At 43.4% G+C, this 115,252-nt stretch overlaps 2 protein-coding genes across 7 annotated transcripts; one reads left to right on the forward strand and one right to left on the reverse strand.

Annotated features, from left to right (window-relative positions):
• The first annotated feature begins 9,039 nt into the window (after positions 1-9,039).
• LOC139575837 (bromodomain-containing protein 7-like) lies at positions 9,040-18,999 on the forward strand. The gene is made up of 17 exons (XM_071401193.1): positions 9,040-9,405; positions 9,900-10,093; positions 12,001-12,109; positions 12,276-12,333; positions 12,911-13,055; positions 13,236-13,346; positions 13,693-13,865; positions 14,738-14,864; positions 15,020-15,095; positions 15,276-15,383; positions 15,744-15,879; positions 16,255-16,357; positions 16,441-16,500; positions 17,504-17,612; positions 17,901-18,044; positions 18,428-18,568; positions 18,816-18,999. The coding sequence occupies exons 1-17, from the start codon at positions 9,363-9,365 to the stop codon at positions 18,875-18,877; spliced, it is 1,899 nt and encodes a 632-aa protein (XP_071257294.1). The 5' UTR covers positions 9,040-9,362; the 3' UTR covers positions 18,878-18,999.
• Positions 19,000-20,370: 1,371 nt separating this feature from the next.
• On the reverse strand, positions 20,371-113,887 carry LOC139575836 (adenylate cyclase type 2-like). 6 transcript variants are annotated; one of them, XM_071401190.1, is made up of 27 exons: positions 113,519-113,884; positions 52,209-53,087; positions 46,053-46,250; positions 43,852-44,019; positions 43,393-43,542; positions 41,848-42,008; positions 38,964-39,075; positions 38,437-38,564; positions 37,393-37,551; positions 37,123-37,255; positions 36,832-37,020; positions 36,546-36,586; positions 35,595-35,654; positions 32,308-32,385; positions 31,922-31,991; positions 29,935-30,032; positions 29,679-29,763; positions 28,794-28,931; positions 28,449-28,553; positions 27,985-28,169; positions 27,602-27,716; positions 27,204-27,404; positions 24,155-24,301; positions 23,935-24,042; positions 22,067-22,181; positions 20,935-21,059; positions 20,371-20,819 (listed from the first exon to the last, which is right to left on the reverse strand). In XM_071401190.1, the coding sequence occupies exons 2-27, from the start codon at positions 52,434-52,436 to the stop codon at positions 20,673-20,675; spliced, it is 3,444 nt and encodes a 1,147-aa protein (XP_071257291.1). In that variant the 5' UTR covers positions 52,437-53,087; positions 113,519-113,884; the 3' UTR covers positions 20,371-20,672. The 6 variants fall into 6 exon arrangements, with proteins under 6 accessions (XP_071257291.1, XP_071257292.1, XP_071257287.1 ...); XM_071401191.1 differs by having other exon boundaries at positions 27,246-27,404; positions 113,519-113,818; XM_071401186.1 differs by having other exon boundaries at positions 20,371-21,059; positions 113,519-113,887.
• Between the last annotated feature and the right edge of the window lie 1,365 nt (positions 113,888-115,252).

A 115,252-nucleotide genomic window follows, 5' to 3' on the forward strand; every position in this document is an offset into this window, starting at 1 on the left:
CCTCTGCAGCGCCTTACGTTTGGATGCTGAGCGTTGCCATACCAGGTGGTAATGCAACCGGGCAGGATGCTCTCGATGGTGCAGCTGGATAACTTTTTGAGGATCTGGGGACCCATGCCAAATCTTTTCAGTCTCCTGAGGGGGAAAAGGTGTTGTCGTGCCCTCTTCACGACTGTCTTGGTGTGTTTGGACCATGATAGTTTGTTGGTGATGTCGACACCAAGGAACTTGAAACTCTCGAACCGCTCCACTACAGTCCCGTCGATGAATAATGGGGGCCTATTCGGCCCTCCTTTTCCTGTAGTCCACGATCAGCTCCTTTGCCTTGCTCACATTGAGGGAGAGGTTGCTGTCCTGGCACCACACTGCCAGATCTCTGACCTCCTCCCTAAAGGCTATCTCATCGTTGTCGGTGATCACTGTTGTGTCGTCAGCAAATTTAACTCTGTTGGAGTCGTGCTTGGCCATGCAGTCGTGGGTGAACAGGGAGTAAGCACACACCCCTGAGGGGCCCCAGTGTTGAGGATCAGTGTGGCAGGTGTGTAGTTGCCTACCCTTACCACCTGGAGGCGGCCCATCAGGATATCCAGAATCCAGTTGCAGAGGGAGGTGTTAAGTTCCAGGGTCTTTAGCTTAGTGATCAGCTTTGTGGGCACTATGGTGTTGAACGCTGACCTGTAGTCAATGAACAGCCTTCTCACATATACCACCATTCAAAAGTTTGGGGTCACTTTGAAATGTCCTTGTTTTTGAAAGAAAAGCACATTTTTTGTCCATTAAAATAACATCAAATTGATCAGAAATACAGTGTAGACATTGTTAATGTTGTAAATGTATATTGTAGCTGGAAAAACGGCAGACTTTTCATGGAATATCTACATAGTCGTACAGAGGCCCATTATCAGCAACCATCACTCCTGTGTTCCAATAGCTGGCCTTCTAGGCAGAGTTGCAAAGAAAAAGCCAAATTTCAGACTGGCCAGTAAAAAGAAAAGATTAAGATGGGCAAAATAACACAGACACTGGACAGAGGAACTCTGCCTAGAAGGCCAGCATCCCGGAGTTGCCTCTTCACTGTTGACGTTGAGACTGGTGTTTTGCGGGTACTATTTAATGAAGCTGCCAGTTGAGGACTTGTGATGCGTCTGTTTCTCAAACTAGACACTCTAATGTACTTGTCCTCTTGCTCAGTTGTGCACTGGGGCCTCCCACTCCTCTTTCTATTCTAATTAGAGACAGTTTGCGCTGTTCTGTGAAGGGAGTTGTACACAGCGTTGTACCAGATCTAAAGTTTCTTGGCAATTTCTCGCATAGAATAGGCTTCATTTCTCAGAACAAGAATAGACTGATGAGTTTCAGAAGAAAGTTCTTTGCTTCTGGCCATTTTGAGCCTGTAATCAAACCAACAAATGCTAATGCTCCAGATACTCAACTATTCTAAAGAAGGACAGTTTTATTGCTTCTTTAATTAGAACAACAGTTTTCAGCTGTGCTAACATAATTGCAAAAGGGTTTTCTAATGATCAATTAGCCTTTTAAAATTATAAACTTGAATTAGCTTACACAAAGTGCCATTGGAACACAGGAGTGATGGTTGTGAAATTGGGCCTCTGTTAACCTATGTAGATATTCCTTAACAAATCTGCCGTTTCCAGCTACAATAGTAATTTACAACATTAACAATATCTTCACTGTATGTCTGATCAATTTGATGTTATTTTAATGGACTACAAATTTTATTTTATTTCAAAAACAAGGACATTTCTAAGTGACCCCAAACTTTTGAACGGTATTGTATATATTCTTATTCCATTCCTTTACTTAGATTTGTATGTATTAGGTAGTTGTTGTGGAATTGTTAGATTACATGTTAGATATTGCTGCACTGTCGGAACTAGAAGCACAAGCATTTCGCCACACTGCTGACCATGTGTATGTGACCAATAACATTTGATTTGATTTGATGCTTTGCCTGTTTGATGGTTCGTCTGAGGGCATAGCGGGATTTCTTAATGCAAGAATGATGTACTGTATGTGACTGATGTTAAACTGAGAAAGTGAGAGGATGGATCCAGTGCTGCCAAGAGTAGTAATCTGCATCATGCAGGAAGTTGTACTGTATGAAGTACTGCTCGACTTTTGACACTCGCTAGGCCAAATAGCCCCCAAAATCCTTTAAATAAATTGGGCTACAAGGGTTTATGGTTTGGAACCAGCTCCATCTTCCATTATTCATCTTAAGGTGTACATTATACTGAAGCCTATCTGCACTACCGCCCTAAATAAGTGTGGTTCTTAACCCCTGGAAGGATGGGGAATGAACGGGCAACCTAAGAAACCTGAAAAATATATGTTTTGAAAGCTGGAACCATTAAGAGCTTTGACAGGCTGGCACAGTCCAGTTGCTTGTCAAGACGATAGGGAAATCTGCACTGTAGGCCTACCATAGGAGTGGAGAATAGCTGCCCGGACAAATGGTAGCTAAGCTAACAAGTCCCCAGGCTCTGGAGCAGAGTGGGAGGCTGCAGACTATGACGGCTCCATCCATGCGAATCTAGCCCCACTGAGCAGCTCCAGCTTCATACGCTAGCTGTTACCCCCAGTCTAGAGCTGGTCTCCTGGGACAGAGCTGTCTACTACATCCCCCATCACACCACGTCAAACATGTGGAACATTAGGGATCAAAAAGAGTTTCAGAGAGAGGTGGAGAGGATCCTTGTTCCTGTATAAATCAATGGGATATACAGTGTAGCTAGTCTCACACGAAGACTATTAGCACCTATGTGTATCTATAGCAATGCCTAAATGAATGCACCATCCATACAATTGCTATAATTATTAAATATTCTCCAAGAATTTCATCCCCTTCCAAATTAGGAGGAAGGTAGTCTTGCTTGTAAGACTCATGGCGCTCCACAGCGGCTGTGGGGAGAGACTATGGGAAGATAAAGTAGGTCTACATTTGACATTGTTCCCTTATCAATCATAAAACCATGGTACAACTGGGGAGAAGGAAACTAAATTATACCACGCTACGCCTTTGATATTGCTGGTATCATCAGGTGTAACAGTATAACTTTAGTACGTCCCCTCGCCCCGACACGGGCGCGAACCAGGGACCCTCTGCACACATCAACAACTGACACCCACGAAGCGTCGTTACCCATCGCTCCACAAAAGCCACGGCCCTTGCAGAGCAAGGGGCAACACTACATCTAGGTTTCAGAGCAAGTGACGTAACTGATTGAAACGCTACTAGCGCGTACCCGCTAACTAGCTAGCCATTTCACATCCGTTACACTCACCCCCCTTTCAACCTCCTCGCGAACCAGGGACCTTCTGCACACATCAACAACGGTCGCCCACGAAGCATCGTTACCCATCGCTCCACAAAGGCCACGGCCCTTGCAGAGCAAGGGGCAACACTACATCTAGGTTTCAGAGCAAGTGACGTAACTGATTGAAACGCTACTAGCGCGTACCCGCTAACTAGCTAGCCATTTCACATCCGTTACACAGGCACCAATGTGTCCTTGGAATAAGACATAAACATGCAGTGAACTGGGAAGTCACTTTAAAGTCAGATGTAATTAGTCCAAATGAAGTGAGGGATCCACACAGTAGTCAGCAGGTGGCATATGAATACAGCATGGAGGTGACAAAGACCTGAGTCCCTGTCTGATTAGTACTGTGGTTGACAGCAGGCATCAGGCCTGACTGGCACATCAAAAGAAACTGCAACACTTGTAAGTAACTTGTGGTATCATGCTTCCTTCCACCACTGAGTTTACCCCATACCCCTACCTTACCTATCACAGTGTGTCCATTTTCTCGACTGAATCAAGTAATTATTTGTCGTTCGCTGTGTTCATGTTTTTTGGGGGTGTAAAATATCTGACTTGATCATTTATCTGCAGATTCTTAAAAGAAAAGAATAGCGTGAAAGAATTAGAAAGACTATCTTACCTCTCTACCTGATGTTCTTTTTGTGTGTGAGGCTTAGTCGGCCCTGGCTGCCTGCGCCTAGTGATCCCAACAGTCCCTTTATCTGCCTTTCATTACGGTCTCACTCGCCCTCTTAGCAGAGCGGGTGTCTGGGAGAGACAGTCACTTTTTCCCAGCCTGTGATGTTCCTGCAGATTACAGAGGCGCTTTGAAGCCGCTGCACTCCTCGATGCCGGGGCCTCAGACAGACCCATGCCATCTGCCAGATTGACGCTGAAGCAGCAGAATGGGGCAGAGACGCCCTCTGTTGATCTAGGCCTCTTTTGTCTTTCATGTGTCACATTCGGATGTCGCACCAAAGCCACACCTATGCAATCTGAATCTGCAGCGGGGCCCGCCTGCCCGAGAGACAAGCACACAAACACATATAGACCAGATGTACGGACGGGATGGGGAGTAATGGGCCTCTGTAATTACTCTTACCTGTGGGCATCTGTCTAGAAATGAGACAATTACTGTGGTCTTCCCCACATGGTATTCTCTCTCCCTCTCTGCCAAGGCCTTGGAAATCACATTCATGTGGGCTATTTATTCCTTACCGGCAGATTGAATTTTATAACACCGTAAGAGCATTAGAGGACAGCATGGCTCATTTTCTAACAGTCCCGGTCAATGTTACAGAAAGGTATAGATGTTACGACCCTTAGGGCAGTTAGTATAGCAGATGGAAAGATACTGTTAAAGTTGCTGCCCTGGGGCAGTTAATGGTTCACTCTGATAAAATAGGCCTTACAGGTTTTTTTTAACAATTTGGGATGAGTCAATACCGCCTCTCATTATTGGGTGTCAAATTGGGAGTCACAACCTTTGGTTGGAATGTCAGGTTAACACCCAAAGTTGGAAGTTCTTTCCCCATAAAATGTGGAACATCAATGAGTGCACAGACAGTGTTACCTCCTCATACAGTACAAATTAGTGTGTCTGGATGGTAAACTCTCATTGTGTTTGCAGACTCAGAGACCATTTCCTAATGGCTGCTACACAGTTTCTATGAACTTTTCATACAGCTTAGAATCTGAAAGAGGACCATCACCAGGCTTTGAACACTGGTCCCCTGTGTATTCTCCCCACCCCAGGACCACTGTCTTCAGAGGCTTATAGAGAAAAAAGGCCAAGAGCGACATAAATCACTGGTTGCCCCCCCCCCTTCACACACACACACACACCTCCTCCCCCTCCTTCTCTTTGTCATACAACACACAGACACTGTCAACCCCCAACAAGACTCCCCCGCAGTCACACATCAGAGTACTCTCCACTCACACAAAAAATAACTTCCACATCCATTGAAATGGAGCTTTCAAAAACAGAATAATACATTAAAGCACAAGACGTTAAACTATAAAAACATGAAGTAAAGCCCAATAAAATATACATTACAGTAATTGGAACAGAGAAGACTAGGTCTGACGATGGGAAGCGGGAGATGCTAATGACAGCACTTCAAACGTGGCTCTGCATTGATTCTCCTCTATCTGTAGCAGCACATGGTACCCTGGTTGTTGAAACTAGTTTTGCAATAATTTGAGCGAATAATCACGAAATCAATACAGTACAGACTACAGTAGATGATGATTTCATCACAATAGTGATGTACAGTGCTTTGCTCCAAGTTGGAACTTCCAACACAGAGCCAGGTCATATCCAGTGACTCCAGTGGCTCATGACTGTATTAGAGATATTGGGACATCTGCCAAGGTGAACATTGGGAGTAATACAGTCTTATAACAGTCTAACAGAAAACCAAAGCTACACACAGACATCGTGAAGACCATAGATAGGAGAGTTAAACGTCATTCTGTGATTGAGTGAGTGATGGAGTCTCAAAGCAGCCATCACAGTGACAGATTGGCAGCAATCAGGAGAGACAGGCAGGAGAGAAAGAGTTATTGGCTTCGACTCTTTGATGTTTATATCTCTTTTATCTGATTGCTGGTTATACATCTTCAAACCCTGTTCGTTGTTGACAGGCATGGTGACCATAAACCATCATCTCTGTCACATCTGAATAGGATTCAGCTTGCTTCCCTTTGAGTTTAAAGAAGAAAACGTGAATCTGCTTCGCAGTGTTTATCTCTGTCAGGGAACAACTGATGTGCCATTCATTCTGTGTACACGACCAATAACATTTTCTTTGATTTGATTACATGGTTTCAGGTCATTTAGAAATAATTATTATGTGCTGGAGATGCTGGATGATAGTGCATTGCAAAAGCTTATAGAGAATAACATAGTATGACCATTTTTAATGGACTATAGCATAAAACTGGGTTGTCCAAGGTCATAAAAAATCACTACCAATGTCTGTACAAAATGTTACAACATGGTTCTCTGGTATTCTAAAACTGTAGAAACTGGATTGTTCCACTGGCTTAAATTTCAAATGATGATAGTATTTTGGCCCTACAGTGGCATATAAACACCGTGCATATCTCGAGTGCTGATTGGTTGGTCAAACCCAAACCATGTGCAAGACAGATAAACCATTTCAAACCCTCTTTTGTGTCCCCTTGTTTGTGTTTTTGTTGTGAATGTATGGAGACCAAATGTTTTTATTCCATACAGGCCACAGAGTGGGAAGCGGTTTCCCATGGTTCCGTTAGGATGCTGCATGCTTTCATGTGGAAAATTATCTCTGGGTCCCCTCAGCCCCTCTGTTGTGACAGGGGATAATGAATTTCACAACATCTGCCATTTGTTAGCCCTGTTCGGTGTAACAGATCTCCTTTTAATCCTGAGACGTCCATGGACTTCCAAAGCGTACGCAGAGCCACAGATGAAATGAAACAGATGGATCCCATGGCCTCTCTGGGCTGGGAGTAGGGGTACAGAGTATAGACAGGCAAGCAGGCAGAGGATGGGGCTGGGAATAAGGGCTGGGGCTGGGAGTAGGGGTACAGAGTACAGACAGGCAAACAGGCAGAGGAGGGGCCTGGGAATAAGGGCTGGGGCTGGGAGTAGGGCTACAGAGTACAGACAGGCAAACAGGCAGAGGAGGGGCCTGGGAATAAGGGCTGGGGCTGGGAGTAGGGGTACAGAGTACAGACAGGCAAACAGGCAGAGGAGGGGCCTGGGAATAAGGGCTGGGGCTGGGGAGTAGGGGTATAGCTTCAAATGCACTGAAAGTGTAGGACCTCTGTCATATGTTTATAGATTTTCAGCCATAATGTTAGCTTATTCAAGCTCTTGCCTCAAGAAAAGTGAAGATTTGACATGTCAGTGTTGAATGGTTTGAGCCTTATCTCAGTTTCAAGGGACACAGAGTACTGGACAGTGATTCTCTCTCCCCAAGGCTCGTGAGGGATAGAGAGTGACAACACAGGCAGATAATAGTCGAGACTATTGATAAAGAAGCTGGGACACTGCTCCTCCTTTAGGCTTCTGTATCAGAACTCACCAGACAGTGACAGTATTAAGCCTGAGCTGAACCAGAGTGATGGGTTTAAAATCAACTGACATGATTTACCTCACTGCTTAAAACGGTTATCCTTAAGGGCAAAAGAAAAATGGTATTTGCTTGCATGGGCCAGGCAGTGATAACGCTAAACTGTACTGTTTTGCTATAAATATAGAATACAACTAAAATCCTCAATGATCAACTTCGAAATATAAAAATATGATCACTTCACAAAAATGTAGAGGAGTTGATATCCAGATAAATTATAATTCGTTGAGGATTATTTTGCCTAGCCATTGATGAAAAATTATACATTCATCAGAGCCTCAGAATCTCCTTTCCATCTGAAAGGAAGGTATGGTCGGAATGGCCAATTCTGTTTCTTTTCGTTTCCACCAATTCTGAATATGAGCAACTGGATTCTCGGCCCCCATCCTCTGTCCCTTCATAAAACCTGGAATGTGCTTCAAAGAATGCACACTATCTTCCCTCCATGAATAAAACATCTGTCATTCATCGGCCTGTAAAATATGTGGCAATTTAACAGAGCATAACAGCTCTGAAGGGGATAGAGGAGGCAGAGCAGAAGCCTGTGCAGTGTCCTAATAATAAGCCATGTACAAGTGTTAGCTTAGGCTATCTCTCCCTTTGGACAGTTCACAGTTTACTGGTCTTGGGCCCAGGCCATGGCAAGTAAAACTCCTATTTGTGATCCATAATGACAATAGGAGTTATTACATGATAGAGAAACAATTCAGTGTTTCAAAGCAGGTTCATGTTAGAGTATTATTATCTATCTGTTGTAGAGTGTGGGCATCCACACTAAGACAGTCCGACAGTGGACTAAAGGCAGACTGGACTGGTGGAAATGTAAAGTAAACAATGTAGTGAATGGCCTGGGGGCCTGCCTCCGGGAAAGCTAAACGTACAGTAAAAATTCTGTCCTGGATCGGTTGGCCTTTCATGCTGGTCAAAGTGAAAAGTCACAGAGAAGGGGAATGGAAAGTGGGACAAGCAACCGCCATAAGGAAGTTAGTGGGTCAAAGTTACTGTCTCTAGACCTAATTTATTTCTATACATTTTCTCAGAGTAAATTCACTTATTCACTCCCTATCGGGTCTCCAAAGTGAGGCTCCAAAAACAAATAGGTGAGAAACAGTGGTCTAACTGTCTATCCTAGTTGGCTCCAGAGAGGGCACGGAGGGGAAGCCTGTTACTCACACATCAGAGGCTACATTCACCCTCCGTTACTCTCTGTTTGGGATGCCTCTCGGCTCTGTCTGTTTTAACCAGTCTGCCTGACTGTTCGGGCCAGGGGCATCTGATAACCTTGGGGTGCTTCACCTTTCTAAAGCAAGTGCCCATTTATTATTATACAAAATGACTCAGTCGGGGGATGTGATGACGTCAGAAGGAGATCAGTATGTACTATAGGCCTACATTGCTTCTGAATCTGCTGTCCAGTTTTAAAAATCTAGTAAAACCTTGAGACTAATACTGTGTCAAATCACGCCCCCTACAGGTGACTAAAGTTGATACATTCTTATGTCCTTTAAAAAATATATATTTAACCTTAATTTAACTAGGCAAGTCAGTTCACAACAAATTCTTATTCGGCCTACCGGCCGACCCCGGGCGACGCTGAGCCAATTGTGCACCGCCCTTTGGAACATCCAATCACGGCCAGATGTGATACAGCCTGGGACCATTTCTGACACAATAAAAAAAATGCATTTTTAATTAACTACAGTAAGAACATACAACATGGACATGTTATGTAGGTTTGGCTTATCTACAAATAAACATTGCACATGGTGATAAAATAATGTGATTTTACCTCCAGCCGACACGCGGCGCTGCACCCAACAAGCACTCTGCAATCGATTGCTATCCCTTCCAGGAGAGAAAACAAAGAACAACTTGGTTGTCAGCTAGCGTAAAGATTCAAACCATATAAATAATGGGCAAGAAGCATAAAAAGCACAAGTCTGAAAAATATGAAGGTAAGACACATTTAGATAGCCAATGCGCTGGTATTGGTTGAATTCCTCGGGCCATTAAAAGGTTAGCGCTTCATAGCTGTTTTCGCGCGAGCTTTGGTTAGCTAACGCATAATCACCCATTTGAATTCAGTGCAAGTTAGCTAGCTAATTTATCCAGCTAGCTTAGCCACATGTACCGAGCTCATTAACAGGTGTTAAAGTTAATAGAGCTCTAATTCGATTATTGCTGGTCGCCTTATCATGTATCCTATATGCATTGAACCAAAGATTGAACTTTGAAATGGCTAGCTAGTTACTATACTCATTTACATATTTTAGCCGATGGAGAGGTAACGTTAGCCAACTCGCCATGTTGGTGATCTGTTTGCAACATAGCTAGTTAAGCTAGCTAACTAGTTGGCTACCACAGTTGAGCTATCCGGCTAGCGAACTATTGGTTACAATCAAATATTTTGGAATATACTTCAAGCTAACCCAATGTGTCCCATCTACAGAGTACGGGGAGAGACCACTTAAATTGGTTCTGAAGGTTGCTGGAAATGAGGTGACGACTGGAAGCTCGAGCTTTGAAAACACATTTGACGAACATCCAGATTTAGAGAAACACAAGGACAAGAAAAAGAAGAAGAAAAAGGATAAGGAAAGGAACGATACCATGTCACCAGTTGATGACAAGAAAAAGAAAAAGGTGAGTTTGGGAATCCATGTTTTCATTACATGCCCCTGTTTACCTTTGTACTGTTTGAGGGAAATCTCCAGGGGAGACCATGGCTAAGCTCCACCTACAGTGCCTTGCAAAAGTATTCATCCGCCTTGGTGTTTTTCCTATTTTGTTGCAATACAACCTGTAATTTAAAATTGATTTATTTCGATTGAATGTAATAGACATACACAAAATAGTCCATATTGGTTAAGTGAAATGAAAAAAAATTACTTATTCAAAAAAAAAAAAAAAGTGGTGCGTGCATATGTATTAACACCCTTTGCTATGAAGCCCCTGAATAAGATCTGGTGCAACCAATTACCTTCAGAAGTCACATAATTAGTTAGATTGCACACAGGTGAACTTTAAGTGTCACATGATCTCAGGATATATATATATATATATCTCTATCTGTTCTGAAAGGCCCCAGAGTGTGCAACATCACTAAGCAAGGGGCACCATAAAGACCAAGGAGCTCTCCAAACAGGTCAGGGACAAAGTTGTGGAGAAGGACAGATCAGGGTTGGGTTATAAAAAAATATCCTAAATATTGAACATCCCACAGAGCACCATTAAATCCATTATTAAGAAATTGAAAGAATATGTCACCACAACAAACCTGCCAAGAGAGGGCCGCCCACCAAAACTCACGGACCAGGCAAGGAGGGCATTAATCAGGGAGGCAACAAAGAGACCAAAGATAACCCTGAAGGAGCTGCAAAGCTCCACAGTGGAGATTGTAGTATCTGTCCATAGGACCACTTTAAGCCATACTCTCCACAGAGCTGGGCTTTACAGAAGAGTTGCCAGAAAAAGAAGCCATTACTTAAAGAAAAAAAATAAGCAAACACATTGGTGTTCACCAAAGGGGATGTGGGAGACTCCCCAAACATATGGAAGCAGGTACTCTGGTCAGATGAGACTAAAATGTAGCTTTTTGGCCATCAAGGAAAACGCTATGTCTGGCGCAAACTCAACACCTCTCCTTACCCCGAGAACACAGTTTTCCCTCTCAGTGAAGCATGGTGGTGGCAGCATCATGCTGTGGGGATGTTTTTCATCGGCAGGATCTGGGAAACTGGTCAGAATTGGAGGAATGATGGATGGCGCTAAATACAGGGAAATTCGAGGGAAACCTGGTTTGTCTTCCAGAGATTTGAGACTGGGACAGAGGTTCACCTTCCAGCAGGACAATGACCCTAACATACTGCTAAAGTAACACTCGAGTGGTTTAAGGGGAAACCTTTAAATGTCTTGGAATGGCCTAGACAAAGCCCAGACCTCAATCCAATTGAGACTCTGTGGTATGACTTAAAGATTACTGTACACCAGCAGAACCCATCCAACTTGAAGGAGCTGGAGCAGTTTTGCCTTGAAGAATGGGCAAAAATCCCAGTGGCTAGATGTGCCAAGCTTATAGAGACATACCCCCAAAAGACTTGCAGCTGTAATTGCTGCGAAAGGTGGCTGTACGAAGTATTGACTTTGGGGGGGTGAATAGTTCTGTATTTTTGTCTTGTTTGTTTCACAATAAAATATTTTGGATCTTCGAAGTGGTAGGCATGTTGTGAAAATCAAATGATACAAACCCCTAAAAAATGTATTTTCATTCCAGGTTGTAAGGCAGCAAAATATTATTCACCCCCTTGGCATTTTTACTTTCGCAAGCCACTGTTTGATGAACTCCACCAACTGAGTGGCGCAGAGGCCATCTTTTAGGGGAATTCAGCTCTGACCACATGGATTTGCCCAAGAGCCCAATACTTAAACTTAAGTGGCTTTTGATTTTCGGAATTCAAATAGGGGTTTATTTGGCCCATTGACTGACGGACAGGTGATGTTTCAAAAATGTAAATGAAGTGTCAACAAACATGTTTATATGGTGCATTTAGATGACAAAGAAAAAGAAGGGACAGGACGCTGATACAGACTTGGATGATAGGGAGGCGAGCAGGACCCCTATCCGTTCAGATCTGGCGTCCTCTTTGAATAAAGTGGAAGGTAAGTTACTTGCCAGTTTCTACAATGACTGCAACTTTTCCATAATCCTTTCTTTGCCTTTCATTTCTATTGATATATGAAGTAATTTTAACCATTTATTTATCTTTCTTACTCTTCCTCTCGCTCCCTCACTCTCTCGTGTGCTTTTTCCCTCTCTCATTCTCAGAGAAAGAACTGACCCCACTGCAGGAAGCATTGAGCCAGCTCATCAGACAGCTCCAAAGGTGAAGCTTGTTAATAAGAAATTGACAATGAATTGATTATCAGTCTGTTTCCTCTGGTCTATAAAAAAATATCCCGGTGCCGTCTTTCGGATGCGATTTTAACCGGGTGTCCTGACTCTCTGTGGTCAAAGATCCCATGGCAGTTATCATAGACCGCTGCACCCCGATTCTTAAGGCACTGCATCTCAGTGCTAGAGGTGTCACTACAGACCCTGGTTTTATTCCAGGCTGTATCACAACCGGCTGTGATTAGGAGTCCCATAGGGCGGCTCACAATTGGCCCAGTGTCGTCCGAGTTTGGCCGTCGTTGTAAATAAGAACTTGTTCTTAACCGACTTGCCTAGTTAAATAAAACATTTCTAAAAAATCTGGTGTCCTAGCTAAATTCCCAATCTGGCCCTCATACGGCCACCTAATAAACCCTAGCTTCCAATTGGCTCATTCATCCCCCCTCCTCTCCCTTGTAACTATTCCCCAGGTTGTTGCTGTGAATGAGAATGTGTTCTCAGTCAACTTACCTGATAAAATAAATGTTGCATTGAGGCCTTTCAAAGCAACAACTGACTTTCTCTTGTAGGAAAGACCCAAGTGCGTTTTTCTCGTTCCCTGTGACTGACCTTATCGCTCCTGGATACTCCACGATCATCAAGCGGCCCATGGACTTCGGCGCAATGAAGGAGAAAGTCAAGAATGAGTATTACCAGTCACTAGAGGAGCTCAAGGTACACCTGTCAGCTGCACTACCTTCTTGACGAATAACTTTCAGAATAGCTTCATTATGTCTCATTCTAAAGCAGTGGATTGATTGACAATCAAGCCTGAGGTGTTGATTTAAATAGAAACCCAACGTTAAACATATGCAGAGTCCAGTGACTGACTGCAGTGTGTCTCCATTGATACAGGTGGACTTCAGGATCATGTGTGAGAATGCAATGATCTACAACAAGCCAGAGACCATTTACCACAAAGCTGCCAGGAAGCTGCTCCACTCTGGCATGAAGATCCTCCGCCCGGTAAGGAGAATGCGTCTACAGACGGAAATTTGACACATACATCTCACACATGCATATGGGATCTTCCCTTGAAAATGGGATTTAGTCCTGGATTAGGCTTAATCTGTGTCCAGGAAACTGGCCCTATATGTGTGCCTGAGTGAAATAATCACTAGTTGCCACATATGAACAGCAGAGGGCGCCATATTCATACCCCTGAATGTTTAGATATGAATCTTCACCACAGTTTTTATATATTTAAAAAAATAATTGGTGCCCTGTAATCACAAGACCCCTTGGTTGGAACAACAAGGGATTGTGGTGTACTTTGCGGTGAAACAAAGTCTACTCTCTCGCTGTCCCACAGGAGAGGCTTGAGAGCCTGAGGCAGAGTATTGAGTTCATGGCTGGCCTAGAGAACCCAGCCAACCGGTCAAGTAAGACTGGAGAGGTGGGAAACTCAAGCATGGGTCAGTGTAAAGATGGCCCCAGCCCCACAGATCCTAGCGAGACCGCCCAGTCTGCCCCACACACTCCCAGGTACCGTGATAACTTTACCCTGCACATGAACACTGACAATATGCTTTTAGGTATTAATTGCTTAGAGTCAACATATGGATTTCGATCTCGTACACAATTTACATAAACTAATATATAGACTACAGATAGGGGTTAAGGTGATTGTTCATAGCTTAGACTGTGAGAAGCTGTTCTTTACCAAACACAGATCCCAACCAGGAAGCAAGCAAGCAGTATTATACACTAATGTTAATAAGTCATGGATAGTGGGCTTGTTCTCCCAAGTGTTTGGTGGATCAGTTCTTTCCACAGACTCTGGCTGGAGGATGAGCGATAATGAAAGGAATGCCTCTGAGCGTGTCAGGTCTTGTGTTCAGTCAGCACTATGCAGCACGTTTCACACCAATCACTCTCTGAAACCTACGAGTTATTGTCCTTTTAAACCCCACTGAGGTGTAATGAGTAGAAAATGTCTTCTCTTACTTTTAGGTATTTTTTTTAACTGCATTGTTGGTTAAGGGCTTGTAAGTAAGCATTTCACTAAGGTCTACACCTGTTGTATTTGGCACATGCAACAAATACAATTTTATTTGAAATGCTTTCGCAAATAAGACTACAGCATGAGGACTTAAGATTTGATGTGAAGTTTGATTGAAAGTATACTGGCAGCATATTCATTGGGAACATGTACTGTAGCTATAGCATGAAATGTATTCTCTATTAGATTCAGATGTTATGACTGTTTCAAAATGTATTGTAATCACTAATGGCTGCCAGCAAAATAAATTCCTATTTTCAGCTGATCCTTTTTTGGTATTGAACAATGAAACCCTATGAATCAGTTAAGTTCAAAGTCTCCTACTCCTCTATATTCTGTTCTCCAATACTTCCAGGAAAGACAACGACTCCAAAGACGAAGTGTCCAAGGTCGTCAGTCAGGCAGAGAAGGAGCTTGAGGAGATCCGCAAGCTCATTGACGATTCAGGAGGCAAACTGTCCAACAGAGGGCTGGAGAGTGAGGTGAGAGCCATGGGCTATGGAAGTGGCTTAAACTGTTTAGGCCAACCAAGCTCTCTTACCCCATCTACTATGTAGGAAATGTATGGTCTAATTTAGTGAATGTATTCATTATGTTCACTAATGTAATAATACGACTGTTTTATTTGGTTATGTAGCTGGACTTTGAGAGGAGAAAGTCTGATGGTTCCACCACACTGGCAATCCTGAACCCAGTCGACCTTGTAGCTGGAGGTGGGTCCAGTCGTCACGGCCGCAATTAGCTAGTTGCGCTATATCCATTTCTATTTGTGCAACATGGGAAAACAGGAATCCATGATTGATTCCAACTGTTAACTCTATCAAGTGTGATAAAATCATCAGCTTTTAATTGTAAATTAGCCTCTATTTCTCAATCAACTCTTATCTCTACAGATGTGGGCTACTGCCCTGTGAAGCTGGGCATGATGTCCAACCGGCTGCAGAGTGGCATCAACACCCTGCAGGGCTTCAAGGAGGACAAGAGGAACATGGTCACACCAGGTAAGCTGAAGGGGCCTTAGTGGCGAGTTTTAATAATCAAAAGGCATTTCTTATATCGACTTCCATCGTCTCCCAAGAGTGGCTGAATAACCTCTTCATCTGAGTGTCTGAGACTACAGCGCTTGTATAGAAGCGCATGTATAAATCTAATGTTCAACCAACATGCCAGTATCCATTCATGGGCAACATTGTTTTTCCCTAAGGTCATGTAGCCATGTTAGATTGTGATTCTATAAAAATCTGTTTTTCATAGTCTTATAAATGTATCTCTCTCTGTGAGAGGCTGTGCTCTCAGCCTGTGGTCCTGTATCTCCATCAGTGTTTACGAGCTGTAATGTAATCCAATCTCTGATCTCACAGTATCGTACATGAACTATGGTCCGTACACCTCCTACGCACCCGCCTACGACTCGAGCTTCGCCAACATCGGGAAAGAGGACTCTGACCTGATCTACTCCTTCTATGGAGAGGAAGCCAGCCTCCAGGGATCTGAGAGGTATGCATGTTGCTCCTCATCCTCCCCCTACATTACGGTGTAATATTATGGTCCGGATCTGACATTTACAATAACAAGGGCCTACTTTACAGTAAATAATTCCAAACAAACAAAGCTTTGAGCATTCCAGCATGCTCATAACAGTCCAGATGCCCCTGTATTTCATTGGGTTTGTATATGAGAGTATGCATTTTATGGTTCTGTTGGTGTGGATGAGATTCATTGTGGTGGAGGCTAAAACCACATGGTAAACCTGATACGACCCTACTGCTGCTTCTGAGAGGAGACCAAATGTGACTACCATACACACACACACACACACACACACACACACACACACACACTGATGTAATGTGTTTGTTTTTGTGTCTGCAGCCTCTCGGAGTTCCTGTCCAAATCGGAGGAGCACATGTACAAACTGGCAGACAACCTCCTGGACGCGTTGACTAACGGGGAGCACTCCAAAACCCTGAGAGAGGTAGAACCATTAAGCATGGGAATTATACGGCTATTTTAACATTTCTTTGGACAATACTAACTTGATGCGTTCTTGTCCGTCAGACCCGTCCAGATGAGCAAGGGCCAACAGAAGCCTCTGAGACTGGAGACAAGGACATGGAGGTAAGTCTCAGCTACACTAGGACACTAAACCTGGACAACCTCAGCAGATAAAGGAGACACCACACCCTAGGTCTCAACTACACCCACCTGAAGTGAGCCCCAGCTATCCTGCTCCACCCCCACGAAACATGACCCAACTCCTTGACATAATGCCCGCTTAACCTGGAAGCCAGCCACACCAATGTGTCGGAGGAAACACTGTGCACCTGGTGACCGTGTCAGCGTGCATTGCGCCCAGCCGCCACAGGAGTTGCTAGAGCGTGATGGGACAAGGACATCCCTGCCGGCCTAACCCGGACGACGCTGGGCCAATTGTGCACCACCCCATGGGTCTCCCGGTCGCGGCCGGCTGCGACAGAGCCTGGATTCGAACCAGGATCTCTAGTGGCACGGTTAGCAACGGCGATGCAGTGCCTTGCGCCACTCGGGAGGCTCAGTGTTGGATAATATTAACAGCTTCTGCACATGCCATAACTGTTCTGTTCCAGCTGTGTCAACATGGCAAGCTCGTTCGCTAGCTGCCATGATCCAACACACGGAAAGAACATTTCCCCTTCAAAACACTGCCTCTCTCCACCAGCCCCTGAGAACAGGTCTGTTCACACACACTGTCAGGGATGTGGAAATGTCTGTTTTATTTCTGCGTCCCCTTCGTTGGGCGGCTGAATGGCTCCTCAGTCACAGCAGTGTAGAGGCTGGAGGAAAGAAAAGATCAGGTGTCTCAAGCACACAGCAGCTCTCTGTACCTGGCTGTTTGCTGTGCTTGGCCAGTGTCCAGTTTATCCTCATTCCCTGGTTGGGTGTTGCTGCTGCTCTTTATTTTATTGGAAAGGGCTTGGCAGAGGTATCGACTGTAGCTACCAGAAAAGAGCTGGCCTGGCTGATGCCTCTCCTTTTCAGGAATGCAATTTCAAAGATTCACTGACTGCAGCACTGGGTGACTTGGAATCCAAACAAAAATGCTTTTATTAACCTTTCTTTCATCCTTTTGTTTTTCCCTCAGGTGGTTGATCCGGAGGCCAGCAAGCAGACTGAAAGCAGACTAGCCTCCCTGGGCTCTGTGATCGGCCTGGGCTTGGACCTCCAGACTCCACCGGACCTCCTCTCTGAGGGTAAAGATCAGCTCTAACTGAGGAAACCGACAGCATGCCAGTTAATTCTCTAAAGCTACTGAGAGCCAAAGCGTTACATTTTAAATCCCCTAGGCTTACACCCTTCCTCAAGGTAATTTAGGCGTTTCTGACTCCTGCAGCCACCCTGGACTGTTGTAGGCCATATGCAGTCCCAGTTGAATGTAGTCTATGAAGATAATAGGGAGGATTCAAGAAATAGAACCCTGCACGTGTCAATGCAAGCTTCCTTAGGATATTTAAGAGTGTGTATATGTCTATGTGCATCAGAGGCCCAACACTTCCAGCAGAAGTTGGATGAGACTACAAAGCTCCTCCACGAGCTGCAGGAAGCGCAGAGGGAACGCTTGAGTGTCAAGCAGCCCCCCAACATCATCTGCCTGCTAGCCCCAACCACCAAGGAGCTGCAACTGGGTAACACGTCCTTTTTTCCTTTTAAAGGAGAATGGAATTCCACTCTGTAGTTTATTGGGGGGGGGGCTCTGATTCAAAGGGTTGAGTTAAATGCGGAAGACACATTTCGGTTGAAGTCATTGTTGTGCAGCTGACTAGATATCACCTTTCCCCCCCACAACAGTCTTTATTTTGGACCCTGTAAAAAAAAAATGCAACCAGAAACAGTTATGACTAAACATGGATTTCTGTCAAGCTATTTCCTTTTGACTATCTTAATTCCAGTGGAAGAAATTTCTGGGCCATCCATTTCTCAGCTACACCACTACCAGTGATCTTTATTTGGACTCCACCTTTGGCTTGAAGTTGGACTGTAATATAATTTCCCATTTGTCTCCCTGTAGCTGAGAAGGTGACCGGTAACCTGGCCCAACTGACCAGTCAGGTGGCTCCGGGAGATGTGAGCAGTGTGTATGGGATCAGGAGGGCCATGGGCATCGCTATACCCCTAGAGGCAGATGAACCACTCATAGACCTCACCACAGGTAGGCTTAAACCACCCGGCATCTGTTTCCCTAGTTATTTAGGTCATGGGTAGTAAACATTCTAACCATATACTGGTTGATTTTGTGAACGTGTTCAGTGAAGTAGTAGGCCTACTTGCAAAACTGACTTACCTTTTTAATTGCCCCTGAGGTGGTAAAGTTGTATTGAATGGTGTTACGGTATATAAAATGTTATGGCTACATATGAATTGAAATGTCAAAGCTATTCCCGTCATCTTGATTCCAGTTGATGCTGAGCCAATGGATACCTTGCCTGAAGTTCAGCAGATTCCAGTCATCGCAGTATAATGGAATTTCACAGCAACCATCCTCCTGATAACATCCAATCTCTGTTGTAGTGTACAAAAAGGTTCTTTGTTTGCATTTCTTTTAAACCTTTTTATATATAAAGCCATTTGTCATCTACCTTATCCAATCTGATATTCCGTGTCTTCGTAAATCAAGTTGGGATTCAGCCTTTAAAAAATCAACTTGCGAAACAATTTATCGCAACTGTACAAAATGCAAACTCACATTTAGTCCTCAGACAGCATAAGATGAAAGCAACACGACAGACGTTGACTAAGGCCACAGGACAAGTCAGTGTTGCGTATCTTAAACGTCTGCCGTGGACCTTTTTTTATCTATCAAATCATTTATGGGTAACAATTAAGTATGTTACTGTGATTGTTTTCAATTAAACAATGGTCAAACAGCTTCTTAGCTAAATTTGCTCTTTGCTAGGACTGTCAGTGGTGTGATTGGGGAGTGGAGAGCTGAAAACAAGCTGTTATTGGCCGAGAGGTTTGGAACTCTCTTATCGGTCTTAACTAATTTATTGCCTTGCCAAAACTCCATCCCACCAAACAGGCTGAGATTTCAGGTGGTCTTTTCAAAATGGCGCTTATACTAAGGGCATTGTCATAGTATTATTCTAACCTGTGTGTTTAGGTACACCAAATAGAATATTTGTTTGACCAGCGATTCCCATGCAACATATAAGACACTGCAGTTTGTTGGCTAGTCAATGCAATCTATACATTTACAACTAATATGGCTGAAGCATACTGCACAGCACTGAGTTAGGCTCAAGATCATTTTGTTTCAGTCAAATTAAGCTTTTCATTAGTCACCAGAATGTTGTTTTACTCTTCAAAATTGATTGTACTGTGCATATAGCACTTATTCGTCAGATTATTTTTGAAAGACATACCATATAAACTGTCCATTACACAGTAATTGAACAGACTGTCCATCGGTCTCAGCTGTTTCAGGAGGCAGGATGTTTGGCTTCAATATTTACATTTAGTCCCATGGTCGTACAAACCAAACAGAAAAATAAGAAATTATTAGAGGGTGACTGTTCACTAAACGCGAACTGTATTAAAGGTAGACTCACCGATATGACGTAGATGCCCAAAGTAAACAGCATAGTGGGTCAATTTCCACAACAGCGCAAGTTTAAACTTCTCCGCTGTAACAGCGTGAAGGGAACCCGTGCACAAACTGTTTGTGAGAGCGAAGTCTTGCCGCTCGTGACAACGTAATTTCGCTTAGTCTACCTTTTTTAAGGTCTAGAAAACCATGGCAGAGTGTGTACTGTCACTCCATTGTTTTGGTCACCATTTGCTTGATAAACAGCTCAGTTTTGAACAGACTGAAGATGTTTTTGGTACATCTCATGATTCCAGCAAGGTTCTAGGAATATCAGGTGATAGAATCCAGTATGACGACGACCAGTGCTTGACGTAACCTCCATGTCAGTCTAATTGAATGCACACATTAGAACTGGATCTAAAAAATAAATAAACAGCAGCACTAAGCATTTATTTCCAATGAAGAATCTCCCAAAGGGATTCCTGGAAACACGAATAATCCAAAATATAACCTCTAGGACCACAAGGTCAGGTCTTGATCTTGTCCGGTCAGGATCATCGCTGACTGAAGCACTGGGATGGATTATGTGTGCTCCGGTAGGTTTACTCTAAGAATGTTAACTTATGTGCGGTCATGTAATTAGTCTGTGCTGAATGCTAGACTGTGTCCTGTGACCGACCCAGCACACGTATGCGCTACCAGGCCCAGAGTCCACACACAGTAGACCTCAGCTCAGGCCCATTCCCTGCTGCTTGCTCATGTCTGTGCACACAAAGAAGGTTGTCAGCTCGCCTTTTCCCTTGACGCTGATGAGGCCTCGGCACTCGCAGGAGTAGCCCAGCTTCTGGAGCACGTCTGCCGTCTCCTCTGTGACCTGGAGCAGAAACAAGACAAACATTACTATGCTGAATGCATGCAGCCATGGTTTTTGTGTGGTTATAGTTACTCTCCAGCCAGACTAGCAAGGACAATACTAGGTTGTACTGAACCTGAATCTTGCCCAGCTCTCCAGTGCTCTCCATCCTACTGGCCACGTTGACGGTGTTGCCCCAGATGTCATACTGAGGTTTTCTGGCTCCAATCACCCCAGCAATAACAGGCCCATGGTTAATGCCTGTGAAAAGCAGGCAGACAGTGACACAGGGCACACATAACGAGATACCTGCTGGGAATAAACCAGTCACATACTGTAGAGTAGTCTACCAGAATGTGATGACCAAGACACTGACTGATTTTTATGCCTGAAAAGAGCATGACACAGAAAACTGGAAATAAAATACAAATGACATGCTCAATTCAGTGATATACACTAACAAACAAGTACCATCAGCTTGTCTGGCTGAGTCAACCACAGGGAGTCAAAGCCATTTTACATTTCCGTTTTAGTCATTTAGCAGATGCTTTTATCCAGAGTGACTTACATGAGCAATTGGGGTATCGCAAGGGCACATCGACAGATTTCTCACTTAGTCAGCTCGGTAAGTCGAACCAGCAACCTTTTCGTTACTGGCCCAACTCTTAACCGCTAGGCTACCTGCTACTACCACTGCCAGTTGTTCATGTTGGAATCTCTGCATTTTAATAAAAAATGTCTTCCAGGGAGAATTATGTGGACTTCATTTGTTATTTAGATTTTTCTAGGGACACGTGAATAAATCCTTTGATGCACCAGTCCTTTGAATTTTTTTTTCTTGTATTTCATGCCAGCTTTCTGTGATTATGTATTAAAACCCTAATGTGTGCTTTTATCCCTCAAGTATTATAAATATTTTCCTAAAGCCTGGGGGATCTGCTCAGAATAAGCTGTCTTAGAACTATGTCACAACAGTACACAGGGAGACCAGCGGAATCATGGAGAGTCAATGTTAGCTATTGTGGACAGAAAGAATGTCCTCCTACGTGGTTAGATAGGCAGGGCCAGGAGTGTTTTGTTCTATAACTAGAGCTCACAATTTATCCTGACCAGGTTAGGTGCAGGTGTTCAGGAAAAACTCTTAGCACTAGAATAACAACCAATGAAACCCTAATAAAGATGGATAGAACCAGACACATTGCAGACGTTACGGGTAGTTAATGAATATAGTTCATATATGCCCAGGCCAGTGCCCAAGCTTTACTCACCCACACGCAGCCTAAAACTGTTGAAGGAGTGTCTGTTGATGCCATCCAGCTTGCCAATGAGGGCAATGGCAAACTCTACCATGTTCCCTATCTGTGCCTGCTGCCTATCTCGATCCTGAAACAACACAGTTCATCATAAAGTCCACACACAGGACACTACTACTTACAGTTAAAGTCAGAAGTTTACATACACTTAGGTTGGAGTCATTAAACTCGTTTTTCAACCACTCCACAAATTTCTTGTTAACAAACTAGTTTTGGCAAGTTGGTTAGGACAACTACTTTGTGCATGACAAGTAATTTTCCTAACAATTGTTTACGGACAGATTATTTCACTGTATCACAATTCCAGTTAGTCAGAAGTTAACATACACTAAGTTGACTGTGCTTGGAAAATTCCAGAAAATGATGTCATGGCTTCTGATAGGCTAAGTGACATAATTTGAGTCAATTGGAGGTGTACCTGTGGATGTATTTCAAGGCCTACCTTCAAACTCTGTGCCTCTTTGCTTGACATCATGGGAAAATCAAAAGAAATCAGCCAAAACCTCCAGAAGTCTGGTTCATGCTTGGGAGCAATTTCCAAACGCCTGAAAGTACCACGTTCATCTGTACAAACAATAGTACGCAGGTATAAACACCATGGGACCACGCAGCCGTCGTACCGCTCGGGAAGGAGATGCGTTCTGTCTCCTAGAGACGAACGTACTTTGGTGCGAAAAGTGCAAATCAATCCCAGAACAGCAAAGGACCTAGTGAAGATGCTGGAGGAAACAGGTACAAAAGTATCTATATCCACATAACCTGAAAGGCCGCTCAGCAAGGAAGAAGCCACTGCTCCAAAACCGCCATAAAAAAGCCAGACTACGGTTTGCAACTGTACATGGAGACAAAGATCGTACTTTTTGGAAAAATGTCCTCTGGTCTGATGAAACAAAAATAGAACTGTTTGGCCATAATGACCCTCTTTATGATTGGAGGAAAAAAGGGGAGGCTTGCAAGCAGAAGAACACCATCCCAACCGTGAAGCACGGGGGTGGCAGCATCATGTTGTGGGGGTGCTTTGCTGCAGGAGGGACTGGTGCACTTCACAAAATAGATAACATCATGAGGGTGGAAAATTATGTGGATATATTGAAGCAACATCTCAAGACATCAGTCAGGAAGTTAAAGCTTGGTCACAAATGGGTCTTCCAAATGGACAATGACCCCAAGCATACTTCCAAAGTTGTGGCAAAATGGCTTAAGGACAACAAAGTCAAGGTATTGGAGTGGCCATCACAAAGCCCTGACCTCAATCCTATAGACATTTGTGGGCAGAACTGAAAAAGCGTGTGCGAGCAAAGAGGCCTACCAACCTGACTCAGTTACACCAGCTCTGTCTGGAGGAATAGGCCAAAATTCACCCAACTTATTGTGGGAAGCTTGTGGAAGGCTACCCACAACATTTGACCCAAGTTAAACAATTTAAAGGCAATGCTACCAAATACTAATTGAGTGTATGTAAACTTCTGATCCACTGGGAATGTGATGAAAGAAATAAAAGCTGAAATAAATCATTCTCTCTACTATTATTCTGACATTTCACATTCTTAAAATAAAGTAGTGATCTTAACTGACCTAAGACAGGGAATTTGTACTAAGATTAAATGTCAGGAATTGTGAAAAACTGAGTTTAAATGTATTTGGCTACGGTGTATGTAAACTTCCGACTTCAACTGTACATACACAACTTTATCTATACTGCGTCGTTAACCAGGTTTTATGGTAAAGTTCTATAGTATAGAAAATCAAAAGGTATGCACAGTTGCATGCTGTGTAACCCCCCTCCCATTCCACATGACCTGGGTCAAATAGTTAGTAGCTACCTGGTTATTCTCCTGTCCTGGTGTGCCACTCAGCCCTGCGGCTGCCATATAAGTGCTTCCGATGGTCTTGATCTTCTCAACTCCACTGAATTTGGGCTTGGACAGCAGCTGTGTGTGGGTAAACAAGTGGATGTGTGAGCCAGGGTTAGCTGTGTACTTATTTCTATTACTGGGACATGTGCAATTTTTGTTTGTTGATGGCTGCCAGCGGTTCTCTGACCTCATCAAAGTCTGCTATGATCTCGTTGAGGAGCCTCAGACACTCCAGACCTTCCTTGTTGATGTCACACTCCGTGTAGAACTCTTTGAAGTCCGGTACCGAGGCGAACATCACACACACACAGTCATATGACTTGTAGTACAGATCCTGAGGAGGAAGGAGGTGTACAACTTAAGAGGCAATGCCATGTAGTAACACTAAGCAGAAGAACATAGACATACACTTCACAACAGAGATATAGGGAAGTTTCAGGTTCACACAATAAATATTAGGAGACAGAGCACAGAGCCACATCTTTAAGAGAAAGACAATTCGGAATGATGAGAGGGACAGACTCACAACAGTTCCTCCAGTGCTAGACGTTCCAAACTGTTTTCACTGTGTTGACGTCTGGCAAGGAAATGGCCAGTGATTAGGCTGTACAAGAGGGGCCAATGTTAAACGGGGCCTCTAAAACCCATTCTCTGGGAGAGAGGGAGGCCATCGAAGTCCCATGCTTCTGCTCCTAGATGTCAAATCTCTGAGGAAAACTTCAAAGCATATTTATACTTGTTTTTTTTCTCATGCTTTTTGTTGTGTTGTTTGTTTGATTTGACAATGTGTCATCAATTGGGATTACTATTGTCAGGTATATGCAGTGTTCAAGCTAAGCTGATGAACACTCATCTTTAACTGAAGCAGCTTCAGTAGACTACTTCTCAGGCTGTAACCTACATGTCAAACACAAATAGCTGTTCTGTTGTGTATGTGCTTCCAGAAAACATGTCAAGAGTAAATAGTTCAACCAGATTTATACAAAGGCTGAATTATTTTCTCCGTCACTGACTTAAAGACCTTAGTCAAAGTGTGTCAGAGTGTCCATGGTGATTTAGAGGTAACACGCTGGTCATAACACTGTGACTGGGCTGTGGAGTGCCGGAGTGAGGGAGACATCATAGTGGAGGGGATGTCCATGGCCTTCAGCGGTTAAAGTAGGCCAAGCTCTGAATTTCTGAAAGTTTGTCATATCTTATGAAGTAAGACAAAAATATATTACAAAGTATTGTCAAACTTGTTCAGAATAAATATTGTTAATTTCTTTTAACTCTAGTTACACTGTTTTGATTAAGTGACTCTGCTTATCAGTGGTTTGTCTAATGTGTTTATGTCTGTATCATGTGAACTATTTGAGAGTGACTGTGTAGGGGCAGCAGGAGTTGAGGATGTTGAATGTGTACTATTTGAGAGTGACTGTGTAGGGGCAGCAGGAGTTGAGGATGTTGAATGTGGACTATTTGAGAGTGGCTGAGTAGGGGCAGCAGGAGTTGAGGATGTTGAATGTGGACTATTTGAGAGTGGCTGAGTAGGGGCAGCAGGAGTTGAGGATGTTGAATGTGGACTATTTGAGAGTGGCTGAGTAGGGGCAGCAGGAGTTGAGGATGTTGAATGTGGACTATTTGAGAGTGGCTGAGTAGGGGCAGCAGGAGTTGAGGATGTTGAATGTGGACTATTTGAGAGTGACTGTGTAGGGGCAGCAGGAGTTGAGGATGTTGAATGTGGACTATTTGAGAGTGACTGTGTAGGGGCAGCAGGAGTTGAGGATGTTGAATGTGGACTATTTGAGAGTGGCTGAGTAGGGGCAGCAGGAGTTGAGGATGTTGAATGTGGACTATTTGAGAGTGGCTGAGTAGGGGCAGCAGGAGTTGAGGATGTTGAATGTGGACTATTTGAGAGTGGCTGAGTAGGGGCAGCAGGAGTTGAGGATGTTGAATGTGGACTATTTGAGAGTGGCTGAGTAGGGGCAGCAGGAGTTGAGGATGTTGAATGTGGACTATTTGAGAGTGACTGTGTAGGGGCAGCAGGAGTTGAGGATGTTGAATGTGGACTATTTGAGAGTGGCTGAGTAGGGGCAGCAGGAGTTGAGGACGTTGAATGTGGACTATTTGAGAGTGGCTGAGTAGGGGCAGCAGGAGTTGAGGACGTTGATGTGGACTATTTGAGAGTGACTGTGAGTAGGGGTAGTAGGAGTTGAGGACGTTGATGTGGACTATTTGAGAGTGACTGTGAGTAGAGGCAGCAGGAGTTGAGGAAGTTGATGTGGACTATTTGAGAGTGACTGTGTAGGGGTAGTTGGAGTTGAGGACGTTGATTTGGACTATTTGAGAGTGACTGTGAGTAGGGGTAGTAGGAGTTGAGGACGTTGATGTGGACTATTTGAGAGTGACTGTGAGTAGGGGTAGTAGGAGTTGAGGACGTTGATGTGGACTATTTGAGAGTGACTGTGTAGGGGTAGTAGGAGTTGAGGACGTTGATGTGGACTATTTGAGAGTGACTGTGAGTAGGGGTAGTAGGAGTTGAGGATGTTGAATGTGGACTATTTGAGAGTGGCTGAGAGTAGGGGCAGCAGGAGTTGAGGACGTTGATGTGGACTATTTGAGAGTGACTGTGAGTAGGGGGAGCAGGAGTTGAGGACGTTGATGTGGACTATTTGAGAGTGACTGAGTAGTGGCAGCAGGAGTTGAGGACGTTGATGTGGACTATTTGAGAGTGACTGAGTAGGGGCAGCAGGAGTTGAGGACGTTGATGTGGACTATTTGAGAGTGACTGTGAGTAGGGGTAGTAGGAGTTGAGGACGTTGATGTGGACTATTTGAGAGTGACTGTGAGTAGGGGTAGTAGGAGTTGAGGATGTTGCTGTAAGAATGCAGTGGCTCTGTCTCTACCATGCTGACACAAAGATGACATCACAAATCACAATTCCGATGAAGGGGCTGATTCATGGAGCTGTGGGTTGGTAGGTGGGGTGAGACAGGCACTGATATACGGTACAATGATCCATAGAAGTGGGACCGTCCTTACCCTGGGGGTTCCATCCCTTAACCACTAACCACACTACTGGAAATCGTAATAAACCATTTACAAGTAAATCCAATCAATTCCACTACTAAGTGTTTCCCACTAAGCTTTAGTGAGTGCAGGCCAGTGGAGATGGGACCCCAGTGCAGATAGGAGGAGGAGGGGAGGATGAGTTGGACTCAGTCGACTACCAGTCATCCATCCTGGACTCCTACCTTGTACTTCTCAGTAAGTAAAGTGTTTGTGAGGAATCCCACCTCGTTCTTTTTATTCTCCCCAACAAACAGCGCAGCCACATGAGCCGGCAGCACGTTCTCCAGGAGCAGGCGGTTCAGGTTCTCCCTGGTCTCGATCTCATCCTGCTCCGTACGGTTCTTGTTCTTCAGAAGGAAGTCCTGGCGGAAGCATGACTCATTCTACGGGACAGAAGTGATGTGGTAATTTAGTAGTAAAAGGAAAGAGGTAGTGGAAGAGGGGGGTAGGAGAAGAGAGGGGTAGGAGAAGAGAGGGGTAGAGGAAGAGAGGGGTAGGGGAAGAGAGGGGTAGGGGAAGAGAGGGGACAAGACAATGAGAGGAGAACAGAGGCCAACAAAGTAGAAGAACATGTCCTGACCTGTTGTGAGATGATGAGCATGGTGACCAGGAACAAGGTGATGTATATGCAGCTCATCACCTCGGGGTGTTTGACCAGCCCCAACGCTCTCAGGATGGTCCCAGAGTCCTCAGTTCTGGAACACAGAGCTCAGGGGTTAGAGGTAATCTAAAGTAAAGCTCTGTATAAACCAGGTAGGATATAGTACCAGGTGTTTGATGCACAGTACAGAACAGTGTTGGGGTCAATTCAGTAAGTGGATTGAAATTCAATTAATGAATTGAAACAACCTTCATAGAAAACAAATCAGAAATGACTTAATAATATATAAATGTTCCTGAATCACTTCTTGAATTGAAAACTGAATCTACCCCAGGCCTGGTACACAACACATGCTATAGGACCTGTTTTTATTGAGTTGGTTGTAAAGCATTTGTCCATAGCAGCTGAAGAGACCAGCCTTGGCGCTGAGGATGATGATGTAGTAGGCTGTGGAGGCCAGGATGAGGAAGACCACTTTGAGCTCAAAGCTCACCCTCAGGAACACTCCACAAGCTATGAGAGCCAGGATACAGCTGAACACAGAGTACTGAGAGAGAGATGGAGAGAGAGAGACCGAGAGAGAGAGAGATAATGGAGTGAGGAGACCATGAAAACCATCAATGGAAAGTGCCAGTTCTTCATTTCAATGTTTATTATTTGTAATTTATTATATTTATTTGAAATGGCTGAGTATATATTTGCAAACAACAATAAAAACACTGAAATGGAAAGTATAATTTCATAACTGTGTGTTGCAAGCGTGCCGTGCTCTATCAGCTGAGCTACAGAAGACCTGTTAGTGAGGGATATTGTAGGCATCACTCACCGGCAGGTAGAACAGGCTGCCTGGATGCTGCTCACTGGAGTTGTCAGATCGAATCAGATCAGGGTTACCATTGATATCACACGGTGACTTCGTCTGGATGAAGCACTAGAGGGAACAAGAAGATTTGATTGACAGTCAACCGCTAAGTGGGTCTGACTGAAAACAAAAAGACTGTGAAGCATGTGTTATTGGCATGTCTGTTGATGACTTGATGTTCTTCTTACAATAAGAAGCTAATGCTCTTGTTGCTATGAAAAGTTTATGTAATTGCATGTACACGTGATGGCATTCTGTTCTATGTTTAATCAGTGAGATGTGAGATAGTGAGTTGTTGCGTTAACTTACCAGGTTGAAGACTGCTAGGATGATGATGACCGCAGTGGTGATAGTGACCAGAGGGAGGCGCACACACGGCCTCTTGACCACTGCCTCGGACACAGCAGGCAGCCACTGGCAGGACGACAACTTCTCCGGAAACAACCGCTGAGGTGTGGGAGGAGCGAGGCATCCAGCCATGGGAGAGGAGGAGTGGATAGGAGGGGAAGAGATGAGTGTGTATATGGGGGGTGAAATGCATGGAAGAGACAATGTGCGACTTACTAACACAGCAGCACTGAATGTTCAGTCTATTTTCAGAAAGACAGGATAATACACTGAGTGTACAAGACATTAGGAACAACTGCTCTTTCCATGAAATAGACTGACCAAGTGAAAGCTATGATCCCTTATTGATGTCTTCTGTTAAATCCACTTTAAATTAGTGTAGATGAAGGGGAGGAGACCAGTTAAAGAAGGATTTTTAAGCCTTGAGACAATTGAGACATGGATTGTGTATGTGTCATTCCGAGGGTGAATGGTCAAGACAAAATATTTAAGTGCCTTTGAATGGGGTATGATAGTAGGAAGGTGTTCCTAATGTTTTGTACACTCGGTGTATCTCTGACTAGTGAATGTAATAACTACACTGCCTGTCTGTCTGCACCATGGCATTGAGATGGTATGCACCAGCTGTCAATGGCCACATAACATCAACGTACAGCTTCACAGGAAAAGACCCAGGGATAGATGGAAGAGCTTATGCATCCTAGCCAGAAACCGTGTTTCCACTGTCACAGTAAGAAATACACACAGTACACACACACAGTACCCCACCCCCACACACAGTCAACTAAGCCTGGCCCTGTCCAGAAATAGGGCTTGTTGTGACCTAAGCCTAAAACTCCCACTGACCTGCAGGTGACCTGCGAAACAGATGCCCAGGGTCAACAGGAGGACACAGGCCAGCACTCCAAACGACATTCCCAACATTTTGGAACTGAGGGATGAAGAAGGGAAAAGATCCAACACTGAATCCCAAAAGTTCAAATACTGGTTGTCATGCCATTATTGTTTCCATGGTTTAAGAGGAACAACTATTATTACTACTGTACCAGTCAATATCGGTTGAGAAATATGTTTCTTATAGCCACAAGGGAAAATCACTCACTCTTTTGTCACAAACATCTGAACCACAAAGATGCAGAAGAAGATGAAGGTGGCACAGCCGATGTAGTGCTTGAACATGGGCAGATCAATGGCTCGGTACTGGGGAGGAAAGAAGAAGTCATGTTTGAACCTCTCACAAATACTAAGAACACAGTTTTTACAGTATGTATAGTGCATTCGGAAAGTATTCAGACCCCTTGACTTTTCCCACTTTTTGTTACGTTACAGCCTTATTCTAAAATTGATTTTTTTTATTTTTATATTTCCTTATCGATCGGCACACAATACCCCATAATGACAAAGCAAAAACAGTTTTTTAGAAATGTTTGCAAGTTTATTAAAAACAAAATAAAAATATGGCATTTACATCAGTATTCAGACCCTTTACTCAGTACTTTGTTAAAGCACCATTGGCAGCGATTACAGCCTTGTGTATTCTTGGGTATGACGCTAAAAGCTTGGCACACCTGTATTGTGGGAGTTTCTCCCATTCTTCTCTGCAGATCCTCTCAAGCACTGTCAGGTTGGATGGGGAGCGTCTCTGCACAGCTATTTTCAGGTCTCTCCAGAGATGTTTTATCGGGTTCAAGTCCATGCTCTGGCTGGGCCACTCAAGGACATTCAGAGACTTGTCCCGAAGCCACTCCTACATTGTTTTGGCTGTGTAATTAGGGTTGTTCAGTCTCACAGTCCCTGCAGCTGAAAAACATCCATACAACATGATGCTGCCACCACCATGCTTCACCGTAGGGATGGTGCCAGGTTTCCTCCAGGCGTGACGCTTGGCATTCAGGTCAAAGAGTTCAATCTTGGTTTCATCAGACCAGAGAATCTTGTTTCTCATGGTCTGTGAGTCCTTTAGGCAAACTCCAAGCGAGCTGTCATGTGCCTTTTATAGAGGAGTGGCTTCCGTCTAGCCACTCTACCATAAAGGCCTATTTGGTAGAGTGCTGCAGAGATGGTTGTCCTTCTGGAAGGTTCTCCCATCTCCACAGAGGAACTCTGGAGCTCTGTCAGAGGGACCAAGGCCCTTCTCCCCCGATTGCTCAGTTTGGCCGGGTGGCCAGCTCTAGGAAGAGTCTTGGTAGTTACGAACTTCTTCCATTTAAGAATGATAGAGGCCACTGTGTTCTTGGGGACACTCAATGCTGCAGAATTTTTTGATACCCTTCCCCAGATCTGTGCCTCTACACAATCCTGTCTCGGAGCTCCTAGGACAATTCCTTTAACCTCATGGCTTGGTTTTTGCTCTGACATGCACTGTCAACTGTGGGATCAATTAAATTTACCACAGGTGGATTCCAATCATTTGTAGAAACATCTCAAGGATGATCAAATGAAACAGAATGCACCTGAGCTCAATTTTAAGTCTCATAGAAAACGGTCTGAATACTTATGTAAAAAAGGTATCTGTTTTTATTTTTAATACATTTGCAGAAATTTCTAAAAACCTGTTTTTGCTTTGTCATTATGGAGTATTGTTTGTAGATTGATGAGGGGGAAAAAATTATGTAATCAATTTTAGAATAAGGCTGTAACGTAACAAAATGTGGAAACAAGGAAAGGGGTCTGAATACTTTTCGAAAGCACTAAGAACAGGTGTGGTCTGTGTATGCTAATCAGAGATATCAAGACATTGAGCCAAAGAAATAGATTCCGATATAACATTTAGCATGTTGTAAGGGTTAGGAACTAAAATGTCATGTATGAATGTTTTTCTTTATACTGTATCTTACATAAAGGTTCTTGACATTGCCATTGTACATGTTGTATATTAGGACAGTAAGGCTCCTTTCCAGTGTATGAAGACCATAGAGTCTGTCAATTGATAGTTACATGTAGTCATTCCAGAGACAACTGATATGTCTTTATATTGTATCTATAAGGTTCTAGAGATTTTCATTGTGGAGATGTACCTACTACAGTGTATACTAGGACAGCAATGCTCCTTTCAACGGTGTCTAGACAGCTCTGAGACAAACACTCACCTGTTTCTCCAGCTCTTTCTTAGGGAACCACACAGCCAGACTGCTAATCTCCTCAGACTTCACCCACTGCCTGGAGGTCACACGGGGAGAGAGTGTGAGGAAGAGTGTGTGAAAGAGTGAATGGGTGTGTTTGAGTGAGTGCAAGCTCTCTATTTTTACAACTCAATATGAGTTGAAAATGAAAATACATTTTCAGATAGCTTTGACTCATCTTTGTCAATATTATTCACAATTGGCTAAATAAGACTTTTCTCAAGGGATATGTTGGTGGCTAGGAAGATTAGATAACATTAGACCCTTAATTCTGAGTTTAGGCTTAAACTTGTGGTCCCACCTAGTGACTATTCTCTGAATGTCTTGACTATTTAGTGACTATAGAGACTCACTTGCTGCTGAGCTCATCGATGGTGGTGGTCATCTCATTGTGCAGCTCCTCATCAAACTTGCTCTTCTGGGACTTGTTCCTGTAAAACACTCAGACAATAAGGAAGAGGTAGACTAGCAGACACACAGAGGCCGACATTTTACGCAGACAGACCGACACACAGACCGACCGACACGCAGACCGACCGACAAACAGACCGACACGCAGACCGACCGACAGACCGACCGATACGCAGACCGACCGACACGCAGGCAGACCGACCGACACGCAGGCAGACCGACCGACACGCAGGCAGACCGACCGACACGCAGGCAGACCGACCGACACGCAGGCAGACCGACCGACCGACCGACACGCAGGCAGACAGACCGACACGCAGACCGACCGACCGACACGTAGACAGACCGACGGACGGACAAGCAGACAGACCGACTGACGGACACGCAGACAGACCGACACGCTGACAGACCGACATGCAGACCGCCCGACATGCAGACCGCCCGACATGCAGACCGCCCGACATGCAGACCGCCCGACACGCAGACAGACCGACCGGCCAACACGCAGACCGACCGGCCAACACGCAGACCGACCGACACTCAGACAGACCAACCGACCGACACTCAGACAGACCGACCGACCGACACTCAGACAGACAGACCGACCGACCGACACTCAGACAGACCGACCGACCGACCGACACTCAGACAGACCGACCGACCGACCGACACTCAGACAGACCGACCGACCGACCGACACTCAGACAGACCGACCGACACTCAGACAGACCGACCGACCGACACTCAGACCGACACTCAGACCGACACACAGACAGACAGACCGACCGACACGCAGACAGACCAACCGACACGCAGACCAACATACCGACACACAGACCGACACGCAGACAGACCGACCGACACGCAGACAGACCGACACGCAGACAGACCGACCGACACGCAGACCCACCGACAGACCAACAAGCAGACTGACCGACAAGCAGACCGGCCGACAAGCAGACCGAGCGACCGACCGACACGCAGACCGACCGACACGCAGACAGACATACCGACCGACAAGCAGACCGACCGACACACAGACCAACACGCAGACCGACCGACACACAGACCAACACGCAGACCGACCGACACTCAGACAGACCGACCGACCGGCACGCAGACAGACTAACCGACACGCAGGCAGACCGACAGACAAGCAGACCGACAGCCAGACACACAGACAGACCGACCGACACGTACGTAGACAGACCGACACGCAGACAGACCGACTGACCGACACGCAGACCGACCGACACGTAGACCGACCGACACGCAGACAGACAGACCGACAGACATGCAGACAGACAGATCGACAGACTGACACAGACAGACCGACCGACACATAGACAGACCGACAGACCGACATGCAGACAGACCGACCGGCCAACACGCAGACCGACCGACACTCAGACAGACCGACCGACCGACACTCAGACCGACACTCAGACCGACCGACACGCAGACAGACCAACCGACACGCAGACCAACATACCGACACACAGACCGACACGCAGACAGACGGACCGACACGCAGACAGACCGACCGACACGCAGACAGACTGACCGACACGCAGACAGAGCGACCGACACGCAGACAGACTGACCGACACGCAGACAGACCGACCGACACGCAGACAGACCGACCGACACGCAGACAGACCGAGCGACACGCAGACCGACCGACACGCAGACCGACCGACAGACCGACAAGCAGACTGACCGACACGCAGACCGACCGACAAGCAGACCGAGCGACCGACCGACACGCAGACCGACCGACCGACAAGCAGACCGACCGACACACAGACCAACACGCAGACCGACCGACACACAGACCAACACGCAGACCGACCGACACACAGACCAACACGCAGACCGACCGACCGACACTCAGACAGACCGACCGGCACTCAGACAGACCGACCGGCACTCAGACAGACCGACCGGCACTCAGACAGACCGACCGGCCGGCACTCAGACCGACCGACCGGCACTCAGACAGACCGACCGGCACTCAGACAGACCGACACGCAGACAGACCAACTGACCGACACGCAGACAGACCGACTGACCGACACGCAGACAGACCGACTAACCGACACGCAGGCAGACCGACAGACAAGCAGACCGACAGCCAGACACACAGACAGACCGACCGACACGTACGTAGACAGACCGACCGACACGCAGACAGACCGACTGACCGACACGCAGACAGACCGACTGACCGACACGCAGACCGACCGACACGTAGACAGACCGACCGACACGTAGACAGACCGACCGACACGCAGACAGCCAGACCGACCGACATGCAGACAGACAGATCGACAGACACATAGACAGACCGACTGACCGACAAGCAGACCGACCGACACGCAACCCGACCGACAGACACGCCGACCGACAGACACGCAGACTGACCGTCACGCAGACCGACCAACACGCAGACCGACCGACATGCAGACAGACCGACCCACAGACCGACCGACAGACTGACCGCCACGCAGACAGACAGACCGCCACGCAGACAGACCGACCGCCACGCAGACAGACAGACAGACCGCCACGCAAACAGACACCCATACAGACAGGCACGACAGACCGGCTGACACGCAGACAGACAGGTAGACAGACAGACACGCAGACAAACAGATGGATGGATGCTGGTAAACCAGCCAAGATCATGCAGGTTATTCAGTCCCAGTGTGCTGTGCAGGGAGGCAACTGGTTTAGGCCATTCTCAGCATTAGTGGAAACAGAGAGAAGGGGGGTGGGTGTGTGTCATTCATTCTATAATGTGTGTGTGTGCAGGATGTTGTGTGTTAGTTGAACTCTGGTGACTGAACAGGAGTCTCCCAGCAGTACCCCTGCTCTGTGCCCCCTGCCCCACCAGGAAGGAAACACACACACAGACACAGACACACAAAGACAGACACACACACACACACACGGTATTTATAACAGCACAGTAGGAAAACAAAAAGACACTTTAAACACTTAGTAGAGTGGTTACTATGCCCTGCTTGCTTTGTAAAGGCGTGGGAATCCCTGTGATGCCCTGTTATACAGAAGAGGGAGGCAGCTCTAGGCAGTATGGGGGGGGGTAGGGAGGAGTGTTAACCCAGAAAGAATGGTTGGAGGTTAATGGTGCTGGTGAAACATCAAGATTCTCCTCCTCCACTCAGAAGGGAGAACTTGCGTTGTGAGCCAGGCTGGCACCACTCACTTATAGGTGCTGAGCGGAGGGGCGGGCGAGGAGAAGGGCTCCTCTACAGACTCATCAAAGCTGTCAGGGACCAACAGTGAGAGATAGACACATTCAACATGGTGACATCGTTGTCGCTGTATGGGACTATTGTGTGTTGTATGTGAGGATTCATGTGTGCTAAAACAACAAATGTCTGTCTCCGTAGAATGGATCAAATATTAATAAAGCTTGTATTGTAACTGAATAAAGAAACTATTTTGTTTTTATTAAACATGACATGAAGCCGTTTTTTTCTTCTTTTTTTTTGCCTTGTCTCTGTTGTTGTATCTCTTTAATATGGGTGAAAATTGTGAAATTCCAATAAAAATACTGTAAAAAAAAAAAAACATGACATGAAGAGGGACTGTTCCTGACCAAATGAAAGAACATAGGAAGGGCCACCGACCACATCGGAAGCAACACAGCCGGTTCCTGTTAAGTGTCCATTCACAGTATCGGTGTCCACTAGAACCACAGCTGAGACAAAAGGTGTAACGGGGCAATTTTCTTTTTTCCCTGCCCTGTCTACTGCACTCACATGTGGTTCAGCTTTTGTCATGAATGGGGAAAAAGAGACAACTTCTAAGCCCTTTGCGACCAAACTTGATGACCTTATAAAAAGTAAATGTGTTTGTGTTTTTATATACAATACGTGTAACATTAAGTGGACTTACAAATCGATTAACATTTACTGTACAGTCACTGATCTGTTGTTTGCATTTGGTAATTCAAAAAAAGAACTGGCTTCCTAAATACACCTCAACAACCATAAACACCCACTGTATCAACAGACTGATGCATAGCAGGAGTACCACTCCAGTAAGGGGAGTCTGACGTCACCACTCTGACATGATGCCAGTTCAGAGCTCTTGTTAACATATAAACAAATGAACTCATCCTCTCTGTGTTCTCAGACTTGGCCTTCCTTACCTCTCAGTGATCTTCGAGTGAGCTGTGCGCAGAGGGATGTCCTAGAATTTTTTTTAAAACAACTTGTTATACACATCGTGCGTAAAACAGCAAGAAGTAAAGCAGCATGTAAATATGCCATCAACAGTCGCAACAGTCTTCCACAGGAAATACTGATGCTTGTGGCAATACATTTCAACCTGTTATGCTTGATTTGATGTGTAAAGTGGACTATTTCTGTTAGAGGAAGTATGTCTGGTAATCTTTTCATCAGTTATAATGCAGTGGCCCCCCAGCCGTCACTCACCTTGCAGCGTGATTTTCCATTGACCATGGTGTCTGTGGTGTACCCCTCTCTGCTCTGTAGGTGGGCGAAGGGTTTGACGGCGCCCCAGGACTCCAGGTAACGGGTCATTCTCACTGACGCCCGCATCTTCAGCCCATCATTCACACGCGGCTTGGGCATGCTGCGGCTGTTCAGAGCCTGGTCCTTAGACTGATGACACACACACATGTTAACGAGGAGTACAGTCTCACATATACACATAAGGCCCTTGTCAGGGATTCTGGAGGTAATACATTAAATGAGGTAGCTCACCCGAGGATCGATGACAAGGTATGTCTGTATGTTGAGCTCCTTCAGGTAGGCATCTCTTAGCCCACCGTTCCCCTCCTCCACCTCATAGGCCTTGTTCAGGTGCTTCAGGGTGGCCTCAGTGATGTGGACACGCCTGATCAAGACAAAGATGGGGGTTACTATTAGTAAAATGGACTTACTAGGACTAGGTTACCACTAGTAACTTAATAATGAATGACACCATTAGGATTAAAGATTTACCATACATGGTTAACTCAACTACTAACATACCCAGGTAAGCCTCCAGACTCCATATAATTGGCCAGGGTGACGTCATGTGACCAAACGTCAAACTGCCACTTGCGGAGGCCAATCACACCGCAGAGCACGTTGCCGGAGTGCACGCCCACTCTCATGTTGATGTCCACACCTGTGGCCTCGCGCACTCGTCTGAGGGGCGGGATCAGAATATGTCAGATGTGTGTGTGTGTTCATTTTGGTTTCCCTGGGATTCCTTCTTATTGCTTTGACATCAGAGCCAGCTGAACAAATCAACTATTTCCTTGTTGTCATAACATGCGCACACATGCATACTGACGCCACACATACTCACCACATACGCTGTTGCTACGGTCTATTATCTATACTGTTGCCTTGTCACTTTACCCCTCCCTATATGTACAGTGCATAACTACCTCGATTACATCGTACCCCTGCACATCACCTCAGTACGGGTACTTCCTGTATATAGCCATGTTATTACCTCGTACCCCTGCACATCGCCTCAGTACTGGTACTTCCTGTATATAGCCATGTTATTTTTATTCGTTATTGTTATGTGTATTTACTGTGTATTTATTCCTTGTGTCACTATTTCTATTTTGTATTTCATTTATCTTTAACTCTGCATTGTTGTAAAAGGACCCTTAAGTAAGCATTTCACTGTTAGTCTACACCTGTTGTTTACGAAGCGTGTAACAAATGAAATGTGATTTGATTGTCCAACAGGGCAGAGAGGGGCCATGATAAAGCCTTCCTTTGACAGACCCTCCAATCCTCCACAACACCTGATTATAGAACTAACTCACTCTCATAACCATCATTGACCCAGACAACTCATATCAACACCTACTACTTAGGCCAGAAAGTCCCCCTTGCGTTATACAATAACACTACCCTCCCTACCTGACTTTAACACATCTGATTTACTATACGCTATTTATCTCACAATCTAATGAGAATACATGTTGCTAAAGTCCTGGAACTAACCAGAAGGATCACATGTTTTAGTAATTGTTTTCCCCCCAGAAGGCCTTGGGGCTCCTCTGAACTCACTTGATGGCCTCACACATGTCCAGACCCATCTTCACACAGTTCTTGGCATGCATGGGCAGGGAGACAGGCAGGCCAGACACACAGTAGTAGCAGTCTCCCAAAATCTTGATTCTCATGCACTCGTTCTCCTGAAGAATAAAATAGAAAAATACCACAGACCATGAAGACCATCCAAGAAGCAGACATGTCAACTGGATTTAGCATTAACACAAACAAGGTATCAGAAGTTCTCCTGAAGAACCGAACACACAACACATCCATACGTGTCCAGCCCAAGAACTACATGTACTTGTTTTTAACTATCTGAGATTATTTGTATCATGAAATGCACTCTATAAAATAAATATATTATTAGAATTATTATGATGAAGCAAGCACTGATTAATGCCACATAACAAGTGGATTATGCATTACTACACTGTTGTGTTATCATAATAAACGTAAAAGTGTAGCTAAATATGAAATAAAAGGTGAAAAGTCAGTGTTAATTTAATTAAAGGTGCAAATCTTACAAATTGTTAACTCACCTTTGCAATCTGGTCAAACTTCCCAAACAGCTCGTTGAGCATGATGACCAGCTCCTTCGGAGAGCAGTCGCTGGCCAATCGGGTGAAGCCCACAATGTCAGCATACAGAATACTGCAAAAAGAGAAAAGCCAAGGGTGTGTTTATTAAGACACACGGTTTGCAAAGAAAACAAGAAGCATTCATTATTGGACAAGTTTAGATAGTCCCTCCCTGTTGCACATAGTTTCCAAGCATTTTCTTGCGTTTCATGCTTACTGATCACGACCGACTCAGGACATATGGGGTCAAGACATCAGTGTCATAATGAAATCTGTTGTCTGCATGGATACGGCCAGGCTGGCCGCTACACTGATTAATCCCTCTGATGTTGTTGTATCACTAAACAAGGGTGTCATTGTCAGATAACGGTTGACTCCTGGGGTGTTGAAATGGAGTGGGGCTAAATGATTACAGCTGGAGGTCCTATCTTGGGTGAGCAGTAATCCTAGGGGCTAGAGAGGAGGTGAAGACTGAGTAGAAAGGAGATCGTGCTAAGGGGTTTGGCTCTAAGACATAAACTACAGCAGTGTTTTCCCTATATTCATTCAGCAGCACCGTTGCCTCCACTCCAAAAGATATGATTACAAATAAATATATATATATATATATATATATATATATATATATATATATATATATATATACACACACAGTACCAGTCAAAAGTTTGTATACACCTGCTCAGTCCAGGGTTTCTTTATTTGTACTATTTAATAGAGAAGACATCAAAACTATGTAATAACACATATGGAATCATGTAGTAACCAAAAGTCTTAAATTGCAGGGAACTAGCTTTAAAACTGTAAAATGTTCTCTCCGTCCATAGCAAAATGTGTAGAATTGCATGAAATCAGCTTTAAAACATTAAATAAATGGTCTGTAGCCAACAGGACGGCCACTAAAATGTTTGCCATTGGCCACGTCCACTAACCCGCCCCCCCCCACCCCACCCCCACAATGCTAACTTTGCCACAGCTGCTGATAAAAAATAATAGGGGAAGCACTGCACTGTACACTGATTGGAAGTGCTATAAGCTTATTGTGAACCCTATCCTCCACACAGAGCACCTGACCCAGGCCACCACACATCCAGCCGCCACAGCCTAATCACTGGCTCATTACCAGGGCTCAGAGGGCTAACTGTTGCCAAGGTCAGTCCTCATTAAAGTAGCTAACATTAGCCTATTGCTCGCCAGGCAGACCAGAGAACCATGGCTGCCCAGTAACTCTGACTGACAACAACCAGGTGTTTCCTTGGAAAGAACATGTCTAATGACAAGCATGTCTTGTGTCATTACAAGGATCAAATGGGGAGGTGATTGGGCTATAATTCACAGTAGCACCAAAGGGCTTAAAGGAGGATTCACTCATTAGCCGAGCCACAGCAGCACATGATACAGTCTGATCTTCACAAGGCCTTCTCAGATCAGACAGTTTAAATGTCCCTCCTTTTCTATGAAATCATATTAATTATGGGTCTAAACTTATCAAATCAACCAGGTAGTTACAAATGTCAGTTTGTCAGGCTACTGAGAAGATTGAAGAGTGTTACTGTGTTGACCTTAATTTGGGCAACAAATGGGCTCCCTCTCTCTCCAGGAAGGTAGAAGGTACAGTACAGTCTGTAAGCAATTACAGAGTCTAAAACTTAGGGAATCTATTGAGCCATCTGCCAAGGTTCACTGGATAGGCTACAAAGCCAATGTCTGTCAGCACTTTCTAAATGAATGCCCATAAAACAAAAGGCCTCATTTGGGTCAATGCTCAGCTAACACTGTAATGCTAAATTCCATGAGAACTGACTAGGCATTGTGAGTGTAAATAGACCTCCCAGAGCAGTGATGGGCAACTCCAGTCCTCGGGGTCAGAGGATATCAGGGGAAATTAAATTAAAGAACACAAACTAACTATTCAAAGCACACATGCAACATATGATTTAACCCAGTGTTCAGACTATTGTTTCCATCTTTGCGGGCCGGCACCCGGGTCTCACTGGCCCATGGATCCGGCGGACCTGCTCTCACGTGGGGCCAAAGCCAGGCCACTGGTACTTTTCAGCTGCATTTACATAACAATGGCTAACTGTGAACTTTAACACCTTCTCACAAAGCAACTGATTCTGCTCTTCTAAAGTCCCTAGCTATGGAAACACAATTTCAAAACCAAATCAAATCGTATTTGTCACATGCGCCGAATAAACAGGTGTAGACCTTACTGTGAAATGCGTACTTACAAGCCCTTAACCAACAATGCAGATTTAAGATTTAAAAAATAAATAAAAGTAAAAGATAAGAAAAACAATGCAAAAAGTCTGGGTAGCCATTTGATTAGCTGTTCAGGAGTCTTATGGCTTGGGTGTAGAAGCTGTTTAGAAGCCTATTGGACCTAGACTTGGCGCTCCGGTACCACTTGCAGTGCGGTAGTAGAGAGAACAGTCTATGACTAGGGTGGCTGGAGTCTTTGACAATTTTTAGGGCCTTCCTCTAACACCACCTGGTATAGAGGTCTTGGATGGAAGAATGCTTGGCCCCGGTGATGTACTGGGCCGTTCCAGAAGTAGAAAAAGAGCCAAAATGTAAAGGCGGGGAATGAGAAAATCAAAGGCTAAAGCCAAAAGCAGAGTTTCGTTCAAGACAACATTTGGGTTGGGTAAATATTTTCCATGTGTATTATTTGGTAGACTGAAAACCGTGCTTAGTTTGACAGGCAATGAGTGACAGGCAAAGGATAGGATTCCACTGTATGTTTCTTAGTAATTTTCTTAGAACATAACAGGTTATTTGAACAGGCTGTATGTTTCTCAGTCATATTCTTAGTCCTTGACAGGCTATTCTTGTACTGTACCTGACGTTCTCATGTCTCTTGACGTAGAGACTGTGAAAGTTGTTGTCTTTGACGAGTCGTTGCTGCTCTTCTTTGTCCTTGCAGTCTTGCAGACGCTCCATGATGGCCAGCTTCATCTTCATGGAGATGTAGACCGGCAGCACAGACTGCAGCAGGTTCTCCTACGCAGGCACACACACGTTAGCATCAACACACCACACCACACACACTGTCCGATAGACAAAAGGTCATGAACCCAACCCAATCTGAGTATCAACCAGCTGTCAGAGTGTCTTGCTGATCTAGTAACTCCACTAACAAGGGCCCCATTCATTCAGATTACTGTTAAAAGCTTTATAATCATTGTGCTGCCAGTCTGGTTGTACAGCCAGTCAACAGAAAGATATAACATTGCATTGAGAGCCTCTGGATGGAATAGAGTCAGGTGAGATGGGAATCTAAGAAGTTAATAAGGAGATGTCTCAGGAAATAATTCTTCAATCCCATCATAATTCCTGTTCACCCTTATGATGCAATACTGAGGCACCGGACTACTCTCTTTCCTCTCTCCACTGGTTTGGCTGCATCCACAAGGGGGAAGTTGCCCCTAGGTACAGATCTAGGATCAAATCCTAACTTTAACTATTAGTGGAAGAAATGTAAAACTGACCCAAGACCAGTGTCAGGGGGCAACTGGTTAGGCCTACATACTCTCCCAGATAGATTACCACCTCCTGGTTCAAATGACTGGGGCAGGTTTTCCAGTAAACCGTAAAGCCATTCTGCACAAAGTGGCCATGATTTGGTTCATTCAGCTCAGCTCTGTGCTGTAATTGATCTGGCAGATTCTATCTGACTGGGTCTAGAGAACAATGGCATAGTGCTCTGTGGGAGGGAGGGAGGGAATACTGTTCACCTCAGCGTTGGGACCCATTTCAAACCCTCCCTTCCCTCTTCTCTTTATTTATGGTGCCTGTGCTCTTTGGCTAACCCCTGTGGCACTGCTCCTTTTTTCAGGCTCAATACCACAAAGTAGAACAGAGGCGGTTCAAATGTTAACAATTATATCATTCCATTCTGTCCTGCTAGGCAACAGAGCAGCCAGCAGCCTCCTCTCTCTCATGGTGTGTGGTGTCACTTCCTAAGCAACTATTATTCCAAATGAAAAAAAATTACGGTTAAAAAGCCATTTGAAACAGACATCCGTTTTTACTAACGGAGCACACACAGACATCTACTTAAAAAATCATGAATGAAATTCTATTTGAGGGGGATTTGATCATCGTAATGAAAAATACAAGCTAGAAAACAACAAGGCTACTGGTCTTAAATGAAGTAAAAAATGAACCAGTGCTATTATGACAAAAATATTTTAGCCTAACACTATTTATTAACTTTTATTAGTCTTTCATACTTCCTGTATTCAGTCGGGTCAGCCTCTGTTCAGAAAGAGACACCACTGGGAGATTGCCCTTGCCAAATAGTTTTCTAATCTCAATGGTCTTTCCTTAAAGATTAAATAACTAAATCAAGAAGATAGCAGAGTGTCTGATAAGATGTTCTCACCTGTTGTCTCTTTTCTATCTCCAGCTTCATGCGGATGCCCAGACATCTGAGTGTATCCTGGAAGGTCTGTCTTAGTGTTCTCTCCATCAGGACCTTATGGAAGGCCCCCACCACACTGCCACACAGAAACACCACCGCATTGGACAGCAGCTGGGGACAGAGGGACAGACATTACAACCTAGCTGCACAGCATAAGCATTTTATTGTCTGTTTTCAGAGAAATGTGCCTTACGACCTTAAAAACTCCTTACAGGACATCAAAAACAACACTATAGCACACAATCTCGTTGAAACAAACATGACACATGGGTTATTAAAACACACACACACGCAGTGATACTTCCTGTTTATAGAAAACTACTTAAAGCACAACATTGTGAACATACATAACGTTATGCATCACCAGGAGATCACGTAACACATGTATAATTGTTACTAACAGCATAACTAATAACACACCTGATTGGCCAGAAAGGGACTGGGATCTTGGGTGTTGAAGATAGTGAGGCGTAGAGTGAGGACCATGATGTGAGAGAGTGAGGAGATCACACTGAGCACCACAGCATAGCACATCTGGAAAGGCAGCATGGTGTACACTGTGAAGATGATGAACAGGAAGAAGGGAACCTACAGGAGAAAAGGAGAGAGAGAGATAGGTCAGACTGATATGACATGACACTGTGTGGGGAAAGCGTCTCGGATTGGCAGCACTATCCAAAGAACAAGTGGTTTTACTGGACAACTGTCACCTCAGTGTACTGGCAAGTACAAATATAACTTTTTGATGCTTCTGTTCATGTGTGTATATAATATATGTACACTCAGTGGCCAGTTTATTAGGTAGGCCACCCAGTTCACAAAAATGGTTCGCTCCTACAGACAGTGAGTCATGTAGCCGTGGAATGCTATATAAAGCAGGCAGACAGGCATCAAGGCATTCAGTTACTGTTCGATTGAACGTTAGAATGGGCTAAATAAGTGACCTAAGCAACAGAGCGTGGTATGATAGTCGTTGCCCCTTTGCCTCCAGAACAGCCTGAATTCATCAGGGCATGGATTCTAGAAGGTGTGGCGTTCAAAAGTTGCTCAATTGGTATCAAGGGATCTAACGTGTGCCAGAAAAACATTCCCTATACCATTACACCACTGCCAAATTTCAATTCACATCAGAATTCACATCAGTTGGCAGTGCTGTAATGGTGTATTTTGCCCATTCTAACGTTCAATCGAACAGTAACTGAATGCCTTGATGTCTGTCTGCCTTCTTTATATAGCAAGCCACAGCTACATGACTCACTATCTGTAGGAGCGAACCATTTTCATGAACGGGGTGGCCTACCTAATAAATTGGCCACTGAGTGTTTTGTATGTTATCACATGGAGAAGATTGCATGCTCTGTGGGGTAGATCTTAAATCAGATAACTTCTTCGGGGAAGGAAACAGAAACTGTGTGAAACGTAATTCTGCAATAATGACCAAAGTAAGGATTTGGCATAAGCAGCATGAGTCCATGGCTCCATCCTGCCTGGTGTCAACAGTACAGGCTGGTGGCGGTGGTGTAATGGTGTGGCTAATGTTTTCCTGGCACACGTTAGGTCCCTAGATACCAATTGCACAACGCTTGAACGCTACACCTTGTAGAATCCATGCCTGAAGAATTCAGGCTGTTCTGGAGGTAAAGGGGGGTCTGACCCGGTACTAGATGGGTGTACCTAATAACCTGGCTGGTGTGAAGATGGAGGAGAAGAGTAAGAGGACAAAGGAAGTGGGTGTCATAGAAATACAACATTATGTTAATCACATTACTTTTATATTAGAATGTATTCCTATATTAGTACATTCACACTGTTTTTCTTAGAGGCAACAGAATAGGGCTCTTTGAACTCTCATGTGTCTGTGTTAACGCTGAAAGTAGATTTCCCATGGCTTTGTGATAACCTAAAGACTGCATTCCATTCCAGAGAGAATGGGAAAGAGTTAGATGCCAAGGAGAGCGGGAATGACTGCTTAAAGGTCCCTGAGCAGAAGGCCATCTCGGCATTGTATATTGAGCATGCTGGTTTCCATGGTAGCAGAAGTGAAGGCTTTTACTAGCACATTTAACTACGGCCACACCCACTAAATCAACCTATAGGAGACTTGTTCATTTCCTTTTCTCATTTATTTTCAGATGGAGGGAAGTAGTGAAAGTGTCTGTGTGCCTGTCTGTCGGTGCCAGGGGGACCCAATCTCCAGTTTATTTATCCCATACGGCAGATGAATACTGGACTCCATCATTCTGAGGGAAGGGCTTAGAATCCTATGTTGCATTAGTATTTCTGTATAAACAAGCAGTAAATGAACTAGAGACAGATATCTGTTGAATGAGAGCACAATGTACCTTTGTATAATTTCACGTATCTGTTCTTCGTCACAAGGACTCAGGAAGACTATGAAAAGTTGTAAACGAATCCTGTTTATTTGGGCTTTAACTCCACACCATCGGGTGACTATTAACACTCTATTACTGCAGTAATTATTAATAAAGTTTGATGGTTTTGAAGAAATCTAAAAGTCTCTCCTTTGATTAGAATAATTACCACGACATGGGCTTCAAACATTTATTTTGAAAGCCAACAGGCTTTGTCGTGCAACCTTTATTTAGAGCGAGAGTGTATACCTGGTCCCAGGGCAGGATGAGGGGTCCGCTGAAGATGAAGGTGAATCCCATGGTGAGGTGAGTGGCCCAGACCACCAGACCCAGCAGTCTCCTCCAGCGCTGGGTCAGGGTCTCTGTACACACCAGCACAAACACAGCCAGGAACACACACAGGCTGCAGCTCACCACGCTGACAAATGCACAGTGCTCCTCCGCACTCTGAAACGGAGAGGTAGAACATAACGCACACTGAATCACAATCATGGAATTTACATTATACTCTACATTGAGATATACACACATTCATAGACACGGACGTCATATCCATCTACACACAGCCATACAGACACACAATGCTCTACTCCTCTAATGAAAAGACAAGGATTAAAAAACAGGCTATAGTATACATTCTGTCTGAGGACAGGTTTTGAAGTGTTATATAGGTCAGGTACAATGATATGTCTAAACAACATTCACTCAACTTCCCTTCAACATCATTCAAGTCCCTTTCTTATGCCTATGTACGGTCTAGTCATGAGAGCGGCCCATATCTAATTCAGCATCGTGGCTTATTCAAGCTTATTGCACATCTGTCTCTGCGTCATGTCCTGTTGCTAGAGGCCACAGCATCTTCCTGATTGAATTACACTGAGAGGGAAGAGGAAGGCTCAGATATAGATTTCTGGTGTGTGTGTGTGTATACACTTGCGTCAACTTGCGTGCATGCCAGTTAGCGAGAAAGCGAGCGAGAGAAAGAGAGAATGGGAAAGAGTTAGATGCCAAGGAGAGCGGGAATGACTGCTTAAAGGTCCCTGAGCAGAAGGCCATCTCGGCATTGTATATTGAGCATGCTGGTTTCCATGGTAGCAGAAGTGAAGGCTTTTACTAGCACATTTAACTACGGCCACACCCACTAAATCAACCTATAGGAGACTTGTTCATTTCCTTTTCTCATTTATTTTCAGATGGAGGGAAGTAGTGAAAGTCTATACAATTAGAGAACAGATTGCTTCTGATCCTCTCCTCTTGAAATCTCATCTGAAAAGCAATGACCCAGGTGGGATCTGTTCAGTCTCAGACTGCCATAAGTTAATGTTTTCGTCTGTTGGGCATTGAAATTCACACCAGGTTTTGTTTGTTATCACATGGTGAAGATTGCGTGCTCTGTGGTGTAGGTCATAAATTAGATCACTTCTTTAGGGAAGGAAACAAACCGTGCGAAACGTAATTCTGCAATAATGACCAAAGTAAACCCACAAGAACATACACTCTCTCTAGTGTCCATTGGTGGGTTAAGTTAACTTATGTAAAATGAGGACCATTCTAAAAGCATCCTCTCCGTGCTCTCTTTGACTCTCTTACACTCTCTGTACTCCGTTAGAATCTAGAGGACTTTATTCACCTAAAAACAACAGGGCTCTCAATAGGCCCTTTGTTCAATCTGAGCACAACTATCCTGTTGAAGTACCACTTAGAAATATATGTTGGAATGCCCTCCTCTCGCTCACTGGTGGGCTCATGGTCTCTAACAGGTAGTCTATCTATCCACAATGGAGAGGGAAGTTCTACAAGTTGAACACAGGGACTATATCACACTTGTACTCACAGGCCTGTGCACTTAATAATAGGCATTAGCCTACACATGCTAACAAACCTGCCACGAAAACCTTAGTGGTGGGTTTTACGCCATCAAAAGGAACATAACATTCGACATCCCAATTAGGATCTGGCAAAGAATACTTTAATCAGTTTTTGCCCTCTATGGTTGTGAGGTCTGGGGTCCACTCACAAACCAAGAATTAAGATTGCATGCATAATTTTGCAAAAACATCCTCTGTGCACAACATAAAAGACCAAATAATGCATGTAGAGCAGAATTCAGACAATATCTGATCATTATCAAAATCCAGAAAAGAGACATTAAATTCTACAACCACTTAAAAAAAAAGTGATTCCCAAACCTTCCATAAGAAAGCAATCACCTACAGAGAGATTAACCTAGAGAACAGTCTCCTCAGCAAGCTGGTCCTGGCGTTCTGTTCACAAACACAAACAGACCACACAGAGCCCCAGGACAGCAACACAATTAGACCCAACCAAATCATGAGAAAGCAAAAAGGACAATTACTTGACACATTGGAAAGAACTACCCAAAAAACTAAGCATACTGGACTGCTATTTGGCCCTAGACAGAGACTACAGTGGCAGAATACCTGAACACTGTGACTGACCCAAAAGTAAGGAAATCAGCATAGCCTTGCTATTGAGAGAGGCCGCCATAGGCATAGCCTGTCTTCTCGAGAGTCAGTTATGTGCCCACAAAATGTGGAAACTGAGCTGCACATCCTTACCTCCTGCAAATGTATGACCATATTAGAGACACATATTTCCCTCAGATTACACAGACCCACAAAGAATTTGAAAACAAATCCAATTTTGATAAACTCCCATATATATCACGTGAATACCACAGTGTGCCAACACAGCAGCAATATTTGTGACCTGTTTCCACAAGAAAAGGACAGTCAGTGAAACAAACACCATTGTCAATACAAACTACACTGAACAAAACTATGAACGCAACATGTAAAGATTTGGTCCCATGTTTCATGAGCTGAAATAAAAGATCCCAGAAATGTTCCAGATGCACACATCTACCATAAGCCGCCTCTGTCGTTTTAGAGAATTTGGCAGTACTTCCAACTGGCCTCACAACCGGAGACCACGTGTAACCACTCCAGCCCAGGACCTCCACATCCAGCTTCTTCACCTGCGGGATTGTCTGAGACCAGGCACCCGGACAGCTGATAAAACTGTGGGTTTGCACAACTGAAGAATTTCTGCACAATCAGGAACAGTCTCAGGGAAGCTCATCGGCGTGCTCGTCGTCCTCAACAGGGTCTTGACCTGACTGCAATTCTGCATCGCAACCAATTTCAGTGTGCAAATGCTCACCTTTGATGGCCGCTGACACGCTGGAGAAGTGTGCTCTTTATGGATGAATCTCAGTTTCAACTATACCGGGCAGATGGCAGACAGCGTTGTGTGGGGGAGCGGTTTGCTGATGTCAACATTGTGAACAGAGTACCCCATGGTGACGGTACGGTGGGGTTATGGTATAGGCAGGTATAAGCTACGGACAACAAACCCAATTGCATTTTATCGAGATACTGTGACGAGATCCTGAGGCCCATTATCGTGCCATTCATCTGCTGCCATCACCTCATGTTTCAGCATGATAATGCACAGCCCCATGTTGCAAGGATCTGTACACAAAGCTGAAAATGTCCCAGTTCTTCCATGGACTGCATACTCACCAGACATGTCATCCATTGAGCATGTTTTGGTTTCTCTGGATCGACATGTAAGACAGCATGTTCCTGTTCCCGCCAATATCCATCAACTTTGCACAGCCATTGAAGGAGTGGGAAAACATTCCACAGACCACAATCAACAGCCTGATCAACTCTCATGTAGCGCGAAATTTGTGACTGGTTTTCTGATCCACATCCCTACTTTTTTAAGGTATCAGTGACCATCTGCCCGGTATAGATCTGTATTCCCAGTCATGTAGATTAGGGCCTAATGAATTTATTTCAATTGACTGATTTCCTTATATGAACTGTAACTGTAACTTTCAACAAAAATGTAAAAAAACGCAACCTGCAACAATTTCAGTTTATATTGATCTGTCTATTTATTTTCCCTTTCGTACTTCAACTATTTGCATAGTTACAATACTGTACATAGTCAGCAAGAATATTTGAAATGTTAATTTCAGATTTTTTATTTCACTTTTGTTTAATATCTATTCCACTTACTTTTGCAAATGTAAACATGTTTCAAATGCCAATAAAGCCCCTTGTTTTCCTTTAGGAGGGAGCAGTAATGAGACCTGATGATGGACCTAGTTTGGCATCAACACCTGAATGAGAAAAGTGCTACAGTGCCTCAGGCCCTGCCAATGTCAACAGCATGAGTGTGTCCCAAATGGCACCCTTTCACTTATACAGTGCACTACTTTTGACCAGAGCCCTTGTCAAAAGAAATGCACAATATAGGGAATAGGGTGCCATTTTAAGAAGCAACCACATCTTTGTTCACTGGCCCTGACTGACTGAAGCCCTGTAAAACAACACATTTCACTGCACCTATCCCGTGTTTGTGACAATAAGGCACTCACCTGTCAGTTTATTAGGTACACCACCCTGTTCATAAAAATGGATTGCTCCTACAGACAGTGCCTTGCTTGGATCGCTCCTATGTGGCTGTGGCTTACTACTATATAAAGCAGAAATCGAGGCATTCAGTTGCTGTTTGATTGAACAAAACTAGTGACCTATGCGACTGAGCGTGGTATGATCGCTGCCAGGCGACCTCCTGGGCTTTTCACGCACGACAGTGTCTAGTGTTTACCGAGAATGGTGCGACAAACAAAAAACATCCAGCCAGTCAGCAGTCCTGTGGGCGAAAACAGCTCGTTGATGAGAGAGGTCGAAGGAGAATGGCAAGAATCATGCAAGCTAACAGGCGGGCCACAAACAGGCAAATAAAGGCATCCAACTGGCCTCACATCCACAGACCACGTGTATCCACGCTAACTCAGGACCACCACATCCGGCTTCTTCACCTGCGGGATCATCAGAGGGGATGCTGAGGAGTATTTCTGTCAGTAATAAAGCCCTTTTGTGGGAAAAAACTAATTCTGGTTGGCTGGCCCTGGTTCCCAAGTAGGTGGGCCTGGCTCCCAAGTGGGTGGGCCTATGCCCTCCGAGGCCCACCCATGGCTGCACCCCGGCCCAGTCATGTGAAATCCATAGATTAGTGTCTAATGAATATATTTCAATTGATTGATTTCCTTATATGAACTGCAACTCAGCAAAATCTTTGAAATTGTTGCATTTATATTTTTTTTATGTACTTCCCCCTCAGCTCAGACCTGCAATAACTCTCATAACACTCCTCTTTTATTACACTGAGGGAACCTACACTACAGTTCAAAAGTTTGGGGTCACTTAGAAATGTACTTGTTTTCCATGAAAACATACATGAAAAGAGTTTCAAAATGAATAGGAAATATAGTCAAGACGTTGACAAGATTATAATAATTATTTTTTATTGAAATAATTGTGTCCTTCAAACTTTGCTTTCGGCAAAGAATCCTCCATTTGCAGCAATTACAGTCTTGCAGACCTTTGGCTTTCTAGTTGTCAATTTGTTGAGGTAATCTGAAGAGATCTCACCCCATGCCTCCTGAAGCATCTCCCACAAATTGGATTGGTTGATGGTAAATTCTTACGTACCATACGGTCAAGCTGCTCCCACAACAGCTTAATAGGTTTGAGATCCGGTGACTGTGCTGGCCACTCCATTATAGACAGAATACCAGCTGACTGCTTCTTCCCTAAATAGTTATTGCATAGTTAGGAGCTGTGCTTTGGGTCATTGTCCTGTTGTAAGAGGCAATTGGCTCCAATTATGCAAATCTCCCACTTTACCACCACCAAAGCTTCTTAAACTCTGAAGTCTACACCAATAACATCATCTCTCATGTATTGCTACGCCTTGAATGTTGTTTTGAGGAGACATAAAACAAAGATCTCAATTATTCAATGTACTACAGAAGAATAACATACTTATTTACAATGACGGCCTACCAGGGTTAACTGCCTTGTTCAGGGGCAGAACGACAGATTTTTACCTTGTCAGCTCGGGGATTCGATCCAGCAACCTTTCGGTTACTGGCCCAACGCACTAACCACTAGGCTACCTGCCGCCACACAATGGTGTCTTTAATGTGCTAATTTACATATCTCCATCCATTATCGGTCAACTCATCCAGAGAGGACATCACATCCCCTGAGGGGATATTACTAAGTCATTCAAAAAAGCTGCAATTAGCTGGGCTCTGATGTGTAGCATACTGTCACTTCATACATGGGCAGGTGCACACACACTTCTAGGTCTTGGTAGATGACGTCACTTACACAATGGCCGCTAGCTAGCCATTCCACATCAGCTAAACACACACACACACACACACACACACACACACACACACACACACACACACACACACACACACACACACACACACACACACACACACACACACACACACACACACACACACACACACACACACACACACACACACACACACACACAGGGACTCACCAGGTGCAGGGCGAAGAAGAGGATGATGAGGACTCCACAGGACAGCATGGAGAGGCCCAGTAGCAGCACCAGAGGCTGGTACTGGCTGATACAGGAGAACTTCCTGTACAGGGCCTCATGTTTCAGCTCCTGGTCATTTAACAGGTACTTCCCTTTAGCCGGCATGGTGGTGGTGACCTGTTCACTACTAAAACCCTGATAAAAGGTTACGGGCCGCTGGTTTAACATAGAAGCATTTTTATCAGCTTCCACTGTTCTCTAAGAGTTGCTGAATTTCCTCTCCACTTTTGTCCACCACTCCTCACACAGGTAAGGTAGGCAGGGAATAACGCTGAAAACACCACCCCACAGTGTAGGGCAGGGTAGGAGCCGTCTTCTGCTGCGACTGAGACAGACGTGTGTGTGTGTGTGTGTGTGTGTCTACAGATCCACACATCCACGTGGGCAGGTTTGCTGAGGTCTTCTAGCTAATACTACTCAAGTGCAGTTGTCGATGTTATCCCTCATGGGCATTTTTAATATGTTCCTCTCTTCTTTCACTCACAGTTTTTGAACTTTCTCTCGCTCGCTTTTCTTTCACTCTCTCTTATCTCCCTTTCTACATTGGCAGGCAGACCCAGTTCATCCTTGCCAGCTACTGTGGTCCATTCTTCAGTGGGGTTGAGTAATGATCCCAGCGCTGAGAGAAGAGACCGGGGGAGGAGGAGAGTAAGGAAATAGGAGAGGAGGAGAAAGAGGGTGGAGCCTGGGAGAGCGGAGAAAGAAAGAGGGGTCGTCAAGGATTCCTCCAGGATTCAGGATTCTGTCCCATCAGTGCTGAGCGGGCAGAGAGAGGGGCCCAATGTAGCTCCACCCACTGGAGCTGGCACAGTCAGAGGCCTGGGGAGGAGACAACAGAGACAGACTGGGTGAGCTTACTGGAACCACTTATCAAGACAGAAGTAGAATGAAATAGCAATCCACAACACTTGAGGGGCATGGCTCTTCAAAGCACTTTCTCTTGTTGACATGTCAGAAAATGTTGATGCACTCACTAAGCTTGTTATGTTTCAATAAACAGATGACATTTTTATCTGACATTGAGATTTAAAAAAAACAGTTTAGCGATATGATTTTAAACTACATTACTGTCTGCCAAACTGTACACAGTTAGAGTACAGTACAGTGAGTCCCTTCATATGACAAAGACAGACTGTTGTTTAGCCAAGGGTGTAAATATTTATCACAAGTGAGTGAATCTTCAATCCTCATTCAACCAAAGCCCTGCAGTTGTTCCCACGATCAAGAAAGCCTGGTTTGTCTGTATTCAGTCCCAGCCCCAGTCCTCAGTCTCTGTCCCGGTTTGGCCACAGCTCCATGGAGAACTGCCATGATGACACCTAGCCCTTCTAATGAATAAGCTCTCCATGGAGCGCTTTACTCGAGAATACGCCATCGAGGGAAGAACTCTTGCATCATGAAACACCACACTGGTCTCGACTTCATTTACTTATATCTTATTAATTTTACTCTGACAAAACACATTCAGCATTGTGGAGTTTAAACGCTAGCCAAGAGTCTCAGTCTATGTTTGCCAAGAATTTTACCTTAGCAATCCATTACTCACAAGAGTTTAAGGGGATTGTCATTCATCGCTTTAATACGTAACACATTTAAAAGATGGACAAAAATAACTGGTCCACTCTGAAAGAAGCATATTGTAAATCTCCGGCACTGGGGTATGTCCAAACCGTTCTTCTTTACGTGAAACTGCAGTCTTGCAAATGATTAAGTACATGAATACAGCCCCTTAGAAGCTACATTAAATATCAATAAATCAAGGTGTATTAACCTGTAGGAAAATAAAACAGGTCTATGTTTTGTTAGGATCTATTGGCTGGGCAGAGTATGTACTTTGCTCCTGTCTTAATGAGCACAGAGCAGAGGCCACTAAAGCCAGTCAGTATATGAGGAGTCTGATTCCCCTTAGTCCGTCTGCCCTCGCTGGCTGGCGCCCTGGCACACAGGAAGTTTGCTCAGTGAATCAGAGGCTACGTTGTATTTACAAATCTAAGGCTGAATGAAAAATAAATTCGGGAGGCTCGTCTCAAGCACGCAGTAGGACGTACTAGGCATCCTTATCTGGTTGGTTTAAAGAGGGCCCAGCGGCTGATCTTTGTCTCACCTGATAATAAAATCACAGAACACAACAGCACAGCTACAATATGGGCGTGACCGTAAACCATTGGGCTCAGAGACTGATTATGATATCACTTCTCATTTTGTCATTTCGTAGAAGGGATTTACATTCTTGGCTTCACAAACAGGCTGGTGTGTTTGGGAGGCGGTAGATGTTGCTGGGTTGAAACAATATGAAATTAAGCTTGCATAAAGTTAGTTCATATAAACCTCATCTCAGTAGTTGCTAATAGTCCTGACTCCTGGACCTGTCCTAACAGCATGAAGCATTGTTGCCTGTTTGTCTTTTAGCATGGCAACTGTTGTGCCATAAAATAACATAAAGGCTGATGAGGTTATGTACCTAAAGACCAAAGAGGGAGGGACACCTGTTGGGCTGTGTGAATGGGTATCCCAGCCAGCCAACCACTCAGGATGCTCCAGTCATAGTGATAACCTGCTCTGTCACAACAGGCCGTGTGTTGATGGAGGTCCGGTCAGCAATTTACAGCCTTGCTGTTTAACTGTTCCTTTTATTACTATAAGACTATTACTGCCAAACTACTAACAACCCTTTAACCAGCCCCTATCCTGTACTACACAGGCTATCCTGCAGTCTGACTAACAGACAGAGTTAGGGAGTTAAAGCAGAGGACGAGGTAAAGCACATACTGGTAAGGGATCCGTCTTCTCTATTAGAAAACAGCTGGAGCCCTGAGGAGGTCAGGGCCCCTCAGATATATGATATACACACTGTTCATATGAAGGAAATTACTCCTTCAAAAAGAACACCTAAACAAAACACTATAATTTCTCTGATTTAGCTCCTTCAGACATTCAACCCACAGGCTAGATGACTGCTCATGCATGCAACCAGAGTAAACAGTAGGGAGGGTGAATGAATGGGAGGATAACCAGGCCCCAATGGCAGACAATAAAGGACCAAAGGTCCCATTTTGTCATGGCTACTCATCTCCTGGATAATGCAGCACAGTAGGTTGGTGTGATCACCCTTAAACAGGGAGACTTAGAGAGTAAGTTATGAGTCCACAGTGAGAGATCCAGAGGCAGAGATAGACAATGAGCCACAACTGTGAGGGAAGTCCAAATAGACCATTAAGGATGGTACTGTTAGAGAATGGTTCTGGGACAAAGGGACGGTGAAACGGCACTGAGACAGTATATCTCAGAGAGCAGTCAGGGGAGACTTATTATCTAGAAGGCTCCAGGGAACTTCTGCTTATCAATGAAACTCAGGGTAATGGTTCTCCTTTCAATCTGCGCATCTTCCTGTTTACTTAAGCCAGGCAGCTCAGGGGGTGGTGATAAAACAGTTCACTCTTTCGTGATGGCTTTTTCATGCTTTTCAGTGACTTTGTAGCCTACTTTGTCTTACTCTGTGTGTTGGTTAAACTGGGATCACTTTCATTGTCTGACATACTGTCTGTGTGCATTCCAATGTTAGGAGGTCATAACAGTGAGGAAATAATGAAGACATTGGGAGAGCAGCCTCGTACTGGGGCAGATGGCCCAGTTCCCCACGATGTTAACGATCAGTGAATAGGTCTGTCTCAGTCGGACAGTAGGATACTAGTACTGATCATTCCAGGATGTTTTGTCCAGAGGCAGCCATTTAACACCGCCCTAGAGCGCTTGTTTGTGAGACAACGGCTTGATATTACAGCTCCCAGCCCAACAACCGCTTTGTGTTCCAATTCTAAAGTTGTCATGGCAAAGGACCGATGCAGCGGATCTCTCTGTCTCCGCCACTGAGTGGAGTCGTGCGGAGCAGTGCTGGAATAGCGGCCTGGCTTGAATAGGCTGGAGTCTCTCAAGAACAGGATGAATAGCAGTAACTGCACAGCATTGTCGGGGAGGCCTTTCTCTCTGAAAGAGCTGAGGCAAATCGAGGCATTCTCACAGAGGTCTCGCAAACTGGTGTCATTTGACTCCTGGAGCAGCACAAAACTACAGACGTCATCACCAACCCAGAGCCCAGCCACCAAGATTGGGAACGCACATGGCTGCTGTCGCAAACTGGCAACGTGCATTACCACAAGATAGAGGACGTGAAGTTCAAGGGACTGGATGTCGTCTTCTCTTTGGCCTCGCGACATGTGAGGGCTAGAAAATGAAAAAAGTTGCCACTACATTTGAAGGGGAGCAAACTATATTTGAGCTGGTGGGATTGTTGTGCAGAAGACCACCATTCATACTACATTTTTATGCGGCAGAGTAAGCCACAGCTGGGCAATTCCATGATTTTTCACTTTTAAAATGTACACTACCGTTCAAAGGTTTGGGGTCACTTAGAAATCTCTTAGTTTTTTTTAAAGAAAAGCAAAATTTTTGTCCATTAAAATAGCATCAAATTGATCAGAAATACAGTGTAGACATTGTTAATGTTGTAAATGACTATTGTAGCTGGAAACAGCAGATTTCCTATGGAATATCTACATAGGTATACAGAGGCCCATTATCAGCAACCATCACTCCTGTGTTCCAATGGCACGTTGTGTTAACTAATCCAAGTTTATAATTTTAAAAGGCTAATTGATCATTAGAAAACCCTTTTGCAATCATATTAGCACAGCTGAAAACTGTTGTTCTGATTAAAAACTTCTTCAGGCTAGGGTCTATTTTTCTCCACTTCCTGTCTGACTGACGTGCCCAAAGTAAACTGCCTGTTACTCAGTTTGTAGAAATGGTAAAGTAATGTATGAGACTATAACACAATTGATATGGTAGGACAGAATCCAAAGAAAAACCAACCGGAATATTTTGTGTTTTTGAGAGCCCATGCTATTCCAATGAAACGTATAGGGTCATATCCAAATCCAGCTCCCAGATTGCAATTCCCATGGCTTCCACTAGATGTCAACAGTCTTTGTTTAAGGTTTCAGGCTTGTTTCTTCCCAAACGAGGAAGAATTCTGAGTTTTCGTACCGGAGTCAGAGTTGGAAATCAGTATGTGCGCGCCCGACGCACCTGCTAATTTTGCTTTTCTATTGAACATACTTCTTTCCGTATGAAATGTAGTTTTATTACATTTTAGGATACCTGAGGATTAAATAGTAATGTATTTTGACTTGTTTTAACTTCTTTGTGATAGGGGGCAGCATTTTCACTTTTGGATGAATAGCGTGCCCATAGTGAACTGCCTCCTACTCTGTCCCAGATGCTAATATATGCATATTATTATTCCTATTGGATATAAAACACTCTGAAGTTTCTAAAACTGTTTGAATGATGTCTGTGAGTATAACAGAACTCATATGGCAGGCAAAAACCTGAGAAGAAATCGAAACAGGAAGTGAGAATTCTGAGGCTGGTCGATGTTCAACTCATCGCCTATTCAATTCCCTGTAGGATATGGATCTGTTTGCACTTCCTGCGCCTTCCACTAGATGTCAACAGTCTGTAGAACGTGTAATGAAGCCTCTACTGTGATGTTGAGCCGGATGGGAGGTGTTTCAGTCATTGGTCTGGCAGAATGCCAGTTCCTGGTCACGCGCATTCCAAATGATATCGTCTTGCTTTCCATTACTTCTAGAGACACAAAGGAATTCTCCGGTTGGAACGTTATTGGATAGTTATGATAACAACATCCTGAAGATTGATTCTCTACTTAGTTTGACCAGTTTATTCGACCTGTAATATAACTTTTTGAAGTTTCGTCCGAGTTTGCCTGCATCTGCGCGAGCGTTTGGACATGTGCACTAAACGTGCTAACAAAAGTAGCTACTTGGACATAAGTAATGGACATTATCGAACAAAACAACGATTTATTGTGGAACTAGGATTCCTGGGAGTGCATTCTGATGAAGATCATCAAAGGTAAAGGAATATTTATGATGTAATTTCGTATTTCTGTTGACTCCAACATGGCGGAGAAATGTTGTTATATCTGAGCGCCGTCTCAGATTATTGCATGGTGTGCTTTTTCCGCAAAGTTTTTTTGAAGTCTGACACAGCGGTTGCATTAAGAACAAGTGTATCTTTAATTCTATGTAAAACATGTATCTTTCATCAAAGTGTATGATGAGTATTCCTGTTATTAGATGTGGCTCTCTGCAATTTCTCCGGATATTTTGGAGGCATTTCTGAACATGGCGCCAATGTAAACTAAGATTTTGGGATATAAATATGCACATTATCTAACAAAACATACATGTATTGTCTAACATGATGTCCTATGAGTGTCATCTGATGAAGATCATCAAAGGTTAGTGATTCATTTTATCTCTATTTCTGCTTTTTGTGACTCCTATCTTTGGCTGGGAAAATGGCTGTGTTTTTCTGTGGCTATGTACTGAGATAACATAATCGTTTGGTGTGCTTTCGCCGTAAATCCTTTTTGAAATCAGACATGTTGGCTGGATTCACAACATGTGTTGCTTTAATTTGGTGTCTTTCATTTGTGATTTCATGAAATATTGATTTTTATAGTAATATATTTGAATTTGGGCGCTGCATTTCTTCTGGCTTTTGGTCAAGTGGGACGTTAGCGTCCCACATATCCCAGAGAAGTTAACAAAGTTTCGCGGTAGCTTTTTGGATACCTTTCTCTGCATGTTGAATGAGTGGATTACTCAAATCGATGGCGCCAACTAGACAGACTTTTTGGGATATAAAGAAGCATTTTATCTAACAAAACGACCATGCATGTTTTAGCTGGGCCCCTTTGGGTTGCAAATCAGAGGAATATTTTCAAAAAGTAAGTGAATATTTAATCGCCATTTGTGATTTTATGAAGCTTGTGCTGGTTGAAAAATATTTTGATGTGGGGCGCCGTCCTCAAACAATCGCCTGGCATGCTTTCGCTGTAAAGCCTATTGTAAATCGGACAATGCAGTTAGATGAACAAGGCTTTAAGCTTTTAACTGATATCAGACACATGTATGTACCTAAATGTTTAATATCCATCATTTTTATGATTATTTATTTGAATTCCGTGCCCTCCAATTTCACCGGAAGTTGTCGACAGGTGTCCCGCTGGCGGGACGCCTAGCCCTAAGAAGTTTTAAAGAAGCAATAAAACTGGCCTTCTTTAGACTAGTTGAGTATCTGAAGCATCAGCATTTGTGGATTTGATTACAGGCTCAAAATGGCCAGAAACAAAGTCTATTCTTGTTCTGAGAAATGAAGGCTATTCCATGCGAGAAATTGGCAAGAAACTTTAGATCTGGTACAATGCTGTGTACTACTCCCTTCACAGAACAGGCAAACTGGCTCTAACCAGAATAGAAAGAGGAGTGGGAGGCCCTGGTGCACAACTGAGCAAGAGTACAAGTACATTAGAGTGTCTAGTTTGAGAAACAGACGCATCACAAGTCCTCAACTGGCAGCTTCATTAAATAGTACCCGCAAAACACCAGTCTCAATGTAAACAGTGAAGAGGCGACTCCGGGATGCTGGCCTTCTAGGCAAAATCCATTGATTTCAAAAGTTTAACAAACCATACAACTCCATGCACAATAACTACTTTGAACAATTGACACAGTAAACAAGTAAAATATTTACTGGGAAAATTGTGCAGATGAAAAGTTGGTAACAAAATTACGGTAAAAACTCCCTCAGTTGTATTCTGTGTTTTTATAACAATTTTCAATGGAAATTGTTAAAAGTTGTCCTTGTGCATAGAGTTCTATGGTGTGTTAGTTTTTTCAAATCAATGGTTTTGTTTGGTATACATTTTAAAATGTGAATCTCAGCATAATTCCGTTCCCATGCTGTACATGGTGGATGCTACTTTCCACACCTCTGAGGGACAGAGAGAATAAGGATAGTCCCTATAAGTCAGGTGTGATTCATCCTGGAAACATTCAACTGTTGAACAAATATGTTGGAAGGACCCATCAGGTTGATAATGTAGTCACATCCCATTAAATATCCCTGTGGTGTAATAGTGACATAATAGTGAACCATCGATTATGAATATCTACAGTGAATGCAATGTCCACCATCAGGTACTAAACAAACCAACGTGGTATTTTAGGCTTTCATGTAGAGTAAATAGGCAATTCTTTACCTTTAGGCTGTCATTCCATGGTATTTGTGTTGTTATTCAAATGGTTGGACAATGGGACTTTCCCCCCCCCCTTTATTTAACCAGGTAGGCCAGTTGAGAACAAGTTCTCATTTACAACTGCGACCTGGCCAAGATAAAGCAAAGCAGTGCGACACAAACAACAACACAGTTACACATGGAATAAGCGTACAGTCAATAACACAATTTTAAAAAAGTCTGCATACAGTGTGTGCAAATGGCGTGAGCAGGTAAGGCAATAAATAGGCCATAGTAGCAAAGTAATTACAATTTAGTAAATTAACACTGTTGTGATAGATGTGCAGATGATGATGTGCAAGTAGACATACTGGTGTGCAAAAGAGCAAAAAGTAAATAAAAACAATATGGGGATGAGGTAGGTAGATTGGATGGGCTATTTACAGATGGGGTGTGTACAGCTGCAGTGATCGGTTAGCTGTCAGATAGCTGATGTTTAAAGTTAGTGAGGGAAATATGTCTCCAACTTCAGCGATTTTTGCAATTCGTTCCAGTCATTGGCAGCAGAGAACTGGAAGGAAAGGCGGCCAAAGGTGGTGTTGGCTTTGGGGATGACCAGTGAGATATACCTGCTGGAGCGCCTGCTACGGGTAGGTGTTGTTATCGTGACCAGTGAGCTGAGATAAGGCGGAGCTTTACCTAGAAAAGACATAGATGACCTGGAGCCAGTGGGTCTGGCCACGAATATGTAGTGAGGGCCAGCCGACGAGAGCATACAGGTCGCAGTGGTGTATGGGGCTTTGGTGACAAAAACGGATGGCACCGTGACAGACTGCATCCAATTTGTTGAGTAGAGTGATGGAGGCTATTTTGTAAATGACATCGCCGAAGTCGAGGATCGGTAGGATAGTCAGTATAACGAGGGTATTTTTGGCGGCATGAGTGAAGGAGGCTTTGTTGCGAAAAAGGAAGCCCGATTCTAGATTTAATTTTGGATTGGAGATGTTTAATATGAGTCTGGAAGGAGAGTTTACAGTCTAGCCAGACACCTAGGTATTTGTAGTTGTAAACATATTCTAAGTCCGAACCGTCCAGAGTAGTGATGCTAGTCGGGCGGGCGGATAGGTGTGGGCAGCGATCGGTTGAAAAGCATGCATTTAGTTTTACTAGCATTTAAGAGCAGTTGGAGGCCACGGAAGGAGTGTTGTATGGCATTGAAGCTCGTTTGGAGGTTTGTTAACACAGTGTCCAAAGAAAAGCCAGATGTATACAGAATGGTGTTGTCTGCGTAGAAGTGGATCAGGGAATCACCAGCAGCAAGAACGACATCGTTGATATATACAGAGAAAAGAGTCAGCCCGAGAATTGAACCCTGTGGTACCCCCATAGAGACTGCCAGAGGTCCGGACAACAGGCCCTCCGATTTGACACACTGAACTCTATCTGAGAAGTAGTTGGTGAACCAGGCGAGGCAATCATTTGAGAAACCAAGGCTGTTGAGTCTGCCGATAAGAATACGGTGATTGAGAGAGTCGAAAGCCTTGGCCAGGCCGATGAAGACGACTGCACAGTACTATCTTTTATCGATGGCGGTTATGATATCGTTTAATACCTTGAGCGTGGCTGAGGTGCACCGGTGACCAGCTCGGAAACCGGATTGCACAGCGGAGAAGGTACGGTGGGATTCGAAATGGTCAGTGATCTGTTTATTAACTTGGCTTTCGAAGACTTTAGAAAGGCAAGGCAGGATGGATATAGGTCTGTAACAGTTTGGGTCTAGAGTGTCACCCCCTTTGAACAGCTTTCCAATCTTTAGGGATCTCGGACGAAACGAAAGAGAGGTTGAACAGACTGGTAATAGGGGTTGCAACAATGGCGGCAGATAATTTTAGAAAGAGAGGGTCCAGATTGTCTAGCCCAGCTGATTTGTACGGGTCCAGGTTTTGCAGCTCTTTCAGAACATCTGCTATCTGGATTTGGGTGAAGGAGAAGCTGGGGAGGCTTGGGCAAGTAGCTGCGGGGGGTGTGGAGCTGTTGGCCGGGGTTGGGGTAGCCAGGAGGAAAGCATGGCCAACCGTAGAGAAATGCTTATGAAAATTCTCGATTATCGTGGATTTATCGGTGGTGACAGTTTCCTAGCCTCAGTGCAGTGGGCAGCTGGGAGGAGGAGCTCTTATTCTCCATGGACTTTACAGTGTCCCAAAACTTTTTTGAGTTAGAGCTACAGGATGCAAATTTCTGTTTGAAAAAGCTAGCCTTTGCTTTCCTGACTGACTGCGTGTATTGGTTTCTGACTTCCCTGAAAAGTTGCATATCGCGGGGACTATTCGATGCTAGTGCAGTCTGCCACAGCATGTTTTTGTGCTGGTCGAGGGATGTCAGGTCTGGAGTGAGCCAAGGGCTATATCTCTTCTTAGTTCTACATTTTTTGAAAGGAGCATGCTTATTTAAGATGGTGAGGAAATTACTTTTTAAGAACAACCAGGCATCCTCTACCGACGGGATGAGGTCAATAGCCTTCCAGGATACCCGGGCCAGGTCGATTAGAAAGGCCTGCTCGCAGAAGTGTTTAAGGGACCGTTTGACTGCGGATCCATAGCGGATGCAGGAAATGAGGCAGTGATCGCTGAGATCCTGATTGAAAACAGCAGAGGTGTATTTGGAGGGCAAGTTGGTCAGGATAATATCTATGAGGGTGCCCATGTTTATGGAATTAGGGTTGTACTTGGTGGGTTCCTTGATAATTTGTGTGAGATTGAGGGCATCTAGCTTAGATTGTAGGACTGCCGGGGTGTTAAGCATATGAACAAAGACCTCTACGAAGGAGGGAGCAGAAAGCAGATAACTGCTATTCACAGGTCAGACTAAGCCCATGTTAGGCTTTATGGTTACGAGTTGAAAGGTCAACTGAACTGTGCAGCCTTTCTAGATTCCATACAGCAGAAAGGAAGGCTAGAAGCTGTATAATCCTCTCATGATGACCTTTATTAGGTATTCAAGTCAACACTTCACTCAAATGATATGCACTTATTTTCTTGATATGATTACACTGTTGATGCTCATGAGGGCTGACCTTTTACACCCAGCAAATCATATGAATGATGTTTTGAAAATTACAAAACCATTTACGAGTGTGTTACGAGTTGACAACAACAGTTGTCATGAGTTCACAAACAAGAACTTCCATAATGTATTTTTCATCATAACCTAAAAACCCAAACAGATAACGCAGCTGGAACCTTATTATATAGAAACCTCACACTACACAGCAACGCCTCATCCATCTGTTGGGGATGACGGTGCTATAAAAGCCCCTTATATATGTGAGATCTGCAGGAGAGTTACTTTCTCTGTAGGACAAAAGTTAAGGGCACAGTAAACAAGGGATGCATGTTTCCCTGAAAACAATTGAATTTACATACCTGCTTATTACACACATACCAGATGGTCTGTTGGGAGATAAGAGACTTTTGTGCTCATATCTTGTGTGACCATGTGTGTATCAATGTATAGGCTACCTGTATATAGACAGTTGACTGACGGATTTAGTTTGTGCTTCTGTAACAGACTACTAACATGTGCTATACAAAAAAAGCATCTGTTGCTTCCCAGAACCAAATTAGGGTTTGTGGTCGACCATTTCGCTTCACCCAAGCAAATTCTGCTACATCATTGGTCCCCAACCTTTTCTGAGCAGAGATCACTTGAGTCAAAATGAAGACTGACATCTACCGCATTTAAAAAAAAAAACATGACTTAAAAAAACATAAGCATATGCAACATTAACCTATTAAACAGTTACGTAGCAATGAGGTTTGTGGTAAGCTATATGCCCAATACATTATTACTGCATATTGGCTGTTTGAATTGCCCTGTCAATGTTGTTCTTCTCAGACCATTTAAAAATTATATTTCAAAACTTGAGGTATATAATCACACCCATAATAGATAATTTGTTGTATTACTTGTGAGGCACAGCGGTGTGAGCATAAATTGAAATAATGTGCTTTCTTTATTTTACTGGACTGATTGTGCCTGCATCTAATGGTCAGTTTCAGCAGAGGGAGCGCATCAGAGGGTCCACCTCGCACCGTTGGACTGTCCCTCAGGTCTCACCCCTGTTAAGAGTGACAAAAAAGGAGACACCAGCTTCGAGCAGATAGCGAAATTCGAGTCACACCACATTATTTTTGCCTCATGCACAAATTGATGTTGTTACTCCTATGACCAGAGAAAGTGAAATATTAATATTAAAAAACACACATCCGCTAATAATAACGCAGGCCTATCAATACACTTTGCTACTCATCCATTGAAGCTGCAGTGCTGGTTGCAGCGCGAGTGGAGAAGCGCTATTCATAACTTATAAGTGTTGAATAAAAAGTGTTGACAGTGCTGAATAAAAACTTAAACATGAACTCTCAAAAACAGCAGCTCTTTGCTCTTCATTGACAGTCTCTCTCTAGTCATGGTTTTTAGACGTTTTGAAATCATAGTATCAATTTACTTTGCTGTGTACTTGAGGAAGAGGACAAACACGGTGATCTGAGCAATTAGACTGGCTAGCGGTAGGCCTATAAGTGCACTTGACTTCCTCTCCGGGCACGCCGAGTAGGTGGAGTTTGTACCTTCAGACACATGAAATATTTCAAATGGGAACACGTCGCCCTGAAACAAGTGCACCTACTCCCACGGCACAAGACAGAAAAAAAGTAGGAATGCAAGGCTGATCGTTGTTTTTTTTATATAATGTTTTTGCCATCGACTAGGCTGAACCAGTCAATCGCTATGGAGTTTGGTGACCACCTGTGCTACATAATCTGACAAAACCGATTAGATTTACAAGCTATATGCTTGTCATCATTCTTTACCCCACTGAAGTGGTTTTCTTTTTTCTCTTTAACAAACCTTCAACACTGTGCGAAGTGTTAGATTATAAATAAAATATGACATTAATTAAAAAAATATATTTGAAGTCAGCAACTGCATCCCATCCTGAATTTAAAATGGATTAACTAGATGTCTCACCCATCTACATAGAATACCCCATAATGACAAAGTGAAAACATGTTTAGACATTTAATGAAAATTAAATATATACACCCCTGAGTCAATACATGTTATAATCACATTTGGCAGCAATTACAGCTGTGAGTCTTTCTGGGTCAGTCTCTAAGAGTTTTCCACACCTGGATTGTGTAATATTTGCACTTTTTATTCTTCAAGCTATGTCAAGTTGGTTGTTGATCATTGCTAGACAGCCATTTTCAAGTATTGCCATAGATTTTCAAGCGGATTTAGGTCAAAACTAACTATGCCACTCAGGAGCATTCAATGTAGTCTTGGTTAGCAACTCCAGTGTATATTTGGCCTTATGTTTAAGGTTATTGTCCTGCTGAAAGATGAATTAATCTCCCAGTATCTGGTGGAAAGCAGACCAGGTTTTCCTCTAGGATTTTGCCTGTGCTTAGCTCCATTCCGTTTCTTTTTATCCTGAAAATCTCCCCAGTCTTTAACAATTACAAGCATACCCATAACATGATGCAGACATCACTATGCTTGGAGTGGTAAACAGTAATGTGTATTTGATTTGCCCCAAACATAACACTGCATTCAGGACAAAAAGTTTTTGGCAGTAATACTTTAGTGCCTCGTTGCAAACAGGACACACAATTTGGAATATTTTTATTTTGTACAGGCTTCCTTCTTTTCACCCTGTCAATTAGGTTAGTATTGTGGAGTAACTACAATGTTGTTGATCCATCATCAGTTTTCTCCTATCACAGCCATTAAACTCTGTAACTGTTTTAAAGTCACCATTGGCCTCATGGTGAAATTCCTGAGAGGTTTCCTTCCTCTCCGGCAACTGAGTTAGGAAGGATGCCTGTATCTTTGTAGTGACTGGGTGTATTGATACACCATCCGAAGTGTAATTAATAACTTCACCATGCTCAAATGGGTATTCAATGTCAATAACTTGCTTGTAACAGATTACATTCATATTCTGACTATCTCTGAAACTCACTTAGATAATACCTTTGATGATACAGTGGTAGCAATACATGGTTATAACATTTACCGAAAAGACAGAAATGCCAACGGGGGTGGTGTTGCGGTCTATTGAAAGAACCACATTCCTGTAAAAATTTGAGACGAATAGATCTAATGTTAAATACTGTTGAAGTAATATAGCTACAGGTTCATCTGTCTCACCGAAAGCACATTCTTGTGGGAAGCTGCTATAGACCACAAAGTGCTAACAGTCAGTATCTGGATAATGTGTGTGAAATGCTTGATAATGTATGTGATAAACAGAGAAGTATATTTTTTGGGTGATTTAAATATTGACTGGCTCTCATCAAGCTGCCCACTCAATAAAAAACTTCAAAATGTAACCAGTGCCTGCAACCTGGTTCAGGTTTGTCTGTCAACCTACCAGGGTATTTACTAACAGCACAGGAATTAAATCATCAACATGTATTGATCACATCTTTACTAATGCTGCAGAAATTTGCTTTAAAGCAGTATCCAAATCCATAAAATGTAGTGATCACAATATAATAGCCACATCTAGAAAAACCACAGTTCCAAAGGATGGGCCTAATATAGTGTATAAGAGGTCATACAATAAGTTTTGTAGTGATTCCTATGTTGATGATGTAAATAATATTTGCTGGTCTGTGGTGTGTAATGAGGAGCAACCAGATGCTGCACTTGACATATTTATGCAATTGCTTATTCCAGTTACTAATAAGCACGCACCCATTAAGAAAATTACTAAAAACTGTTAAATCGCCTTGGATTGATGAGGAATTGAAAAATTGTATGGTTGAGAGGGATTGAGGCAAAAGGTATGGCAAATAAGTCTGGCAGCACAACTGATTGGCAAACTTACTGCAAATTAAGAAATCATGTGACTAAGCTATATAAAAATAACCTATACTATGAAACAAAGATAAATTATATAAAGGATGATAGTAAAAAGCTTTGGAGCACCTTAAATTACATTTTTGGGAAAAAAGCCAACTCGGCTCCATTATTCATTGAATCAGATGGCTCCTTTATAACAAAACCCACTGATATTGCAAACTACTTTAATTACTTTTTCATTGGCAAGGTTAACAAATTTAGGGATGACATGCCAGCAACAAACACTGACACTACACATCCAAGTATATCTGACCAAATTATGAAAGACAAGAATTGTACTTTTGAATTCCGTAAAGTCAGTGTGGAAGAGGTGAAAAAACAGATTGTTGTCTATCAACAATGACAAGCCACCGGGGTCTGACAATCTGGATGGAAAATTACTGAGGATAATAGCGGACGATATTGTCACATCTTTAATTTAAGCCTACTAGAAAGTGTGTGCCCTCAGGCCTGGAGGGAAGCTAAAGTCATTCCGCTACCCAAGAATAGTAAAGCCCCCTGTACTGGCTCAAATAGCCGACCAAATCAGCCTGTTACCAACCCTTAGTAAACTGCTGGAAAAAATTGGGTTTGACCAGATACAATGCTATTTCACAGTAAACAAATTGACAACAGAATTTCAGCATGCTTATACAAGCACAGCACTTACACAAATGACTGATGATTGGCTGAGATAAATTGATGATAAAATTATTGTGGGGGCTGTCTTGTTAGACTTCAGTGCAGCTTTTGACATTATCGATCATAGTCCGCTGCTGTAAAAACATACACTACCGTTCAAAAGTTTGGGGTCACTAGAAATGTCCTTGTTTTTGAAAGAAAAGCTACTTTTTTGTCCATTAAAATAACATCAAATTGATCAGAAATACAGTGTAGACATTGTTAATGTTGTAAATAACTATTGTAGCTGGAAACGGCTGATTTTTAATGGAATATCTACATAGGCGTACAGACGCCCATTATCAGCAACCATCACTCCTGTGTTCCAATGGCACGTTGTGTTAACTAATCCAAGTTTATCATTTTAAAAGGCTAACTGATCATTAGAAAACCCTTTTGCAATTATGTTAGCACAGCTGAAAACTGTTGTCCTGATTAAAGAAGCAATAAAATTGTCCTTCTTTAGACTAGTTGAGTATCTGGAGCCTAAGCATTTGTGAGTTCGATTACAGGCTCAAAATGGCCAGAAACAAAGATCTTTCTTCTGAAACTCGTCAGTCTACTCTTGTTCTAAGAAATGAAGGCTATTCCATGTGAGAAATTGCCAAGAAACTGAAGATCTCGTACAACGCTGTGTACAACTCCCTTCACAGAACAGCACAAACTGGCTCTAATTAGAATAGAAAGAGGAGCGGGAGGCCCCGGTGCACAACTGAGCAAGAGGACAAGTACATTAGATTGTCTAGTTTGAGAAACAGACACTTCACAAGTCCTCAACTGGCAGCTTCATTAAATAGTACCCGCAAAACACCAGTCTCAACGTCAACAGTGAAGAGGCGACTCCGGGATGCTGGCCTTCTAGGCAGAGTTGCTAAGAAAAAAACATATCTCAGACTGGCCAATAAAAATAAAAGTTTAAGATGGGCAAAAGAACACGGACACTGGACAGAGGAACTCTGCCTAGAAGGCCAGCATCCCGGAGTCGCCTCTTCACTGTTGAGACTGGTGTTTTGCGGGTACTATTTAATGAAGCTGCCAGTTGAGGACTTGTACGCCTATGTAAATATTGCATAAAAAATATGTTTTAAAAAAAAACTTTTAAAAGAGCAGTTTCCAGCTACAATAGTCATTTACAACATTAACAATGTCTACACTGTATTTCTGATCAATTTTATGTTATTTAATGGCAACATTTTGTTGCTTTTCTTTCAAAAACAAGGACATTTCTAAATGACTCCAAACTTTTGAACGGTAGTGTATGTGTTATGGCTTTACACTTCCTGCAATAATGTGGATAAAGAGTTAATTGTCTAACAGAACACAGAGGGTGTTCTTTAATTGAAGCCTCTCGAACATAATCCAGGTAGAAGCAGGAACTCCCCAGGGTAGCCGTTTAGGCCCCTTGCTTTTTTCAATCTTTACTAACGACATGCCACTGGCTTTGAGTAAGGCTAGTGTGTCTACGTATGCGGATGACTCAACACAATTCACGTCAGCTACTACAGCGACTGAAATGGCTGCAACACTTAACAAAGAGCTGCAGTTAGTTTCAGAATGGGTAGCAAGGAATATGTTAATCCTAAATATTTCCAAAACTAAAATAATTGTATTTAGGACGAATCATTCACTAAACTCTAAACCGCAACTACATCTCGTAATGAATAATGTGGAAGTTGAGCAAGTTGAGGTGACTAAACTGCTTGGAATAACTGTGGATCAAAACATATTGATACAACAGTAGCTAAGATGGGGAGAAGTCTGTCCATAATAAAGCGCTGCTCTGCCTTCTTAACAACACTATCAACAAGGCAGGTCCTACAGGCCCTGGTTTTGTCGCAACTGGACTACTGTGTGGCCAGTATGGTCAGGTGCCACAAAGAGGGACTTGTGAAAATTGCAGTTGGCTAAGAACAGGGCAGCACAGCTGGCCCTTAAAAGTACACGGAGAGCTAACATTAATTACAAGCATGTCAATCTCTCATAGCTCAAAGTGTAAGAGAGATTGACTTCATCATTACTTGTTTTTGTAAAAGGTTTTGACAAGCTGAAGGTACCGAGCTGTCTGTTTAAAATACTAGCACACAGCTCGGACACCCATGCATACCCCACAAGAAATGCAACCAGAGGTCTCTTCACAGTCCCCAAGTCCAGAACAGACTATGGGAGGCGCACAGTACTACATAGAGCCATGACTACATGGAACTCTATTCCACATCAGGTAACTGATGCAAGTAGATAAAAATACACCTTATGGAACAGCGGGAACTATGAAGTAACACAGACACACACACACAATGCACACATGTACCCATAGATTTTGCGTTGTAGATATGTGGTAGCGGAGTATGGGCCTGAGGGCACACACTTAGTGTGTTGTGAATTCTGTAATAAAAGTACTGTAATGTTTTAAAAATGGTATAACTGCCTTAATTTTGAGCAGCTAATGGGGATCCATAATAAATACAAATACCCATCTACCAATAGGTGCCCTTCTTTCCGAGGCATTGGAAAACCTCCCTGGTCTTTGTGGTTGAATCTGTGTTTGAAATTCATTGCTCGAATGAGGGACCTATAATTGTATGTGTGGGGTACAGAGATGAGGTAGTCTTTCAAAAATCATGTTAAACACTATTATTGCACACTGAATGAGTCCATGCAACTTATTATGTGAATTGTTCAGCACATTTTTACTCCTTAACTTATTTAGGCTTGCCATAACAAATGGTTGAATACTTAGAGTCAAAACATTTCAGCTTTACATTTTTTATTAATGTGTAAAAATGTCTAAAAAATATAATTCCACTGACATTATGGGGTATTATGTGTAGCCTAGTGACACAAAATCTCACTGTAATCCATTTTACATTCAGACTAACACAACAAAATGTGGAATAAGTCAAGGGGTGTAAATACTTTCTGAAGGCACTGTATATCAAGCAAATAAGTGCATTTCACTCAGGGCGCTGCATTCAGTCTCGTTTAACCAGGCTACCAGAGTCAACCAACTCCCCTCATAACAGGACCCTGTCTGCACTCTCACAGCTGACAAATATGTACAGTAATGCACTGTCATCAAATTAGATCTGGCTCCCATCTCCCCCTCCTCTCTCCGCCCTCACCCCCAGTAGCATCATCCAGTGGTATTGGATTAGCTTTGTGCAGCAGGGAGAGCTGTCGAAAGATAATGACATTAACAGGATGTTATCTCAGGCTGTTTTCAAATCTTTACTTTATCATAGCTTGTTTATGATAAACACAGGAAGTGTAGGCGAGATCGAAAGCGTGGGTCGGAAGCCAGGCCCTTGTCACACACAAGTGTTTCACATTCACTTCCACAAACGCTGTGTCACATATACACAAGTGTAGCCATCCATTTTGTTACGACACACACACACTCACACACAATGAATGGTCCTGAACAGTGATATTCATAGAAAATTCATAATTAAAAGCCAATATCTAAGTTGAATCAATCAGACTGGGTAATGTCCTGTTCTCTCAAGATGTAGCTAATTATGGTCATGATGAGAACCACTGCTTGCACATTCAATATCATAAGTGTTCCTTCCTTCCCATACTGAATAATCAATAGCTCCCTGTGCATGCGAGTAAAGCATTTTTCTAAAGTGGAGACAAAAAGAAAACACTGTAGGAGGAAAGAAAATGAAAAGGAAAGAAAGAAGAGAGCATTGTTTCCAGTCAGTGCAGCCAACCACATCCCTATTTCTGGTTTCATAACCCCTCTGTTAACAGAGCCAGGCCAGGCCGAGGCGAGCTGGCTAAGTGCCCCAGCCCAGGACCTCTCACGGTCCTCCTTGGCCCTGCCTCCACCACCACGGCACTGATCGTGGAGCCATAATGATCACTCGGTAGGCTAGCCAATGAACTACTGACACAGACATCATATAAATATAAATATTATGATCTACACACTCAAAACCCTTAAATAATCCCAAGAGTGCAGTGCAGTACAATACAGTAGATTATACAACAGGTAGGTATAATCCTGGATGCTGATTGGTTAAAAATCGCATTCCAGACGGTGTTTATTCCACAAAATACCACCGGCTAAATCTATGACGCTGAAATGCCTATCTACTCTGTTCCATCTGACTGTGCAATCCAGTGTCTCATCAACCCAGCCAATCAATTTATATACAGTGGGGAGAACAAGTATTTGATACACTGCCGATTTTGCAGGTTTTCCTACTTACAAAGCGTGTAGAGGTCTGTAATTTTTATCATAGGTACACTTCAACTATGAGAGACGGAATCTAAAACAAAAATCCAGAAAATCACATTGTATGATTTTTAAGTAATTAATTTGCATTTTATTGCATGACATAAGTATTTGATACATCAGAAAAGCAGAACTTAATATTTGGTACAGAAACCTTTGTTTGCAATTACAGAGATCATACGTTTCCTGTAGTTCTTGACCAGGTTTGCACACACTGCAGCAGGGATTTTGGCCCACTCCTCCCTACAGATCTTCTCCAGATCCTTCAGGTTTCGGGGCTGTCGCTGGGCAATACGGAGTTTCAGCTCCCTCCAAAGATTTTCTATTGGGTTCAGGTCTGGAGACTGGCTAGGCCACTCCAGGACCTTGAGATGCTTCTTACGGAGCCACTCCTTAGTTGCCATGGCTGTGTGCTTCGTGTCGTTGTCATGCTGGAAGACCCAGCCACGACCCATCTTCAATGCTCTTACTGAGGGAAGGAGGTTGTTGGCCAAGATCTCGCGATACATGGCCCCATCCATCCTCCCCTCAATACGGTGCAGTCGTCCTGTCCCCTTTGCAGAAAAGCATCCCCAAAGAATGATGTTTCCACCTCCATGCTTCACGGTTGGGATGGTGTTCTTGGGGTTGTACTCATACTTCTTCTTCCTCCAAACACGGCGAGTGGAGTTTAGACCAAAAAGCTATATTTTTTGTCTCATCAGACCACATGACCTTCTCCCATTCCTCCTCTGGATCATCCAGATGGTCATTGGCAAACTTCAGACAGGCCTGGACATGCACTGGCTTAAGCAGGGGGACCTTGCGTGCGCTGCAGGATTTTAATCCATGACGGCGTAGTGTGTTACTAATGGTTTTCTTTGAGACTGTGGTCCCAGCTCTCTTCAGGTCATTTACCAGGTCCTGCCGTGTAGTTCTGGGCTGATCCCTCACCTTCCTCATGATCATTGATGCCCCACGAGGTGAAATCTTGCATGGAGCCCCAGACCGAGGGTGATTGACCGTCATCTTGAACTTCTTCCATTTTCTAATAATTGCGCCAACAGTTGTTTCCTTCTCACCAAGCTGCTTGCCTATTGTCCTGTAGCCCATCCCAGCCTTGTGCAGGTCTACAATTTTATCCCTGATGTCCTTACACAGCTCTCTGGTCTTGGCCATTGTGGAGAGGTTGGAATCTGTTTGATTGAGTGTGTGGACAGGTGTCTTTTATACAGGTAACGAGTTCAAACAGGTGCAGTTAATACAGGTAATGAGTGGAGAACAGGAGGGCTTCTTAAAGAAAAACTAACAGGTCTGTGAGAGCCGGAATTCTTACTGGTTGGTAGGTGATCAAATACTTATGTCATGCAATAAAATGCAAATTAATTATTTAAAAATCATACAATGTGATTTTCTGGATTTTTGTTTTAGATTCCGTCTCTCACAGTTGAAGTGTACCTATGATAAAAATTACAGACCTCTACATGCTTTGTAAGTAGGAAAACCTGCAAAATCGGCAGTGTATCAAATACTTGTTCTCCCCACTGTATACTACATATACACTGTAAAAAAAGCATCTAGACATTATCTTCCATTTCTTTTAGACTAGCATTGGGGTTTCAACAGCGGAGAATAGTAATAACCTTGGTCTGTCTCGCCGACATTTGCAACATTGTTTCAACATTGAAATTCAATCTCCAGCTGTCCTATGGTAATGAACATGTCGGGAGTCGGGATGAGACAGACAGGTAGAATTTCTCAGCCATTCGAAATCATGAATCAGCATAATTTTTATGGGTATTTACAAAGAAATGTCAATAGAAAAACATAAAATGCAGCTAGTTTGCTGTTATTACAGCTTCAGTCTGAAGTGATTGTGTTAGCTATCTCTTCTGAACAGTGGCCTGGCGAGAGAGGGGAAATGTTCTATGCCAGCCCGACGAGCCGGCTGAGGCATGACGTGGGATGGGAGCCTACCGAGCCAACCGAGGCAAGGAAACCTGTCGAGCCAGCTAAGGCGTGAAAGCCCCACGAGCCAGCTGAGGCACTTCCAATGAGCGCAGATGCGCGTAATGGTTGTGACAGGTGTGCGTAATGAAGGGCAGCCTGGCACCCTCAGGCGCCAGAGAGGGGAAGCGGGAGCAGGCGTGACATACTGTACTGTTTGACGTGAATGTGTTAGCCAAAGTTGACTAGCTAGCAAGCAAGGGATAAGAACATTGCCAGCCATCATGGTAATGGAACATTTAGAACAAACTACAAGAACAAAAATACTTAACTGGGTTGTGTCTCTGGCAACCGAACCGATAGAACGAACAAGCATAGTATGAATAAATACAATTAATAAATTCATCAAAATAACGTTAATGAAAATATGTCAATCATTATTTGATTAGGTTGGTAACCCGTTTGTATAAAAGTGATTATTCCCTCGAAGCCAGTGTTTGGAGGATATATTGGCACGGTTTGCAACAACACCCGTGCCAATATATCCTCCAAACATCGGCTTCGAGGGCATTCACTTAAGTAGATTTGAAGTCTTCTGAGATGTTATAGGGAGAGACACCAGCTTCAGCACCAGCTAGGCTTAATGAGGGTAATTTTCCATAGTGCCATACAGTTAAGGGAGTTGACATGGCCATATGGTCCATGTTTTGAACACTAAGCTGTCATAACCTGGTTGTTGTACATTTTCCAATGACTCATATGAGTCAGTCAGTTAGTGAACCAGTCACAACTCAACTCTCTCTTCCAGTGAACATTTAATATCCTATTTCCTCAGAGTCTAAATGATTGATGCCAAATACTGACAGTACATGAACATACCTGACAATATACAGTGGCTTGCGAAAGTATTCACCCCCCTTGGCATTTTTCCTATTTTGTTGCCTTACAACCTGGAATGAAAATAGATTTTTGGGGGGTTTGTATCATTTAACTTACACAACATGCCTACCCTTTTGAAGATCCAAAATATTTTTTATTGTGAAACAAACAAGACAAAAAAACAGAACTATTCACCCCCCCAAAGTCAATACTTTGTAGAGCCACCTTTCACAGCAATTACAGCTGTAAGTCTCTTGGGGTATGTCTCTATAAGCTTGGCACATCTAGCCACTGGGACTTCTGCCCATTCTTCAAGGCAACACTGCTCCAGCTCCTTCAAGTTGGATGGGTTCCGCTGGTGTACAGCAATCTTTAAATCATACCACAGATTCTCAACCCTGCTAGGTAAAGTCCCCCCTTATCTCAGCTCGCTGGTCACCATAGCAGCACCCATCTGTAGCACTCGCTCCAGCAGGTATATCTCTCTGGTCACCCCCAAAACAAATTCTTCCTTTGGCCGCCTCTCCTTCCAGTTCTCTGCTGCCAATGACCGGAACGAACTACAAAAATCTCTGAAACTGGAAACACTTATCTCCCTCACTAGCTTTAAGCAACAGCTGTCAGAGCAGCTCACAGATTACTGCACCTGTACATAGCCTATCTATAATTTAGCCCAAACAACTACCTCTCCCCCTACTGTATTTATTTATTTATTTATTTTGCTCCTTTGCACCCCATTATTTCTATCTCTACTTTGCACATTCTTCCACTGCAAATCTACCATTCCAGTGTTTTACTTGCTATATTGTATTTACTTCGCCACCATGGCCTTTTTTTTGCCTTTACCTCCCTTATCTCACCTCATTTGCTCACATTGTATATAGACTTATTTTTCTACTGTATTATTGACTGTATGTTTGTTTTACTCCATGTGTAACTCTGTGTTGTTGTATGTGTCAAACTGCTTTGCTTTATCTTGGCCAGGTCGCAATTGTAAATAAGAACTTGTTCTCAACTTGCCTACCTGGTTAAATAAAGGTGAAATAAAAAAACTTTGGGGATAGTGTTCTCGGGGTGATGAGAGGTGTTGGGTTTGCGCCAAACATAGCATTTTCCTTGATGGCCAAAAAGCACAATTTGTGTCTCATCTGACCAGAGTACCTTCTTCCATATGTTTGGGGAGTCTCCAACATGCCTTTTGGTGAACACCAAACATGTTTGCTTATTTTTTGTTTAATTAAGCAATGGCTTCTTTTTCTGGCCACTCTTCTGTGAAACCCAGTTCTGTGGAGTGTATGGCTTAAAGTGGTCCTATGGACAGATACTCCAATCTCCACTGTGGAGCTTTGCAGCTCCTTCAGGGTTATCTTTGGTCTCTTTGTTGCTTCTCTGCTTAATGACCTCCTTGCCTGGTCTGTGAGTTTTGGTGGGCGGCACTCTCTTGGCAGGTTTGTTGTGGTGCCATATTCTTTCCATTCTTTTATAATCGATTTAATGTGGCTCCGTGGGATATTCAAAGTTTCTGATATTTTTTATAACCCAACCCTGATCTGTACTTCTCCACAACTTTGTCCCTGACCTGTTTGGAGAGCTCCTTGGTCTTCATGGTGGTGCCCCTTGCTCTGTGGTGTTGCAGACTCTGGGGCCTTCAGAACAGGTGTGTATATATACTGAGATCATGTGACAGATCATGTGACAATTAAATAAAGTACACCTGTGTGCAATCTAACTAAAGAGTTGACTTCTGAAGGTAATTGGTTGCACCAAATCTTATTTAGGGGCTTCATAGCAAAGGGGGTGAATATACATACACGCACCACTTGTCTGTTTTTTATTTATTAGAATTTTTTTAAACAAGTTTTTTTTCTTCATTTGGACTATTTTGTGTATGTCCATTACATGAAATCCAAATAAAATTAAGTTACAGGTTGTAATGCAACAAAATAGGAAAAACACCAAGGGGGATGAATACTTTCGCAAGGCACTGTACCATTTTTTTTAATACAGTGTTGAATGACATACGTCAGTAAGTCAGTGAACCAGTCACAACTGAGCTTCCAGAGAGCAGAGCTGTATTTATTTCCTCCGAATTAAAATGATCTAACTATGAGTACATGAATGAATATACTAGAGGTCGACCGATTATGATTTTTCAATGCCGATACCGATTATTGGAGGACAAAAAAAGCCGATACCGATTAAATCGGCCGATTAATAAATAAAAAAATAAATAATAATTAAAATATATATATATATATATATATCATACACACACACACACACATTTTTGTAATAATGACAATTGCAACAATACTGAATGAACACTTTTATTTTAACTTAATATAATACATAAATACACACACGCACACAGCTCTGAAGTGACAATGATACTGAAGAGTCTGCTTAGGAGACAAATACTCTCAACTGTTTGAATAAAAATAGAGTTTAAGTTACCTGTGATGAATGTTGAAAACAAAAACTTTAATTTCTATATGCAGGAAATCCTATTTTAATAATGGGCATGGTAAGAATTGACAACCAAAGTGCGAGTCATAATTCCCATGACACCTAGCAAAATCTGAAAAGCGGTTCCTTCATTTATTCCATAGGATATTTTTTAGATTCACTTAAAATAAGGTCTGTGTTTCGTGTAGGCTTACATCACCGTGCCAATTTTATAACTGTGTAGATATCCATAGGACAAGGTAACTCTGATCAATATTGGCTAAATATAAGCGAAGATAAAAAAAATTGTAGAGTGGATTTATGAAAATATGTTGACAAACGTTACCTTATCCTAGTGAGATTTACACGGGTATCAAAACGTCGAGGCGGTTTAAGCCTGCACGAAACACAGACCTTATTTGAAGTAGATCAAGACATTCTCTATGGAAGACATGAACGGTATAATAACGAAGGAACCCCTTTCAAATTCAGCCGCAAGTTATTACAGGAATTATAACGCGTCGACCATTTCTCTCTAAACCATATACCTTTGACTAATCCGGAAACTATCACCTCGAAAACAAAACGTTTATTCCGTTCCGTAATTTATCTAACGGGTGCCATCCATGAGTCTAAATATTCCTGTTACATTGCACAACCTTCAATGTTGTCATAATTACGTAAAGTTCTGGCAAATTAGTTCGCAAAGAGCCAGGCGGCCCAAACTGTTGCCTATACCCTGACTCTGCGTGCAATGAACGCAAGAGAAATGACACAATTTCACCTGGTTAATATTGCCTGCTAACCTGGATTTCTTTTAGCTAAATATGCAGGTTTAATACATATACTATATATACTTGTGTATTGATTTTAAGAAAGGCATTAATGTTTATGGTTAAGTACACATTGGAGCAATGACAGTCATTGATTGATTGTTTTTTATAAGATAAGTTTAATGCTAGCTAGCAACTTACCTTAGCTTACTGCATTCGCTAACAGGCAGGCTCCTCGTGGAGTGCAATGTAATCAATGCAAGATTGGATCCCCCGAGCTGACAAGGTTAAAAATCTGTCGTTCTGCCCCTAAACGAGGCAGAACGTTCCTAGGCCGTCATTGAAAATAAGAATGTGTTCTTAACTGACTTGCCTAGTTAAATAAAGGTGGTAAAAAAAAATTAAAAATAATTAAATGCCGCCCAAAAATACCATTCCGATTAATCGGTCGACCTCTAGAATATACCGACATCAATATTATGCATACAGTATGTGCTTTCTACTGTATAGACTGTTTTTACACAGCTGCAAACTGGGCAGGCATGACTTTCCATAAGCATATAGGAGTCCACTGCATACTATAGCAGCAGCCCTTTGATTGTGTGTGTGTGTGTGTGTGTGTGTGTGTAACGTCTAGGCCTATTTCTGCTCTCTCCTGAACATGAAGCCATGCTCATAATATATGACTAAACTCAGGTCCGATAATACTAGAATGTTTGTGTTTATGACCAACTATGATATTTAGTGATGCATTGAACAAAAATGCTCTTCTAGGACCATTAAACATAACCTACTGTGCATGGAAACTGAAACCATACTAATACAACATTTAGGCTGACCTAAAACCTAGAGCTGGTACAATAAACAGAACATTATTGATATCAACCAAACCGACCACTTATCGATATTGTTCATTACGATAAATAACCTATAGGGCCCTACTAGAGAAATGTGAGGTTTAGTGCATCCGGCGTCGACAGAGATGGCCGCCTCGCTTCGTGTTTTGTTTTTTTATGTATTATTTCTTACATTGTTACCCCAGGAAATGTTAAGTTTCATCACATACAGCCGGGAGGAACTATTGGATATAAGAGCAACGTCAACTTACCAACATTACGACCAGGAATACGACTTTCCCGAAGCGGATCCTCTGTTTGGACCACCACCCAGGACAATGGATCGGATCCCAGCCGGCGACCCAAAACAACGGCGCCGCAGGAGGGGCAGAAGAAGCGGTTTTCTGGTCAGGCTCTGTAGACGGGCACATCGCGCACCGCTCCCGAGTTTACTACTCGCCAACGTCCAGTCTCTTGACAACAAGGAAGATGAAATCCGAGCAAGGGTTGCCTTCCAGAGAGACATCAGTGATTGTAACGTCCTTTGTTTCACGGAAATGTGGCTCACTCGAGACGCGCTATCGGAGTCGGTACAGCCACCTGGTTTCTTCAGGCATCGCGCCGACAGAAACAAACATCTCTCTGGTAAGAAGAAGGGCGGGGGGTATGCCTTATGATTAACGAGACGTGGTGTGATCATAACAACATACAGGAACTCAAGTCCTTTTGCTCACCTGACCTAGAATTCCTTACAATCAAATGTCGACCGCATTATCTGCCAAGAGAATTCTCTTAGATTATAATCACAGCCGTATATATACCCCCCAAGCAGACACATCGATGGCCCTGAATGAACTTCATTGGACTCTATGTAAACTGGAAACCACATATCCTGAGGCTGCATTCATTGTAGCTGGGGATTTTAACAAGGCTAATCTGAAAACAAGCCTCCCTAAATTTTATCAGCATATCGTATGCGCTACCCGGGCGGAAAAAATCCTGGACCATTGTTACTCTAACTTCCGCGACGCATACAAAGCCCTGCCCCGTGTTTACCCTCGCAAGACTGCCGGCCCAGACGGCATCCCTAGCCGTGTCCTCAGAGCATGCGCAGACCAGCTGGCTGGTGTGTTTACAAACATATTCAATCAATCCTTATCCCAGTCTGCTGTTCACACATTCTTCAAGAGGGCCACCATTGTTCCAGTTCCCAAGAAAGCTAAGTTACCTGAGATAAATGACTATCGTAGCACTCACCTCTGTCATCATGAAGTGCTTTGAGAGACTAGTCAAGGATCATATCACCTCCACCCTACCTGACACCCTAGACCCACTCCAATTTGCTTACCGCCCCAATAGGTCCACAGACGACGCAATCGCAATCACACTGCACACTTCCCTAACCCACCTGGACAAGAGAAATACCTATGTAAGAATGCTGTTCATCGATTACAGCGCAGCATTTAACACCATATTACCCTCCAAACTCGTCATTAAGCTCGAGACCCTGGGTCTCGACCCCGCCCCGTACAACTGGGTCCTGGACTTCCTGACTGGCTGTCCCCAGGTGGTGAGGGTAGGAAACAACATCTCCACCCCGCTGATCCTCAACACTGGGGCCCCACAAGGGTGCGTTCTCAGCCCTCTCCTGTACTCCCTGTTCACCCATGACTGCGTGGCCATGCACGCCTCCAACTCAATCATCAAGTTTGCAGACGACACTACAGTGGTAGGCTTGATTACCAACAACGATGAGACGGCCTACAGGGAGGAGTTGAGGGCCCTCGGAGTGTGGTATCAAGAAAATAACCTCAGACTCAACGTCAACAAAACAAAGGAGATGATCGTGGACTTCAGGAAACAGCAGAGGGTGCACCCCCCTATCCACATCGACGGGACAGTAGTGGAGAAGGTGAACGTTTTAAGTTCCTCGGCGTACACATCACGGACAAACTGAAATGGTCCACCCACACAGACAGCGTGGTGAAGAAGGCGCAACAGCGCCTCTTCAACCTCAGGAGACTGAAGAAATTCGGCTTGTCACCAAAAACACACAAACTTTTACAGATGCACAATCGAGAGCATCCTGTCTGGCTGTATCACCGCCTGGTACGGCAACTGCTCCGCCCACAACTGTAAGGCTCTCCAGAGGGTAGTGCGGTCTGCACAACACATCACCGGGGGCAAACTACCTGCTCTCCAGGACACCTACACCACCCAATGTCACAGGAAGGCCAAAAAGATCATCAAGGACAACAACCACCTGAGCCACTGCCTGTTCACCCCGCTATCATCCAGAAGGCGAGGTCAGTACAGATGCATCAAAGCTGGGACCGAGAGACTGAAAAACAGCTTTTATCTCCAGGCCATCAGACTGTTAAACAGCCATCACTAACATAGAGTGGCTGCTGCCAACATACTGACTCAATCTCTGGCCACTTTAATAATAAAAAAATTGGATGTAATAAATGTATCACTAGTCACTTTAAACTTTGCCAATTTATATAATGGTTACATACCCTACACTACTCATCTCAAATGTATATACTGTACTCTATACCATTTACTGCATCTTGCCTATGCTGTTCGGCCATCGCTCATCCATATATATTTTTATGTACATATTCTTATTCAGTCCTTTACACTTGTGTGTAGAAGGTAGTTGTTGTGAAATTGTTAGATTACTTGTTAGATATTACTGCATGGTCGGAACTAGAAGCACAAGCATTTCGCTACACTCGCATTAACATCTGCTAACCATGTGTATGTGACAAATAAAATTTGATTTGATTTAAAATGAAATAAGTTTCCTAACATGGGTGACTGTTAATGGAACAATTGATAAATGAAACTACTACTACTTCTAATGTTGCAATAACTACTAATATAAAAAAAACTGATGCACATGTTATAAACGTATCGTTTAATTTACCGTTATGATAAATTTACTGAATTATCTGGATATGGAGGCAGCACCCCAGCAAATCAGAAAAAAAAAAAATAATTAAATAAAATCTCTGAGACTACAATATTTCTGTAAGAGTGAACCAAAATAGTAGTCAGCAGCGCTGGGAGAAAAATTCACATCTTCCCGCGGCCATTTATATTTCTTTATAAAACCTCTCTCCTAGATATAGTGTTTGTAGAGCAGGGTGGTGAGACTGTTTGTAATCAATATCAAATTAAGGCCAGCAGTCTTTCACAGATGTGATTTCTTTATCACATTAACAAAGGGTTTGTTACGCAATAATTGAAGAGCCCTTGATTACTATTGCAACACTTGGTAACACACCCACACACAGTTAACACAAAGCATCCATTGACCCTCACCAATATCAAAATCAGTAAAGACTGACCAAATCAAATCAAATTTTATTGGTCAGCAGATGTTAATGCGAGTGTAGCGAAATGCTTCTGCTTCTAGTTCCGACAGTGCAGTAATATCTAACAAGTAATCTAACAAATTCACAACGACAACCTTATACACACAAATGTAAAGGGATGAATAAGAATATGTACATACAGTGGGGCAAAAAAGTATTTAGTCAGCCACCAATTGTGCAAGTTCTCCCACTTAAAAAGATGAGAGATGCCTGTAATTTTCATCATAGGTACACTTCAACTATGACAGACAAAATGAGAGAAAAAAATCCAGAAAATCACATTGTAGGAATTTTAATGAATTTATTTGCAAATTATTGTGGAAAATAAGTATTTGGTCAATAACAAAAGTTTCTCAATACTTTGTTATATACCCTTTGTTGGCAATGACAGAGGTCAAACATTTTCTGTAAGTCTTCACAAGGTTTTCACACACTGTTGCTGGTATTTTGGCCCATTCCTCCATGCAGATCTCCTCTAGAGCAGTGATGTTTTGGGGCTGTTGCTGGGCAACACGGACTTTCAACTCCCTCCAAAGATTTTCTATGGGGTTGAGATCTGGAGACTGGCTAGGCCACTCCAGGACCTTGAAATGCTTCTTACGAAGCCACTCCTTCATTGCCCGGGCGGTGTGTTTGGGATCATTGTCATGCTGAAAGACCCAGCCACGTTTCATCTTCAATGCCCTTGCTGATGGAAGGAGGTTTTCACTCAAAATCTTACGATACATGGGCCCATTCATTCTGTCCTTTACACGGATCAGTCGTCCTGGTCCCTTTGCAGAAAAACAGCCCCAAAGCATGATGTTTCCACCCCCATGCTTCACAGTAGGTATGGTGTTCTTTGGATGCAACTCAGCATTCTTTGTCCTCCAAACACGACGAGTTGAGTTTTTACCAAAAAGTTATATTTTGGTTTCATCTGACCATATGACATTCTCCCAATCTTCTTCTGGATCATCCAAATGCTCTCTAGCAAACCAGACGGGCCTGGACATGTACTGGCTTAAGCAGGGGGACACGTCTGGCACTGCAGGATTTGACTCCCTGGCGGCGTAGTGTGTTACTGATGGTAGGCTTTGTTACTTTGGTCCCAGCTCTCTGCAGGTCATTCACTAGGTCCCCCCGGTGGTTCTGGGATTTGTGATCACTTGTGATCATTTTGACCCCACGGGGTGAGATCTTGCGTGGAGCCCCAGATCGAGGGAGATTATCAGTGGTCTTGTATGTCTTCCATTTCCTAATAATTGCTCCCACAGTTGATTTCTTCAAACCAAGCTGCTTACCTATTGCAGATTCAGTCTTCCCAGCCTGGTGCAGGTCTACAATTTTGTTTCTGGTGTCCTTTGACAGCTCTTTGGTCTTGGCCATAGTGGAGTTTGGAGTGTGACTGTTTGAGGTTGTGGACAGGTGTCTTTTATACTGATAACAAGTTCAAACAGGTGCCATTAATAAAGGTAACGAGTGGAGGACAGAGGAGCCTCTTAAAGAAGAAGTTACAGGTCTGTGAGCCACAAATCTTGCTTGTTTATAGGTGACCAAATACTTATTTTCCACCATAATTTGCAAATAAATTCATAAAAAATCCTACAATGTGATTTTCTGGATTTTTTTTCTCATTTTGTCTGTCGTGGTTGAAGTGTACCTATGATGAAAATTACAGGCCTCTCTCATCTTTTTAAGGGGGAGAACTTGCACAATTGGTGGCTGACTAAATATGTTTTTGCCCCACTGTATAAATATATGGATGATCGATGGCCGTGCGACATAGGCAAGATGCAGTAGGTGTCGGAAGTCGGAAGTTTACATACACTTAGGTTGGAGTCATTAAAACTTGTTTTTCAACCCCTCCACAAATGTCTTGTTAACAAACCATAGTTTGAGATGACCGTACTTTGGTGCGAAAAGTGCAAATCAATCCCAGAACAACAGCAAAGGACCTTGTGAAGATGCTGGAGGAAACAGGTACAAAGGTATCTATATCCACAGTAAAACGAGTCCTATATTGACATAACCTGAAAAGCCGCTCAGCAAGGAATAAGCCACTGCTCCAAATCCGCCATAAAAAAAGCCAGACTACGGTTTGCAACTGCACATGGGGACAAAGATCGTACTTTTTGGAGAAATGTCCTCTGGTCTGATGAAACAAAAATATAACTTTTTGGACATAATGACCATCGTTATGTTTGGAGGAAAAAGGGGGATGCTTGCAAGCCGAAGAACACCATCCCAACCGTGAAGCACGGGGGTGGCAGCATCATGTGGTGGGGGTGCTTTGCTGCAGGAGGGACTGGTGCACTTCACAAAATAGATAACATCATGAGGGAGGAAAATTATGTGGATATATTGAAGTAACATCTCAAGACATCAGTCAGGAAGCTAAAGCTTGGTCACAAATGGGTCTTCCCAATGGACAATGACCCCAAGCATACTTCCAAAGTTGTGGTGAAATGGCTTAAACTTCTTATGGCTGCAATCCCGTTAACGGGATGATATGACAACAGCCAGTGAAAGTGCAGGGCGCCAAATTCAAACAGAAATCTCATAATTAAAATTTCTCAAACATACATGTATTTTATATCATTTTAAAGGTAATCTTGTTGTTAATCCCACCAAAGTGTCCGATTTCAAATAGGCTTTTCAGCGAAAGCACCACAAACGATTATGTTAGGTCACCACAAAATCACAGAAAAACACAGCTATTTCTCCAGCCAAAGACAGGAGTCACAAAAAGCAGAAATAGAAATAAAATGAATCACTAACCTTTGATGATCTTCATCAGATGACACTCATAGGACATCATGTTAGACAATACATGTATTGCATAATGTGCATATTTATATCCAAAAACCTCAGTTTACATTGGCGCCATGTTCAGAAATGCCTCCAAAATAGCCGGAGAAATTGCAGAGAGCCACATCAAATAACAGAAATACTCATCATAAACTTTAATGAAAGATACATGTTTTACATAGAATTAAAGATACACTTGTTCTTAATGCAACCGCTGTGTCAGATTTCAAAAAAACTTTACGGAAAAAGCAAACCATGCAATAATCTGAGACGGCGCTCAGATAGAAACAACATTTCTCCGCCATGTTGGAGTCAACAGAAATACGAAATTACATCATAAATATTCCCTTACATTTGATGATCTTCATCAGAATGCACTCCCATGAATCCTAGTTCCACAATAAATTGTTGTTTTTTAGATAATGTCCATTATTTATGTCCAAGTAGCTACTTTTGTTAGCACGTTTAGTACACATATCCAAACGCTCGTGCAGGTCCAGGCGAACGTCGGACAAAAACTTCAAAAAGTTATATTACAGGTCGAATAAACTTGTCAAACTAAGTATGGAATCAATCTTTGGGATGTTGTTATTATAAATATTCAATAACGTTCCAACCGGAGAATTCCTTTGTGTCTATAGAAGTAATGGAACGCAAGTCGATATCATGTGGAATGCGCATGACCAGGACCTGGCTCTCTGCCAGACCACTGACTCAAACAGCTCTCATCCGGCCCCACATCACAGTAGAAGCTTCATGCAAGGTTCTACAGACTGTTGACATCTAGTGGAAGGCGTAGGAAGTGCAAACAGATACATATCCCACTGAGATTTCAATAGGCGATGAGTTGAAAATCGACCAACCTCAGATTTCTCACTTCCTGGTTGGATTTCTTCTCAGGTTTTTGCCTGCCATATGAGTTATGTTATACTCACAGACATAATTCAAACAGTTTTAGAAACTTCAGAGTGTTTTCTATCCAATACTAATAATAATATGCATATATTAGCAACTATGACTGAGGTGCAGGCCGCTTACTCTGGGCACCTCTGTGCACCTTTCATCCAAGCTACTCAATACTGCCCCTGTAGCCATAAGAAGTTAAGGACAACAAAGTCAAGGTATTGGAGTGGCCATCCCAAAGCCCTGACCTCAATCCCATAGAAAATTTGTGGGAAGAACTGAAAAAGTGTGTGCGAGCAAGGGGGCCTACAAACCTGACTCAGTTACACCAGCTCTGTCAGGAGGAATGGGACAAAATGCACCCAACTTATTGTGGGAAGCTTGTGGAAGGCTACCCACAACGTTTGACCCAAGTTAACTTCTTTGGGGTAGGGGGCAGTATTTTCACGTCCGGATGAAAAGCATGCCCAGAGTAAACGGCCTGCTACAAAGCCATGAAAGCTAGAATATGCATATTATTAGTAGATTTGGATAGAAAACACTCTGAAGTTTCTAAAACTGTTTGAATGATGTCTGTGAGTATAACAGAATATGGCAGGCAAAAACCTGAGAAGAAATCCAACCAGGAAGTGGGAAATCTGAGGTTGGTCAATTTTCAACTCAGCTCCTATTGAAGATACAGTGGGATATTGGTAATGTTGCACTTCCTAAGGCTTCCACTAGATGTCAACAGTCTTTAGAACCTTGCCTGATGCTTCTACTGTGAAGTGGGGCCGAAGGAGAGGGGAATAAGTAAGGTCTATCATGACCTGAACATGCGCTGACCATGCACGTTCACGTGAAAGCGAGCTCTGTTCCATCGCACTTCTGAAGAAAAAGGAATACTCCGGTTGGAACATTATTGAAGAATTATGTTAAAAACATCCTAAAGATTGATTCAATACTTCGTTTGTCATGTTTTTACGGACTGTAATATAACTTTAACTTTTCGTCCGTACTTTTCGCTGGACTTGCCCACGCGTCGTGAGTTTGGAAAGTGTACTGACCGCTAGAACAACAAGGAGGAATTTGGACATAAATTATGGACATTATCGAACAAAACAAACATTTAATGTGGAACTGGGATTCCTGGGAGTGCATTCTGATGAAGATCATCAAAGTTAAGTGAATGTTTATAATGTTATTTCTGACTTCTGTTGACTGCATAATATGGCGGATATATTTGTGTCTTGATTGGGCTCTGAGCACCGACTCAGATTATTGCATGGTTTGCTTTTTCGAAAATCTGACACAGCGGTTGCATTAAGGAGAAGTGCATCTAAAAATCCATGCATAACAGTTGTATCTTTTAGCAATGTTTATTATGAGTATTCCTGTAAATTGATGTGGCTCTCTGCAAAATCAAAGGATGTTTTGGAACTTCTGAACGTAAGGCGCCAATGTAAACTCAGATTTTTCTATATAAATATGAACTTTACCGAACAAAACATACATGTATTGTGTAACATGAAGTCCTATGAGTGTCATCTGATTACTCTGTGAATAGGCACTCGCCTAACATAATCGTTTGGTTTGCTTTCGTCGTAAAGCCTTTTTGAAATCGGACACTGTGGCTGGATTTATAACAAGTGTATCTTTAAAATGGTGTAAAGTACTTTTGTATGTTTGAGGAATTTCAATTATGGGATTTCTGTTTTGAATTTGGCGCCCTGCAGTTTCACTGGCTGTTGAAGAGGTGGGACGCTACCGTCTCACATACCCTAGAGAGGTTAAACAATTTAAAGGCAATGCTACCAAATACTAATTGCGTGTATGTAAACTTCTGACCCACTGGGAATGTGATGAAAGAAATAAAAGCTGAAATAAATAATTCTCTCTATTATTATTCTGACATTTCACATTCTTAAAATAAAGTGGTGATCCTAACTGATCTAAGACAGGGAATTTTTACGAAGATTAAATGTCAGGAATTGTGAAAAACTGAGTTTAAATGTATTTGGCTAAGGTGTATGTAAACTTCCGACTTCAACTGTACATATGAGATGAGTAATGTAGGATATGTAGACCTTAATAAAGTGGCGTTATTTAAAGTGACTAGTGATACCTTTTATTAAATCCATTTATTACATTCATTAAAGTGGCTAGAGATTTGAGTCTGTATGTTTGCAGCAGCCACTCTATGTTAGTGATGGCTGTTTAACAGGTCTGATGGCCTGGAGACAGAAGCTGTTTTTCAGTCTCTCGGTCCCAGCTTTGGATGCACCTGTACTGACCTCACCTTCTGGATGATAGCGGGGTGAACAGGCAGTGGCTCAGGTGGTTGTTGTCCTTGATTATCTTTTTGGCCTTCCTGTGACATTGGGTCATGTAGGTGTCCTGGAGGGCAGGTAGTTTGCCCCTGGTGATGAGTTGTGCAGACCGCACTACCCTCTGGAGAGCCTTGCGGTTGTGGGCGGAGCAGTTGCCGTACCAGGCGGTGAGACAGCCCGACGGGATGCTCTTGATTGTGCATCTGTAAAGGTTTGTGAGTGTTTTAGGCGACAAGCCAAATTTCAACTTCAGGAGGCTGAAGTTGAAGAGGCGCTGTTGCGCCTTCTTCACAACGCTGTCTGTGTGGGTGGACCATTTCAGTTTGTCTGTGATGTGTACGCCGAGGAACTTAAAAAACTTTCCACCTTCTCCACTACTGTGCCGTCGATGTGGATAGGGGGGTGCTTCCTCTGCTGTTTCCTGAAGTCCACGATCATCTCCTTTGTTTTGTTGACGTTGAGTGAGAGGTTATTTTCCTGACACCACACTCCGAGGGCCCTCACCTCCTCCCTGTAGGCCGTCTCATCATTGTTGGTAATCAAGCCTACCACTGTAGTGTCGTCTGCAAACTTGATGATTGAGTTGGAGGCGTGCATGGCCACGCAGTCATGGGTGAACAGGGAGTACAGGAGAGGGCTGAGAAAGCACCCTTGTTGAGGATCAGCGGGGTGGAGATGTTGTTGCCTACCCTCACCACCTGGGGGCGGCCCGCCAGAAAGTCCAGGATTCAGTTGCACAGGACGGGGTCGAGACCCAGGGTCTCAAGCTTAATGACGAGTTTGGAGGGTACTATGGTGTTAAATGCTGAGCTGAAGTCAATGAACAGCATTCTCCATAGGTATTCCTCTTGTCCAGATGGGATAGGGCAGTGTGATGGCATTGCGCCATCTCTGGACCTATTGGGGCGGTAAGCAAATTGGAGAGGGTCTAGGGTATCAGGTAGGGTGGAGGTGATATAATCCTTGACTAGTCTCTCAAAGCACTTCATGATGACAGAAGTGAGTGCTACCGGGCGATAGTCATTTAGTTCAGTTACCTTTGCTTTCTTAGGTACAGGAACAATGGTGGACATCGTGAAGCATGTGTGCACGGTAAACTGGGATTGATTAAATATGTCTGTAAACACACCAGCCAGCTGGTCTGCGCATGCTCTGAGGACGCGACTAGGGATGCCGTCTGGGCCGGCAGCCTTGCGAGGGTTAACACGTTTAAATGTTTTACTCACGTTGGCCACGGTGAAGGAGAGCCCACAGTCTTTGGTAGCGGGCCATGTCAGTGGCACTGTATTATCCTCAAAGAGAGCAAAGAAGTTGTTTAATTTGTCTGGGAGCAAGACGTCAATGTCCGCGACGGGGCTGGTTTTCTATTTGTAATCCGTGATTGACTGTAGACCCTGCCACATACGTCTTGTGTTTGAGCCGTGGAATTGCTACTACTTTGTCTCTATACTGACGCTTAGCTTATTTGATTGCCTTGCGGAGGGAATAGCTACACTGTTTGTATTCAGTCATGTTTCCAGTCGCCTTGCCATGATTAAAAGCAGCGGTTCGCACTTCCAGTTTTGCGCGAATGCTGCCATCAATCTAATGTTCAGATGCAACAGTTCATTACTGTAGCACTAGAATAAAGCTTTTAGATCAGAGGATTAAAATTCCCCCTTTGAGTCTGTGCACAGACTGACTTCATCCATCCCACCATACTATTTATTTCCTAGTACTAGTGTACAAGGCCCATCATTTAATCTGGTTCCACACACAGTTCATCTTCTCATTGCCCCGCCACCCCAGTCTCTCCACAGGCGGTCCTGAGGTTTAGTCTCTAATAGAGACGGCATGTGGATTAGGCCTACTAGCCTGGTTAAAACAGACTGAACGCCGCTCATAGAGATCCTATTAAATTACTATAGTGTTCCAATTCCTAAGGTCTGTGACGCCGCTACACTTAGCCAATATAGTTTTCAGTCTGGTTTAGCCAGGCTAGTGGATTACAGCTTCACCACAAATCAAAAAATGTAATCCTCCAGTAATTCCTCCAGAGCAGCAGCAGCTGAGGGTCTTAGGGCTCTGGGTCAGGCAGACGCTGCCTGCGGGTGGGTCTGATGGCCACATCTGTCCTCATTCTGGGGCTTTACATATACAGACAGTTCACATCAGTTAAATGGTGCCTTGTCGTGAGGAGAGATGGGCTTATTGTACAAGTGTCTTTCGGTGCTTGAAAAGCACTAGGAATAAAACATGTTTTATCACCAGGCAGAGCTGGGTTCAAATAAATATGCATTTGAGTATTTGTATTTGAAATACTTATTTTTTGTGTATTTTAGTATTTTTAGCCTACTATTTGAAACTATTTTCAAATACATTATTTAAAATTACCCTAGGACCAAACAGACCAGGGTTTAAAGCTACAATATGTAACTTTTTGGCCTACCCAGCCAAATTCACATAGAAATGAGTTATAGATCTTTAATTCTCATTGAAAGCAAGTCTAAGAAGTGGTAGATCCTGTTCTAGGTGCGTTATTTCTATGCTTCCCGTTCTTAAGTTCCGTTCTTGCATCTTTTACTTTCGGTTTTGTTCAACAGCTTCAAACAGCTGAAAATACAATATTATTGGTTATGGAAAATATATTTCAGAGGTTTAGATGGTACAATGATTCTCTACACAATGACTGATTGTTTTGTCACAAACTGAAATTAGGCTATTAGAATTTCAGCAACCAAGAAATGGCGGAGCGATTTCTGCATAGTGCATGTTTAAATGCATGAATTTAAATATTTGTAAATACACTTGTCTGTGTATTTCAGTATTTTCAAATACATGCCAATATTCAACTACTTATATTTTCTAAGAAAACATATTCAAATACTTACTTTGAAATGTTTTTGGAAGTAATTGAAATACCCTAAATAAACTCAGCAAAAAAAGAATCGTCCCTTTTTCAGGACCCTGTCTTTCAAAGATAATTAATTTGTAAAAATCCAACTAACAGATCTTCATTGTAAAGGGTTTAAACACCGTTTCCCGTGCTTGTTCAATGAACCATAAACAATTAATGAACATGCACCTGTGGAACGGTCGTTTAGACACTAACAGCTTACAGATGGTAAGCAATTAAGGTCACAGTTTTGAAAACTTAGGACACTAAAGAGGCCTTTCTACTGTATTCTTTTACTGAAAAATACCAAAAGAAGATGCCCAGGTTCCCTGCTCATCTGCGTGAAAGTGCCTTAGGCATTCTGCAAGGAGGCATGAGGACTGCAGATGTGGCTAGGGCAATAAATTGCAATGTCCGTACTGTGAGACGCCTAAGACAGCGCTACAGGGAGACAGGATGGACAGCTGATCGTCCTCGCAGTGGCAGACAACGTGTAACAACACCTGCACAGGATCGGTACATCTGAACATCACACCTGCGGGACAGGTACAGGATGGCAACAACAACTGCCCGAGTTACACTAGGAACGCACAATCTCTCCATCAGAGCTCAGACTGTCCGCAATAGGCTGAGAGAGGCTGGACTGAGGGCTTGTAGGCCTGTTGTAAGGCAGGTCCTCACCAGACATCACCGGCAACAACATCACCTATGGGCACAAACCCACTGTCGCTGGACCAGACAGGACTGGCAAAAAGTGCTCTTCACTGACGAGTCACAGTTTTGTCTCACCAGGGGTGATGGTCGGATTCGCGTTTATCGTCAATGGAATGAGCATTACACCGATGCCTGTACTCTGGAGTGGGATCGATTTGGAGGTGGAGGGTCCGTCATGGTCTGGGACGGTTTGTCACAGCATCATTGGACTGAGCTTGTTGTCATTGCAGGCAATCTCAACGCTGTGCGTTACAGGGAAGACATCCTCCTCCCTCATATGGTAACCTTCCTGCAGGCTCATCCAGCATGACAATACCACCAGCCATACTGCTCGTTCTGTACGTGATTTCCTGCAAGACAGGAATGTCAGTGTTCTGCAATGGCCAGCGAAGAGCCCGGCTCGCAATCCCATTGAGCATGTCTGGGACGTGTTGGATCGGAGGGTGAGGGCTATTCCCCCCAGAAATGGTGGAAGAGTGGGGTAACATCTCACAGCAAGAACTGGCAAATCTGGTGCAGTCCATGAGGAGGAGATGCACTGCAGTACTTAATGCAGCTGTGGGCTACACCAGATACTGACTGTTACTTTTTACCCCCCCCCCCCCTTGTTCAGAGACACATTATTCAATTTCTGTTAGTCATATGTCTGTGGAACTTGTTCAGTTTATGTCTCAGTTGTTGAGTCTTATGTTCATACAAATATTTACACATGTTAAGTTTGCTGAAAATAAACGCAGTTGACAGTGAGAGGACGTTACTTTTTTTGCTGAGTTTAGTATTTGAACCAATGATGTGTAGAAATCCAGGACTGTGGATAATATGTAATGGCCAATGAGAGGCTTTGAGGCCTCCGGCAACCATATTGGCACTCCCCAGAAGGAGCAGTCGTCGATAGGAAATAATGGAATTCTACAGCAATTCAATAAATTACATATTTTTATAGCATTTCTTTGTTGTAGTGGGTTCAATAACATTAGTACCACTAAAAAATATATTAACCTCTAATTCCTCCCAAACCCAGATCCGGGAGCACCCCCCACAGTAAAAAAGCTGACTAGCATAGCCTAGCATAGCGTCACAAGTAAATACTAGCATCTAAATATCATTAAATCACAAGTCCAAGACACCAGATGAAAGATACACATCTTGTGAATCCAGCCATCATTTCTGATTTTTAAAATGTTTTACAGGGAAGACACAATATGTAAATCTATTAGCTAACCACGTTAGCAAAAGACACCACTTTTTTTACTCCACCAGTTTTTTACTCCATCAGTAGCCAGCACTAATTCGACCAAATAAAGATATAAATAGCCACTAACCAAGAAACAACTTCATAAGATGACAGTCTGATAACATATTTATTGTATAGCATATGTTTTTTTAGAAAAATGTGCATATTTCAGGTATAAATCACAGTTCTACATTGCAGCTGCAATCTGAAATAGTGCCGAAGCTGCCAGAATAATTACAGAGACCAACGTCAAATACCTAATTACTCATCTTAAAACATTTCTGAAAAATACACAGCGTACAGCAAATGAAAGCCCAACATCTTGTGAATCCAGCCAATATGTCAGATTTTTTAAGTGTTTTACAGCGAAAACACAATATAGCATTATATTAGCTTAGCACAATAGCCAGAAACACAAGCAATTTACCAGCAGCACAGGTTAGCGATCGTAACAATACAGCAAAAGATATATAATTTTTGACTAACCTTGATATACTTCGTCAGATGACAGTCCTGTAACATCATATTACACAATGCATATAGGTTTTGTTCGAAAATGTGCATATTTAGCACCACAAATCGTGGTTATACAATGTGATGAGTGGCAACAGGTCATGCATTCTGGCCGGCGCCATCTTGGAAAGGCACCTAAGTTTACGATTATTTATCGATTAGATTGACTAAAAAATACAGGTTGGACAGCAAATGAAAGATGCATTAGTTATTAATGCAACCGCTGAGTTAGATTTTTAAAATTAACGTTACTAGACATACAGTGTGCGTTACAGCCAGACTAGTGCCGCAATAACGGCGGACAAATGCGTTTACATTTTTCCACATAAATACGGAATAACATCATAAATAGTTCTTACTTTTGGACGAGCTTCCATCAGAATCTTGGGCAAGGTGTCCTTTGTCCAAAAGAATCGTTGCTTGGTTGTAAAACGTTGTCTTCAACTTCGGAATTAGCAGCTAACAATAGCTATGTGGCCACAACATTCCCAAATCCCCAAAACGCAATACTAAGGAAATTCCAAAAATAGCAATATACTCGCATAAACTGATATAACTCGGTTTAAAATAACTTCTTTATGATGTTTCTAACACCTATATCGAATTAAATTACAGACGGATATAGCTAAGGCCGATAACTGAGCGTTTCAAAATGCCATCTTGAGGTCTTGCTTTGCGCAATGACGAACGACGAAAAGAGAGCGCACTTCGTTCCTTGGCCTTTTATAAGCTCTGAGAACTACGTAGACACTCCATTCCACTTCTCATTGGTTACTGACATCCAGGGGAAGGCGGGTGCAGTTCATGTCGACCCATAGGACACATACAGAGCTTTAAACTGATCTGAGAACAGAGCCTCGTTTTCAGACCTTCGCAGTTCCTGTCATGGATTTCGCTGCAGAAAGAGTTCTGGTTCACCCACAGACATAATTCAAACGGTTTTAGAAACTAGAGATTGTTTTCTATCCAATAGTAATAATAATATGCATATTGTACGAGCAAGAATTGAGTACGAGGCAGTTTAATTTGGGAACGATAAATGTCCAAGTTGAAACAGCACCCCCTGTAGTGTCAAGAGGTTTTAAGGAATATGTCGTTTAAAAAAAAAAAAATGTGTCATGTTCATGACACTTAATATAATTTAAACGTATGCATTAAGGTGTCTGTAGACATTAATAAATGCAGTTATATAGCTTCCCAAATATATACACTGCTCAAAAAAATAAAGGGAACACTAAAATAACACATCCTAGATCTGAATGAACTATTCTTATTAAATACTTTTTTCTTTACATAGTTGAATGTGCTGACAACATAATCACACAAAAATTATCAATGGAAATCAAATGTATCAACCCATGGAGGTCTGGATTTGGAGTCACACTCAAAATTAAAGTGGAAAACCACACTACAGGCTGATCCAACTTTGATGTAATGTCCTTAAAACAAGTCAAAATGAGGCTCAGTAGTGTGTGTGACCTCCACGTGCCTGTATGACCTCCCTACAACGCCTGGGCATGCTCCTGATGAGGTGGCGGATGGTCTCCTGAGGGATCTCCTCCCAGACCTGGACTAAAGCATCCGCCAACTCCTGGACAGTCTGTGGTGCAACGTGGCGTTGGTGGATGGAGCGAGACATGATGTCCCAGATGTGCTCAATTGGATTCAGGTCTGGGGAACGGGCGGGCCAGTCCATAGCATCAATGCCTTCCTCTTGCAGGAACTGCTGACACACTCCAGCCACATGAGGTCTAGCATTGTCTTGCATTAGGAGGAACCCAGGGCCAACCGCACCAGCATATGGTCTCACAAGGGGTCTGAGGATCTCATCTCGGTACCTAATGGCAGTCAGGCTACCTCTGGCGAGCCCATGGAGGGCTGTGCGGCCCCCAAAAGAAATGCCACCCCACACCATGACTGACCCACCGCCAAACCGGTCATGCTGGAGGATGTTGCAGGCAGCAGAACGTTCTCCACGGCGTCTCCAGACTGCCACATGTGCTCAGTGAACCTGCTTTCATCTGTGAAGAGCACAGGGCGCCAGTGGCGAATTTGCCAATCTTGGTGTTCTCTGGCAAATGTCAAACGTCCTGCACGGTGTTGGGCTGTAAGCACAACCCCCACCTGTGGACGTCGGGCCCTCATACCACCCTCATGGAGTTTGTTTCTGACCGTTTGAGCAGACACATGCACATTTGTGGCCTGCTGGAGGTCATTTTGCAGGGCTCTGGCAGTGCTCCTCCTGCTCCTCCTTGCACAAAGGCGGAGGTAGCGGTCCTGCTGCTGGGTTGTTGCCCTCCTACGGCCTCCTCCACGTCTCCTGATGTACTGGCCTGTCTCCTGGTAACGCCTCCATGCTCTGGACACTACGCTGACAGACACAGCAAACCTTCTTGCCACAGCTCGCATTGATGTGCCATCCTGGATGAGCTGCACTACCTGAGCCACTTGTGTGGGTTGTAGACTCCGTCTCATGCTACCACTAGAGTGAAAGCACCGCCAGCATTCAAAAGTGACCAAAACATCAGCCAGGAAGCATAGGAACTGAGAAGTGGTCTGTGGTCACCACCTGCAGAACCACTCCTTTATTGGGGGTGTCTTGCTAATTGCCTATAATTTCCATCTGTTGTCTATTCCATTTGCACAACAGCATGTGAAATTTATTGTCAATCAGTGTTGCTTCCTAAGTGGACAGTTTGATTTCACAGAAGTGTGATTGACTTGGAGTTACATTGTGTTGTTTAAGTGTTCCCTTTATTTTTTTGAGCAGTGTAATTTTTTTAACAATGGAGGAGTACCAAAATAGCTGCACGGTTGCTTCAAAACAGCACCCCCCTGTAAGTCATTTAGGGTTAATACATATCATTAATTTGAACCCAGGTCTGTTAAAGGGACAGGGGGTTAGGGGTCACAGGAAAGCACAGCAGCACGTAAAATACGTAGGATTGAGCAAAGATTGTGATTTCTGACTTGTAACCTCAGCAGCAGTCGAGGCAGTGACACTGGTGACTTGATTACAGAAAGGAGACAGACAGTAATGTCATTCAGGCACGGTGGCCTTTAAGTTGACCACTTAGAGGTGAACAAGTCTTGAAAATGGTGGTGCAGACTGCCTGTTTGCACAGTCTATGCGGTGTTGTAAATCAGAACACTATCGGAAAATTCTGAGCATACCGTGAAGGCCTGAGGCAGTGCTTAGAAGCTTTACTTCCAGTTGATGTCAAACATGTCAGTGCATTGATGTGTGTGTGTGTGTTTGAAAGGAGTGTGTGTAAATGGCAGCTTATGTGTGTATGCAGCATGGGAGACTTTAAAAACTTAGTGACGTGGGTGTGTAGTGGGGATTTGACAGCAGGGAGTGATCGTCGGTCACCCCCGTCTGCCAGAGAGCCAGAACACTCAATGCTAGCAGCAGCTGCTTGGCTCAACTCCAGTCCTCCAGACTCAGCCATTGAGTACCAGACCAGAGAGTCTACTCCAACACACACCCTCCAGACAGTGCCACAGAGAGCAGGGCCACAGAGAGCAGGGCCACAGAGCAACGGTTAAGCATCAGCCTCACCCAGTTATTGTTATTGTGATCCCCTGCCGATGGCAATAGCTCCAAAAGATGACGTTGGAGAGGGCAACTCTGTATGCACCTTGAGTGTAGCAGAGAGTACACACTGTTAAGCTCTCAATTACAGCTGTGCTGCGGAGAACAACCAACCAGACAGCAGGAGTGACGCAGGAGCAGCTCAGGGACCACAGGGAGCTCTCATTACCCTCAATGCCTCCTCTGAGGACCACTGGAGTGGATGTGGATGGAGCCGGGAGAAGACTAATGGCTAATGCATCCCCCTTTCCTCCCCATCCCCAATGTGCACGAGTCCTGTCATCATTGTTGATTAGGGCACCGCCTCTTTGTCTGCATCTGTGTCCTTCGTTGGGGCCTGCCCAGTGAATTATCACTAAACATCCTGATCCTAGGATGGAGTTTCGTATCTACACTAATATATCCAGATTTCCTCTCAGGTCTTGAGCCTTACACTACTTTATGTCTCCTGTCACCACAGAGACTCGCACAGCTCTCAACGCACCCCTTGTCTGTGCCAGCGCGCAACCCATATGTGCAGAGCTAGGGTTACAGTTTTTTTTTAAAGCTCCTCCTGTATTCACCAAGGAATGTGACCGAAAAGGACTCAGTCTAACAACCACACAGTCAGGAATGTCTGAAGCAACCAGCACCCTTCCTGGTGGAGAGTTTCCTACTGTGGTAGAGAGTTGAGCTAAAGGAGAGGCTACTCTCTATAGCTGGGTGTGTCTGGTGTACTAGGGACTGTGGTGGGGCTGGAGAATGGAGATGGCAGCCTACTCTGCCTCAACACGAGTCATTGCCGCATGCCCTTACTCAGTGTTTCTCAGCCAAAATCATACAAGTGTGAAGTGTACACTCCAAGTGTTACTTCTAGTAGTATACTATATCAACATGGTAATGACTCATTTCAGTTGTATGATCTTGACTGGGTGCTGTTAAATCCCTAGAAGATAGGACACCAATGAATCATCTTTCCAGGAAATAGGCAACAGTATATCAATGAGCAACCGAGCTGACTTTAAAAGCAGCTAAGTCTCAGAGGATGGAAGATCGTTCAGCCTGAACGCCACAGGAATTTCCTCCTTTCACTGGATTCCACAGCTCCATTGTCCAGAACCTTCACTGGTTCACTTACCGGCTGGTGTTAGAAAACTACAAAAACACGCTCACATGCTCACTTACTCTTTCGCTACACAGATGTGTCTAATTAAAAACAGGACACTGACTTGAAAATGGCACACAAAGAGCCATTATTCTATGCCAGGAGTATACAACTCTTACCCTACGAGGTCCGGAGCCTGCTGGTTTTCTATTCTACCTGATAATTAATTGCATGCACGGGGGGGGGGGGGGGGGGCACAGTGGAACAAGCTTCGAAGTCCAGATTTTAATTTGAGGGTTCTATGCCATTTACCAGTTTCTCCTTTTTAGAAAAAAGGTATTATCCTTCTCATGGCATTAATTTACACATCAGAGCAGTAGCATACATTACTCTCGATACAGTTGTTATAGTCCTCTTTCCTAATTGTATCACCTCTCACAAGAATGGCTTGTTTGGAATGAAAACCATGCCTACAGTAGGAGTGATGTCATGGAAAGATTCTGAGCTATGCAGGTACTGTATGAGTTGTAATAACATCCCCCCCTGTCTCTCAACCACCTGTGGATTACCCGGCAGTGGTTCTGACAGCATTTAAATGCCTCTAATATAAGAACATAGAAACCCAGACAACAGCATCAAGGCAACCAAGGTTGAGCAAACTTAATTTCCCCTTTCTCGGTCTCACTCTCTTTTTCCTCTCACACACACACACACACACACACACACACACACACACACACACACACACACACACACACACACACACACACACACACACACACACACACACACACACACACACACACACACACACACACACACACACACACACACACACACACACACACACACACACACACACACACACACACACACACACACGGAACTGATTAACCCCACTTATTCTTGCATTCAGAAGCAAAAAACAGAGACATGGTTAAGTGTATTACAGAGGGGAAATATCAATAAAGCCACTAATTCACATGCATAAATCAGCTAACAATGGGACAAATGGATCTCCAAATGAATCCTGATGGCTTTTGCACACTGCATCCAAGCATGTGGGTCTACTTTCGCATCAAAATAGTCTTGCCAAGGCGAACCTTAGTCAACACCGTAGTCAACCACACACAGTCTAATTTCCTTGGCAACCGTGATTAATTTCCCTGACAACAGAGCAAGGACATCTTCAAAAAGGGAAGCTTCAACAGTCAGTCAGCCTCAGTCTTTGACAAATTATGTCATTGAAAGCAATGATTGACGTCATTACTGGAGCACAAAATATATAAATTAATCTGTTTTCTGGATAACTCTGTTAGAAGCAGGCTATGGTTTTGTATCCAACAAGGACCATAGGAGCTGATCGTGGAGTACAGGAAAAGGCGGGCCAAACAGCCCCCCATTAAATCGGCGGGGCTGTAGTGGAGCGGGTCGAGAGTTTCAAGTTCCTTGGTGTCCACATCACCAACGAACTATCATGGTCCAAACATACCAAGACAGTCGTGAAGAGGGCACAGCAAAACCTTTTCCCCCTTAGGAGACTGAAAAGATTTGGCATGGGTCCCCAGATCCTAAAAGGTTCTACAGCTGCACCATCGAGAGCATCCTGACCGGTTGCATCACCGCCTGGTATGGCAACTGCTCGGCATCTGACCGTAAGGCGCTACAGAGTGTAGTGCGAACGGCCTAGTACATCACTGGGGCCAAGCTACCTGCCATCCAGGACCTATATAATAGGCGGTGTCAGAGGAAAGCCCATAAAATTGTCAGAGACTCCAGTCACCCAAGTTATAGACTGTTTTCTCTGCTACTGCACAGCAAGTGGTACCGGAGCGCCAAGTCTAGGACCAAAAGGCTCCTCAACAGCTTCTACCCCCAAGCCATAAGACTGCTGAACAACTCATAAAATTGCCACCGGATAATTTACATTGACACCCACCCCCCGTACACTGCTGCTAATCGCTGTTTGTTTGTTACCTATGCATAGTCACTTCGCCCCCACCTACATGTACAGATTACATCAACTAGCCTGTACCCCCGCACACTGACTCCGTACCGGTGCCCGCTGTATATCGCCTCGTTATTGTTATTGTGTGACTTTTTACTTTAGACTACTTGGTAAATATTTTCTTTTTCTTGAACTGCACTGTTGGTTAAGGGCTTGTAAGTAAGCATTTCACGGTATTATACACTTGTATTCGGCGCATGTGACAAATAAAGTTTGATTTGATGTCATTTTCAGTTCAGTCCACCAAGGTCAACTATGTTACAATAGGCTTAGAACTCCAGAGGGTTACAATACGCTTGGGACTCCAGAAGGTCAAGGAACCTAGATCACTCATACCTTGAAAAGGGGATCGACCATAGGCCAGGGGATTCAAAATAGCAAGGGCATTTTTATAGCTAAAGGTTGTGCTTTGTCAGCTGGAACAGGGTTTCCCCAAATTTAGTCCTGGGGCCCTCCCTTGGTTTTTGCCCTAGCACTACACAGCTGATTCAAATAACCAACTCATCATCAAGCTTTGATTACTTGAATCGTCTATGTAGTGCTAGAGCAAAAAACAAAAAGTGCACCCAGGGTGGGCCCCAGGACCGAGTTTGGGAAACCCTGAGCAGGAAGACAGGACATACATTACTCATCAAGCCAACTAAGTATTTCATGAAGATGTTCCAATTCACCTCTGACCTCACCTGAAATCAAGGCTCTTCTAGTCTCTCCACTGTCAGGTAGAGGCCAGTGCATCACATACAATTGATGACAGTCCTGGTCCTTGTGTGACTGACCTGCATGATACAGGGATGATATGTGGGGTGGTGGCCACATCTAGAGGATCCAGTTGCACGCAGGGCAAAACACAAAAGAATCCATTCGCTCACTGTGGTGCGGTCTTCTCAAAACAATAGACCAGGCAAAGTCCATCCAATCCCAGCATCCCTTCCTGCCTCCTCCAGCTTAGGGTCAGTGTGTTCCTCACTATTCAGCCAAACAGATCCTCAACAAGCTCTCTTCAAACAGAGACCCAATCATGAAAAATCAGTCACTTACTAACCGAGCACAATGAAGGTCTGTTGAACACGTTTCCAGTCTGCAACCATCCCTCCAGCTACTGAAAACCTCGCTGTGGCATGCAAGAAATAACCATCCGAGAGAGAGCATACAGTACATCCGAACAATAAGAACAAATCATACATTACAGTCCAGGTCCATGACACAACCTGTAAGACATAATATTGCATCGTTAGACTCACTTCGTAATAATGAGAGCTTGCTAAAATACTGTAGCTAGGGGAGCTGTGAAAAGCTTGACATCATCAAATGGCACTTATCCAGTTAGGGCGCTGTCATAGGCATAACACAATGTCCTTGAGCCGCAAGCATAAAGAACGCTAAAAAATAACAGGATCGAAAAAGAGAATAACACCCACACACAGACACACACCCACAATCATACGCTAGGCAGAAACACGCACACAGTGTAAACGCACACATTGACTCAGACTACTTACACACATGCACTGAGTTGTCATCTCTAGAGCATATGTAGAAGTATTTGTAGCCAATTGCACACGGACTGTGGACTTTAATCCATCCCAACATTTAGGTAGTGTGAGTTCGTGTTGGAATGTTTTATCGCCCAGCCGCATGACAGTGGATTCTGATGAGTGGTTTCACACTCTGACAATAACGTGAAGAGCACTTTCTCCACTGATGGGATGGAGTACTCTAAGCACCACATCACTATAACACCCATCTACTTCAAACGGAAGAAACAAAATGAGCCCTTGCAACAAAGACCCTTTTATGTTAGTTTACAAAAATGATGATACGGTCAAATATTTATCCTTTTTGGAATGTGTATACCACATCAAGTCTAATCATTGAAAGATTGTGTCGTCACACTTCTCTTTCAATTATGCATGCAAGTTTTTCATTTCATACCTCCTTGCCATACTTCTTATAATGATTCATCAAGTCTATCAATTTGTTTCTGAAAAGCACATATGGTTTTTAGTCTATAGGATTCAAATAGTGAAACTGCCTTGGGGGCGTTTCGGCCTGAGTGGGAGTGTCCTCTGCTTTTCAAAAGAGGCTGCCAGTGCTCAGAATTGCAGCCTGAGACAGAGGGGCTCAGGGTAATGCTAGCTGGATGAAATCTGTATGTAACAGCTGCTATACTGCATATTTCAATGCTACACACTTTGACATCCAAACATCTTGGAGCTAAAAACAAGCATTTCGCTGCACCTGCAATAGCATCTGCAAATCTGTGTACGCGACAAATAAACTTTGATTTGATATTTTTGTAAAACATTTAGATCTAAAGCCTATTGGAAAAGAAAATAACTGGCACATGCAAACTAATCTGGTCCAGACTTGTTTGAAAGTGTTGAAAAGAAAGGACATCCTCCGACTGTGGGTGTGGAATTTAACTAATCTACAGTGCCGTCGGAAAATATTCAGACTCCTTGACTTTTTCCACATTTTGTTACGCTACAGCCTTATTCTAAAATGTATTAAATAGTTTCCCCCCCCTCAGTCTACACACAATAACCCCATAATGACAAAGCAAAAACAGGTTTAGACATTTTTGCTAAAAAACTGAAATGTCACATTTACATAAGAATTCAGTCCGAGCAGTAGTACGTCATCACATACGTCTTCAGAGTGCACAACAGAACATTGTACTGTCTACACTCGGTGTGTTGTTTATATAACTTTTTTTTCTCATTAAATCGATTTTAATAAGAACTACAGTTTTGTTGCTAAGGATTCCACGATGCGGTTAGCCTTTACAGTTGGGACTGCAAGATTGTGTTCCATTTTTTTGCGTGGATTCCGCGAGTGCTAGCTGGCTGTACTACATAGACCTGTCATCGTCGTGGAAAAGACTCATTATCTTTTCGTAAAACAACTGGTTGCAGTAGAGGATACTAAGGAGATCCTGAGGGAAATCGACGGGTACCAACAGTTTTACGCTATGGAGGAACAACATACTCCATCATGGAAAGATCCGGCTACCTCAAAAAATAACTTTAACCTGACAAAAAAAAGAAAAACAGATTAATCTACAGACACGGACGATTTACTTACCGTTGAAGTAGAGGCTAGTGCTCTGGCTGGAATCCATGCAACACTGGAAAAGTTATGTGAGGAGGTAGCAGGGCTGAGGCGGAGTTTGGAGTTCAGCCAGAGTAAAATTCTCAGACTCCAAGGAGAAAACAAGGCACTCACAGCCAAGGTAAATATCCACGATTCCAACATGGATTGTCTACTCAGGGAAAACAGGATGATGAAGGAGTCGCTACTTGACAAAGTCTTGGCATGCGTGAAAATCTTTTTTTTTCTGGGATTCATGAGGACGCATCCAATAATCCAGAGGGCGCGATTAGAGAATTCGTGCTATCCGCCTTGAAACTTCCTATAGAAGCCACAAGGTGGCTTTCCACTGAGTACACAGACTTGGAGCGACAAGACCAAGGGTCCCCGACCTATCATCGCAAAATTTGAACACTACCAACAAAAGGAGCTAATCAAAAGCAGGGGAAGGGAGCTTAAAGGGACCAAATTCGGTCTCAATGACCAATTTCCAAGGGAGATAAACGAACGTCGTAAGAGACTGTATATGGAACAAAGGCAACAAAGGGAGAAGGGTAAGTGTGCCTTTCTCATTGTGGACAAACTATTTATAGATGGACAGCTATTCTGAGACAGAATGCGATCGGATCATCATCTAATTGGCATTCACATAACTCTTATAGATTTTCCACGTGGAGGGGGATATTGGAAATGTAATCAAAGTTTACTGGAGGACAATTTATTTCTAACTAAGACAAAATTATTTATTACTTAATTTTTTCAGTATAATATACAGTTGAAGTCGGAAATTTACATACACTTAGGTTGGAGTCATTAAAACTCGTTTTTCAACCACTCCACATATTTCTTGTTAAAAAACTATAGTTTTGGCAAGTCGGTTTGGACATCTACTTTGTGCATGACAAGTAATTTTTCCAACAATTGTTTCCCAACAGACTATTTTAACTTATGTATCACAATTCCATAAGCTGTCTTAGAACTATGTCACAACAGTACACAGGGAGACCAGCGGAATCATGGAGAGTCAATGTTAGCTATTGTGGACAGAAAGAATGTCCTCCTACGTGGTTAGATAGGCAGGGCCAGGAGTGTTTTGTTCTATAACTAGAGCTCACAATTTATCCTGACCAGGTTAGGTGCAGGTGTTCAGGAAAAACTCTTAGCACTAGAATAACAACCAATGAAACCCTAATAAAGATGGATAGAACCAGACACATTGCAGACGTTACGGGTAGTTAATGAATATAGTTCATATATGCCCAGGCCAGTGCCCAAGCTTTACTCACCCACACGCAGCCTAAAACTGTTGAAGGAGTGTCTGTTGATGCCATCCAGCTTGCCAATGAGGGCAATGGCAAACTCTACCATGTTCCCTATCTGTGCCTGCTGCCTATCTCGATCCTGAAACAACACAGTTCATCATAAAGTCCACACACAGGACACTACTACTTACAGTTAAAGTCAGAAGTTTACATACACTTAGGTTGGAGTCATTAAACTCGTTTTTCAACCACTCCACAAATTTCTTGTTAACAAACTATAGTTTTGGCAAGTTGGTTAGGACAACTACTTTGTGCATGACAAGAAATTTTCCTAACAATTGTTTACGGACAGATTATTTCACTGTATCACAATTCTAGTTAGTCAGAAGTTAACATACACTAAGTTGACTGTGCCTTTAAACAGCTTGGAAAATTCCAGAAAATGATGTCATGGCTTTAGAAGCTTCTGATAGGCTAAGTGACATAATTTGAGTCAATTGGAGGTGTACCTGTGGATGTATTTCAAGGCCTACCTTCAACCTCAGTGCATCTTTGCTTGACATCATGGGAAAATCAAAAGAAAATCAGCCAAGACCTCAGAAAAAAAATTGTAGACCTCCACAAGTCTGGTTCATGCTTGGGAGCAATTTCCAAACGCCTGAAGGTACCACGTTCATCTGTACAAGCAATAGTACGCAAGTATAAACACCATGGGACCACGCAGCCACCATACCGCTCAGGAAGGAGATGCATTCTGTCTCCTAGAGATTAACGTACTTTGGTGCGAAAAGTGCAAATCAATCCCAGAACAACAGCAAAGGACCTTGTGAAGATGCTGGAGGAAACAGGTACAAATGTATCTACAGTGGGGAGAACAAGTATTTGACACACTGCCGATTTGCAGGTTTTCCTACTTACAAAGCATGTAGAGGTCTGTAATTTTTATCATAGGTACACTTCAACTGTGAGAGACGGAATCTAAAACAAAAATCCAGAAAATCACATTGTATGATTTTTAAGTAATTAATTTGCATTTTATTGCATGAGATAATTAGCACTCTGGAGAAGGTATTCATCAAGGATCTCTCTGTACTTTGCTCCGATTATCTTTCCCTCGATCCTGACTATTCTCCCAGTCCCTGCTGCTGAATAACATCCCCACAGCATGATGCTGCCACCACCATTCTTCACCGTAGGGATGATGCCAGATTTCCTCCAGACGTGACGCTTGGCATTCGGGCCAAAGAGTTTAATCTTGGTTTCATCAGATCAGAGAATCTTGTTTCTCATAGTCAGAGAGTATTTAGGTGCCTTTTGGCAAACTCTAAGCGGGCTGTCATGTGCCTTTTACTGAGGAGTGGCTTCCATCTTGCCACTACCATAAAGGCCTGATTGGTGGAGTGCTGCAGAGATGGTTGTCCTTGTGGAAGGTTTTCCCATCACCACAAAGGGACTCTAGAGCTCTGTCAGAGTGACCATCGGGTTCTTGGTCACCTCCCTGACTAAGGCCCTTCTCCCCCGATTGCTCAGTTTGGCCGGGCAGCCAGCTCTAGGAAGAGTCTTGGTGGTTCCAAACTACTTCCATTTAAGAATGATGGAGGCCACAGTGTTCTTGGGGACATTCAATGCTGCAGAATTGTTTTGGTACCCTTTCCGAGATCTGTGCCCCGACACAATCCTGTCTCGGCGCTCTACAGACAATTCCTACGACCTCATGGCTTGGTTTTTGCTCTGACACTCACTGTCAACTGTGGAAGCTTATATAGACAGGTGTGTACCTTTCCAAATCATGTCCAATCAATTGAATTTACCACAAGTGGACTCCAATCGAGTTGTAGAAACATCTCAAGGATGATCAATGGAAACAGGATGCACCTGAACTCAATTTCGAGTCTCATAGCAAAGGGTCTGAATACTTATGTAAATAAGGTATCTGTAGTTTTTTTTATACATTTGCAAAAATTTATAAAAACCTGTTTTCACTCTCATTATGGGGTATTCTGTGTAGATTAAGGATTTTTATTTATTTAATAAATTTTAGAATAAGGCTGTAACTTAAAATATGGAAAAGGTCAAGGGGTTTAAATACTTTCCGAAGGCACTGTATACAAACTACAAACGCAACACGCACACCATTTCAGAGATTTTGCTGAGTTACAGTTCATAGAAGGAAATCAGTCAACTGAAATAAATTCATTAGGCCCAAATCTATGGATTTCACATGACTGGGCAGGGGCACAGCCATTGGTGGGCATAGGCCCACCCACTTGGGAGCCAGGCCCAGCTAATCAGAATGAGTTTTTTCACACAAAAGGGCTTTATTACAGACAGAAATACACCATCGTAGACAAATTAACATTAAATTCTCTGGAAACCTCTGGTGGACATTCCTGCAGTCAGCATGCCAATTGCATGCTCTCTCAAAACTTGAGACATCTGTGGCATTGTGTTGCATGACAAAAATAGGGTGGCCTTTAATTGTCCCCAGCACCTGTGTAATGATCATGCAGTTTAATCAGCTTCTTGATATGCCACACCGGTCAGGTGTATGTATTATCTAGCAAAGGAGAAATGCTCACTAACAGGTATGTAAAACAAATGTTTGCACAAAATAAAAAATAAGCTTTTGTGCATATGGAACATTTCTGGGATCTTTTATTTCAGCTCATGAAACATGGGACCAGCACTTTACATGTTGCGTTTATATTTTAGTTCAGTACAGCCGATGCCATTTTGACGAAATCTAACTCGATATTATTGACAGACTATGAAAGTTAAACCATTTCTGACAGTTAAAAAGACCACATGACAAGTCTGTCCTGAGGTAAACTAATGAGTCACAGCTCCCTCACATAGACTTGTCCATCAGCGTGTGAGAGAACAGCGATGACATTCAGAGTGAGCCAGAGATCTTAAGGCCGGTGCCTGGCATTCCTTCATTACATAACACTCAGCAACTCCTTATATACAGACTTCTCGTATGGATCCAGGCAATTAGCCAGAACACCTGGTCAGAGGTTAGTCCTAGGGTCAGTACTGAGGTCTCTTTTGTTCACATCTCAAGAGATGTTGTCAACAACTTTTTATTTGACACGGGAGAAATTAGCCTGTTTGATTTGGGTTTGGTGTGGTGGTGATTAGTGCACTCAACGATTACCCAAGTTGACTACTGGAGTCACAGCCAATGACAACCAAACTTAGCTACCATACCCCCGTACTGCACAACCTAAGCATATACTGGGAATAGATGAAGGAGGTCAACCCTTCAATCTAGTTTCCCATCTCTATGTTTGCGGCGGCAGGTAGCCTAGTGGTTAGAGCATTGGGACAGTAACCGAAATGGTTGCTAGATCGAATCCCCGAGCTGACAAGGTAAAAATCTGTTGTTCTGCCCCTGAACAAGGCAGTTAACCCACTGTTCCCCTGTAGACCGTCATTGTAAATAAGAATTTGCTCTTAACTGACTTGCCTAGTTAAATAAAGATTGAATTTAAAAAATGATCACATCCAGTGGTCTGGTAATCATCATTTAAATGAGTTGTGAAGACTGCCTGCCTGGCTGGCTACTAATGCACATGCTGGGTAGGTAGTGGTACAGCACACAAAGCGCAGTCTGAACTGACTGCAGGTGTTCTGGGCTGTAATAAGAGTGTCATTGACTGTAGAGTAGCTGACTGAGGAATAGAGGTAGTAAGACTATAGAGTAGCAGACTAGAGGCTCAGTCTGTCCTGATGCAACAACAGCTGTGATAATGGCAGGCTGAGTTAGACAGACGGCCAACTGTCTGTAGTGTCCTGACTCCTGGCTGAGCATTGAGCTATATCCTAGTCAGTGTGCCAGCTCACAATATGCCAGTAATGATACAAATGTTTGCAATGTGGCTCAGTTGGTAGAGCATGGAGCTTGCAAAGCCAGGGTTGTGGGTTTGATTCCCACAGGGGACCAGTACAAAAAATGTATGTACTAACTACTTACTGTAAGTTTCTCTGGATAAGAGTGTCTGGTAAAATTACCAAAATGTTTTCATAATATACAGTATTAATGTTAGCTGGACTAATTTGTATATAAAGGGCATACCTTCAAATCTAAATAAAACAAATAACACTTGATGTACAGAATGACACTAGAACTTCAATAGGTCAACAGTGACGTGTTGTGAACTACAGGTAATGTGATTGTTTCCATTATATCAAAGTCAACCCTCCCACAGAACACATTACATTAGTGCATGTCTGTGACAAAGGTAAATTGTCAAGTTGGGCCTTTTATAACAGAGGAGTTAAGAACAGCCTAAGGTTAGTATGTAGATGATCATATAGAATGGTCTCTTTTATCCTTTAGCTGCTTCGGAGGAACCTTGCTCCCAATAATGTCGTCCTCATGCCCATCTTTTTCAGTGGGTAAACTTCCTACGCTTACAGAACACAAAAGAGGCGGATATCCTGGGAGTGACAACAGGGGGACTTCACCCAAAAGGTCATGTCCACCCAATGCTCCTTTGACCTCACAGCTATGTTGAAGGGAACAGGTATGGAGAACACGACTTGCCAATAGATCAAACACGTTCTGCGTTAGAGCATTCAACAGCAATGGAAAGCAAGTTATAGCCTACATCCAACCCCCTCCTAAATCATTTTTTACAACCAGACATAACATGGAGGAATAAATCCTCTACCAAAACAACAATACGTCTGCTACATAAATGTCATTACTCACCTAGAAACTTTGTTTTGAACGAATAAACCCATTGTTTTTAGTCAATTTTCATATCTCACTGAGAGTGCATAACATTCTGCCAGTCTGTGTTGCATGCGCACAGTATGATCATGATGGGTGGGTGATTGGGGTGAGGGCTGTGGTGCAGCAGGATTAGTGGAAGGCCTTGGCTGGAGGCCCTGCAGTCAGAGTTAACGAGTCAGATTAGTCCTCATTGTGTGTTCCCAGGGATTAGCACACTGGCCACACTGAAGCCTCCTCATGTCAACCAAGAGAGGGGGGGGGGGGGGGGGGGCAATCGAAGGAGATGGACATATTGAGATGGAGGACAAGAGACCTCACAATCAATTGTGTGTGTGTCTCAGTCTGACTGTTTGCGTAAACAGTGCTCCAGCTAGGGGGCGTTGGTAGGGGGGCACAAATTCTTCCCCAGGAGATACAGGAAGGAAGTCTTTATCACTAGGGAGAGGTAGATATGTCTGGACCCCACCCAAAAGCGATAAGAGAGAGGATCAGGCTGGGGCCGGCCAAATCATCATCATGCCAGTATCTGCTCGGAGGCTGAACTTTCATTATTTTCTAAATTGAAACACAAAGTAAACTCTCTGTGAAACACTGATGTACGTATGCAGAGGGAGCACTAAAGCAAATGGAGCATTTGAAACTCTCAGGGGTTCCAGGAGTTGGAGGAGCTGCACTATTATTCCACACAGGAGAGCTAGTAAGGGAGAGTGAGAGAGTGTGTACACATGTTCCACTAAGCCCGTCTGGTGTTCAACTTTCCCAAGTTCTCTCACGTCACCCCGCTCCTCCGCTCTCTCCACTGGCTTCCAGTTGAAGCTCGCATCCGCTACAAGACCATGGTGCTTGCCTACGGAGCTGTGAGGGGAACGGCACCTCCGTACCTTCAGGCTCTGATCAGGCCCTACACCCAAACAAGGGCACTGCGTTCATCCACCTCTGGCCTGCTCGCCTCCCTACCTCTGAGGAAGTACAGTTCCCGCTCAGCCCAGTCAAAACTGTTCGCTGCTCTGGCACCCCAATGGTGGAACAAACTCCCTCACGACGCCAGGTCAGCGGAGTCAATCACCACCTTCCGGAGACACCTGAAACCCCACCTCTTTAAGGAATACCTAGGATAGGATAAAGTAATCCTTCTAACCCCCCCCCTTAAAAGAGTTAGATGCACTATTGTAAAGTGGTTGTTCCACTGGATATCATAAGGTGAATGCACCAATTTGTAAGTCGCTCTGGATAAGAGCGTCTGCTAAATGACTTAAATGTAAATGTAAATGTAAGCGGGGGTGGCTCTGACAGATTGTGGTGACCCCCGTTCTCAAGAGAACCTGCAAACAGACACTTTCACTTCCTGTTGTAACTGCCTGTATATCTTCACTGTCTGTACTGTCTTTACCACCAATGGAAAGATGTTGAATTCAACATGGCGCTGCATACAGCATGTTCCTCATTGTGTCTTCTTCACCCATACTGTAGGTTCCATGACCCAGTTGGATATATTTCTTCCTCCGATCCAGTGGATTCAACAGCTAAACTGTTTAATATATTTATTACCCTTTAAAATCAGGACCCTAAAAGTTAAGGATTTCAGGGAAGTTAATAATGGCTGACAAATCAGAATACTTGCCTGCAATATGCTCCGGCACGCAGACAAACAGGGTCAGACAGACAGCCATACAGGACAAACACCCCATGATGTAGGAAAAACAACTCAGGCAAAACAATGATTAGAGATTCAACACAAAACTCTCAATGAGGATGGAGAACCTGGCATCCGTCCAGCCAGTGTAGACTTGTTCCTCAGTGTATGTACTGAGGCCTGCTCTGCTCCGTCCCAACTCGTCAAACTGTAAAATCTATCAAAGTACCAGCCGTTCCATAACTACCGCAGAGCAGTAGACAACACATTACGGAGAGAACACAATAGATAATTACATCAATGGAAAACGTTAAAACAATTCTCACTGTTTAGACTGATCTGACTGCTCTACTAGGAGGACACTAAACACTGACTCACTGATCCATGAGCAGCAGGCCCCTGCCTCAATGTGTCTGTCTGTATGTATTTAGTGCTGGCACTGGCAGGTGCATACATTTCTCCACTGAGTCAAAATGACAATGGGTTAGTGATGTAATCAGCCAAATGATACACATAGCATATACAAACTCCAATGTATGCACTGGTGACATCTATATGCAGATGGTTCTTCTTTGCTAGCGCAGACGGAGCTGTTTGACATAAGAGACATTGAAATGGCATCAATACCTAGCTTAGTAGTCTACAAGCAGTTTTATATTATATGCAATTCACCACACAAGGGAAATTATCCGGATTGAGGATGGTTCTGTTGGGGTTGTGCCAATGCCCCATTCTGACCCAAGTTGAAAGTCTACAGTCTGCAGTGCAAGTTGTTACACCCAGCTGTGCGGCAAAGGGTGAGACAAGATATTGCCGTCTTATGTCATGTTCACTGTAACTTGCAAAAGCCTGTTTAAATCCACCTTCATGTCTAGCCATGATTGTTTTTTTCCAATTGAATTACATGGAAAAAGGATAACATGTCAGCACTGCTTATTGTTTACCGAATTTAATTAGTTCCTGGCACCGTTCGCCGATGCAAACGGTGCATTCCGAATCAGAACTATCCGACCAAAGCATTGCCAAACAGGCACATGTCGGTAATTGCGTCGTACGGTAGGATAGTGTTCTACTACTAGTCTGAGATACATACTCGGTCTAGAAACTTGGGTTAGGGAATGCCCTACTTACACCCCCAGTAATTTGAATCTTTTTTAAGCTAGGCTCTTTTCCATAAAAATAAACCTTGCTCAATCTCATGATTACACTGCTTGGTAGCCTACTAAGAGGGAGAACCTCAGATGTTCTTTTTCAGTCTTCCAACAATTTAAACATCTTATGAGTCAAATACAGTAATACTCTCAGATTTTGGGGGCCATATGGGCAAATAAATGCACACCACTCACTATTTCTAATTGTAACATAATATGGTATTATTATGTGACGAAACACACTGCAGGCTTTCAGATTCCCTGTTTTTGTAGGGAATAAGGGGAAGATTCATCCTGCTTATCTCTCATGGGCAGGCCACTGAGAAGCAAAAGAAACCTGATGAGCTGAAAGGGTAAATATTAGGGGGAAAACCCTTGAAAACCCATTCTTAAAAGAGATACATCTGCATATTTATAAAAACAGCCTTTATTATTTCCATATTAATGGGATCGTTTTTAGATGGACATGTAGTCAGACACTACAAATCTGGTCCCCTATATTTTGATAAATATGCCTGCCTATAATAATAAAGGCTACCATTTGGCAAATCAAAAACTGATTTTGGGTTGAAAAGATTATTAGATGTGTACTTGAGCAAATCTGTTTTATAATGCTCTACAATACAAAAGGTAGGTCCCCAATTAAAAAGAGGACAAGGGTAAGTTGATTCAACCGTCTTCAAAAGGGATGCGCTTTCACTAGTCTCTGCTCTTCAGACCAGGGCTGTCCAATTCCGGTCCTGGAGGGCCGAAACACTTCTGTTTTTTGTTTCTACCTGGTAGTTAATTACACTCACCTGGTGTCTCAGATCTGAATGAGTCGCTGATTATGAGGATGAAAACCAGAATGTTTAGGCTCATTAGGGCCGGAATTGGGCAGCCCTGCACTAGAACGACTGGTTGCCTCCCACAATGTACTACCTCTCTACTTAGTACTTACGTAAAGCGAAGGTGAGCCTGCGATATGTGGTGGGATTTGTAGGCCACATTAAAACCAACATTGTAACGCAGATAAACATACAAAAATATAATTTGAAATGCGCCACCTAAATGTATGCTCAGAAAATGTGACATTTTTTATAATGGGGTAGCCTACCACAAAGAGACCATTCCTCTCAGTAGTTTACATCGTATTAACACTTGGGCAAACCCAATTTAAGAATGCGTCTTACCTGTTTGTAGGAAAACGTATACCGGTAGTCTCTAAATATAGAATGAACGTATTCTAGAGACGACTTCGTGGTGGACGAATTCTTCTCTTGTCCACTCTGCAAGTTAAATTGTAATTCCACTGCGAGCGAAATGTTCTCTGGGTCCCCGTGCGCATAATGCGCGCGCTCTTGAGGGCTTGCTTTTGAATGCGGAAAAGATGTTCAAGTAGCTACGGTATACTCACACCCACATGAAGAGCGAACAGAAGATAGTTATACTTGTTTTGCCCCAGCCATTCCCCTCTCATGGATCAACTGATTGTTAGGCGCTTATGAGTTGCACAATTATGTAACAACTGGGGGAATATCAATCAAATGCGTCTCACTGTGTGAAATACAGCTCATCATGGTAGTGAGGGACATCTACTGCCAGTCTACATAGCAGCATTGCACTTTTGTCTTCTGTGCTGCGTGAACACTTTTCCAATAAAATAAAAAATATATTAAACCACTGACTAGATAAAGCAAGCAACACCTGTCAGGGAAGACACATGTGTTATGGGTGTAAGATGGCACAGTGTTGCCATCTGTTGGTAAATGTTAATTACTGCAACTCCAGTGTTTTACCGGTGTGTTTGAGATTCCCGGATGTATTGTAATGTACTGAACAAGACTGGTTACTCGCATCAATGCCTCTCTCGTCATTTAACATTCAAACAACATGTGCTGTGTTTATACATGCAGCCCAGTTTATTCTTTCCACTCATTGGTCTTTTGAAAAATCACATCAATATATTTTTCAGTGATTAGATTAGTGCACAAACTATCAGAATTATGCTGCCTGTATAAACGCAGCCCACGTGTCACCCCAGATTGGTGTTGCTTGCATGATTGTCTTTACATTTATTGGTTTAAGTACATTTTTTTTGTCTGTTCCCCCAGTGGTTTTGCAAATGTTCCTACTAATGGAGGTACTACTTACCTTCTGCTACCGCTTCCTTCCTGTTAGGGGTGCAGCAATATACCTTAAGACATTCACCAGGAGTTTCAATTATTGTACTGTGGGTTTTATTGCATGGATTTGAATAGCTGTAGAAACTACAATTTGGATGAGTGGATACAGTTTTGAAGTACTTGCAGTGAGAAGATATTACAGATTGTGACGGCACAGATAAGTCATTCAGTGTTCCCTGACTTGTTTCCTAAGTGTCAAATCAAATTCACAGATTAGCAGATATATACTGCATTTAGGTCCAAACTGTACTTTCCCAGGACAATATTTTTTAACCGTCTAACATATTTGCTAAAATAGTAATTGTAGCTAAAATTAGACATTCCTACTGTGTATAAATGTAATTACAGCCAGTGGATCATCTCTGTGTTTCCAAACCCTGGTCCTAGAGTACCCCCAACAGTAACCATTTTTATTGTAACCCTGGACAAGCACACCTGATTCAACCAATCATCAGGCAGGTAGCCTAGTGGTTAGAGCTTTGGGCCAGTAACCGAAAGGTTGGTGGATTGAGTCCCCGAGCTGACAATGTAAACATCTGCCATTCTGCCCCTGAGCAAGGCAGTTAACTCACTGTTCCCCAGGTGCCGAAGACGTGGATGTCGATTATGGCAGCCCCCCGCACCTCTCTGATTCAGAAGGGTTGGGTTAAATGCAGAAGACACATTTCAGTTGAATGCATTGTTGTACAACTGACTAGGTATCCCCCATTCCCATCAAGCCTTCAATGAGTTGTCAAGGGC

This window comes from Salvelinus alpinus, chromosome 5 (assembly GCF_045679555.1).
Source record: "Salvelinus alpinus chromosome 5, SLU_Salpinus.1, whole genome shotgun sequence".
NCBI classification, from domain to species: Eukaryota; Metazoa; Chordata; class Actinopteri; order Salmoniformes; family Salmonidae; genus Salvelinus; species Salvelinus alpinus.

Excerpts from the sequence above, each read along its gene's own strand:
- LOC139575837 (XM_071401193.1), top strand. The coding sequence starts at position 9,363 with ATGGGCAAGAAGCATAAAAAGCACAAGTCTGAAAAATATGAAG. Across the intron at positions 13,056-13,235 it reads AGTCACTAGAGGAGCTCAAG|GTGGACTTCAGGATCATGTG; the intron begins GTACACCTGTCA and ends CCATTGATACAG. Across the intron at positions 15,880-16,254 it reads AGCCTCCAGGGATCTGAGAG|CCTCTCGGAGTTCCTGTCCA; the intron begins GTATGCATGTTG and ends TTGTGTCTGCAG.
- LOC139575836 (XM_071401186.1), bottom strand. The coding sequence starts at position 52,436 with ATGTTAAACCAGCGGCCCGTAACCTTTTATCAGGGTTTTAGTAGTGAA. Across the intron at positions 38,565-38,963 it reads AGTTTGACCAGATTGCAAAG|GAGAACGAGTGCATGAGAAT; the intron begins GTGAGTTAACAA and ends TTTATTCTTCAG. Across the intron at positions 36,587-36,831 it reads ATGGAAAATCACGCTGCAAG|GACATCCCTCTGCGCACAGC; the intron begins GTGAGTGACGGC and ends AAAAAATTCTAG.